The sequence below is a fragment of the Cervus elaphus genome, chromosome 32 (genome assembly GCF_910594005.1).
Source record: "Cervus elaphus chromosome 32, mCerEla1.1, whole genome shotgun sequence".
NCBI classification, from domain to species: domain Eukaryota; kingdom Metazoa; phylum Chordata; class Mammalia; order Artiodactyla; family Cervidae; genus Cervus; species Cervus elaphus.
The window spans coordinates 33,972,464-34,116,642 of NC_057846.1; the positions used below are offsets into that span (position 1 = coordinate 33,972,464).

At 40.2% G+C, this 144,179-nt stretch overlaps 3 protein-coding genes across 5 annotated transcripts; 1 reads left to right on the plus strand and 2 right to left on the minus strand.

The window, feature by feature from the left end:
- Positions 1 to 1,282: 1,282 nt before the first annotated feature.
- Positions 1,283 to 81,888, minus strand: GTF2E2 (general transcription factor IIE subunit 2). Its single transcript, XM_043893567.1, has 8 exons — positions 81,559 to 81,888; positions 76,929 to 77,092; positions 57,204 to 57,295; positions 30,311 to 30,418; positions 28,583 to 28,765; positions 23,953 to 24,046; positions 3,009 to 3,124; positions 1,283 to 1,794 (listed from the first exon to the last, which is right to left on the minus strand). Exons 2-8 carry the CDS (start codon positions 77,086 to 77,088, stop codon positions 1,678 to 1,680), a joined length of 870 nt encoding a protein of 289 aa, XP_043749502.1. The 5' UTR covers positions 77,089 to 77,092; positions 81,559 to 81,888; the 3' UTR covers positions 1,283 to 1,677.
- SMIM18 (small integral membrane protein 18) lies at positions 59,856 to 66,792 on the plus strand. Of its 3 annotated transcripts, XM_043893569.1 has the most exons (4): positions 59,894 to 59,917; positions 61,762 to 62,010; positions 65,736 to 65,814; positions 66,258 to 66,792. In XM_043893569.1, the coding sequence occupies exon 4, from the start codon at positions 66,292 to 66,294 to the stop codon at positions 66,586 to 66,588; it is 297 nt and encodes a 98-aa protein (XP_043749504.1). In that variant the 5' UTR covers positions 59,894 to 59,917; positions 61,762 to 62,010; positions 65,736 to 65,814; positions 66,258 to 66,291; the 3' UTR covers positions 66,589 to 66,792. The 3 variants fall into 3 exon arrangements, with proteins under 3 accessions (XP_043749503.1, XP_043749504.1, XP_043749505.1); XM_043893568.1 differs by lacking the exon at positions 61,762 to 62,010 and having other exon boundaries at positions 59,856 to 59,917; XM_043893570.1 differs by lacking the exons at positions 59,894 to 59,917; positions 61,762 to 62,010 and adding an exon at positions 60,055 to 60,172.
- Positions 81,889 to 99,466: 17,578 nt separating the features above from the next.
- GSR (glutathione-disulfide reductase) lies at positions 99,467 to 141,678 on the minus strand. The gene is made up of 13 exons (XM_043893429.1): positions 141,296 to 141,678; positions 128,159 to 128,185; positions 125,887 to 125,975; positions 124,288 to 124,357; positions 121,252 to 121,399; positions 117,958 to 118,012; positions 112,204 to 112,303; positions 110,403 to 110,489; positions 108,734 to 108,892; positions 105,883 to 105,994; positions 103,686 to 103,817; positions 102,725 to 102,858; positions 99,467 to 100,418 (listed from the first exon to the last, which is right to left on the minus strand). Exons 1-13 carry the CDS (start codon positions 141,590 to 141,592, stop codon positions 100,269 to 100,271), a joined length of 1,560 nt encoding a protein of 519 aa, XP_043749364.1. The 5' UTR covers positions 141,593 to 141,678; the 3' UTR covers positions 99,467 to 100,268.
- Between the last annotated feature and the right edge of the window lie 2,501 nt (positions 141,679 to 144,179).

A 144,179-nucleotide genomic window follows, 5' to 3' on the forward strand; every position in this document is an offset into this window, starting at 1 on the left:
CTTTCTATTACAACCTTCAAACACAACTGGGTTCCTATCACAATTTGCTGCAAAGACTATCTCCCCCCCCCCCATATCAAAACAGCCAGAAAACAACAAAATGCAAACAGTCCAAAGTCCTCCCCTATCAATAATTACCTTAAACATAAATGGATTAAATTCTCCAATAAAAATACATAGAATTGAATGGATTAAAAAAAAAAAACAAAAAACAAGATCCTGCATGCCACAACTAAGATCCAGTGCAAATAATTAAAAAAAAAAAAAACACGAAAAGATAATCTATGGAATCAAAGAAAATATTTGCAAACCATCTATCTTACAATGATAAGGGGGTCAATATGACCATAATACATAAAGAACTCATACAACTCAGTAGTAGCCAAAAAAAAAAAAAACAAACCCCCAAATAATCCAATTGAAAGACAGGCAAAGGACCCAAACAGACCTGGAGACATTCATCCAAATAAAATACACACGTGACCAACAGGTCCTGAAAAGATGCTCAACATCATTAATCAGTGAGGCGTCTCAGTTTCACATCTTCTCATGATGTATTTTGGGGCTTGGGTATAAGAAACAGGTAAGATGACACTCAAATCAATGAGAAGTAAAGACAAAGGATAAAAATTAAAACAACAAAATGGCTCCCTGTCATGTGTACAAAGTAGTTACTGCTCTGGGTTATCATTATGCCTTTTTTTGAGAACACCAAACCCTATAATCCACTAGCTTCAATATTTGATGTGAGGACCGTATCAACCAACCCAAAGAGCCCCTACAAACCATAAACAAGCAGAGAAGGAAAATGGGTCATTTACAGTAGAATGCTGGAATGATCACAGATGTCCCCAAAAGTCATGACAATTCTTAGGAACCTACATATGTGGTAACAGCTCTCGTGAGCTCAGTCAGTGAGAACCTCGGGGCCAGGCGCCACCAGGGCTGAGACAACGTAACACAGACGTTCAGGCTGGTGGGTAGACTCAGTCCATGCTTGCTGTAAACAGCATGACAACAAGACTTGGGAAATCCAGGAGACTAAACAGTGACTTATCCTTTTAAAAGAAAGCATTAAAAGTCACGCCAAGTGTACCTTTGCTGCTTCACTTGCTAACAAGAGTCACACCTTGGGTTCCACCTGTGAAATCCACACGCTCAGTGACACAGCCCAGACCACAGTCGTCAACAACATTCCAGACCTGCACCTGCAGGACTCAGAGACCGCCTGCAATCGCCAAGGACGGAAAGAAGCCAACTGAAGTCACCGACGTCTTAGAGCTCCTTCTACAATGGTTTTATTATAAATATGATCTTTTGGAATAAACAAATATTGCATTCAAGACTACCAGCAAACTTGTTCTAAAGTAATAAAAGAAGGGAAAATGGAACAGGAGCCACTTAGAAGTAGCGATAAATAGCAAAGATGCCTGCACGCCATGCTGAGCGCCGCTCCCCTGAGAAGTGACAGGAGGGTCACAGGGGACATCACAGTTCTCATTAGCCCATTAGGGAAAACAAGCTTCAAGTTTGGTAATTTGCCCTAGTTCTGTAAACTGAACTGCTCCTCTCCTCGGTCCTAGGTAGGAGAACAGGAAGATGGTCAGTCTGCAGATGCCAGCGTCAACATGGAAGATCTTGACTTTGAAACTCTTTGCTCTCAGACCAAACTGTTTACTACTTGCCAGGAGCAATATCAGAGTAGTCCTTCAGCACCCCGGCCAAGTGCTCATTGTGAGTCTTAAACCGTCGCTTTTTCTGTGAGGCAGGCTTTTTCCTTCTCTGAATTGGGGCCTACAGGAAAAGGTAAAAACAGAAATGACAGCTTCTCAGAGCAGTGATACAGGGAGGATTTACGAAAGATGCAGCAAAGGGATGCAGGGTTTTGTAACCTTTCCTCTGTTCCTCAACCCAACCTCACACACACACACCAATCCACAGCACACCCCCCCAACCACAAACACCAACCAGCGGTTTCCCTTACAGTAAAGTGTATGTACTTCCACCTGGAAAGAATGGGCTGGCGCAACCACTTACCACAACTACGCTGGGCACTAAGTGGGTGAAAAGAGAGGCAGTGTAGCTCTCTTGTTTTTCATCTCTATTATCAGGTTTAAAAAATTTTATCCACCATTAATTACCCGTAAAACAAAAACCTGAAGCAAATACAACAAAGTACAGAGATACAGCAAAATTGGGGAGTGAATGGGCACAGAAAGAGTTGTTAGGTATTATTCTCTTTACTGCATCACATAAATTAAAAAAAAAAAAAATCAACAAACTGAGCAATGATAGGAAACCATGAAGTGCTGCAATCACACTGATTTTTAGATCACTGGCAATAAATTTTCCCCTTAAAGGAGTCCTAAACGTCACCAAATAAAATACACGCACACAAAAGTCACAAAGAAGACAAGCTACAAGGCATGATGGTGGCCAGGGGAAGGAGGGTGTTAGTGAAATATCCCTCATCCTGGCTTTGTCTCTGGACTGCAGAGAGCTGGTTAACTGGTACGAGGCAATTGACAAATCTTCATCCGGCTACAAATCCTTCCAAATGAGCCAGATCTGGGGTTATCACGACAGTAAAATCTGGTTCCTAAAGGATCTGAGCGTCACCAAGGACAACTGAGTGTGATCAGCGCTAAAGCAAAGTCCGGCACCAGCAAGAAGCAGGTTGCGGGATGAAGATCAGGAAGGCCAGGGGGATGGAGCAGGCTCCCGGCAGAAACTGAGAGGATGTCACGGGGATGCCAGAAGTCCACGCAGCTGCAGCAAGAGCAGGCATTGCCAGGACAGGGGCGGGGCAAGCGGAGAAGCACTCGCATTACCCGGGGAGCGGCACCTGAGGGCAGGGAGCATACCAGACACGACCGGAAAGCATCTGACCGAGGTTAGAGGGTGAGGACACGGAGGAACAACTGGAGGGAAGAACCAGCTACCTGCTCTTCCGAGAGCTGCACAGGAAGCAGGGCACAGCACTCCATTCTCTCCTAGAGACTACATACCACTTTCTTTGGTCCGGAGTCCTGCATGGAAGAAATACCCTGTCGCTTCAGATACTCTTCAATTTTCTCCTCGTCCATTGAATCCACGGTGACACTCCTCCACAGTTTCTGAAACTCTGCGCCAACAAGCAGTAGTTACCGTACAATAGATGTTTACAAGCTGCAACATCTTGGTGATCAAAGTCAGGCTTCCATGTTATCTCCTCTGATCTGCATTAGCACATCTGAGATTTCATTATAAAAATGAAGGAAGACAGGAACATTCAGATGCGGGACACTGAGCAGCGGAAGGGCCTGGGAACACGAGCTGCATCCCTAGGCCAGCTCAGCACTGCTCTATTTTTAGAGTCTATAAATGAAGGGCCATGTGACTGAGGCCTCCCCGCTTTCCTGGGAAGAAAGGCAGTTGACACTCTCCTTTTATCCCCAAAATCAGTTCTCTCCACTGAAATAGTTCAAATTCCTGCTCATCTCTCATGAGCCCAGTACATCCCACTTCCTCTCCTACGGAAGAGAAACACACAGGGAGATGAGGAGCCAAAGTTTTATTATATGAGAATGTAACAGTCTATTTGCAAAAGAGCCTTCTGAAATCAAATAAACTGGGAATGGGTGACTACAAGCTCATCAAAGTGAAGGGAGGGAGGTTGAGACAGTAACTCTGCAAAACAGGACAAAGACCTTCCTACACCTTGTTCTCGGAGACCCTTGACCCCTTTGCCACATCACTATTTTTGCAAATAAAAGGGTCACAACTGGGACGTGTCCGGAATGAAACTCATGTGCATCTTAAATTCTGTCCCTAAAGACAGGCCCTTTTCTAAGTGGCACCAGTGGTAAAGACCCTGCCTGCAGATGCAGGAGGAACAGGAAACTCAGGTTCAATCCTTGAGTCGGGAAGATCCCCTGGAGAAGGAAATGACAACCTACTCCAGCACTCCTGTCTAGGAAATCCCATGAACAGAGGAGCTTGGAGGGCTACAGTCCACGGCGTTGCAAAGACTCGGACACGACTGAGCATACACGGAACAAAGACAGACTCAGACAGCCTGCTTTCACTTCATCATTAACTTGCCAACGCACATCATCTACTCTCCAACGCACAAAAAGTTTATGATGGAAAATCAGAAAATGGATGTACTCTGAAGGACAAAAAAAAAAAAAAAAAGGGAAAGTTCCCTGGGTGCCCTGAGGTGAGCGTTCTGCTCAGATCAGGACACACACACACAGACACACCCCATCCCCTCACCCCACCCCCCACAGGATCTGGAGGCCTAACCCAGGCCCGCCAGCACCGCCCCGCCCGTCCCTGTCACTGCAGAGCCCTTAACCTTCAGGAAGACCAAGGCCGCAGTCCATTCACAAGCTGTAAATAAAATCAGCACACAATACCGCTGGACCAGACTGTTCTCTTTCCTGTCTCAATACGAACTACATGAGGCAAACCATGCCCTAATAGCTGGCATGCCAGTCATATTTAAGAAATCTGTATTGAAAAAACTTTGGTTGTTGACAATGACCAAATGCAAAAATGACAGTCTACTACAAAGAATTCAACTTAGGCACAAAGTGTTCTGGGGCTTTTCCTGTTTGTTTTTTTAAATATTTATTTGGTCGCACTAGGTCTTGGCTGTGGCACTCAGAATCTTTAGTTGCAGCATGCACACCCTTAGTTGCGGCCGGTGGGGTCTAGTTCCCTGACCAGGATCGAACCTGGGCCCCCTGCATTAGGAGCGCAGTCTTAGCCACTGGACCACCTGGGAAGTCCCCAGTCTGAGCACAAAGTTATTTCAATACAAAACATTTCTAAGTAAAAATATTCTACATTTCTATAGATACATTAGGGGCTCTTTCTCTTATATGTTCCCTGAACTTCCATCTGCATAGATTCCAGAAACCACTTAACAGGTGGCAATTATTTGTTTGCACGACTTTCTCAGCCTCTTGAAGCTCCTTAGAAGGGGGAATTCTATTTCATAAGTTTTCCGCTATGGTTGGTGCTGAACTTATTTACTAGTACATCCTCAACACTCTGAACACTGAAAGTATGAAATGCTATTGTCTGGGCATCAGAGAGCATCTGTTTTCCTTTTACACTTTTTAAACCTCAGTTGCATCATTAGTATACCCAATTCCAGGACGTGCTTTGACCCCGTTTTTCCTAATGTTAACACTATATAACCTTAACAAAACTATTTAAACTAATACAAGCCTATTAACTGAGCCACAGACCTTATTCTCCCATCACCAGCTTTAGCAGCAACATCCCCATCCTGGCCCAGGATCCCACTGTGTTTAGTTGCTGTCTCCTTGCTCCAGGCTCGAAATACATGCCCAGTCTCTCTGCTCATCTCTCAGGACTGTGACACCTTAGAGAGTTCCGATAGTTATTTTATAAAATGGCCTTCAATGCGGGGTTGTCTGATATTTCCTCATGATTAAACTGAGGTTCTGCCTTCTGGGCAAGAACATCACAGAGATGATACTGTGCCCTTCTCAGGGCCTAATAACCTCAGGGGTCCATGATGTTCACATGTCTTTTTACTGGGGCTATTAGACTGATCACTGGTTAAGGTGGTGTCTATCAGATTTTTCCACCATGAAGCTATTATTTGTCCCTCTGTAGTTAATAAGCATCCCGTGGAGAGATTCACTAAGACTATGCAAATTTACTGCTTCTCTGCATACTTTAGCTAACTAATTTCAGCATCCATCAATGCCTCTTGCCAACTACAATTGTTAATTATGGATTTGCCTAAAGGCACATTATTTTCATCGTTCCTTTCATACATATGGATTAGAATTCCGTTGTAAGGGAGGAGACTATTCTCCATCCAATCTATTCAATTAACTTAGTATGGCTTTTTGGATATTTATTTTACTTCACATCAGTGGATTATAATCCATTACTATCCTGTCCTACTTGAAGCTAAGATTGAAAACCGTGTAACAGAAAGTATGCCAGGAAGGAAAGAAAATAAGCAAATTCTTTAATAAGGTTTTGCTTAAATTCCCAAATAACTCATGCATATTTTGGCTGCACCCAAAGCTTTCTTGTGACATACAAAAGCAGCAGAAAAGAGTATGGAGCCACATGGCCTGCGTGTGGAACCCAGTGACCTCATTTGACTATGTCCTCAGATGGTAAAGAATCTGCCTGCAATGTAGGAGACCTGGGTTCGATCCCTTGGTCAGGAAGATCCCCTGGAGAAGGGAGTGGCAACCCACTCCAGTATTCTTGCTTGGAGATTCCATGAACAGAGGAGCCTGGTGGGCTACAGTTCACGGAGTAGCAAAGAATTAGAGATGACTGTGTGACACACACACACGAGGGAGGTTATTTAACCTCTCTGCCTCAGTTTCCTGATTTGTAAAACTGGGATGATAATATGTATTTCAGAGTTGTGGCAGATAAATGGGTTTATATAAAACACTGAGTTTAATGCCCACAAAGGAAAAAGCACTATGTCTTTCAGTTCCATTATCATCTGACATTGATCATTTATTTCTGAGCGCTAATGCCTTTAAGGAAAGAATGACACGTCTGGGCCCTACCCGTGTTGCTGGGCATGTCAGCTCTTTGTTCCTTTTCATTTCAAAGTTGTATTCCACTGTAAGGATGCACCACACTTGGGAGCGATGAAGGGACAAGTTAAAGGGCATGTGAGTTTCCAGATTTTGGAGGAAATGAATAAAATTAATATGCACATGGATTTTGAGCACACCTGGGTAAAAACTTAAGAGTGGGATGACTGGGTCATGCAATTACACATATCATAATGCAAAATAAAAACAACACTAGACACACATCTCACACTATATGCAATCAATTCAAAATGATAAAAAAAAAATCTAAATGTTAAGAGCTAAAACAGTAACTCTCTGAAGAAAAAAACAGGAGGAGTAAATCTTTGTACTGTTGGATTAGGAAATGGTTTCTGAGACATGACATCAAAAACACAAGCAACAAAAGACAAAATGTATCTCATCAAAATAAAAAACTTTGTACCTCAAAAGATACAAGAAAGTAAAAAGAGGATCCACAGAATGGAAGAAAATATTCACAAAGTATAAATTTTCTAAGAGACTTGTATCCAGAATAAAGAACTCTTTAAAATTCTGTAATTTAAAAAAGTTTAAAATGGACAAAGAACTTAAACATTTTCCAAAAGACAATATACATGTATAACTGAATCACTTCGTTGTACACCTGAAACTAACACTGTAAATAAACTATACTCCAATAAAAAAATTTAAATAAATTTAATAAAAAATAATATATAACTGGCCATAAGCACATGAAAAGATGATCTTTAGAAAAATGCACATCAAAACCACAATAAAATTCCATTTCACTAAATGGTATCTTAAATAGCTAAACTCAGTGTTGGCAAGGATGTGGAAACAGTCCCCTCGTGCACTGCCAGTGGGAATGTAACATGAGGCAGCTACTTTGCAAACAGCATAGCAACTGCTCAGAAAGTCAGCCATCGGAATTACCACACAATCCAGCAATTCCACTCCTGTACTTAAAGGAAAAATTATAGCCACACAAAAACTTGTACATGAATGCTCACAGTAGCATTAATCACAACAGCTAAAAAGCAGAAACATCTCAAATGTCCATCAACTGGTGAACGCATGAATAAAGTGTTATATCCAAATGCAATGTTTTTGTCTTTCAGTGGTTTTTTTTGGTAATGTTCTTTTTAATGTAAGCATTTAATGCTCTATTTCACTTTCAGCACTGCTGCAGCCGCATCCCATGAATTTTGATATGTTGTGCTTTCACTTTCATTTAATCCAACATACTTTTTTTTTTTTTTTTACTTCCCCTGTGATTTCCTCCTTGAACCATGAGTTATTTAAAGTGTTATTTGATTTCCAAATATTTTGGAGAGTTTCCAAATATAGCTGATTTATAGTTTGATTCCATTATGATCCAAGCACATCCTTGGTTTGCTTTCAATTCTTTCAAATTCATTAAGGTTCTAGAATACTGTCTGTCTCGGTGAATACTCCAAGTGCACTGGAAAACATATACAATCTATTGTTGGCTCATCTCATTTTATAATAAATGTCAATTAGGCAACTTGGTTAATAGAGTTAAGACTTTTATATACTTACTAATTTTCCATTTATTTGTTCAACAGCTGAGAGGAGTGCTATGAACTTTAATCTTAATGATGGGTTTATCTATTTCTCCTTTCACTTGTGTCTATTTTTAATTCATGTACTTTAAACATATTTTTATGATTCCACTTTATTTCTATTATTATTTTTTCTTTATTGAGATAAGTGTAATTGACATAATACTGCATTAATTTCAGATATATAACATAATGATTTGATATATATATAGTGAAAAGATTACCACAGTAAGTTAACATAATTTTTATCTTGTGATGAGAACTTTTAAGACCTACTCTCTTAGCTTTCAAATATACAACATGGTATTGTTAACTATAGTTACTTTTTAAAAAATGGTTTTAGTGTTTGTCCTAGGGTTTACAGTACACAACTTGAGTTAACCAGAGCCTGACTTCAATTAAATTGTCCCAGATCACATATGAAGATGTATAATAGCACACCCTTCCTGACTTACGGTGACCATCAAAAACTTCACTTTTACATACACTCCAAACACAAATTTCTCTCTTAATAGTCCTGCTTTATAGTTAGCTATCTTTCAGAGTGATTAAAAAATTTTAATTAGACAAACGTGAATTTTAACACTGATTTTCATTTATTCGAGTCTCAGCACATTCTCCTATACACATCCAAGTTTCTGTCTAGTATCATACCCCTCTGCCCGAGGATTTCTGGTAATGCAAGTCTGATGTCAAGGGATTCGCTCAGTTTCTGTGATACTGAGAGAATATTCCTCTGAGACAGGACTTCGCTTTTTTAAGATTACTTGTGCTGCAGATGGAATTCTGGGTTGAAAACTTTTTCCCCTTTAGCACTTCAAACATGTCACAACACTGCACTTCGGTTTGCATGAGGTCAAATGACAAGTGCGCTCTAATTCTTTTTTCCTTTGTAATGAGCTTTTGCCTCTACTTCAGGCACTTTCTCTTCACTGTCAGTTGTCAGCATTTGGAATATGATATGCCTAGATGTTTTTCTGTCATTTGTCTCTATTAGGGATTATCTTGCCTAGTGTTCTCTGAGCTTCCTGGACTTTTGTTTTGGGGTCTATCTTGAATTTGGGGGGGGGGGGGCTTGTAGTTCAGCTGATTAAGAATCCACCTGCAATGCAGGAGGCTCCGGTACGACTCCTGGGTTGGGAAGATCTGCTCGAGAAGGGATAGGCTACACACGCCAGTATTCTTGGGCTTCCCTGGTGGCTCAGCTGGTAAAGAATCTGCCTGCAGTGCGGGAGACCTGGGTTCAATCCCTGGGTTGGGAAGATCCCCTGGAGAAGGGAACTGGCTACCCCTTCCAGTATTCTGGCATGGAGAAGGCCATGGACTGTATATCCATGGAGCTGCAAAGAGTCAAACATGATTGAGTGAATTTCACTTTCATCTTTAATTTTAGAAAATACTTGGCCATTATTTCTTCTATCCCATTCTCCTATGAGATTTTAATTACACATTCAGACCACTGATGTTATCTCACAGTTAATGGAGACTCTGCTGTATCTCTTCTCATTTGTCTCTGTGCATTTCAGTTTAATTTGTACTGGCCTATCTTGCAGTGTGGGCTCTCCCAGGGGCTCAGTGGTAAAGAATCCGCCTGCAATGCATAAGCTGAAGGAAACATGAGTTCGATCCCTGTGTAGGAAATAGCAACCTTTGAGGAGGAAACAGCAACCCACTCCAGTATTCTTGCCTGGAGGATTCCATGGACAGAGGAGCCTGGTGAGCTCCATGGGGTCACAAAGAGTTGGACACAACTGAACATGCATGCAGCAGCAGCATCTTGCAGGTTACAGATTCTTTCCTTGGTTATGCCAAGGAAATGATGATTGATGAGGTTACAGAGGCATTCTCTGTCTCTGTTACTGTGCTTTCCATTTCTAGAATTTATTTGATTTTCTTATGTGTCTCTCTCTGCTGAAAAAGCCTACCTGATCATGCATGCGGTCTGTTTCATATCAACCAGAGTTATTTTAAATTTCATGTCTGACAGTTCCAATACCCGTGTCCTCAGAATTTGGTTCTATTAACTCTCTTCTCTCAAAAGCACTTTGTTTTTCCTTGCTTCTTTTTATGCCTCATAATTTTTTGATAGCAGAATATCCTCTACAGAACAGCTGAGACTGAGGTTAATAGTTTTGTGCCAGGGTTTGGGCATGCCTTTCCTTCTGCTAGGCCTTCAGCGTGTGGAGGCTGAGGCAGTCTGTGATGAGAACATGAACTTGGTTAGAAATCTATTGCTGCTATGGTTACCCATAATGCACCACAGGCTCCAAATTCCTCCAGTCATACCTACATTCAGGGAGAGGCTGCTCTGCCAGAGGGTTTCTCCTCAGTGTCTGCTCAACCTGCTCTATTAGGTTTCCCCTTAATGCTATAACCCTGGATGGCCTGGCAGCCTCATGCTCTTGCAACTCTCACAGAATTCCACTGCTACCTGTTACCGCGCATCTATCAGCCCGGGGCGGGAGTTCTGACACTCTGATCAAGCCTCAGACAAGCCCTGTGTACCACCGTATTTGAAACGGGGCCTCCTCAGTGTTCCTGCCTTGTCCTCTCTGCCAAGTTCTAGGTCCAGCATATACTCCTGCCTTTCCCCTAGATAGAAGGTTTCTCTTTCTTTTCTTCTCACCAAAGTTTAAGACTTTTGTCTCACAGAAGACAGGGAGGGAGGAGAAGACTTCATGTCTTTTCTGAAGCGTCCACTGTCCCCTTCTCCAGACCTGCCCAGCGGGGCCAGTACCCCCACCCTAGCCTCTGCTTTGAAAGCAATCCAGGGAAGTCTGCGGAGAAGTGCCGTGAGTGGATGTCAACTCCCAAGTGTCTGCAGCCCTAAGGGTTCGATAGTCTCTTGCTAGCCCACACTGAGCCTTTAGCAGTTCATTAAACATTTTAAAACACTTTAAAACTGAATTCTTCTCACCAGTATTCATGTTCTCTGTCCCAAGTGTACAAGTGTTTGTAGCTCATCTTTTCTTGGTGTCTGTCTGTCCTTCAATTTCAGGTTAGGTGGCTGTCCTGCACCTCAGCTCTCTGATGCAGTCAGTCGCTCAGTCGTGTCTGACTCTCTGCAACCCCACTGACTATACAGTCCATGAAATTCTCCAGGCCAGAATACTGGACTGGGTAGCCATTCCCTTCTCCAGGGGAGCTTCCCAGCCCAGGGATCAAACCCAGCTCTCCCGCATCGCAGGCGCATCCTTTACAGCCGAGCCACAAGGGAAGCCCAAGAATACTGGAGTGGGTACAGCCTACCCCTTCTCCAGGGGATCTTCCTGACCCAGGCATCGAACTGGGGTCTCCTGCATTGCAGGCGGATTCTTTACCAACTGAGCTATCACGGAAGTCCCCTGATGGAGTCAAGAAACTATAAATTTGTAGCTGTCTAGGGTTTGTTGTTGTTGCAAGAGTGGGAACAGTGCTTCCTCCACTCTAAGTGAAAGCTGTAAGTCCCAACTATCTACTTTTTAGCCAAACTTGAAAAGCAATGTGACTACCACGACTAGGTCTGATCACAACAGGTATATATGAGAGAAAATAACTTCAAACTTCCACCTCAGCAATAAAGACATATAATTCCAAGAAAACACACAAAATTGTTTTAAAATGTGTATCAAAACTGGGATTTTACATGCCAACTTTACCATAGCTGCTGAAGGAATTATATCACACACACACACACACACACACACACACAAGAACAGTTTTGATATTTTAAACATGACTTGCTAAATTCTAACTATCAACATGTACAAACTGCATTCACTTATTTAGAATAATACATGATATAACTGTGTAACAGCTATACTGTAAACTTCTCTTTGTACAAAAAAAGGAGAAAAAATACATACAATAAAAACACTTTTCACCCAGCGTTAAATTTCATTCAGTTCACTTTTTACCAAGCCTCTGTGTTGCCAGGATTGCAAAATTTCTGTTCCTTGAAGACAAACTACTTTTACTTTGTACCTGACACGTACAGAGCTTACGTACTTCAGGGCACTCACGACACGACAGAGACACAATGACAGCAATGGTCGGGAAAGCCAATCTTGGTTAACGTACCACCGAAAAGAACATACAATGTTATATATACATTTTTCAAAGTACAACAGAACTGAAAGCACATTAAAACAAAGTGTAACTACTTCCTTTTACTACAAGAAACATCACTTGAGCTGTATTCAGAGGAAAATACCTGAATAAAAACCCTTCAATGTCTTTGCTTTAATAAGACATTTCTACTTTAATCCTTGGCTTTCCTTAGCTCAGTGCTATTGCATATTTGAATAATACATCTACTATGTAAATGTATTACAGCTGCATAAATACTTAAAATGAACATGGGAAGGCAGGGCCTAAAATAGAGACAGAATCTCACAGGATTCCAAATTTAATTACTTTTTAATGTATGTAGGGACAGAAAATGCTCAGGTTTTCTGTCATAGGTACAAAAAATAAATAAACTGGTGTAGATTTTATTAAAATCACTGCAAGAAAAGAAAAATTAAAATCAAGATAATCTTTATGTTCTGTGAGGCTGGCAAAGTCAACTAAAAACATCCAGTATTGGTGAAGGTTAAGAAATGGAAACCTCTGCATAAAAACTGGTCCCCCAAAATAGGTTGGGCATTAGGCAGGCTATTGAAATTTTTTCAAGTATGCCTTTTGTCCCATCAACTATATTTTAAGAAAACAAAATAAGATAACTAGGCAAAGTGTACATACAATATATTTATGTACAAGGATTGAGCATTATTTATAAAGCTTATAATAGCATATAGCAAAAAATTAAATTTCTCTCTGTGGAGCATCAGAGAAAGTGTTGTGAAGTATGGTCGTATCTGGAATACCATATAGCTATTAGAAAATGAACTAAGTATCAGCGCCCCAGGGAGAGTGGCTAGCCACTAGAAGGGGTCCTGGATTCTAAGGATAAAGTTGAAATTGCTGAAGCCTCCAGGCAGAAAAGAACAATTTACTGGCAACTGGGAGGAACAACCAGATTGTCATCGGACTTCCTCCAAGGAACACCACCTAACATTACCTCACTGCCACAGATCAGCAACTCCAACTAACTGATAAACTGACTTGATTTTTTTGCTGTCTGTATAGCTCAGATGGTAAAGAATTCGCCTGCAGTGCAGGAGACCTGCTTCAATTCCTGGGTCAGGAAGATCCACTGGAAAAGGGATAGGCTACCCACTCCAGTATTCTTGGACTTCCCTTGTGGCTCAGTTGGTAAAGAATCCGCCTGCAATGCAGAAGACCTGGGCTGGGAAGATCCGCTGGAGAAGGGAAAGGCTACCCACTCCAGTATTCTGACCTGGAGAATTCCATGAACTATATAGTCCATGGAGTCGCAAAGAGTCAGACACGACTGAGCGACTTTCACTCACTTCACTAACCAACTGCCAAGCCACAGATTCACTGAGTTAAGACTAAACCACCAAGTATTTTGGTACTATTTTATATTTTTAATGCTGCTAATAGTAGCCAACCTGATGTTACTATTATTCTATTACTATTATTATGTGCCAGATTCCATTCCAAGCTCTAAGCATTTTTATTTATATTTACTCATTTAAACCTCATAAGGACCGCAGATGAACGGACACCATTATTCCTGTTTTATACTGGACTTGCTGAAAAGATCATTCAAGTTTTTCCATAGCATCTTGCAGAAAACCCAAACGAACTTTTTGGCCAACCCAAAAGATAAGAAATCTCAGACAGAGAGGGGTTAAGCATCTTGTCTACGCTAGTAAGCAGCAGAGCCAAGATTTACACCAACAGATCAACTACTCAGCCCACCTTCTTGACCTCTGCATTCATACTGCCGCTAAATGAGTAAGATTCTGACTTAAGGAAATAAGCACCTCTATGAAACAAAACACATACCAAGGTTCAACTACCCTGGGTTCACTTATCTTTAATTTAATGTTTTAAATTACCACACAACAGACTCGCTCCTCACTTACGCTATAGCTCATTTTTGGACATCTGCTTCTATCACAGAATGAATGAAGGGTGAGTCTTCAGTGCGACTGGAAGGAAAGCTTTTTCACTCAAGATGTCCTCTCTACAGCTAAGTCTGCCACCTAGTGGGCTAAAACAAATAACTCCATCAGCACAATTAAGACAAAACATTCAGAAGAGACAGATGGACAGTGAAAAAGACTGGTGTTAAGATACGCCTCGCTTTTCAATAGATCTTCTCTGGAAACACATAATGTAAGTCAATAACAGAAAACCTCAGTTTTTAAAATTCAGTGATTTAGGCAACACCAACACTTCCAGCTAACGGGCATCTTACCCCTGAAATCCCTGTGGGAGGCTGTGACCCCAGGGTCTCCACAGCACTGTATGAACACCACAGTGACATGCTGTAACATATATGTACCCGTGTTATTCCTCCTCCTGCCTGGGCTCAAGGACAGAAATCTTACTCGCTCTGCTATCTTTGCTATCACTGAATGTGCTGAAGAAGCTTGAAGACAACATATTGCAGCATTTCTGTTTTATAAATGTAAACTATACCTTTAATACAACTCTCAACCTGGGCAATTCCACTCCCCAGGGAATCGCTGGCAATGTCTGGATACATTTTTGGGACTCACACTGGGGGGAAAGTCTGCTACTGGCACCGAGAGCGGCCTGGGATGCTGCTAATCATCCCACAATGCACTTGACAGCCGTGACCCCCAAAAAAGTATCCTGCTCCAAATGGTAACACTGCCAACGCTGAAAAATACTGCTTCCTCCCAACCATCTTTAGTAAAAAGTATACAGATTAATGATAAATATCACTTTACAATAAACTGGTAATACCACTAATAACTAACAAAAGATGATACCACTCTAATGGCACAAAGCAAAGAGGAACTAAAGAGCTTCTAAATGAGGGTGAAAGAGGAGTGTGAACAAGTCAGCTTAGAACTCAATATTAAAAAACTAAGATCATGGCATCCTGATCATGGCACACTTCATGGCAAATAGGAGGGAGAAAGGTGGAAGCAGTGACAGATTTCCTCTTCTTGAGCTCTAAAATCACTGTGGATGGTGACTGCAGTCATGAAATTAGAAGACTGTTGCTTCCTGCCAGCAAAGCTATGACAAACAAAAGCTATGACAGTATGTTAAAAAGCAAAGACATCTCTTTGCCAACAAAGGTCCGCATAGTCAAAGCCTATGGTTTTTCCAGTAGTCATGTACAGAAGTGAGAGCTGAACAGTAAAGAAAGCAGAGCGCTGAAGAACTGATGCTTTCAAACTGTGGTGCTGGAGAAGACTCTTGAGAGTCCCATGGACAGCAAGATCAAACCAGTTCAATCTTAAGGGAAATCATCCTTGAATACTCTTTGGAAGGACTGAGCTGAAGCTCTAATACTTTAGCCACCTGATTCTAACAGCTGACTCAATGGACAAGATCTTGATGCTGGCAAAGACAGAAGGCAGAAGGAGAAGGTGACAGAGGGTGAGATAGTTAGATGGCATCACCGATTCAACAGACATGAACTTGGATAAACTCAGAGACGGTGAGGGACAGGGAAGCCTGGCGTGCTGCAGCCCACGGGATTGCGAAGAGTTGGACACGACTTGGCGACTGAACAACAAAATAATAAACTGAGCTAGAACCCAACTCTGGTTTACGTATATAAAGTATTTCTTACACTGGCTAAGTACACACTTGATTTTCTAGGAACATACAGTGCATAATGTACATGAATATACTATGATTAACCTTTGTATATCACAGAAAAGCTACAATTTGTATGAATGTTTTTTAGAACTTTACCAAGAATTTTTATCACTTCAGGAAAATACCAATTATGAATGGTATTTTCATAAATGAATGAATCACACATTTATTGAATCAAATGAATCATACATTAGTTCACTTGTAGCTATAACATTCAGTGGTTAATTCTACATAATTCTACTTAAAAATGTAAACAAATACTTCATTTATATTCTAGTCCGTATAAAAAACAGTCCACTGAATCTGATTAAATAATTAAAAACCACCAGGTTAACAAAAGAAATCAGTCATTCCCCCAGCGTTTGCTGTTCTCTACCTGAAAGACCTCTCCCCGCACAACTGCACACGTGGGCGCTGTCCTAATACTTCACCGGGCTGGCTCCAGCTCATTCTTCATCTTTTTCTCCCACAGTGGTCTTTCCTGAGCTCTACCCTTCCTATTATTTTACTAACTCAGCACATACCTCATTTAATTCCTTCCTAGCATTTGATACACTCTGCAATCACTTTTTAGTTTGTGTGATATCATCTATTTTCCCCTTCAGAATATAAGCAAGCTCCACGAAGGCTAAAACTATCCTATGTTGTTCACCACTGTACCTCCTACATTAGCAAAATGACCACAGAATGCAATAGGGAATCAGTAAGTATTTGTTGAATAAATGGATTCATGAATAAATGATAACAGACTGTAACAAAACTCTCGTAATATATCAAGTAGAGAGTAAAAAGAGAATGAAGTTGATAAACTGATACCAAGAATAAGCAAACTACTTAAAGATGTAGGGAGAAATACTTTACATATGAATAACCAAAAATAAATTATACAATTTCCAAATCAATAATGGTGGGGATACATCAGATAACAAAAATGGTGAATACAAAATGACACTCACAACTGGTTCAGAAAGTTAAGACTAACTATATGCCATCTACAAAGGAAGTATCTAAAAAGAACACAGGTACAAAGTAAGAGAATAGGCAAAACTATCTCAAAAATTTTTTTAAAAGGCAACAGATTAGACATAACAGGATATAAAGCTAGAGTTCAAGTAAAATAACATTAAATACGACCAAGAGGGATACTGAATAGTAATTATGATACAATCCTTAAACTATGACTGTCAAGAATTTTTATAAACTGAAAATTGCAGGAAACCATATAAAGCAGTAACTATTGGAAATACTGGCTAAATTAACAAAAAATATAAAAGCAACAGGAAATGTTAACATTTGTTCAGTCATTTCTCATATCAAGATGTCAAAAAATCAGTATGTAAAGGATGATCTGATATTTTCAACAAAACAGCAACAAAAGTAAAACAGATGAACCAACAGTTAAGGGAGAAAGCCCAAACGCCAGAAGCTAGCAATAACAAGGGGAAATAACAGGCAATAAACAATTCCTAAGGCTAAACACTACAAATTATATGGTTTTAAATTTTAGAATTTAAAATTATTGATTTTGAAGAAAAAGACAAATTACCAAAGTTGATTCACAAGATAGAATACTTAAAGAAGGACATAATGAATGTTTAAAAAAGCATGCTAGATACATTCACGGGTGTATGCTTTCAAAAAATCTTTAAGGAATCCAATATTCTCCTAAAGAAAGGTAAAGAGGAAGGGCAGGGAAGGGAGGAAAAACTCTGCTTCCCTTTTCTGAATGCAGCATTATACCCATATCAAACTGTAAGAAAACACGCAAAAGAAAAAAGCAAAAATCCTTAAATACATTAGTAAGAAAAGAACAAAAAAAAAAAGAACAGAACACACAAATACATAAACCAAACAAGAATTACTCTAGGACTAAAAGGATGGTTCAATACTGAGAAATCTAGTAATGTACTTCACCAATGGCAGTAATGATCTTAAAAGATGCAAAAATAATTTACTGTTTATCTTCCTAATAGCTTCCTAAATTATATGTATTTCATTAATATAAAATACATATACATATCACACTGTATAAGGGTTGTAAGAATATTTGCTGCAGCAACATTGTTTGAAAACACATCTATCAATCAGACACATCTATAAAATGAAATACTAAATAGTCACACAGCATCACAGAGAAAATAAACTGGAAAATTTCACAGAACTTATATCCAGAAATATATCTAACAGGCACACAGTATCTGTGGGGGAGAGTGAAAATCCTTATTTTGCCTTTACAGACAAATAATGAGGCGATGGGAAGAGTTTAAGCCAGTAGAGGCCATAAAACACTGCAAATGAAAACAGGTTAACACTAGGGAGCAGAACTCTAGGTAAAAGGTACAAAACAGGAAAAGGCTGAGCAAAGTTAAAACAACAGTATCCAGAGAAAGCACACACAAAGACAGAAAAACCACAATCCAATAGAAGGACTAGGGTGATGGCTACTACTAAAGTCTAAGTGCACTCCCTACAGTTTCTCCAGTGAAATACGATCACGAAACCCTACAGCGTCAGGCTGATTTTTTCTCTTGACATACAGAATTTTATTTAGAAACTGTTTAAAGTAGGAAAAAACCCTGTCAAGAAGGAGCAGGTGGAAAATGGGTTCCCAATAAAATGGAATTCTAGGGCAACAAAAGTCTAAAACGTCACAAAAGAGAAACAGCACCACTGTTATTTGAATAATGGCTAGTTGCTTGCATTTTCTGGCACTGTTAATCACTAAATCTGAATTTTCCTCTGAATTCCACAGACAGCATGCACTACGCAACAATTTCACCATAAAATACCTGCTCGCTACACACGTCATGACAGGCTACCACCAGTAGCAACACAAACACATTCAGGCTTCCCTCAGAACCACTGCCACCTTTCTCCTATCAAACACTGCTGGGCTTGTTAGCTGCTCAGCTGTGTCCCCACCCTTTGCGACCCATGGACTGTAGCCCGCCAGGCTCCTCGGTCCATGGTGATTTTCCAAGCAAGAATACTGGAGTGGGTTGCCATGCCCTCCTCCAGGGAATCTCCCCGACCCAGGGATCGAGCCCAGGTCTTTCTCACATTGCAGATGAATTCTTCACCATCTGAGCCACAAGGGAAGCTCAAGAATACTACAGTGGGTAGCCTTACCCTTCTCCAGTGGATTTTCCTGACCCAGGAATCGAACCAGGGTCTCCTGCAATGCAGGTGGATTCTTTATCAGCTGAGCTACCAGGGAAGCCCCCAAATCAAACACTTGCTTCACTTTAAACATCCAGTTCCAGAACAGATACGCTACACTATGCCGCCATCTAGAGAGCAGAATTAATACTACATGTTCTCTCTGAGAAAGTTCATGTTGTTCAAAGTTGGATATGGTCAAACAGGAGATAGCAAGAGTGAACATGGACATTTTAGGAATCAGTGAACTAAAATGGGCGGGGAGAGGCAGATTTAATTCAGATGACCATTGTATCTACTACTGTGGACAAGAATCCCTTAGAAGGAATGGTGTAGCCCTCAGAGTCAACGAAAGAATCCAAAACGCAGTACTTGGTTGCAATCTCAAAAATGACAGAATGATCTCGGTTTGTTCTGAAGGCAGACCATTCAATATCACAGTAATCCAAGTCTACACCCCAACCACTAATGCCAAAGAAGATGAAGTTGAACGATTCTATAAAGATCTACAAAACCTCCTAGAACTAACAGCAAAACGGATATCCTTTTGATCATATGAGACTGGAATGCAAAAGTAGGAAGTCAAGAGAGTACCTGGAGTAACAGACAAGTTTGTCCTTGGAGTCCAAAATAAAGCAGGGCAAAGGCTGACCGAGCTTTGCCAATAGAATGCATCGGTCATAGAAAACATCCTCTTGCAACAAAACAACAGAGGACTGCTGTGGACATCACCAGATAGTTAGTACTGAATTCAGACCAATTATATATATTCTTTGCAGCTGAAGATGGAGAAGATCTATACAGTCAGCAAAAATAAGAGCTTACTGTGGCTCAAATCACCAGTTCCTTATTGTAAAATTCAAGCCCAAAATGAAGAAAGTAGAGAAAAACATGAGGCCATTCAGGTATGCCCTAAATCAAATTCCTTATGATTATACAGGAGAGGTGTCAAATAGATTCAAGGGACTAGATATGGTAGACATAGTGTCTGAAGAACTATGGAATGGTAGACGGAGTGTCTGAAGAACTACGGACGGAGGTTCGTAATATTGTATAGGAGGTGGTGACCAAATCCATCGAAAACAAAAAAGAAATGCAAGAAGGCAAAGTGGTTGAGGAAGCATTATAAATACCTGAGAAATGGAGAGAAGCAAAAGGCAAAGGAGAAAGGGAAAGATAGACCCAAATGAATGCAGAGTCCCAGAGTAAAACAAGGAGAGACAGGAAAACCTTAAGTGAACAATGCAAAGAAGTAGAGAAAAACAACAGAATGGAAAAGATTAGAGATCTCTTTTAGAAAATTAGAGATACCAAGGCAACATTTCATGCAAAGATGGGTACAATAAAGGACAAAAACGGTACAGACCTAACAGAAGCAGAAGAGATTAAGAAGAGGTGGCAAGAATACACAGAACTGTACAAAAAAGCTCTTAATAACCCAGATAACCACAATTATGTGATCACTCACCTAGAGCCAGACATCCTGCAGTTCAAAGTCAAGTGGGCCTTAGGAAGCATTGCTATGAAAAAGTTACTGAAGGTGATGGAATTCCAGCTGAGCTATTTCAAATCCTAAAAGATGGTGTTGTTAAAGTGCTGCACTCAATATGCCAACAAATTTGGAAAACCCAGAGCAGAGGCCACAAGACTGGGAAAGATAAGTTTTCATTTCAACTCCAAAGAAAAGCAATGCCAAAGAATGCTCAAATTACCGCACAATTGCACTCATTTCACATGCTACCAAGATTATGCTCAGAATCTCTCAAGCCAGGCTTCAGCAATACATGAACCAAGAACATCCAGATGTACAAGCTGGATTTAGAAAAGGCAGAGGAACCAGAGATCAAATTGCCAACATACACTAGATCGTTGAATAAGCAACGGGAGTTTTTAAAAAATCTGCTTCTGCTTCACTGACTATGCCAAAGCCTTTGGCTGCATGGATCACAACAAACTAGAATATTCTTGAAGAGATGTGAATACCACACCATCTTATCTGCCTCCTAAGAAACCTGTATGCAGGACAAGAAGCAACAATTAGAACCGGACATGGAACTGGTTCAAAATTGGGAAATGAGTACATCAAGGCTGTGTACTGTCAGCCTGCTTATTTAACTTATATGCAGAGTACACCATATGAAATGCTGGGCTGGATGACTTACAAGATGGAATCAAGACTGCCAGGAGAAATATCAACAACCTCAGATATGCAGATGATATCACTCCAGTGGCAGAAAGCGAAGAGGAACTAAAGAACCTCTTGATGAAGGTCAAAGACGAGAGTGAAAAAGCTGGCTTAAAATTCAACATTCAAAAAACAAAGATTATGGCATCCGGTCCCATCACTTCATGGCAAACTGATAGGGAAAAAGTGTCAAATTTCATTCTCTTGGGCTCTAGAATCACTGCCAATGGTAACCACAGCCACAAAATTAAAAGACGCTTGCTTATTGGGAAAAAACCTGTGAAAACTCTAGACAGTGTATTAAAAAAACAGAGACATCACTTTGCAGACAAAGGTCCGTATAGTAAAAGCTATGGTTTTTCCAGTTGTCATGTATGGATGTGAGAATTGAACCATGAAGAAAGCTCAGTGCCAAAGAATTGATGCTTTTGAACTGTGGTGTTGGAGAAGACTCTCAAGGGTCCCTTAGATTGCAAGGAGATCCAACCAGTCAATCCTAAAGGAGATCAGTCCTGAATATTCATTGGAAGGACCAATGCTGAAGCTCCAAAACTTTGGCCACCTGATGCAAAGAAACAACTCATTGAAAAAGACCTTGATGCTGGGAGGAAGAGGAGAAGTGGGCAAAAGAGGATGAGATGGTTGAATGGCATCACTGACTCAATGGACATGAGTTTGAGCAAACTAAGGAGGCAGTGAAGGACAGGGAAGCCTGGCGTGCTGCAGTTCATGGGGTTGCAGAGTCGGACACGACACAGTGACTGATGGACAGCAAGTCATTAGGCAATATTTCAAGTTAAAAATAAATAACAGTATAAACATATTATTTAGCAATGCGGGAAAAACCACCAGAAGAATCTAAAGTAAAACCAGTTAAGTTACTTGCCATAAAAGAAAGGCACTGGAACCAGAGAAAGGAAAAGTACATCTGGTTTTTATTGTATCTTTCTTACTATTTGAAAATGTGGTACTAGTGGTAAGTTTAAGACTACGAAAATTCTTTTTCAAATGGATTAATTATGCTTAAGGAATCAGCTGTTTATTTAAACTCAGAAGGACTTAAAAGATCAAGTCCATTTTTATGGTTTTCAATAGGAAGAACTCAATCTGACAATTAACATAACAGCAAAACTCCAAGTAAAAGAGACAGAGGCAAAACAAAAATTGCTCGGCTGACTCTTTCTTAAACGAGCACCTATCACTACAATACACAGGAGGAGTTGACTACTTCCTTGCTTACATACAGGAAGCTTATTCAGAGAAATGGCATTATAGAAGAGCTGTAATACTTTGCAAATTTTCACTTAATTAACAAACATCAATAAGAGAACCAACTGTATACAAGGCACTCTTGATGAGGATTCTCACAAAAATACAACATTCTATTTCCTACAAAAAATCAAAATCAGGGCTTCCCTAGCCCAGGGGTAAAGAATCCGCCTTGCAATGCAAGGGACACCAGTTCAATCTTTAGTCAGGGAAGGAAGATCCCATGTGCCTTGGGACATCTGAGCCCATGTGCCGCGACTACTGGGCCTGCTCTCTGGAATCTGTGAGCTGCAACTACTGAGCCCACGTGCCCTAGGCCTCGTGCTCCACGACAAGAGAAGCCACAGTGGTAAGAAGCCCTCATGTGGCAACTCAGATAGTGGCCCCACTCGCCACAACTGGAAGCCCACGCATAGCAACGAGGATGCAGAACAGTCAAAAATAAATAAGTGTTTTAAAATCATGGTCATCTAAGTAACTTTAGGTTGATGAAATTACAGCACCACAAGACTGAATATCCACAGATAGATAACACATAAAAGAAAAACCTGGGGTTACTGCACAAATTGTAAATCATAATCAAGACAGGGCTCTCCAGAAACAAGATCTGTAAATGCTTTTCTTTTACAAAATTATTCGTTCAATAGAATCTCCTTTATTTGATGTCATAAAAAGAGTCAGTATGATTACCAAACTGAGACAGCAACAGTTTCACTGTTCAGAGTCTATATCTCTACTGCACTCTGAGTCTTTCTATACTGTTAAAATACTTTGCTGGAGTTTGAATTACTTTTGAAATTTTATAATTAAAATGTTCAATTTTTTTTGCCTTTCAATAAAACTTCAAAGTTAATACAAATTTAGAGTAAAAGATATTTGCTTAAATGGGAATATCTACTTGTCTAGAAATTTCTCAAAACTAAATTCTTTAACTTCTATTTTACTTGAAAATATTGATGAAATATTTGAAACTAAAATCCAAAATATAAGTATCATGCATTTAGAAGACGGCATAGAGCTTATTAGCATCCAACTCTACAACTGCCAGAAAGAAAAACATTAATCTCCTTTCTTATCCAACTGGATAATCAAAAACTCATAAGTTATTTAAGAAAACAGTCTCCACAAAAAGTTAGTACTTTTTTCCCCCACCATGGATCAAGCTTTCATACCAAGATATGAAGTAGTATTTGTAAAACAGAAATAAACTCCTGTTTGGTACAGCTGAAGTGTGAGAACAAGAAATTACTAACTGTTATACTATGACTATGAGTACAATTAACCTAAAATCTTTCAAATTACATATTTCAAATTGTATTGCAAGAAATACATTAGACATATAAAGTTGTTAGTTCTAAGAGATGATAATGCTAAAAAAGCAGTATTATACCATTTAAGATATAATTGTATTATAAACAGTATGAATTCCATCATCCTAAATTTGTAACATGTCTGCAAATTAAAGAAAGTAGAAAGGAAGGCTCACCTTCATCCACAGAAAACTGACAGCTCTTATCATTGAAGAAAAGAATTTTCTTCTTATCAGGACGGTTTACAAATAATATCTGGTCCCCTAAAGCCTTAAAGATAAAGAAAAAGTTTTCAGTTAACTCCAAATTACATCACTCAAGATTTTTTTTTAAACAACAGAGGATTTCCAGTTTCTTTAACTCTCTGTATACCATTAGGGTCCACTAGACCAAATTTTAATTCTAAAGTTTCTTTCTTGAGCAGTTCGACTTTTAAGGATTAATGTTTTGAAACTTTTAGAGATCCTTCACAGTACAAAAACAAGAAAAACTGTTTTAAATATTAGAACAAAATTCAATCTATGTGACGATTACAACTTGGTCTAGTGAACTCATTAATCTGTGGGGAAAAAACCATGGATCTCAATGTTCTTGCTTGTCCTTGAAATATTTTGTTACTTACTCATCATTATCCATAAATTATTTCCAGTCATGCTTTGAAAAGCTAGAACAGTAAGATAATGGGAGAATGATTAAATCATATAAACTGTGACTATGAGATAAATAGCCATCCTTCAGTTTTCTTGCTGCACTGCCCAAAATACTGCATCAGCTTTACAGAAAAAAATAAAGGACTTGAGTAGTTTTTGTTGTCTTTTAACTTTGACTGAACACAACTGACAATCAAATTTTTCACTCACTACTCTAGCAAGGACAAGAAAATTGACATATTTCATTATTATTAATTAATGAGAATAAGAATGCAAAAAGTCTGATAATACTCTGGACTATGATGATGATGGTAAAATTCATCACAGAAATAAAGTCTCAAACTCTGAGCCTTTAGATGACATCACAGATGAATAATCTCAACCTCAGGCATCAACAAGGGCTTCCCTGGTGGCGCTGACAGTAAAGAACCTGCCTGCAATGTGAGAGACCCAGGTCTGATCCCCGGGCCTGATCCCCGGGTCTGATCCCTAGGTCAGGAAGATCCCTTGGGTCTGATCCCTGGGTCAGGAAGATTCCCTGGGTCTGATCCCCGGGTCAGGAAGATCCCCTGGAGAAGGGAATGGCTACCCACTCCAGTATTCTTGCCTGGAGAATTCCATGGACAGAGGAGCCTGGCGGGCTACAGTCCATGGGGTTGCAAAGAGTCAGACATGACTGAGCGCATAACACTTCAGGCATCAACGTGTGAACCACACACTTAACAGATATGTAAAGAACATTTCATCCAAAGGCAACAGAAAGAATCTATACTATTCTCAAGTGCCCACGTGACATTCTCCAGAATAGTTAATATGATAAGGCACAAAACAAGCCTTAACAAATCACATCAAGCACCTTTTCTGACCACAATGGTATATAAAACTAAAACTCAATTACAAGAAGAAAGCTGGAGGATTCACAAATAACAACAGAATAAGTCTACTACATATGAACAAGTTCTGTTCTGAGAGCACATTCCTAAGTCCAATTTGTTAAGTCCAACAAAGCTAGCTAGCCTAGATACCCAACTAACACAACAGGTTATACAATATTGTACTGTAATAGATTTATAATACCTTTCATACAAATAATACATAGAAAACAAAACACAAAACATTTTTAACCTTACAGTACAGTTTCATGAAAAGTACAGTAGTAGCATACAAAAGCTGGCATGCCAGGGCTGGCATCAAGTCAACAGGCAAGAAGAGCTACTGGCTGGAGGAGGGAGAGGAGGTAGGAGATAGCAGAGCTGAAGGATCGTCAGCAACAGGAGATGGAGGAAAAGCTACAATTTCACCCGTGTCTTATGTGATTGAACATAGAAACACACATTTGCCTTTTTGAAAGTTTACTACTTGAAAGTTGGTATGTAGGGGACTTACTGTATGCTGCTAATTGCTGGGTCAAAGAAGAAATTTTTAAAACACCTTGAAAAAATGAAAATGGAAATACAATGTGCCAAAACTTATGAGAGGTTAAAAAAATAGCAATTCTAAGAGGAAATTCAGTTATAAATGCCTACATTAAAAAGCCAGAAAAATCTAAAAAAAACCTAAACTTACACCTCAAGAAACTAGAAAAAGAACAAATGAAGCCCAAAGTGAGTAGAAGGGAGAAACTAACAAAGATTAGAGTGGAAATAAATTTGAGAGACTAAAAAAGACAATGGAAAAGATTAATGAAACTATAAGCTGATTCCTTGAAAAAATAAACAAAACTGACAAAACTTTAGCTTAACTAACCAAGAAAAAAAAGCAAGAAGACTCAAATATATTAAATCAGATATGAGATTCATGTTGACATATGGCAGAAACCATCACAATATTGTAAAGTAATTATTCTCCAATTAAAAATAGATTTTTTAAAATTGGAAATGAAATAGGTGTCACAACTAATATTACAGAATAGAAAAAATCATAAGAGACTAGTATGATACATATGCCAAAATTGGAAAACCTAGAGGAAATGAATAAATTTCTACAAACGTATAAACTATCAAGACTGAACCATAAAGAAATAGGAATTCTGAACAGATCAATAATTAATAGAATAAGTAATCAAAAATCTCCCATCAAAAGTCCAGAACAATTGCACTAGTGAATTCTACCAAACATTTAAAGAAGAGTATCAATCCTTCTCAAACTCTCCCCAAAACCTGAAGCGATGCATCAAATTCATTCTGTGAGGCCAGCACTACCCTGATACCAAAATGAGACAAATATGCAACAAGAAAAGAAAACTGCAGGCCAACATCCCTGATGAACACAGATGCAAAAATCAACAAATACTAACACACCAGATTCAACAATACATTAGCATAATCACACACCACAATCAAGTGGATTTACTCCAGGTATTCAAGGATGGCTCAGTATCTGCAAACCAATCATGATACAGCACATTAACAAAATGAAAGATTAAAGTCGCGTGCTCATCTCAGTAGATGTAGAAAAAGCATTTGGCAAAATTCAAAATACACTGACCATAATGCTCCACAAGATGGATGCCAAGGTGACATATCTCAACATAATGAAGGCCATATATGACAAGCCCACAGTTTACATCAAAATCAACAGTTTAAAGCTGAAAGCACTGCCTCTGAATCAGGAGCCAGACAAGGATACCTACTCTTGCCACTTTTATTCAGAGTACTGTGAAGTCCTAACCAGAGCAGTCAGACAAGGAAAAGAAATAAAAGGCATACAAATTGGAAAGAAGTAAAATATCACTTTTTACAGACTATATTTTATACACCTCCCTAAAGACTTCACCAAAAAGCTAGAATAATGAAATCAGTAAAGCTGCACAATACAAAACCAATATACAAAAAATTTGAGTTTCTATAAATTAACAACTATCAGAAAGAAATTAACAATCCCACTTACAACTACATCAAAAAGAATAAGGTACTTAGAAATAAATTTCACCAAGATGAATAATCTCTACACTGAAAATAATAAGACAATGATGAAAGAAACTGAAGAAGACTCAAAAAATGGAGATATTCTGTGCTCATGAATTGGAAGAGCTAATACTGGTAAAATATCTATTACCACCCAAAGGAATATAAAGAGTCAATGCAGTCCTTTTCAAAATTTCAGTGGGATTTTTCACAGAACTAGAACAGTGCTAAAATTTATTTGGAATCACAAAAGATCCTATCCAAGCCAAAGCAATCTTGAGAAAGAACAACAAATCTGGAGGCATCACACTCCCAATATCACAAAGGAAAATTACTGACACAGTATGGCACTGACATAAAAAGAAACATGCAGATCAATGGGACAGAACAGAGAATCCAGAAATAAACCTGTGCCTCTCTGGTGAATTAGTTCGTGACAAAAGCGCTAAGACAATACAACAAGGAAAGGACAGTCTCTTCAATAAATGGTTCTGTGAAAACGGGACAGCCACATTCAAAAGAGAGAAATTGGACCACTATTTTATACCATAAGCAAAAATTATCTTAAAATGGATTAAAGACCTGAATCTAAGACTTGAAACCATAAGAATCATGGAAGAAAACACAGGCAGTAAGCTCTGTGACATTCATTTTGGCAGTTTTTCAGATTCAACATTAAAAGCAAAGGCAACAAAAGCAAAAATAAACAACTGAGACATCACACTCAAAAGTTTCTGCACAGCAAAAGAAACATCAACAAAATGAAAAGGCAACCTAATCAATGGGAGAAAATATTTGCAGAAAATACATCTGATAAGGTGTTAATACCCAAAATACATAAACTCATGGAACTCAACAGCAAAAAGAAAAAAAAAAAAATACCCACTCAATTAAAAAATGGGCAGAGGATTTGAACAGACATTTTTCCAAACAAGACACACAGGTGGTCAAGAGGTACATGCAAAAGATGCTTAACATTACTAATCATCAGAAAAAGAAAAACACTTATGCCATTGAGGAAATCTTTCCAGACACATTTTGAAGAAACAATTATACACAACAACACAAGAAAGATGTCAAAGCTACACAAAAATGACTATGCCCTATTCTGTTCTGTAGCACAAAACACAAATTTCAAATCTTCAACTGATGGAGAAGATTTTAAAATAACATTTTTTAAATCTTGATTTTTTTAAAGCCAAAAGACATTATCAAGTTATATTAAGGTATAGAAACAAAAGAGAGGTTACCTTGACAGCTTTCTGGGAATTGGGCAGTCCTTCCTCGATGTCTTCTAAAAGAATTCCTCCTAAGCCGCGCTGGTCATGTTGATCTAAGAGCCTAAGTAGAGCCTTCTTATCTTTCAAGTTGTACTTGGGCTTAAAGGCATACTTCCCATCTATTACTTCAATTTTGGGATTATTGACTAGTGCCTGTAACAGTGACACAATTCCAATATATTAACAAAAGGAAATATCATATATACATTATTTAATTCTACTAATATTAAAAAAACAATACCTAATACAGAGGCAAATTAAATATCTTGTGGATATCAACAGATCGAAAAAACAGGCTATCAACAGGATACAAAACAACATGCAGAGATCAGCTTGGTGCTCACTTTTTATTTAAAAAAAAAAAAGAACTTTATTATTTACATAGAATCTCTGGATAAGAAAGAAACCAATTTATTAGAACTGCTTTGAAGAAAATGTACCCATATTCTTTCAGAAGACAAAAGAGGTGAGAATAAAAAACACACCTATTAACATCAATAGCCACTGCCTACCCACCCTCAAAGTATCACATATCGGGATTATAATGTCAGAAACACTCCCCTGGGATGAACATATCAAAAATCAGCCTGCCCACATGGTATCAGAGGGCACCAGCAGCTGTGGAAGGACTTGAAGAGGACCAGAGTGGTACAGATACAAAATTACCTATAAGTCAGTTGAGACTGAAACTGAGAAGGAATACAGAAATTTCTGAATATAATTATGTCCCCAGTCAGTCCTGTTGTATTGCTAATACCAGAAGGAAAGCTCTTCAAGAAAGAGCAACCATTTTATTTTCTTCTACAGCTGCCAGCCGGACCGTGAAAGGATAAAAAAACAGAAAGAAGAAATGAGGACAGAACAGTAATTAAAATAACCTTTACCTAACGTCAGTAGTCCATGAAATTTCAAAACTAGGAAAAGCATCAAAAATGTGGATCACCACCATTTGTATATCACTAACATAATGAGCTACAATGATACTGCCTAACTAGTTCATTTTACATTATGAAAATCAAGACTATCTTGCTTGGTAAAATAAACTGAATTCTATTTTAGGAACTTTACATTTCACCTTTAAAAATCAGCACTGGTCTTAGAAAGTTGCTTTACTGAATTGTCATTCCATACTTAGCCAGAAAAGAGACAAATATCTCAATTTTTATTTTAAAGTGCTACTCATTTCCAAATTAACACAGCCACTGACTGTTTTGAGATCCGTTTTCTTCCAGTGCTGTGTGTATATACACAAACTATTCGTGGTTATTTTTCCAAGTGACTTGCCAGAGGCAGGAGCATCACTGTCAACTCGAAATAGCAGCAGCAGTACAACAAATACGTTTCTTAACAAAGCATCTCGCTTTCCCTGTGCTACTTCATGTTTTAAATGTCCCAAAACAGAAACAATACAATCTGCCAACACATACATTACAAATTTAGCAATTCAAAATAAGCATCAATTATTCTGTAAAAACTTAAAAATTAGTAGTGACTGACTTCTTTACAACTTTAATGCTACTGTCTCTGACATTTTAAAATAGATACACAGAATATATGAAAACAAATCAATCCCAAAATGTGTATGTTAAAAAAAAAACCCTATACCAATTCTTTTAAGAAAAAACTTATCAGATTTCAGTATATGAAAACCCTACTTACAGTAAAAAATTTTTTACAATAATTTAAGACTATTCTTACCTCACTCATTAGCCATTGCTTCTGCTTGAGTCCAATATCTAAATGTTGCGTTTCATCCAAAATTTCTTCTAAAGTAAGGGGATGTGTATCTCCTCGCTGATGCCGTGTCTATTGAAGAAAGAAATTGCTATTTGAAGACAATTCTAAAATGCTAGATGCATTAAATAATAGGGTAAATGAATCTTTTCAGGAATGTAGAATGTAGACTGGTACAGTTATACTGATGAAGAGAATGGACTATAAAATCAAAACTGAGTTCAAACTTGAATCTACACAAAATCAAACAAAATGAGAAAAAATATTTACAATTCTTATCACAAAAAGTTAATCTTCCTAATACTTCAACAGTTCCAAAAAGCTAACAAGAAAAGGACCCAAAAATAGGAACATACAAGTCACAAAAAAAGAAATGCTAATGACCATCAACGGAGGAAAAGATACTCAACTTCCACTAAGATACTGCTCATCTATTACTCTGGCAAAAATCCTTATTTGACAAGTCAATTGGTAAGGCTATAAGGAAACACCCTCTAACACACCACTGGTAAACAGTGCAAATTGATACGATTCCTTGGAAGGGAATTTGGCAACAGAAATGCACTTAAACCCTTGATCCAGCAAATCCACTTCGGAGCATTTACCCTAGAAGAACTACAACATAGAAAAGCAACAAGGTTACCTGCAGCATCCTTTATAAAAGGAAAATATTAGAAACAACTCAAGTGGCCATCAATTGACCTGAGTTTGAGCAAACCTCAAGAGATAGTGAAGGAGAGGGAAGCCTGGCGTGCTGCACTCCATGGGGTCGCAAAGAGTTGGACATGACTGAGTGACTGAACAACAAGGGCCCATCAAAAGAGGACTGATTCAATTACAGCATATGGATGCTACTATACAGATGTTAAAAAGAGAAAATGCAGATGTTCGCAATGTAATTTGCAAACATGTCCAATACGAACTATTATGAAAAATGTGTTGATACCAAATACTGGTGAGGATGTGGAGGAACAGGACTCTCATTCTTTGCTGATGGAAATGGAGATGGTATGTGCAGAGTACATCATGAACTGTATAAAGAAGCTCTTAATGACACAGAAAACCACAATGGTGTGGTCACTTACCTAGAGCCAGACATCCTGGAATGCGAAGTCAAGTGGGCCTTAGGAAGTATTTCGACAAAGCTAGTGGAGGTGATGGAATTTCAGCTGAGCTATTTCAAATCCTAAAAGATGATGCTATGAAAGCGCCACACTCAATATGCCAGCAATATGCTGAGTTTGGAAAACTCAGCAGTGGCCACAGGAGTGGAAAAGGTCAGTTTTCATTCTAATCCCAAAGAATGGCAATGCCAAAGAATGCTCAAACTACAGCACAATTGTGCTCATTTCACATGCTAGCAAGGTAATGCTCAAAATCTTTCATGCTAGGCTTCAACAGTACATGTACCAAGAACTCCCGGATGTACAAGCTGGATTTAGAAAACACAGAGAAGCCAGAGATCAAACTGCCAGCATCTGCTGGATTACAGAAAAAGCAAGGGAATTCCAAAAAACATCTGCTTCATCAACTACGCTAAAGCCTTTGACTGTGTGAATCACAACAAACTGTGGAAATTTCTGAGAGAGATAGGAATACCAGACCACCTTACCTGAGAAATCTGTAGGTAGGTCACGAAGCAACAGTCAGAACTGGATATGGGACAACAAACTGGCTCAAAATTGGGAAAGTAGGACTTCCGGTTCAAGATGGCACAGCAGAAGGACGTGCGCTCCTCTGCTGCGAGAACACCAAAATCAAAACTAGCTGTTGAACAGCCATCAACAGGATTCTGGAAACTACTGAAGAAAGATACCCCATGTCCAAAGACAAAGAAGCCACAGTGAGACGGCAGGAGGGGCACAATCAGGATAAAGTCAAATCCCACACCCACCAGGTGGGTGACCCACAAACTGGAGAACAATAATAGAAAAGCAGTTCTCCCACTGTTGTGAAGGTCTGAAACTCCACGTCAAGATTCCCAGCCTGGGGACTCGATAGAGCAACTGGGAATCCCCAGGGAATCTGACCTTCAAAGTCAGCAGGATTTGATTCTAAGACTTCCACAAGACTAGGGGAAACAAGAGACTCCAGCCTTGAAGGACACAAACAAAACTTTGCACACACCAAGACTCAGAGGAAAGGAACAGTGACTCCACAAGAAACTGAACCAAACCCACCTGCTAATGTCAGAGAGCCTCCTGTGGAGGCCTGAGTCAGCGGCTCACCACAGGGACAGGGGAACGGGCAGCAGCTGTCTGGGAAGGTCCCCTTTGGTGTACACTCTCTTGGAGGTCGCCCTTAACTGGACCATAGAGCTCACAGACCCCGGGCTGGGTCGCCTCAGGCCAAACAACTACTAGGGAGGGAGCACAACCCTACCCATCAGCAGATAATTGGAGTCAAGTTTTACTCAGCACTGCAGATGGGGACTGCAGCCATGAAATAAAAAGACACTTCTTTGAAGAAAAGTTATGACCAACTTAGCATATTAAAAAGCAGAGACATTACTTTGCCAACAAAGGTCCATCTAGTCAAGGCTATGGTTTTTCCAGTAGTCATGTATGGATGTGAGAGTTGGACTATAAAGAAAGCTGAGCACCGAAGAATTGATGCTTTTGAACTGTGGTGTTGGAGAAGACTCTTGAGAGCCCCCTGGACTGCAAGGAGATCAAACCAGTCAATCCTGAAGGAAATCAGTCCTGAATATTCATTAGAAGGACTGATGCTGAAGCTGAAATTCCAATACTTTGGCCACCTGATGCAAAGAGCTGACTCACTGGGAAAGACCCTGATGCTGGGAAAGATTGAAGGCGGGAGGAGAAGGGGATGACAGAGGATGAGATGTTTGGATGGCATCACCAACTCGATGGGCAAGAGTTTGAGGAGGATCTGGGAGTTGGTGATGGACAGGGAGGCCTGGCATGCTGCAGTCCATGGGGTCGCAAAGAGTCGGACACAACTGAGTGACTGAACTGACTGACTGACTTTAGTCAGCAAGGCCCTGCCCACAACAGCAAGACCCATTTTTTCCCCACCACCAGTCCCTCCCATCAGGAAGCTTACACAAGCCTCTTAGCCTCCTTCATCAGAGGCCAGACAAAAGAAGCAAGTAGAACCACAATCCCACTGCAAGTAAAACAAAACCACATTACAGAAAGTTAACCATCATGAAAAAGCAAAGGTAACTCCTAGATGAAGGGACAAGAAAAAAATCCAGAAAAACTACTAAATGAAGCTTAGATAGGCAATCTTCCAGAAAAAGAATTCAGAATAATCATAGTGAAGATGATTCAGGATCTCTGAAAAAGAATGGAGGCAAAGATTGAGAAGAAGGAAGAAACGTTTACCAAAGACCTGCAAGAACTAAAGAACAAACAGAGGTGAATAATACACTAGACAGAATCCATAGCAGAACAACTGAGGCAGAAGCATGGATAAATGACCTGGAGGACAGAATGGTGGAAATCACTGCCACAGAATATAGAAAAAAAGAATGAAAAGAAATGAAGACAGCCTAAGACACCTTTGGGACAACATTAAACAAACGAACATTCACATTATAGGGTTCCCAGCAGGAGAAGAGAGACAGAAAGGACCTGAGAAAATATATGAAGAAATAATAGCTGAAAACTTCCCTAACATGGGAAAGGAAATAATCAACAAGTCCAGGAAGCACAGAGAGTCGCAGGAAGAATAAACTCAAGGAGGAGCACACAGAGACACATAATGATCAAGCTGACAAAAATTAAAGATAGAGATAAAATATTAAAAGCAACAAGGAAAAAACGACAAATAGCATACAAGGGAACTCCCATCATGCTATCTATCAGCTGATTTCTCAACAGAATCTCTACAAGTCAGAAGGGAATGGCAAGATATATTTGAAGTGATGAAAGGAAAGAACCTATAACCAAGAATACTCTACCCAGCAAGGCTCTCTTTCAGATTTGATGGAGAAATCAAAAGCTTTTCAGACAAGCAAAAGTTAAGAGAATTCAGCACCACCAAACCAGCTTTACAACAAATGCTAAAAGGACTTCTCTAGACAGAAAACAAGAGAAGGAGAAATTTTACATAAAGAAAATAAACCCCAAACAGTTAAGAAAATGGTAATCGGATCATACATATCAATAATTATTTTAAATGTAAATGGATTAAATGCACCAACCAAAAGACACAGACCGGCTGAGCAGATGAAAACACGTGCATGTATGTACTTCCACTTACCACATTACTCTGCTTGATCCCCTGAACTGTATGTAATTATTTCATATTGTTAGGTTAATCATGTTCCCAGTATAGCTTGCAATTGTAATTATCTTTTTGTCTGGCTATTGATTTTCTGAAACAATACAAATGCCCAGGGATTGCTTTTTTTTTGCCAGAACTCCAGATATGTTTCTAAGGAGCAGCCATGTTGAAAAACAATTGAACTATATGAGGATCTTTTACTTTTATCTAGGTTGTTTCACTTTTTCTATCACATATTCAGTGTTCACATTTAATTTAGTTTATGTTTTCCAATTTCTTCATCACTTTTTTTTCTTTTGATGTTCTTTATCAGGCACAGTAGAAAAGCTTTTGCATACATATATATACATAATATGTATAATACATGTATTTAGAAAACTTATGAATTTTTGCCTAACTAAAAAATTTATGACATTTTGATTCCACGTGCTTGACTTAATATAAATAGAAAGCTCAATTTCTAATTGAAAAAAAAAATAGATATGCAACAAAGGTTTTTACTGTGTAACACAGGGAACTATAGTCAATATCTTGTAATAATTTATAATGGAAGATAATTTCAAAAATAACATGTGTATAGCTGAATCACACACACAAAAGAATTCTACTTTCTGAAATTTAGTGATGTTTATCTTTTTGCCAGTTTTTCTAAAATGCCCTATGGAGACCTAATAAAAATGTATGACATTCAAAATTTTAAATATATTTGTGTAGGATAGATTAATATAAATTAATATCTATTGTATTTAAATCATTAATGCCATCATTCAAGATGCTCCTATTCTTATTTTTTATGCACTTGATAAAATACTCTCAGAGAAATGTTAATGTCTCATGACAATTACATATTTTTTATTTTCCCTTACATTTCATCTGATTTTTGCTTTATGTATCTATTCTTTGTTGTTAAGGTGTCTAATGGTGTAAGATGTCTATATTCTTTGTAGTTTTATCATTAAAAATATTCCTCTTTGTTTCATTTAAAATAAATTTTTTAAAAATTGGGAAAGGTGTATGTCAAGGCTGTATATTGTCACCCTGTTTATTTAACTTATATGCAGAGTACATCATGGGAAATGCCAGGCTGGATGAAGCACAAGCTGGAATCAAGACTGCCAGGAGAAATATCAATAACCTCAGATATGCAGATGATACCACACTAAAGGCAGAAAGTGAAGAGGAATTAAAGAGCTTCTTGATGAAGGTGAAAAAGGAGAGTGAAAAGGCTAGCTTAAAACTCAACATTGAAAAAAATAGAGTCATGGCATCTGGTCCCACCACTTTGTGGCAAATAGGTGAGGAAAAAGTGGAAATAGTGACAGACTTCATTTCTTGGGTTCCAAAATCACTGTGGACAGTGACTGCAGCCATGAAATTAAAAGACACTTGCTCCTTGGAAGAAAAGCTATGACAAACCTAGACAGTACATTAAAAAGCAGAGACATCACTTTGCCCACAAAGGTGCATAGAGTCAAAGCTACGGCTTTTCCAGTAGTCATGTACAGATATGAAAGACTATAAAGAAGGCTGAGTGTTCAAGAATTGATGCTTTCAAACTGTGGTGCTGGAGAAGACTCGAGAGTCCCTTGGACAGCAAGGAGATCAAATCAATCAATCCTAAAGTAAGCCAACCCTGAATACTCACTGGAAAGACTGATGCTGAAGCTCCAATACGTTGGCCACCTGATGCAAACAGCCAACTCACTGGAAGAGACTCCGATACTGGGAAAGATTGAGGGTAAGAGATGGGGGCGATAAGAGGATGAGATGGTTGGATGGCATCACTGACTCAATGGACATGAGTTCGAGCAAACTCAGGGAGATAGTGAAGGACAGGGAAGCCTGACGTGGTGCAGTTCATGGGGTCACAAAGAGTCAGACACGACTTAGTGACTGAAAAACAACATATTAATTATATGGCATTCTGAAAAAGCTAAACTATGGAGACCATAAACAATTTAGTTGCTGGTAAGGGTTCTCTGGTGGCTCAAATCTTAAAGAATCTGTCGGCATATGCAGGAGACCCAGGTTCAATCCCTGGGTCAGAAAGATCCCCTGGAGAAGGGAATGGCAACCCACTCCAGTATTCTTCCCTGGAGAATTCCATGGATAGAGGATCGTGGCGAGCTACAGTCGATGGGATAGCAAAGAGGTGACATGACTGAACGACTAACAGTTTCACTTCCAGGGTGAAGAGGAACAGAGACATAAACAGGCGAAGGATAAGAGGATTTTTAGGGCACTGAAACTATGCTGCACGATACTGTAGGTGATGGATACATTCACTGTACATTTGTCAAAACCTACAATCCGTGTAACGCCAAGAGTGAATCCTAAAGTAAACTATAAACTTCAGGTGATAACAATGTGTAGGTTCAAAGATTGTACCAAATGTACCACTATTGTGCAAGATACCCATAGTGTTGGATGTTGGGGGGGTGGGAGAGGACACACACACACACATATACTTTCTGTCCAGTTACGTTGTAAACCTAAAAAAGTAAAATCAGGTTAAAAACTTTTACTTACATACATACACAAACACACACAGAATGGTATGTTATTTAGTAACAGAAGGGAATCCTGCCATTTGCAACAACATGGGTTGGACCTTGAGGGCATTATGCTAAGGGAATTAAGTCACACAGAGAAAGACAAATACTATATGATATCACTTATATATGAAATCAGATAAACTTACAGAGAACAAATTAGTGGTTGCCAGAGGTGGCATGGGGGATAAGAGGGGATAAGAGGAAAGCAAAATGGGTGAAGGTGGTCAAAAGGTACAAACTTCCAGACAAGTAAGTCGCAAGGACATAATGTACAACACAGTAACTACAGTTAACTATACTTTACTGCATAATATATACATATATCAGGTCATTACGTTGTATACCTAAAACTAACACAATACAAAGTATATTTCAATTTTAAAAAATTAAAATGTTTTAAAAAAGCTTATGTTAAAAAACACATAGTATGAAATCTTTTATATAGGAAGGGAGAAAAACAAAAATACATATTCCTACTTTGTTTCCACATAAAGAACCACGAAAAAGTGACAAAAAAGCAATAAATGAGACTACCTATAGGAAGTAAGGCAGGAGAGAAAATAAGTAGAATTAGAGCCAAGAACAAGACTTCTTCATTTATACCTTCTCATATTGTTTTTCACATTCAGCGACATATTACTTACTCTAAACAACAACAAAAAAAGAGTTAAAAAGAAATATTCCAGGCCTAAGCTTCATAACTGTTGGGCACGTTTTTGAGCCTCTCTGGGCTTCAGTCGGGCCACTATAGAACCAGAACAAAAATATTTCAAAGGTATGTTTAGAAAGCATATAAAGATACAAAGCCTGCAACTCCCCTGGTGGCCCAGTGGGTGAGACTCTGCTTACAATGCAAGAGGCACCACACGAGCTCAATCCCTCGCCAGGAAACCAAGACACCACATGCTGCAGAGCGCGGCCAGAGACAAAAGTACCTGAAGCTGGACACATACCATGGAGAGCCATCTACTGAGCACTTGCTGTTAATTCATTCTCTTACTTGGTAACTCCCATATGCCAGAAGTACTGCAGTGAGACACAATGAAATGCGAAGCACTTCTGCCTTTCAAGAGCTCCCAAAACAGGGTCAGAGCTAGACGTACATACATGAAAGTTAGGTATATAATTAGCTGCCCAAACAACAGGGACACTCGGAGGAAATGAAAGAAAAGCTGAATGGGGACAAACCTCTGAACGGTGACTAGAGAAACAGGAAGGAGCAGCTGTGGTACAAGCGCACATCATCCAGCGCTACGAGGGCCGACCCACCTGAAAGCTTTATTAAACTGTCTAATTTAAAACTTCCCCTTAAAAATGATGTTTTACTAATACTGAATGTGAACTGACACCACAAGACTCCCCTGGCTTCATGTCAGATGACCCACATTTCAGATGGTGACGTGTGTGGAGGAATCCTGAGAAAAGAGTGGGAATCCCACGTGACAAGGGGGTTGACCGACACGACCTCACTCATTCACTCTTAGCCTTCTGCAGCACACTACAGTTTATCTGCTGTAAGATTCCAGCACTGTGGTGAATTTTTTTTTTTTAGGACCTTTAAAATAGACTGTACAATGATTTTATTAACCTGTTAGTCATAACCTATTTAATCCACTTAAAACTGAGTCACAAATTTGTTTTACAAAAAGGCAAGTGTTTCAAATTTGTTAGCTATTTCTAAGATTACAGAGGTTATTCATAGTTTGCTAACAATTCCTTCAAAGTAAAACTAGCATTTTAACAAAGTGTGAAAGTAACAAAGCAACTATTTTGGAAAGCAACTTATGAACAAAGAGCACTTTGAAAAAGAACCTTTAAGAAATATTTCCATCACTTTGTGACTTCAGAGTTTAAAATTTTTAGGAATAAAAACTCACACCTGCCTATTTTCAAAATTTTAGAAATTTTTTATTTTTAATCTTTATTTTTAAAAACGCTTCCAAACAAAACCCTTCAGTGAGTTTCAAATCAATACATCAAAAATATAAAAAATTATAAATCCTTCTGACATATTTGCATGAATTGAATGACATAAGCAAAGATGGAAATGTACTAACTAAATTGCCTAATGAGTTGACAAGAATATTTAAAAAAAACTACAAAAATTTTTGTAATGTAATACTGTGACTGTGTCACTAGAGAATCCCCTCCCCCAAATACTGCATCCTCTCCCCCAGGGATATCCATGTCCAAACCCCTGCAACCTGAAGTGTTACCATATATGGCAAAAGGGCCTTCACTGATGTGACTAAAGATCTTGAGATAGATTACTGTGGCTTACTCCATGGGCAGTGATCGCAAGTGTCCTGGGGAAAGTCACAGTGAATGTGAACAGTAGCAGATGTGACAACGGAAATAAGAGGCTGGAGAGATGGAAGGAAGGGGCCAAGTGTCAGGAAACACAGCTGGTTTCCAGAAGCTGAAAAAGGAAAGAGAACAGAAGGTCCCCTCAGAGTATCCAGAGCAACCACCCTGGCTACAGCCCAGTGAGACTGACTTTGGACTTCGGACCTACATAACTGGAAGATAACGAATTTTGTGTTATTTTAAGCCACCAAGTTGGTGGTAATTCGTTAGAGCAGCAATAAGAAACCAAGGTAAATATTTTCCTCCCTGCAGATCTAAAAATCTCTGTATTTATAGCTATGAAAGCAAATTAAAACCCAGGATTCAAATACACTAAACTTGTGTCTTAATTTTTAAGACACAAGTCACTTTACAGAAAAAGCTAAATGAAGATTTTCAGACATGATGAATGACATATTGCTTTCACTGAGCAAAAGAGCTATTAAGAAAACATTTAATCTCGACTTTAAAAAAAATTCCTAATTCTGTGCAAGTTTAAAACATACACACACTTCATCTGTGCAGTAGTACATTAGCACTTATAAAAAGAGTAGGCCAGAAAAAATTTAATTTTGGGGTGACTAATCAAAAACAGGTGGAGACTGGGACTTCCCTGGTGGTCCATTGGTTAAAATCTGCCTGCCAATACAGGGGACACAGGTTCGATCCCTGGTCAGGGAACTAAGACCCCACACACTGTAGAATAACTAGGCCCGTGTGCCGCAACTACTGAGCCCATGCGCCTACAGTCTGTTCTCTGCAACAAGAAAAGTCACCTCAACAAGAAACGCTCGCACCTCAGCTAGAGAGTAGCCCCCACTCATTGCAACTACAGGAAGTCCATGCACAGCAATGAAGACCCAGCAGAGCCATAAATAAATAAAACAGGTGGAGATCAGTGCTGCACTTTGCACTAGTACTTTGCTTACTTTGGATATATGTAATATATTTGTACATATTTTGGATATATGGACCTGGAAAAGCCTAGCCTAAAGGAGAAAGAATAAGGGAGTTTAGGGTAATTTTACTTGTCTAAGGACAGCCAAATCAAGTCCTTCAAAGTAATTATTCCATATTCTTCATTGCCACTAAATAATCAAATTTCATATATTTTCCTTAATTTTCTTCACATTAAAAACTTCTCCCCCACTATAATAATTTGTAAAATTATCAAAAAGCTAAGTTAAACTGGAAACAGAAGCAAGTAAGAATGAAGACAGTTCAAGAAAAAAATTGAGAAAGCACTAGCCATGTCTGTTATTACTCGTTTTAATATTTAAAATAAGTGGGACTTTTAAAATTAGAAAAGTACAAAGATGGAATACTCAGTATACGAAAGCCTAACCATTTTCAAACTATATAAACAGAGAAGCCAAAAAACACAGCTATCAAACTGTCAAGGGAAAAGATATAAGAAAATATGAGTGACCAGCAAAGAAAAAAAAGAACAAGAGATATAAACCTGAGAAACTTAAAATTACTTTTATTTCTTGCTCTTAGATCAAGAACTAAGAAAAATGGGGGAGCACCTAGAGAGAATACTCAATACTATAAAGCTAAAGACTCCAGTTTCCAGTGAAGAGTATTACACATCTTTGTTCAATTTCTTCCTGGTTATTAGATGATTTTTGGTGTACTGCACTTTGAAATTTTACTGTCTAATTTCCTTGTTATTTTGTAGAGACTGATTTTAGCAATACTGACTCTGTATGTAGCAACCCTATTAAACATACTGAATTCCAACAGTGGGCAAATTGTCTTGGCTTTTCTACTTACTTAATCACGTCCACAGTTTTACTTCTTCCTTTACAACTGTTAAATTTGTCATTTCTTTTTTCTTGCTTTATTGCACTGGGTAGGACTTCCAGCATAGTATAGAAGTGATAAGTAAGTATCTTTTTATGACTTCTGAGGAAAAGCACTATTTCACCATAAGCATGGAGGTTTTCATAGACACGCTCCCTTTACTGGGTTTCTCCACTATTGTTCCACAGAAATCTAGGGATCATTAGGATGTTACTAGGTGTACCATAAGAAATTATGATTTAAAAAATGATTTACAGGAGCAAAAAAGCAGCTCTGCTCATATAACAGGAAATTTGGGACAAATTCTAAAACAAGGAATCTTCCATACTGGGACTCAACTGCCCCCTTCTGATCTGCTGTTGTAAATGTTGCAAAACATGACCATGTAGTAATAAAAGTAAAATTCTGTGAGTTGTTCATATTTTTTGAGACATTTTTTGCAAAGTTCGTATTACTTGTTGTTTTATCCTTTATTAGCGACTGTTTTATAAACATGTCCAATAGTTCGCTGTGATGATTTCTGTGATGATTTCAACACAAGAGAAGACTCTACACATGGACATCACCAGGTAGTCAACACCAAAATCAGACTGATAATATTTGTTGCAGCCAAAAATGGAGCAGCTCTATACAGGCAGCAAAAACAAGACCGGGAGCTGACTGTGGTTTAGATCATGAACTCTTTATTGCCAAATTCAGACTTAAATTGAAGAAAGTAGGGAAAAATCCCTAGACCATTCAGGTATGACCTAAATCAAATCCCTTATGACTATACAGTGGAAGTGAGAGATAGATTTAAGGGACCAGATCTGATAGACAGAGTGCCTGATGAACTATGGACGAAGGTTCATGACATTGCACAGGAAACAGGGATCAAGACCATCCCCATGGAAAAGAAATGCAAAAATGCAAAATGGCTGTCTGAGGAGGCCTTACAAATAGCTGTGAAAAGAAGAGAAGCGAAAAGCAAAGGAGAAAAGGAAAGATATACCCATTGGAATGCAGAGTTCCAAAGAATAGCAAGGAGAGATAAGAAAGCCTTCCTCAATGATCAATGCAAAGAAATAGAGGAAAACAACAGAATGGGAAAGACTAGAGATCTCTTCAAGAAAATTAGAGATACCAAGGGAACACTTCATGTAAAGATGGGTTCGATAAAGGACAGAAATGGTATGGACCTAACAGAAGCAGAAGATACTAAGAAGAGGTGGCAAGAATACATAGAAGAACTGTACAAAAAAAGATCTTCAGGACCCAGATAATCACGATGGTGTGATTACTCACCTAGAGCCAGACATCCTGGAATGTGAAGTCAAGTGGGCCTTAGAAAGCATCACTATGAACAAAGCTAGGGGAGGTGATGAAATTCCAGTTGAGCTATTTCAAATCCTGAAAGATGATGCTGTGAAAGTGCTGCACTCAATATGCCAGCAAATTTGGAAAACTCAGCAGTGGCCACAGGACTGGAAAAGGTCAGTTTTCATTCCAATCCCGAAGAAAGGCAATGCCAAAGAATGCTCAAACTACCACACAATTGCACTCATCTCACATGCTAGTAAAGTAATGCTCAAAATTCTCCAAGCCAGGCTTCAGCAATATGTGAACCGTGAACTTCCAGATGTACAAGCTGGTTTTAGAAAAGGCAGAGCTCCAAAGAAGACATACAGATGGCTAACAAACACATGAAAAGATGCTCAACATCACTCATTATCAGAGAAATGCAAATCAAAACATCAATGAGGTATCATTACACGCCAGTCAGAATGGCTGCTATCCAAAAGTCCACAAGCAATAAATGCTGGAGAGGGTGTGGAGAAAAGGGAACCCTCTAACACTGTTGGTGGGAATGCAAACTAGTACAGCTACTATGGAGAACAGTGTGGAGATTCCTTAAAAAACTGGATATAGAACTGCCATATGACCCAGCAATCCCACTCCTGGGCAAACACACTGAGGAAACCAGATCTAAAAGAGACATGTGCACCCCAATGTTCATCGCAGCACTGTTTATAATAGCCAGGACATGGAAGCAACCTAGATGCCCATCAGCAGACGAATGGATAAGAAAGCTGTGGTACATATACACAATGGAATATTACTCAGCCATTAAAAAGAATGCATTTGACTCAGTTATAATGAGATGGATAAAACTGGAGCCCATTATACAGAGTGAAGTAAGCCAGAAAGATAAACACCAATACAGTATACTAACGCACACATATGGAATTTAGAAAGATGGTAATGATAACCCTATATGCAAGACAGAAAAAGAGACACAGATGTATAGAACAGACTTTTGGATTCTGTGGGAAAAGGCGAGGGTGGGATGATCTGAGAGAACAGCATCGAAACTTGTATATTATCAAGTGTGAAACAGATCGCCAGTCCAGGTTGGATGCATGAGACTAGTGCTCAGGGCTGGTGCACTGGGATGACCCAGAGGGATGGGATGGGGAGGGAGGTGGGAGAGGGGTTCAGGATGGGGAACACATGTAAATCCATGGCTGATTCATGGCAATGTATGGCAAAAATCACTACAATATTGTAAAATAATTAGCCTTCAACAAATAAAAATAATTGGGGGGGGGGGGGGGAAGAAAAGGCAGAGGAACCAGAGATCAAATTGCCAACATCTGCTGGATCATCGAAAAAGCAAGAGAGTTCCAGAAAAACATCTATTTCTGCTTTATTGACTATGCCAAAGCCTTTGACTGTGTGGATCATGATAAACTGTGGAAAATTCTTAAAAGAGATGGGAATACCAGACCATCTGACCTGTCTCTTGAGAAACCTGTATGCAGGTCAGGAAACAACAGTTAGAACTGGACATGGAACAACAGACTGGTTCCAAATAGGAAAAGGAGTACATCAAGGCTGTATATTGTCACCCTGCTTGTTTAACTTACATGCAGAGTACATCATGAGAAACGCTGGGCTGGAAGAAGCACAAGCTGGAATCAAGATTGCAGGGAGAAATATCAATAACCTCAGATATGCAGATGACACTACCCTAATGGCAGAAAGTGAAGAGGAACTAAAAAGCCTCTTAATGAAAGTGAAGGAGGACAGTGAAAAAGTTGGCTTAAAGCTCAACATTCAGAAAACTAAGATCATGGCATCCGGTCCCATCACTTCATGGCAAATAGATGGGGAGACAGTGGAAACAGTGTCAGACTTTATTTTTTTGGGCTCTAAAATCACTGCAGATGGTGACTGCAGCCATGAAATTAAAAGATGCTTACTCCTTGGAAGGAAAGTTATGACCAACCTAGATAGCATATTTAAAAGCAGAGACATTACTTTGCCAACAAAGGTCCGTCTAGTCAAGGCTATGATTTTTCCGGTGGACATGTATGGATGTGAGAGTTCAACGGTGAAGAAAGCTAAGTGCCGAAGAATTAATGCTTCCGAACTGTGGTGTTAGAGAAGACTCTTGAGAGTCCCTTGGACTGCAAGAAGATCCAACTAGTCCATCGTAAAGGAGATCAGTCCTGGGTGTTCATTGGAAGGACTGATGTTGTAGCTGAAACCCCAATACTTTGTCCACCTCATGCGAAGAGCTGACTCACTGGAAAAGACCCTAATGCTGGGAAGGATTGGGGGCAGGAGGAGAAGAGGACGACAGAGGATGAGATGGCTGGATGGCATCACCGACTCGATGGACATGGGTTTGAGTGGACTCCGGGAGTTGGTGAAGGACAAGGAGACCTGGCGTGCTGCGATTCATGGGTTCACAAAAAGTCGGACACGACTGAGCGGCTGAACTGAACTGAAGATTTCTGAAGGTGAGCTCCGTGATAGAAGAAGATTCAAGCCTAAGCCCATGAACAATCCTTATCAGGTTGTTGTTGTTCTTTAGTCACTCCGTCATGTTGACCCTTTGCGACCCCATGGACTGTAGCCCACCAGGCAGGCTTCTCTGTCCATGGGATTTCCCAGGTAAGAATACTGGAGTGGGTTGCCATTTCCTTCTCCAGGGGCTCTTCCCAACCCAGGGATTGCACCTGTGTCTTCTGCATTGGCAGATGGATTCTATGCTACTGTGCTACCGGGGAGGCCCCTCTAATCATTAGGTTGGTGGAACTATAATCTTCTAAGCCATCTCACTGCACCAGTGCAACAAGAGATACCAAAAGAGCCTACCATTACAATGAGAGTTAGTAATCAATGCATTTTACCAAAGCCTGATAATCCACAGGGTCCTATTCCATTATTCACCACCATGGCAAACAACTTATAACGGTTCAAGCATTCACCACCATGGCAAACAACTTATAACGGTTCAAGCAAAACTGAAAATACACTTAAGTAGAAATAACAGGCACTGGAAAAGTCAAGGTACTTACCGTTTTAAATAGCTGTTGGAAATCTCAAACCAGAGTAAAAGTTTCGTTTAAAAAAGTTACATTCAGTGAAAAGGCTCAGGAAGCAAGTTATAGTAAAACTTATTACTCAGAAAAGGGGGGTTGGGGGATATCCCACTGCTAGCAGGAACCCTAACACCATCACATCAAAGGACAGCGAGTAAAATGCTCATTATGAGAAACTGAAAAGTATCAAACAGTTTAAGTCAACGAACGGATGACGTATCACATGATGCTGATGAGGCATATTTAACAAACTGAGAAACAACAGCTTGTCTATCTAGGCTGACAAACCAACAGATTTCACCAATAAATGTCATGCAGTAACATCTGTCAAGTTTTTAAATGATGGTGAATTTCAAGAAAAACTCTGCTACTGCAAAGAACCATGAGGAAGCAAAGAGAAGGACATTTAAGGTGGTGTCTTTATATTTGGAAACAAAGGTCTGTCTTGGAGGAACCGTGCTGGTATTCTTATTGATGTGTCCGATCAATGGCTGGCTCAGTACAAGGTTTTACCTCTCGTTTAAAACACACACACACACACACACACACACATAGATATATAAATAATGATGTTACCACAACACACTGATTTCTTCAGAGAGGTACCAGTATCAGAAACCTTTGGAAATGAAAAATGTCTTAAATAATGGTACAAAAATGGTCTGCTTTACACAAAGACCAGTACACTTGGGCACAGAAATCTCCTGCTGCATACAGAAATCCAGTGGCTTAGCAGATTTCTCTCAAAGAACATTTAAGCTGACAGGTGAGTTACAGAGGTGCTTTCAAGAAAATAGGAAACCATACTTCACTGAGTGCTCTGAAGATGAAAAAGGACTGCAGAAACCAGCTTTCTTTGCAGACTTTTTTTTTTTTTAATTATATGAACCAGATGAACAAGTTTCTGCAAGGCTTTAGAAAAAAATGTTCTGACTTAGTGACTTCTGATTTTCAAAAGAAAACAGAATCTTTGGAAAAATCATGTAGCAAAAGGAAATCCTGCTATTTGGGTTTGAGAGCGAGGAAGGATGTCAGTAAGTCTCAAGCATTACTGAAATGTAGATGTAGAAGGACGACATGACAAAAATCAAACAATATTTTCCCTCCTTTTCAATGAAAAAGTATGCCTGGCTGAAGGACTCTTTCTTTCTCTGGCTCATCTGCTCATCTGTGAACAAGTAAACTGCCTACCTGAGTAAGGTTAAAAAAAAAAAAATTAAAGGAGCTTCCCTGGTGGCTCAGCGGATTGGATCCCTGACATGAGGAGATCCCACATGCTGAGGAGCAGCTAAGCCCGTGTGCCCCACCTACTGAAGCCCTCGAATCCGAGAACCCACACTCCACGAGAGAATCACAGCCGCGAGAAGCCTGTACATCACCACTAGAGAGCAGCCCCCCTCGCCGCAACTAGAGAAAAGCCCATGCAGCAACGAAGATCCAGCACAGCCAAAAACAAACTAATTTTTAAAAATTAAAGAAAAAACTGAAGTTTACCTATACTACCGACTTGCATTAGAGTTGATATCCTTTCTGGAGAGGCGGAACCTCACACACATAAAAAGAGTAGGCTAATAAACAGGGCAAAATATATACAAAGAAAATCGTTTTCTCTACTTAAATGAACAATTATTATTGGCTATGACAGTCACAACTTACAGATTAAGTAATGTACATGAGCTGTAGGTATAACAATTTTTTAAAATAAGAGATCCCTGAGACCTACAACTTATTTCAAGGCTTCCTTCAGAGTAACAAGACTGTTGCTGCTGCTGCTAAGTCACTTCAGTCGTGTCCAACTCTGTGCGACCCCATAGCCGGCAGCCTATGAGTTTGAGCAAACTTTGGGAGATAGTGAAGGACAAGGAAGCCTGGCGTGCTGCAGTCCTTGGGGTCTCCAAGAGTCAGACATGACTCAGCAACTGAACAAGATTGAGAAAGGCCATTCTATTGTCCTAAGGAACTCTGCTTCTATTACTAACTTGTTACAAGTTTTTATCATAAACGGGTATCAACTTTTATCAGAAGCATTTTCTGTATCTAAAATGATCCTATGATTTTTCTTATTTGTTCTGTTAATATGACTCACACTGCTGCTAAGTCACGTCAGTCGTGTCCGAGTCTGTGCGACCCCACAGACGGCAGCCCACCAGGCTCCTCTGTCCCTGGATTCTCCAGGCAAGAACACTGGAATGGGTTGCCACTTCTTTCTCCAGTGCATGACAGTGAAAAGTGAAAGTGAAGTTGCTCAGCCCGTGTCTGACTCTTCGCGACTCCGTGGACTGTAGCCTACCAGGCTTCTCCGTCCATGGGATTGACTAGGCAAGAGTGCTGGAGTGGGGTGCCATTGCCTTCTCTGGACTCACACTGATTGATTTTCAAATAGTAAAAACTCTAACATTCTTAAACTCTACTTCATCATGACATATTATACTTCTTAGATATGAGTGGATTTGGTTTGTTCCTACCTTTTTAAGGATTTTTACACCTGTATTTATGAGAGATACTGGTCTATAATTTAAATTCACTTAAAACTATAAATAAATCCAGGTTCGTGACCCAACCCTGCTGTCAACCAAAGATGTGCCTATGAGTCAAGTCATTTAATTTCTCTGAACTTCAGAGTTTTGAAATTCAAATATGATTGTCTGAATTAATTCAGACAGAAGCTAGCCCAGTGGTTCTCAACCGTCAGTGTGAATCGGAATCACCTGAAGGGCTTGTGAAAACCAGACTGCTGAGCTGTACCCCCAGAGTTTCAGATCAGTAGACCCAGGAAAGGGCCCAAGAATATGCACTTCTTACAAGTCCCCTGGAGATGCTGATGCCACTGGTTGGAGAAGGACACTTTGAGAACCACTGAGCGAGGCTAAACCACACTAATGTTTTCAACATGATGTTTTACATAACTGAGGTACAACCACCTAAAGGGGATCAAGAGAAAAATCATTCGATCAAAAACAAAGTACACCATTAACTTGCCATCTGAGAATTAGAACAGTGTCTCATATGGAGCTAATGGTGTCCACTGAACCTTCTCCATACAATTTCTACTTAATTCTCATTAAGCAATTAAAGAGAGCTCTTCCATCAGTGAATGAGTAAACCATGAGGAGCATTTTGTTTTGCCTTTTTTGTTTTCTAAGTTCCTGGCTTTATCAGCTCTTCAGAGTCGAAAACTTTTCAAGAAAGAGTTTACAGATCATCTTTCACGCGTACTCTTTCCCTTTCAAAATAGAGCCACCCTCTTTTTACTAAAAAAAAAAAAAAAACAAAAGTTATAACTCTCACCTCCACCCAGAATTTATAATGCATTGCCTGAAGGCATATTAAAACTCCAGAGACTCAAAAAAAAAAAAAAAAAAATGCTGTTTGGGTGAAGCCTTCATAAATGATAACTGAAGTATCATAAACTATCCACTATAGACAGGGTTTCTTCCCATACTAAATATTTTTCTGAGAGTTAAAAATAGGACCCTTGCTAGGACATTCTAAATTCTGAATTCTGATGAATTACAGTTTGTGGGCAATTGAGAGCCAAACCTTTCAATAACTCTGTCTCTTCCATCTCCACACACCCCACGTTCATGCCATACTGTCCAACAACACACTGCTTTTAGGGGAGAATCTCCAAGGAAAGGAACCATTGACAAGAAACCTCTAATGATAAAAGTAAACTTTTTTCAAGTATTTTCAGATAAGTAATCTCTTCAGTAATTCTCAAAATGCATTCCTTGAACATTTATTAGCTTGAAAGAAAAGCACATTTAAAGAACTGAAGAAAAATCAGTAAAGGAGGTTGATTCTTTTCAATGTAACAAATATTTCCTGGGACTACCAAAATGTTCAAATTATGCTACATAAAATGCACAGACAAAAACCACATATGAACTGTTTTAGATTGAGTGTGCATTATTCAAGATGGTAGTTAAAACCTACTCAATCAAATCATACCATAAAATGTTTATTCTAATTAGTCAATTCTCATTACATCTTTTAAATAATACTTCTACCTCCTATTGAAAAAAATAAGTCATAGCTAGCTATAAAACCAATTCGTTTTTAGCAAAAGTATCCTTCTCCTTCTTTATTAATCACCCCAAACTAAAATTTATAGTTATTTCTGAACCATTCCATTTATTTATAACTAAAGGCTGAATACTAGAGATTAAAAGATACACACACATTTAGAAAAGGAGTAACACGATTTAACACACCCTTGCTTCATAAATATTTGATTATTTCATTTTTAACAATGCAATGTAACATGATGGCAAACCACATATTTATTTTTTCAATTATTATAACAATGAACAAATTCATTCTTTTTATGCATGTAATTTTAAACTCAACTACCTTAGTAGTATGTTAGTATGCATTCCATACTATATTTCTCAGTGATTATTACTTAAAATATTAACCTGTTTATTCAAACTTAATAGTGAAAGATCATAAGATTACTAGACCTTAGAAGATGGCGCTCATCTTCTCCTGCGAGACCACAATTTCAACTAGCTCCTGCACAATCTTCAAGAGGAGAATGTTGGAACCCACCAAAAAAAGATACACTATGTCCAAGGGCAAAGAAGAAGCCACAGCAAGATGACAGGAGGGACACAGTCACGTTTAAAATCAAATACCTCATACCCGCCAGAGATGCTTGGAGGTCACAAATAAAACCTTGTCCGCACCAGAACCAGGGAAAGCAGCAGTGACGCCGACAAGAGACTGAGCCAGACCTGCCTGTGAGTATTTCAGAGTGCCTGCGGAGGCATGGGTCAGCAGTGGCCTGCCGTGGGGACAGGGGCTCTGACAGCAGCAGTCCTGGGAGGCGTGACTTGTAGCTAAGTCCTCTTGGACGACGTCACCATTAGCCCCTATAAATATAGACCCGCCAGGATGGCGAAACACAAACCGGACAACAATTACACCAAAAAAGTTCTCACACTGTTGCACAAGTTCTAGGTCCCACAACAGACTTCCCAACCTGGGGATCCAACAAAAGGAATGAGAATCCCCAGGGAATCTGACTTTGAAGGTCAGCAGGACTTGATACAGAACTTCCACAGGACTGGGGAAACAGAGACTCTTGGCAGGCACAAACAAAACCGTGTGCTCACCAAGACCCAGGAGAAAGGAGCAGTGACCCCACAAGAGACTGAGCCAGACTTGGCTGTGAGTATCTGGGAGTCTCTGGAGGAGGCATGGGTTGACAGTGGCCTGCCGTGGGGTCAGGGACACTGACTTGCTGGCGTTAAGTCTTTTTGAAAGAGGTCAGAGGTCACCATTACTGCCATTACCCCTACTATAATTAGGCCTCAGGCCAAACTAAAGGGAGGGAACACAGCCCCAGCCATCAGCAGAAAACTGAATTAAAGATATACTGAGCAAGGCCTTGTCCACCAGAGCAAGACCCAGTTATCCCCACAGTCAGGCAGTCCCTTTCATCAGGAGGCTTGCACAAGCCTCTTATCCTCATCCATCAGAGGGTAGACAGAATGAATACCATAATCACAGAAAACTAGCCAAACTGATCACATGGATTACAGCTTTGTGTAACTTAATGAAACTAAGCCATGCTGTGTAGGGCCACCCAAGATGGACAGGTCATGGTGGAGAATTCTGACAAAACATGGTCCACTGGAGAAGGGAATGGCAAATCACTTCAGTATTCTTGCCTTGAACCCCATGAACTGTATGAAAAGGGAAAAAGCTGTGAAACTGAAAGATGAATCCCCCAGGTCAATAGGCGACCAACATGCTACTGGAGAAGAGCAGAGAAATAGCTCCAGAAAGAATGAAGAGGCTGAGCCAAAGCAGAAATGACACACAGTTGTGGATGTGTCTGGTGGTGAAAGTCAACTCTGATACAATAAAGAACAATATTGCATAGGAAACTGGAACGTTAGGTCCATGAATTAAGGTCAATGAATGTTAGGTCCATATCCAAGGTTTGGTTGTGTTCAAATAGGAGACAGCAAGAGTGAACATGGACATTTTAGGAATCAATGAACTAAAATGGATGGGAATGGGCGAACTTAATTTAGATGGCCATTATATCTACTACTTGGGCAAGAATCCCTTAGAAGAAATGGTGTAGCCCTCATAGTCAATGAAGGAGTCTGAAATGCAGTATTTGGATGCAATCTCAAAACCAACAGCATGATCTCGTTTCAAGGCAAACCATTCAATTCCACAGTAATCCAAGTCTATGCCCCAACCACTAATGCCAAAGAAAATGAAGTTGAATGATTCTATGAAGACCTACAAGACCTCTGGAAATAACACCAAAAAAAAGATGTCCTTTGCATCATAGGGAACTGGAAAGCAAAAGTAGGAAGTCAAGAGATACCTGGGTAACAACTAAGTTTGGCCTCAGAGTACAAAATGAAGCAGGGAAAAGACTAACAGAGTTTTGTCAAGAGAACATGTTGGTCAGAGCAAACACCCTTTTGCAAAAACCCAAGAGATGACTCTGCGCATGGACATCACCAAATGGTCAGTACCGAATACTGACTGATTATATTCTTTACAGTAGAAGATGGAGACGCTCTATACAGTCAGCAAAAAGAATACCTGGAGCTGACTGTGGCTCAGATCATCAGCTCCTCATTGCAAAATTCAGGCTCAAATTGAACAAAGTAGGGAAAACCGCTAGCCATTCAGGTAGGTACTAAATCAAATCCCTTATGATTATACAGTGGAAATGACAAATAGATTCAAGGGATTAGATCTGATAGACAGAATACCTGAAGAACTATGGACTGAGGTTTGTGACATTGTACAGGAGGCAGTGATCAAAACCATCCCCAATAAAAAGAAAGGCCAAAAGTCAGGTTGCCTGAGGAGTCCTTACAAATAGCTGAAAAATGAACAGAAGTGAAAGGCAAAGGAGAAAAGGAAAGTTATACCATTTGAATACAGAGTTCCAAAGAAGAGCAAGGAGACAGAAGAAAGCCTTCCTCAGTGATCAATGCTAAGAAATAGAGGAAAACAACAGAATGGGAAAGACTAGAGATCTCTTCAAGAAAATTGGAGAAACCAAGGGAACATTTCACACAAAGACGGGCACAGTAAAGGACAGAAACAGTATGGACCTAACAGAAGCAGAAGATATTAAGATAGTAAGAATACACATAAGAACTATACAAAAAAAAGGTCTTTATGACCCGGATAACCACGAAGGTGTGGTCACTCACCTAGAGCCAGGCATCCTGGAATGTGAAGTCAAGTGGGCCTTAGGAAGCACTACTATGAACAAAGCTAGTGGAGGTGATGAAATTCCAGCTGAGCTATTTCAAATCCTAAAAGATGGTGCTGTTAAACTACTGCACTCAATATGGCAGCAAATTTGGAAAACAGTGGCCACAGAACTGGAAAAAGTCAGTTTTCTTTTCAATTCCAAAAAACAGCAATGCCAAAGAATGTTCAAACTATCACACAATTGTGTTCATTTCACATGCTAGCAAAGAAATGCTCAAAACTCTCCAAGCTAGACTTCAACAGTACGTGAACCAAGAATTTCCAGATATATAAGCTGGACTTAGAAATGGCAGAGGAACCAGAGATCAAACTGCCAGCATCTGCTGGATCATAGAAAAAGCAAGAGTTCCAGAAAAACATCTACTTCTGCTTCATTAACTACGCTAAAGCCTTTGACTGTGTAGATCACAACAAACTGTGGAATATTCTTCAAGAGATGGGAATACCAGACCACCTTACCAGCCTCCTGAGAAATCTGGATGCAGGTAAAGAAACAACAGCTAGAACCGGACATGGAACAACAGACTGGTTCCAAATTGGGAAAGGAGCATGTCAAGGCTGTAGATTGTCACTCTGTTTATTTAACTTATATGCTGTGTACATCATGCAAAATGCTGGGCTGGATGGAGCACAAGCTGGAATCAAGATTGCTGGGAGAAATATCAATAACCTCAGATATGCAGATGACATCACCCTTATGGCAGAAAGTGAAGAGGAACTAAAGGGCCTCTTGATGAAGGTGAAAAAAGATAGTGAAAAACCTGGTTTAAAACTCAACATTCAAAAAACTAAGATCATGGCATCCAGTTCCATCACTTCATGGCAAACAGATGGGGGTAAAAACGGAAACAGTGACAGACTTTATTTTCTTAGGTTTCAAAATCACTGCAGATGGTGACTTGCAGCCATGAAATTAAAAGACGCTTGCTTCTTGGAAACAAGCTATGACAAACCTAGACAATGGATTAAAGGTGCATTTAATTTCATGGCTGTAGTCCTTGTCTGCAGTGATTTGCTGACAAAGGTACACAGTCAAAGCTATGTTTTTTCCAGTAGGCATGTAGAGATATGAGAGTTGGACCATAAAGAAGGCTGAGCACCAAAGAACCAATGCTTTCAAACTGTGGCGCTGGAGAAGACTCTTGAGAATTTCTTGGATGGCAAGATCAAACCAGTCAATTCTAAAGGAAATCAATCCTGAATATTCATTCGAAGGACGGATGCTGAAGCTGAAGCTCCAATACTCTGGCCACCTGATGCAAACAGTCGACTCATTGGAGAGACCCTGATGCTAGGAAAGACTGAAGGCAAGAGGAGAAGGGGATGACAGAGGATGAGATCGTTGGATGGCATCGCTGACTCAGTGGACATGAGTTTGAGCAAACTCCGGGAGATAGTCAAGGACAGGGAAACCTGGCGTGCTACAGCCCATGGGGTCACAAAGTGTTGGGTGACTGAACAAAACAACAACAGTAAAAGATATTTAATGATTAAAAAGTAAGTTTGATATATACTGTTGGCCCAAGAGTAGAAACTAGCTTTATTAACCAAGAAAAAATTTCCATAAATTGAATATGCTAAACCTTCAACATGACAACTTTGGCAAAGATATATTTATAAACATAAAAATATTTCATTAAAAACCGCATTGGCAAAACTGTTGAAACTAGCATTTTTATTTTTCAACTGCTTCTGAACGTATGAGATTAACAAAAGTGCCTGAACGGAGAAGAGGAGGAAACTGATATAATTACTTATTTATTGAGTCTTGATAACACTTTTTTGACTTATGTCGTAGAACTAGACAAATGGTTAAGGACAAGGTAACAAATTCTTTGGCTAATTAGGTGATTCCCATTCTTTTGCATTCAACAAAACTGAAGGAGGACCTAATATTAATAGAACTGTCAACTGAGAAATGTTTGATGATAAGTCATTATGTGATTTTTGGCACACAACTTGTAAGGTTTTCTACCACAAAATTTCTATTAGAATAAACATATTTATTATCAATAAACATATTTATATTTCAGCACTACAGAATCTCAAAATAAGACCAGAAATTGATGTCAAATCCTATTTCATTCTATTAAAAAATATTATCTCCAGATACAAGAACTACTGGAGAAAGACAGCTCCATTTATTTCACTAAAAACTGATTTCTGTTGTATAATTACATACAAAGTGCATTTTAATCAAAATTTTAATGTATTTATGTTATTCCAAGCAACTATGTGTTAAGAATAATTATAACTCAAACCAGAAAATATTTAACTCTTATGGTCATAGGGAAAACATCCCTTACTGCATATACACAGTGCCGTGACAAAGGAGTTTGACTGATGATCAACAGAAGATTCCTGAACACTAAAATATGTAAAACTTGTATAAAATTCGGCAGGAGCAACAGAACTACCATATAAGTTGAAAGGAAAAATAATTAAAATTCCAACCACTGAAGTTTGTTTTTATATTTTTAAAAAATGGCATTTAGATTCCCTAAGATAAATTTAAGAGTGCTGTATTTTATTTAAAATATTAAAATATGCCAGTAATTTCATCCTGTGTCACTATGCATGCTTCTGTTAAAACAGAAATAGACTGCTACATGGGAAACAAACTTGTGGCGGCCGAAGGGGAGCACGGTGGGTGGGGGAGGTGAGCAGGGAGTAGCAAGAGTTGGGGGTCAGCAGATACACACTAGTTAGCGCCCCACCATGGGGGACCCGTCTGAGTTGCTTTGCCACACACCTGAAACTAATGCAAACTGTCAAAGTGGAAAGTTAGTCCGACTCTTTCTTCAGGCAAGAATACTGGAGTGGGTCAATTCATTTAAACAAAAATTCTGCTGAAAAATTATACTTATCAATTTAAATACGTACAAAGGAACACAGTTTTTCAAAACTGTTTCAGGGAACATTTGAGTAAAAATTTTAAGATCGCTGTTCTAGATTAACAAAGCTATAAAATGAAAACTCTTTTAGCAAAGTACCAAAAATATGAGATTTAAATGTCAGTCTCTCTCAAAAGGCTGATAGCCTCAAGGGCATACATTCGTCTGGGTATTCATACTATCCGTGCCATAATTAGCATATAGTATTGTTGTTCGGCTGCAAAGTCATGTCCAACTCTGCAACCTCATGGACTGTAGCACACCAGGCTTCTCTGTCCTCCAGTATCTCCTGGAGTTTGCTCAAATTCATGTTCACAGAGCTGGTAATGCTATCTAACCATCTTATTCTCTGCTGCCCCTAGGAGGATACAGTAGGTTTTAACAATGTACCATGTGACGGAATGGATGGATGGAATGAAAGATGAATGCTTAAATATCAGAGTATATTACTCAATAATGGGAAATTATAGATTTCTACCAAAAATTAAATACAAACCACAGATTTCAGATATAGCCAGACAGATACCAAGTTCTCTTAAATTACAAAAGAAAAGCCTTCACATAAATCTGATTTATATACTAAGGAACAAACAGCTAAAACATGAAATAACAACAAATATATCAGTAGTATTTTCCATGACTTTTTTCAAGAGGTGTAAGTAGTAACTAAACAGAATATGAGTTTGGCAAAGAGGTTAAATCTGAAATCACTTAAACATTTTAGCTAAATGAAATTTCACTTTGATACAGTAAGTTAGGGCTTAGAATCTTTAGTAAAGCCAAAATGTTGTATAATCAAAACTTCAAAATCTACTTCAAAAAATACTAAATCTCCCATCAAACATTAAATTCTAATTCTTCTGAAGTCAAAGCTTTTCTAAGACCCTCTGTAAATCTTGATTTTTCCCCTCCAAGATGTAGAATAGCCACCACCACCATCTCCCTGAACTATGTAGTGTTTTTTACTTCTCACCATCAATGGAAGTAAGATCCTGTAAATCATCCACATTTTTTCATTGCTTTTGCCAACAGGTATTGACTAATTAAGAGATGGCTATCTCTACTGCCTGAGCACAATTTTATTAAGTGAAATGGTGGGCTCATACTGTGTACTTCAACTAACACTCTATACTGTAAATAAAATATACTTAGATGACTCACTGCAAAGCTAACTTGCTATAACATTAAAAGCTTGAAGCATTAAATATTTTTTTAGTTTTACTGAGGTATAACAGGCATACAATAAACCACATATTGAAACATACAATTTAATAAATTTTGACATGTATATACAAATTTACTTCTGAAAATTCCAATCCCCCTCTTCTGCCAAAAACCAAAAGAATTTTTGTTAGTTGAGAAAAATACTTACCTTCATGTAATTCACAATCTTAGCTAGAACACCAAACTTATATCCAGAGCTTCCTGACAGAGCTTTCAAATTAAATGATCCATTGCTATGATCTGAAAATGAAGTTCAAAAAACAATTACAACATTTTCATATTAGATGTGATTATCTACTTTTAAGCAGCTAAGATGATTTTAAATCTGGTAAAATATTTATTGAGTTTTCCTATCTAGAAAATTCCACCCTATGAAATTTTGGTGATAAATTCAAAATCTTTACATGTGTAGTAACTATCTATTTTCTAAGGATGGAAACAAAGTATAAATACTTCAAGAGAATTAAAATATATTTATTTTATAAGCACCTTTAATCTCACTTTCCTTAAGTCTGACTAGATTTCCTCCAAAATTAAAAGGAAGGTTTTTTAAACAAGAGGACAATACAAATCACAACCTGATCCATAGTGCTTTTCTAACAACCTTAAAAACCATGAGAAGTGAGAAGATTACTTGTAAGGGATAAAAAGTTCAATTCATCACCAATTACATCAATTTCTGCTTATCAATGTGAAACAAATAGGTATTGATCAATGGGAATTAATAAAAAGTATGATCCCATAACTATTTTAAAGTCAACTTCAGAGATATATTGGAATAAAAAATGTAAGCAGTACCACTGTATAAACATGAAAACTTTAAAATGACAACAGCATGATACAAGGAGCAATTTACACAGACCACTTGGTTCAGAACATGTACCATTCTGTTGCATATTTACAGGCAGAAATCTGGATGCTACCATTGCATCACAAATGCATTCTACAAGTCATAGGCAGCAAGAGTGAAAAATTCATTGTAAATACTAGGAAGACATTTCAGAAGCACACATTCTATTAGCAAGGAATCAGATCACATGCTATAAAGTTCCCATGTGACTGATCCACAATGGAAGAGGTTAAATAAAAGCGGGGAGAGTCAATTTCTGGCACCAGTTTGGTAATAATAATTTAAACAAAAGAATGCATTAGAATAACCGCAAGCCAAATGGAACAACTGTCAGAGATCCAAAAGAACAGCTTCTAGAAGGCAGCATAATATTCCTTTGAGATTAGTTAGTGAAAAGGCTTTATTGAATATGATTTTTTTAGACTAAAATGAAACCTCATATGCAATTTTCCTTTAAGAATAACTGCTAAAAAAAAAAAAAAGAATAACTGCTACAACTTTAATATAACTTAATTGACACATTAAAGTCTACTTTATGTTTTCTGAAATAACATTAAGAATGCCTTACAGGTGTCCTTCACATTTCAGTTATGATATACTTCCTATGTAGTTCATTTTCCCAAGGTGTTCAGGACACTCATAATAAACAGCAGTAACTAACCTTCACTGAACACTGACTATTGCCAAGTCATGCTAAAATGGTTTTCTCATTTAATCCCTCCCAGAAATCCTATTTAAGAGGTTTTTACTGTCTCATTTTAAACATAAGAAAACAGACTAATAAGTGGCAGACTAAAGATTCCCATCCAGTGGTAAACTGTGATGTGCCTGGTGTAAGAATCACTAGTTAGCATTTAACACGATTATTCCATTTCCAACTGGATATTTTGTCAGAATACAGGAATTCATAAATACATATTTAGTGAATTCTTACTAAAGTGATACATTCATCCTATAATAGTAAATAAACAGCTAACTGGGAAGACTATGAATAGCTAAGGACAACATGCTAAGGATAAACACCATGCAAACGGTCCATCATGAAGCATACACAGTTTTGTTTACCACAAGGTCTCCAGTGTTTAACTCAATGCCAGGAGTAGTAAACAATAAATACTAGTTGACTGAACAAATGAACGTAATAAGATTATTTCCACATACTCCTTTACTAGTCTCAGAAACAAATGTGACTTATTCAAAATTTTAAAAAATAAGTCTGCACAGCAAGCACTAACCCAGCCTGCTGCTGTTCTAATGGCCACTCTCACGATAAAAAGCTGACTGCTATACTTAGACCACAACTCTAATAAACCATAATAGAAACATCATTCTATCTCTAAACATCCAACTGAGGGTTCTTTTGCAATTTAACTTTCACAGACGGTTTTCTTAGTATCGCTGATGTACCTTCCAAAGTTAACCCTCTCCCAACTAGTAGAGATAAAAACCTTTTTTCTTTTCCTTCTCCCTCAGAATTTCATCTAAAGCAAACTACCACATGGAAATAATCCCTTCCAGAGAGTCTGATTTATATAAATGGCAAGTTGAAAGGAGAGAAAAGAGAATATCATTTATGAGATTGCATGCACAACTTGTGGAGGAAACACTACGCTGGAGAACCTGGACTGCTGGTTTCCCAGGTTACTGCCTCTCTGGAGATTAGCTTCTAGCCTGAGCCCTTAAATAACCACTGAAGGATCAGAAATTCTACAGCTAAACACTAAGGAATCATCAATTTGTTACTCACAAATTCCTATGCAGAAATTTAGCTTAAAAACAACAACAAAAAATGAGGCCTAAAGAGGGGGTGACAGCTGAGAACCCAGACAGCTCTATTCAAGTTTATGAATGATTTACTCGGGGTGGCAGGACTTCACGCAAATGCACACGGAGGGAACCGTCAGCTGCCCTGTGGCTCAGCCAATGGAAGCGCAGCTCCATCTCAGCTGGGCACCAGACTGCACTGCAAACAGACGGTACCATCGCTTCAGCTGCAGCCTTTCGGACGGGAGGTAGGTTTCCGCGATCTTTTCATTTAATAATACATGCTCTTATGATACAATAGGAATATTTTACTGTAACACCCAAGCAGAAAGCTTTGTTCCTACTGAAGACCAAAAAACCTCTATTCTTGTCATTGTCTGGCAGGATTTTATTATGAAAATATGAAGACTGCCTTTGCTATTTGACAAGCGCCCTTACCATCTGTGCCTTAATGGAAAATTCATGACATTTTCTATGAACCTGATCTATATCCAGACCTTAAAGTAAGCCATATGCATTTGATATTAAGAGATTACTTGAAATTTCATTTTCACTGAGCTATTTCATTTCAGCAGTTTGGTCTATCTTAACAAAGGATTTTTCTTGAAGAATCTAGACTAAAAGCAAATCCAGGACTAAAGCTTTCTGATTATACATACAAATTTAAAGCATTTATATTAAAGTTTGTTATATTTTAGAAAATATGAGAATATATTCAAAATTGTTTTTATTTGATTTTAAGTGTAGGTGCAGAGAAGGCCAATAATGACACTGTGATTTTTATATAAAAATAAAAAGACCACAAAAGTACCATTACTAGGCTGCATTATACTGAAGCAACGAGATGATTTTCAGAGCCAGAGCTTTAGACTTTCATACATTTTAATTAAAATAATTTCCTACAGTCAAATTTTAAAGCCTATATTACTGTAACATACAAGTCATGCTACTATTAAATAAAAATCTACTTAATGTTTCATTTTTAGATGTCACAGAAATATGTATTTATCACAGTATTTCAATATAATATTAGTTATTCTTAAACTAATCTTCAAAAATAAATACACAGTAAATCTTTTTTGATAAACTACATTTTAAAATGAAAATATGTCCTAAGAAGAATTGGTTAAGGGAGGGAGGAGGGTACCTTTTGAGGTAATAAGATTAGTTTCATAGCTCAGAGCCATCATTCATGTCTACTAAGAATTACTATCAACTTGCTGACCAGATTTCAAATCCTATATGAATCTGAAATATTCAAGCATGAAAATTTAACTATTTAGTAAATGCTAGAGTTCTAAAATATTACCTATATATACTGACCTAAAGATTCAACTTCTGCCCTTTTCCTTGCTGGTAAATCTATTTTAAATTTTAAAGGTTTTTTTTCATAATTTTTGTTCCTTCTATAATAATCAGTGTTCTGTCAGCATGAGGAAAGTATCCCCTACAAAGCCCAAAGGCTGCTGGAAGAAGATTTCTCCATACTCAGTACAATGTGGTTAATTGCTTAGGAAATACTCTTGCTTGCTACCCAAAGTAAGAGAGCTCAAAAACAGTCTCAGATCAAATAAAAATAACTGTCAAACAGAACAGTTAACTCATAACTCAAACTTCAGACAGAAACTCCTACCTCCCAAACTGTCCTAACACTGTAATCAGCCTACATCTTACTGGTCACTGTCTGTAGTCACACAGATGGAGGCTCACTGCTATTTCACCCAGCTAGCTAGATACATGGCCCACCCCAGACAGTTCCAGAGTTGGGTGAGCTATTCTATATGTAAAAGCTATTACGATTAATTGATCATATTTCAAAGAGATATGCTTTTAAAGGCACCAGAAAATTCAACTCAAGGGCTTTTTCCATAAATAGAACAAAAGCATAACTTTATTTCAATCTGGCAATTCAAAGGCTCCAGAACAGTTCCAAGTCCTACACCCGTAAATACTTCACTAGGGCCTTAAAATGGGAGGAAAATTAGGTGAAGGGAATTTATATTTAAAAAAACTAAAAATTATCTATATAATTGTATATGTATGTAGAACAGACCGTTCCCACCTTTGACTGTTTTCTCTCACTTTCTCTAAGGCACGTTTACAGCCTTTGATGCATATAAATTAACATTTTAATTTCAAAAACAGTATCACAATACAAGAAAATCCTATTGGTAAATGACTCTCTACATATCTGCGTGCACGCTAAGTCGCTTCAGTCGTCTCTGACTCCATGCGACCCCATGGACTATAGCCCACCAGGCTCCTCTGTCCATGAGATTTTCCGGGCAAGAATACCGAAGTGGACTGCCATGCCCTCCTCCAGGGGATTTTCCCAACCCAGGTATCAAATCCGCGTCTCTTATGTCTCCTGTATTGGCAGGCAGGTTCTTTACCACTAGCACCACCTGGGAAGCCCCTCTACATACATATCTAATTATGTCTAACTCATCAAAAATCTAGATTTTACCCTAAACACACAAAATTATTAGAGTTCTAGTGTACTATGAAAGAAGAAACCACATGACATGTAAGGTGGAAAATAAATCTATATTACAGGGCTTACTTTTTCCAGGCTATGCCCAGAAGCTAACTAAAGGGTGAATGTTCCGAGCTGCTCATCAGTTAGCACATTCACAAATGGCAAACTGTCATCATTCACAACATAAACCTGCTACATATATACTCTGAAAACTGCTTAGACACCCATGACAAAAAACTTACAAGTTCCCTTGGAGGTGGCATACACGTCTATCCATAGTCAGCATTCCAAGAATAATTATTATAAGCATGTTTGCATGTGGATAAAGTACACAGTCTAGTCAAAGTCACGATGCACTAATTCTGTTTTAGAAGTAATCTAAGCACAATAAACTACTAAAAGCCAAAGGCAAGGAGTACTTTTGGCTTTGAATAACTACATTCAAATGGTTTGAAAACCAAAAGATTATAACAAGGTACACCTTGACAAGTTTCACACACATCCCTATCACCTGACTCTACTCTCCAACCAACCCCACAAGTAATCATTGTTATTAACTTCTGTATATCCCCAAGATTCCTGTGCAGATCCAAGTAACTAAAAATACATATTATTTCCCTTTTTCCTCCACATACTGTCCTGCACTTTGTTCAGTTAACAACATATCCTAAAGATATGTAGTGACTGGGTCACTACAGTCACGCATTCACGCGTAACATTTGATTGTGTGACTATTTGTATTAACGTAACCAGTAAAACAGTTCAACGACAGGTACAAGTTAGCCTCAAATAAGTGAATGTAGTGTGTGTCTCTCTGCCCCCTTCTCTCCTCTCCTTATCTCTCCCATCCCATCTCTTTCCCTCCCTCCCGCTTTTTTTTTTTAAAGGGAGAAGAGGACCCGAAAAGTTTTTAAGCAGTTCACTTGTACCTCAAAAATAAATAGAATACAAAGTTCCTTAAGCCAACTTTCTAATCATTCTAAAATTTCATTTTGAAATAATAACTTAATTATTAAGTCTTTATAATTTCTCCCCGATCTTAAAAAGTCACCACAAATTTAAAAAGACTTACTCATAATAAATTAAAATGCAAAGGAGTAAATTCAGTATAATTTCAACCAGGTATGACTTATACATTTTACACAGCCAATTTCTAGGAGAAAAAAAAAAAAATTAAAAGTTTGATATGTTAGGAGATAAGATTATAAATGATACTTTTTTACTTAAAATTGCTAGAACAATGTTTCTGCAATCAATCATGAAAAACAGAAGTTTAAATTAATTATTAGGATAGGTTAAACCTGAGAGGTAAGATGTGGAAACTGCATCACTCTACTCTCTCCTCCCTCCCCTGCCATTATTCTCCCTGCAGTCAGTTCTAATGTCAGATTTAGAAAAGAAATTTCCAAATTTTAAAAAGGAATCACAACCTGAAAGGCCTTAACACAACCTGAATCACAACCTGAAAGGCCTAAGAAACACTTTTATCTGTGCTAGAGAGGGCTAGGTGGGCCAAGGTAAAATTACTAGATAGGGCTCAAGCAATTCTTCCTCTTTTTACGCATCCACATAAGACACCCTTACCCCGATTTCCCTAAGGCCTTCATCATCTTCCTCTCCCTCTCCTCTATTAGCTCTGTTTTTCAAAAGGAACCTAAAACTCATTCATACTGAAGCAAAAATAACTAACAATCCATGTTACCCCTCCAAGGAATATCTGCATTTCAGCAGTGCTAAAAATTCAAAAGGATTTTTTTTCATTATTCAGGCATTTGTGCACACGCATACCTGACACTACTCTATCAGCAAGTCTGGGTCAAAAGGAGGTAACTTATCTCCCTTTGAGTTAGCTTCTATAGGTTACCTGACTATTTGTGTAAAAGGTGCTAAGATCAGAGGCAGCGACCGTGCAGAGGAGCAAGGGGAGGCTACGAGGACCTTCACACTGCACAACCCCAGCGTACACCGTATTCTATGCGAAAGGCACTTCCCACACACCAGACGTGACTGGTGCTCCTGGAGCTGTGCAACGCAGAAACCCTGTCTTTTACTACGGTGTACTTGGAAAAGAAAAAACCAAAAGATAAAAGAGTAACTCTGAAAGGCTGGGTCTCCTGACATAGCCTGACATCCCACTGGACAGAGGAGCCCAGGCTACAGTCACAAAGAACATGGGTAACAAATCAAAGAGTAGAACACAACTAAGGGACCAAACAACAACCACCACAAAACTCTAAGTTACTCAAATACCTGTGTGCCAGACAATGTGTTTTTGTATCTCCCATAAGCAATTGATTCAATTAATGTCCATTAGTCTCCCGTCTCTCATTTCACGATGAAAGGTCACCAAGCATCATAAAACGGAAGAATTCTTAAATCCAACAAGAAAAAATGAACTTAAACCTTTACTTTTGCCCTCAGATCATCAATTTAACCTTCAAAATACACGAAAGAAGAAAGGAAGGAACCAAGTCCATCCAGAGGTGAAATGACTTGCCAAGCAAATCAAATTTAAAAGAAAAAAAAAAAAAAGCTTAGAAAATATTAGTTTATTACCTGCGAAGTTTTAAAGTTATATTTATAAGGAAAACAGAAATCTAAGGAATTAAACTGTTACATTTGAGGGCGCAAGGGGCTTAAGCTTTAATCTTTTTTGGTGTGAAAATGATACTGCAGTTATATTTAAAAAAAGAGTCCTCACCCCTTAAGATATACATACTGAAATATTCCTAGATAAAGTGACATGATGTCTGGAATCTGCCTCAAAATATTCTATGGGATGGAAGTGGGCAGAGATATAGACTGGCCAAGACTTGAGAAATGAAGCTGTGTTATAAGTATGGGGATATTTACCATACACTTTCACACTGCCTTGAAATTGTCTATAAATGAAACACACTCTCACACACAAGTTATCTCTAGCACTTAGAAAAGTATTTGCTACACAGCAGGTAATCAATAAGCACCTATTTACAAGAATAAAAGTCTACTTACAACTATGTAGCAAAAAAACCCACACTAATTCAATTCTTTCATAAAAGAATAGAAACTGACAACAGTCACTGAATTTAGGAAAGTGGAACTCTGGGGTTTTATTCTCTCATTTCAAAAAGTTTCTTAGTATTTATGTATTTTAGAACTTCTTTCAAGAAACTTAAAAAGATTATTTTTGAAGATTAAGATAATAAAAAGTCATTTTTTATTTTTAATACTATCAAATCTTCAATCCTTACAGTCCCACTTAAGGCCCAACAAGTATCAGGTCAACAAGAGCAAAGCTCAATGCAAGAATAGTGAAACTAACTCCCTGGCTAATTTTGTGAGATGGAATAAAAATTTAATAATACATACCTGTGGAATGCTGAATCTGCCTGTTTTTTCCCTTAACTATTCCTGTCCATAGGCCATTTAGGTATTATGAAACATTTAACATTATCATATGTGTATATATATATAACAAAAAATATAACAAAAAAATCCTAAGATTAAGGTCTCTTCATAGGCAACTTTACTCTAAAATTGTATTATCCTTATTCTGAAAACTGTCATTATTTGGCTTTTCTTTCTCTACTATTTTTTTCACTCAGCCATTATTTCCTGATTCACATCACCTGTCTTGGAAGTTTAAAGGTGTGGAACTAAGGCAGAATACACTGAACCAGGAAGGTGAGAAGGCTCTACAAGGGTATGAGAAAAGCTTTTCTGGGGCCAGTCTTAAGAACACAACTCTAAAATGCTAAGTTTTTGTTTTGTTTTCTTTTTTTTTCTTTCAAATAATAGTTCTATGACCACCGCTTTAGTCAAATTTTAAACCAATTCAGCTGCCTTTTTTCTCCCTCCATTAGCAGTTAACTTCTATATATGAATCTTAAAGATAAACACTTGTCTAACAAGTGATATATATAAAAACAAAATGGTATGGTTTATAGAATTTTATACTCTATAAACATAGAAATATAGAAAAAAATTCAAGAACACTAGGCATTAATTCTGACAGAAAATAAGGAAGATTCATGCAGTCTATATAAACTAACAAATCTTAGAAGTGAGATTTTAATTGACAAATTTGTTGAGTTTGGTTACATATATTCATTTTCTACCTTCTATAGGTTCAAAGGAGCGATATAAGTACAATCTCTAAGAATGGCCTCACTGAGCTCCAGCCTCTGGAATGAAACCACTACATCTGTTTATCAGTACCTTGGTTTTCAAGTTCAAAAAATTTACCCTTTCCATGATAACTGGAACACTGCCTGCTTTGTCATTTTGCTTTTATTTATATTTACAGTGGTTTCTTTAGTGGTGCTGGCGTTTCTTTATGAAGTGCTTGATTGCTGCTGCTGTGTGAAAAACAAAACTGTAAAAGACTTGAAAAATGAACCAAACCCTATTAGAAGTATGATGGACAACATCAGAAAACGTGAAACTGAAGTGGTCTAGTACTCTACACAGAACGAACAAAAGCTCTGAAAACAGTCTTCAATTACTGAGAGAGAAAAAAGAAAAACTTCTGAGACCAGCTGTTAAAATACTGACTATGAATAATTAAAAGATTTCTACTAGAAGGGAAAAACAAGCTAAATATGCACTTTTTGTGTCTGTATCTATTTCATTAAATATACAATAAAACTTTGACAAATGTGAGTAATTGACCAACTTGTTTAAAATGACACTTCAGGGAATTCTCTGACAGTCCAGGGGTTAGGACTGGACGCTTTCACCGCTGTGAGCCTGGGTTTAATCACTGGCTGGGGAACTAAGAACCCACAACCTGCACAGTGCAGCCAAATGAATAAATTTTTTAGAATAAAGTAAAATGACACTTCAAAAACTGGATTAGATTCTTAGAATTCAATATTAAGCATTAAAAGGTAAACTGAAAAACAAAAGAAAGACTAATGATCCCAAAATGACTTATACCTAAACAAACCATGTGAACTAAAAAACAGTACTGTCATTACTGTGTTTTGGTAATTAAAATGCTACTTAAAATGCTTATAAAAGTCCAAAGAAAAATATTTCCACTTACATGTAAGACCCCACTTATTAAGCAGCAATATTTTCTGGTTAATTACAGACAACTTATATAGTTTTAAAGACTTAAGTTTTAGGTAGAATTAGTGTGAAAGACTCAAAATACTCAGCAAGGTCACAAGGACACTTGCATACACATTTCACAAAACCAACTTACTCTTTAGTAAGAAATTCATGATCTAAGATGAGCTATTTTCAAACTGAAACTCACTAGCACACCTCCTAATTTCACTTCTCAAGTTTGTCCTTTCATTATGCCTCTCATATTCACACTCTCAAGAACTAAGATACCTTATTGCATTAAGAACTAATGCAAAAAGACTGCTAAAAATGTCAAAACATAGGACCACTTAACACTTGTTAATATGGCAGTTTTATTACTTGAAATACCAAAGGCTGTACAGTATTAAATTTTATAACCCTGATACTATTTCACTACAAGCCATGAACAAACCAAAGTATGGTTTTAACCACTAAAACTGCCCTTAAGCCAGAAACATCACCTCTGGAAATTTATTCTGACAAGTTAGTTCAAAAGAAAAAAACTCAAAATACAAGGATGTTTACAACAGCATTATTCAAAATAACAACAACAAAAAAATGGAAGCAACAGCCTGTAACTAAATGTGTCACATCAACTTAATAGATTAAGAAGCTACTGAAAATTATGGCAAAATAGAAAAAATTTGATATGTGAAGTGAAAAATATAATTTTCAATCTAAAGAGCCCTGCATGTCAGTGTGAAATCGCTTATCCAGAGTATTTATATATTTTAAAGTCTTTATTGAATTTGTTACAATGTGTTTCTGTTTAGTTTTGGGACATCAGGCATGTAGATCTTAGCTCCCCAACCAGGGATCGAACCTGTACCCCCTGCATTGGGAGGTGAAGTCTTAACCACCAGGGAAGTACCCAGAGTATTTATTTTCTATATTTTTCTTCTAACATTAGAAACTAACACAAAACACATAATCAACTTTCAAAGGACTTCTGAAATTTAGATATACAAAATATTTTGGTAACCAGGAGCAATTCTGAGCAATTGTTAAAATCACATTTTCATAAATTGAAAAACTTGGGGTCTGTGCCATAGAGAGGAAGCATACAGGTCCTTTAATAACTAGACTTTTTGATCATGAACATTATCTTTTCCCTATCTTACTCTGTAATTTAACTCGTTCAAAAAATATGTATTGCGTGCTTCTATGTGAGAGTGATTAGGTTACAACAGCAAACAGACAGTCATGGCTCAGTGGGTAAAGAATCTGCCTGCAATGCAGGAGACACAGGAGATGCAAGTTCAATCCCTGCGTCAGGAAGAGCCCCTGGAGGAGGGCATGGCAACCCACTCCAGAATTCTGGTCTGGAGAATCTCCCATGGGGAAAATCCCACGGACTGAGGAGTCCGGCAGACTACAGCCCAAAGGATTGCAAAGAATCGGACGTGACTGAGCGGACTGAGCATGCACCATCATGCAATTACGGCAGCACAAGCAGCTTTGTCAGAAACAGGGAGTGCTGTGGGAGTTCAAAGGCTAAACAATGAACACAAACTGGCAAGTGGGAAAGACTTTTAGGCCAAAACCTAAGGAGGAAACAGGAGCTCACCAGAGGAAAGAGGGAGGAGGTAAGAAAGAATGTTCCATGAAGAGGAAATATTATGACCAAAGACCAAGAGGCAAAAGAAAGCCAAGCATATTGGAGGGGCTACAAGCCAGTGACACTAGGACCGAGCATGAGAACAATGAGCTCTCAGATTCATCAGCAGAAAATCACTGACTGTAGTGAACAGAATGGCCAGGAGAGAGGCTACGCCCGGAGACCTGGCAGGCAGCTGACCCGGCAATCCAGTGATAGTGACCAAGCTGGGGCGGTATGGCAGTCTTTGGTGTTCACACCCAGTACTTCCAGCTCCCCTCTCTTTCAGCACGTGGATGCGATGGGGTATATAGCCTATATAGCCCTGTGATGAGGTCCGGCCAATGAACTGTGAGAGGAAGTGATGTGTGTCACCTCCAAGTGCTACTCTCTCAGTCGTGTCCGACTCTTTGCGACCCCACGGACTGCAGCCCGCCAGGCTCCTCTGTCCATGGGATTCTCCAGGCAAGAACACTGGAGTGGTTGCCATTCCATTCTCCAGGGGATTTTCCAGACCCAGGGATCGAACCCAGGTATCCTGCATTGCAGGCGGATTTTTTATCATCTGAGCCATCAGGGAAGTCCAAACCAGAGCATTTAAGTGCCAGGCAAGATTTTCCAGAGTTCTCTTTCCCTCTGTCATTGAAACCAACATTTGAATTATCACCTACTATGTCAGTTTGGGTCCTTGAGTGACTATAATGAGTTAAGACACCTGTGAACACATGACAAACATGTGATATGAAACAGAAACAAACCTTCACTGTTTTAAGCCACTGGGATTTTTGGAGCAAAGATATTCTTACTCAGACGCTCACTCGTGTCCAACTCTGCAACCCCACAGACTGTAGCCCGCCAGGCTCCTCCGTCCACGAGATCCTCCAGGCAGGAATACTGGAGTGGGTTGTCATTTCCTTCGCCAAAAGATATTCTTAAGTAGATAAAAGAGACTACTTCTAAGAGTACATTCCTGCTAATGCTTAAAACAGTTTCTAAAATTTTGTTTGTGCGTGTGTGTTCAGTCATTCATTCATGTCCAATTCTTTGTGATCCCATGGACTGTAGCCTGCCAAGCTCCTCTGTCCATGGAATTTTCCAGTCAAGAATACTGGAGTAGGTTGCCATTTCCTTTTCCAAGAAATCTTCCCAACTCAGGGATCAAACTCAAATCTACGTCTCCTGCATTGCAGGCTGATTCTTTACCACTGAGCCCCTTTCAGGAAGCCCAAAATGTTCTTTACTATGAATGAACGCAGTCTGAATTTCATTAGGGACTTCTGACAGTCCAGCGGTTAACACTTCCTGCTCCCTATGCAGGGGCCACAGGTGGGATCCCTGGGGAGCACAAGACGGCCAAAAAATTAAACTTAAGAACAAAAAGGAATTTTGATTTAAATTTAACTAAAAGGAGAGATAATCAAACCTAATGTATGTGCTAGTAAGAATGATAAACCGGCTTTGATAGAAAGATTGGCTCTGCTTTAACATCAGTTGGTAAAACAGTCTGAAAACCACATAACAAGATGACATCAGTAAAGATTACTACTGCTACACTTTGAAGTAGATAAATAATTTCTGTTGTGAACTAAGTTACACTGATCTAGTTCTCTAAAAAATAAAATACTAAGAGTAAACTAAACCCAAATAAGCAGAAGGGAAGAAATTATGAAGTAGAAATAAATAAAATTTTTAAAAACCAGAAAAACAGAGAAAAAGCAATGAAACCGAGAGTTAGTTTTTTATTTAAAAAAGATCAACAAAATTGACAAACCTTTAAGTGAGACTAACCAAAACAAATAAACAACAACAAAATTCCTAAAATCAGAGACTAAAGTGGGGAGGGATAGCACTACTGATCATACAGAAATCAAACGGTTCCAAGGGAATAGTCTGAAAAGCTTTGGGCAATGTAGATGATGAAATGGACAAACTCCTAAGAAAGACACAGAGTACCAAAATTTACTCAAGAAAAAGAAAATCTGAACCAATCTATAGGAAGAAATTTCTATGAAGAACATCCCACAAAGCAAAGTTCAGGCCCAAAAGGCTTTCCATGTGAATTTTATCCAATATTTAAGAAGAAATTTTTATCAAACCGTTCCAGAGAACAGAGGAAAAGAGAATACCTCACAAATCATTTTATGGCCAGAAATACCCCAACAGGCACAAAAAAACTACAGACCATATCATATCCCTCACTAATAGAGATACAGAAATCCTGTATAAAACATCAATAAAGTGAATCCTACAACAAATAAAAAGGATTATACACCACAACCAAGCAGAATTTATTCCAAGAATATAAAGTTGGTTTAACATTTAAAAATTGATTAGCATAATATCCACATTAATAAAGAAAGAGAACAAACATGATGTCAATGGATGCCGACAAACATTTAATAGTAGCCACTACACATTTATATTAAAAGTTCTGAGGGAACTCCCTGCAGCTAACAACATATTACAACATGGAAGACTGAATGCTTTCCCCTTAAGATTAGGAACAAGGCAAAGATATTCCCACTTACTACTATCAGTAGCCAATAGTGACAAGAAAAGAAATAAAAGCTGAAGCGAACTTCCTGTTCACAAATGACATGATCTCACATGTGCTTGTGCTCAGTCACTATGCCACACTGACTGTGCAACCCGTGGACGGCAGCCCACCAGGGCCCTCCGTCCATGGGATTCTCCGGGCAAGAGTACTGGAGTGGGTTGCCGTTTCCTTCTGCAGGGGATCTTCCTGACCCAGGGACTGATCCTGGTCCCTGGATTGGCAGGTAGGTTCTCTACTGCTGGACCACCAGGGAAGTCCCAATCTCACATAAACCGTAAAACTTCACACCAAAACACTAGAAATAACGAGTTCAGCAAAGTTGCAGAGTTCAAGATCAATGTACACAAATAGAGTGTATTTCTAATAGCAGCAATTAACAATCAAAATACCTAATTAAGAAAATAATTTCATTCACAATATTAAAAAAAATTTAGAATTTAATAAAGCAAGACTTACATATTAAAAACTACAAAGCATTGCTGAAAGAAATAAGAAACCTAAATAAATGCAAAGACAGCCATATTAACTGGCTGCAAGACTTACTATTGTTAAGGTAGCAATTCTCAATGCAATCTCCATCAAAATCACAGGTGACTCTCACAAATGGAAACAAGCTGATCTTAAAATTTATATGGAAATGCAAAGGATCCAGGAGAAACCAAAACGACCTTGAAAAAGATAACAGGAGTGAAGGACTTATACCTCCCAATTCCAAAATGTTACCAGAATGCTACAGCTATCAAGAGACCGTGTTACTGGCATCAGTTCAGTTCAATCGCTCAATTGTGTCCAATTCTTTGTGACCCCATGGACTGCAGCACGCCAGGCCTCCCTGTCCATCACCAACTCCCAGAGTTTACGCAAACTCATGTCCATTGAGTCAGTGATGCCATCCAATCATCTCATCCTGTTGTCCCCTTCTCCTCCTGCCCTCAGTCTTTCCCAGCATCACAGTCTTTTCCAATGAGTCAGTTCTTTGCATCAAGTGGCCAAAGTATTGGAGTTTCAGCTTCAACATCAGTCCTTCCAATGAATATTCAGGACTGATTTCCTTTAGGATGGACTGGTTGGACCTCCTCACAGTCCAAGGGACTCTCAAGAGTCTTCTTCAACACCACAGTTCAAAAGCATCAATTGTTCAGTGATCAGCCTTCTTCATAGTCCAACTCTCACATCCATACATGACCACTGGAAAAACCATAGCCTTGACTAAACTGACCTTTGTTGGCAAAGTAACGTCTCTGCTTTTTAATATGCTGTCTAGGTTGCTCATAACTTTTCTTCCAAGGAGCAAACGTCTTTTAATTTCATGGCTGCAATCACCATCTGCAGTGATTCTGGAGCCCCAAAAAACTAGTCTGTCAGTTTCCCCTGTTTCCCTTTCTACTTGCCATGAAGTGATGGGACCAGATGCCATGATCTTAGTTTCTGAATGTTGAGTTTTAAGCCAACTTTTTCACTCTCCTTTTTCACTTTCATCAGGAGGCTCTTTAGTTCTTCTTCGCTTTCTGCCATAAGGGTGGTGTCATCTGCATACCTGAGGTTATTGATATTTCTCCTGGCAGTCTTGATTCCAGCTTGTGGTTCATCCAGCCCAGTGTTTCTCATGATGTACTCTGCATATAAGTTAAATAAACAGAGTGACAATATACAGCCTTGACGTACTCCTTTTCCTATTTGGAACCAGTCTGTTGGTCCATGTCCAGTTCTAACTGTTGCTTCTTGACCTGCATACAGGTTTCTCAGGAGGCAGGTAAGGTGGTCTGGTATTCCCATCTCTTCAAGAACTTTCCACAGTTTGTCATGATCCACACAAAGGCTTTGATGTAGGCAATAAAGCAGAAGTAGGTGTTTTTCTGGAACTCTCTTGCTTTTTTGATGATCCAACAGATGTTGACAATTTGACATCTGCTTCCTCTGCCTTTTCTAAAACCAGTCTGAACATCTGGAAGTTCACGGTTCACAGACTGTTGAAGCCTGGCTTGGAGAAATTTGAGCATTACTTTACTTCCGTCTGAGATGATGCAGTAGTTTGAGCATTCTTGGGGATTGCCTTTCTTTGGGGTTGGAATGAAAACTGACCTTTTCCAGTCCTGTGGCCACTGCTGAGTTTTCCAAATTTGCTGGCATATTGAGTGCAGCACTTTCACAGCATCATCTTTTAGGATTCGAAATAGTTCAACTGGAATTCCATCATCTCCACTAGCTTTTGTCGTAGTGATGCTTCCTAAGACCCACTTGACTTTGCATTCCAGGATGTCTGGTTCTAGATGAGTGATCACACCATTGTGATTATCTGGGTCATGAAGATCTTTTTTGCATAATTCTTCTGTGTATTCTTGCCACCTCTTCTTAATATCTTCTGCTTCTGTTACGTCCATACCATTTCTGTCCTTTATTGTGCCCATCTTTGCATGAGGCTAGACATACGAGTCAATGGAAACTAATTGATATTCCAGAAAAAAAAACAACACACATTTGTAGTCAACTGATATTCAACAAGGGGGAGAATGCAAGTCAAAAGTGAAAAGAAAGTGGTTCCCCCCCACTCCTGCAAGAAATTGCACAGGGACAACTGAATAACCACATACAAAAGGATGAATTTAGACTCTTACATTAAAACCACACATTAAGAAATCAACTCAATGGATAACAGGCCTAAATATGAAAGTTAAAACTATAAAACTCTCAGAAGAAAACACAGGAGTGAATATTTTTACGATCTTAGGTTAGGCAAAGATTTCTTAAATATAACACGAGAAACACATGTAAGGGAATTCCACAAGGTGGTCCAGGGGTAGAACTCCACACTTTCATTGCCAAGGCCTGGATTCAATCACTGGTCAGAGAACCAAGATCTCGCAAGCCATACCATGCCCCTCTACCTGCCTCCAGAAAAACAACAACTTTTACAAATCAATAGGAAGACAACTTAATTTTTTCATGTGAGCAAAAAACTATCTGAATACACATTTCATCAATAGCACATGAAATTTTATTCATATTAAAGCCACAATGATATCATTTCACACCCACTAGAAAGGCTATAATCAAAATGGCAAGGATGAGAAAAAAAAGATTCCTCATGCATTGATGGTGAAATGTAATACGGTACAGCCATTCTGATAATTTCTTAAAAAGTTAAACATAAATTTACGACATAACCCAGAAATTCCACTCAGGTCTCTTTCCCAGAGGAAGTAAACACACGCCCACACAAAGACTCGCAGGTGAATGTCCCCAGCAGCACTATTCGTAACAGCCAGAAAGCAGAAATACTCCCAACGGCCATTAACAGGAAAAGGATATGCAAATTATGGCAGATCCATTTAGCGAAATACCCTCAGCAGTAAAAATGCAATGGAATGCAGATATATGGGATGACACGGATGGACACTGAATAAAGAATCAGCAAACTGAATCACACAACAAAGGATTCCACACCATGACCAAGTGGGATTTATTCCAAGAATGCAAGGTTGGTTTAACATCTGAAAATCAATTAATATTAATTAATACCATATTAATTAACTGGAGTAGGTTGCCATTTAATTAAATGGAGTAAGCAATGGCAGACCACTCCAGTGGTCTTGCCTGGAAAATTCCATGAACAGAGGAGCCTGATGGGCTACAGTTCACAGGGTCACAAAGCCTGAGCACAGCGCAGCACACAGCACCGTGTTAACAAAGAACAAGAACAACATCATCATCTCAGTAGATGCCAGGAAAAACAAGCCCCATACTGAAGAACACATTCTGTACAATTTCATTCTGTACAATTTCATTCACATGTAATGTCCAGAAAAGTAGATTATCAGTTATCAGGGACTGAGGTGGGAGCAAGGACTGACTACCAATTGGCACAAGGAATCTTTTGAGGGTGATGGAAATGTTCAAAAATTCAATGCAGGGGTACTCTTTTGCCCCCTTCTGATGCCTATGTCAGAAGCTTTCTCTATCTCCTTTATACTTTAATAAAACTTTATTACACAAAAGCTCTGAGCGATCCAGCCTCGTCTCTGGCCCCGGATTGAATTCATCTCCTCCGGAGGCCAAGAATCCCGCATTTCATCGTTCAGTAACAACCTTTCATCTTGGGGGCTCGTCCAGGATCCTTCAGGACAAGATGGGCCTGATAATCTATGTGAGCCTACTTCTGCTGACTCCAAAAATCCTGAGTCTACCGTTTGATCCTCAAGACAATGCCTTCCTGTCCTGGGCTCACTCCTATGCTGCATTCCACAATCGGTCTAACTGCTGGGTCTGCGGAGCACTCCCCACTTCATCGGTGGAAGGCTTCCCATGGTGGACATCTCCACTTCAAGGAAAGGACTTTCTCCAAGTCTGCAAATACCTTCAACAATCACATGTGATGCCTCTTCTTAAACTGATGACATCTAACAACCTTAAGATGGACTGATGTAACTATGGACACAATGTGACTTTTCATTTTGATTTTAACTTGGTTTAAGGACTATTTTGCCTTACATCTGTAACTGTATAATGGGGTTTTCTAACCGTCTAAAAGCTTTTAATTTACAAATAGTTGTCCGAGCTCCTATGAGTGCCACAGCCTCCTCCAACTATTACTTGGAGCCCCTGGATCAGACATCCTCACTATGAGGATTAGGAGAATATGCTGCCTCACCAATTTAGGGACAACGCCCCTTGTCAGCTCGGAAGCAGTTATGGAATGAGAACGATGCCCTTTTTCCCTAGGCAACATAATTCTCCTAAAAGAAAAGGGGAATGAGAGAGTCATTTCCTAGGCAGGTTGATAAGAAGTCTAGGGGTCCCCAAGGAGAGAGAGGTCTGGGATATTCAAGGAGGAAGAAAGGACAAACTTTTTTACTTTTTTTCCTCTACATTCCTTAGGATTATATAACAATAATGTATCCTGCCTAAGGACAGTCTTTGGATTAAACCCTCTGGCTAATTCTGTTATCTTAAAACATAAATTATGGGAGTTGGTCAGGTCTTTACAAGGATGTATCCTGCCTGAGGACGATCTTTGGATTAAACCTTCTGGCCAACTCTGTTATCTTAAGATGTAAATTATGGGAGTAGGTCTGGTGAGGTCTTTACAACCTCCAGACATTCTTTGGATTCATTGGAGAGTATATAACTCCATTGCTAATACTAGCAAAGGGGGTACTCTTTTGCCCCCTTCTGATGCCTATGTCAGAAGCTTTCTCTATCTCCTTTATACTTTAATAAAACTTTATTACACACACACCAAAAAAAAAAATTCAATGCAGTAACAGCTGCACAACACTGTAAACTTACTAAAAATCTTTGAATTATACACTTAAAATGAGTGAACTATAAGGTACGTAATTTAAACCTCAATGAAGGTTGTTTTTTTTAAAGATAATAACCTAAATTCTAATTACAAAACAACTATTAACATCTTAAGAGCAAAAAAACTCATCATTTTAGCCCTTATACTTAACAAACTAAGAATCAATACGAATGTTGAACTAAAAAATGAATTTACCATGACGAAGTGGTTCCCTGAAAAATAAAAACTAAACAGTCAATTCTACTAACCAGAATTTTGTTTAGAGCCCGATGATCCTCCATGTTCTAGCTTTGCTTTTTTCTTCTTTGATGACGACGCCTCAGAAGACACAGAACGTTTTTCTACTACAGGAGTGGAAAGAGCTCGTTTCTTGAACAGCTCCCGTTCTCTCAAAAGGCTTGGATCCATAATGCTGCAAAGGTAAAAAGTTTTTTTGATACAGATTCAAGTCACTCAAATCTATATGCCAAATCCACAGGTCTCAACAAAAGTTACTTCCCAAACAAAATTGCCCTTTATTACCAATTCTCTAGGACTTGTATTCATTCACTTCCTCATTCACTAAAAAAAAAAAAACCTTTAATTTGTGCCTGTTATGTGCCAAGCACTGCGCTAGGCACTAGTAAAGAAAAACAGGATTATTCTCTAAAGCTCCAGAACTTACGCTTGTCCAAGACGACCGCCACTGGCTGAAGTGCCAATTGGGCACCTCAAATGGGGACAGAGATAAGATGTACTCTAAGTGTAAAATACACACCAGATTTAAAAAGACTCAATACAGGGACTTCCCTGATACCTCAGTGGTTAAGACTGTACTGACAATACAGCAAACACAGGTTCAGTCCCTGGTCAGGGAAGGAAGATCCCTGAATGGCATGAGGTGCAGCCAAAAAACTAAAAAGACTCATTATAGCGAAAAAACGTTTTAAATTGCTGAAATATTTTAAATGGACTATGTGATAACTAGAGGTTAATGTAATAATATTATGGATATACTGGGTTAAGTAAAATATTAATTTGCCCTATTTTTTCTAAATTAAGGCCACTAGAAAATTTTAAATTACACGTGTGGCTGACACTCACAGCTCATACAGTATTCCTACTGGACAATGGTGCTTCAGAAGCACTGGGCAGAAATTAGGAGACAGATTTAGGCTCATTGCAAAAATAGAACCATCAGAATTAGCTGTTAATTAAAAGGTTTATTTTCAAACTGGTGGACTATCATAAACAATGAAGAGGCTGAATTAATATTTGTTAAGAAATATCTACAGAAAACTCCTTATTTGGAGGGAGGTGGGACTAGATAGATTTCTTTGGATTTTTTTCCGTTTTAGAGTTCAACATTCTGAGCAACTTCAGTACAACCAGAGAAACCACAGGTTATTCAACAAGTATTTTATTTTTATTTCTTTTTCCATTTATTTTTATTAGTTGGAGGCTAATTACTTTACAATATTGTAGTGGGTTTTGTCATACATTGACATGAATCAGCCATGGTTTTACATGTATTCCCCATCCCGATCCCCCCTCCCACCTCCCTCTCTACCCGCTCCCTCTGGGTCTTACAAGTATTTTAAAACACTCCTCTCTTGTCTGAACTCTCCCTAGAACCCTACGGAGAGTCTCAGAAGTACACAAGATGACTATGTAAATGATTTCTACGCTATTCAGACTAGTGTTCATAAGTTCATAAGCAAACTCTCAGAGGAAATGTAACGGAGCAGGACCCTATGGTCCTTGCCCCCACCAAGTCCTCTGCCTGCCTTTTCTTTGTGGAAAACTTCAAAGTTTAATCAGAGAAGGGAAGAAACAAAGGAAAACAATCAAAGGAGACTAAATAATAATAATGTAGTCAGTAAGCATAGTCAGGGACCTTCAGTTCCTTCTCAAGTACTATAGATAACATTTTGAGCCATATCCTGTGAGCTTGTCTTACAGATACTGAAACCCAGGTGGGAGAAGTTACTACATGATGACCACACTGTACCCACAACAGAAGCTGCCACAATTCCGAGAACTAGCCTCAAAGAAATGTGAACAAATGGACCCTGGAACTGAAGATTAACTGTACCTATAGCAGCCAAGGTGACGCTGGTCAGACCACTGGTGACCAACGTGAAGATGACTGTCGAGCTGACTGTGCTGTTTCTGCAACAGCCCCCTTCTTTTATCTATAAAAGCTCTCGCCCCACCACCAATGGGGGGAGGGGGAGGTGGCGCAGTGAGTCGGCCTTTGGACAGACATATGCCCTCTCCCGGCCTGCTTTATTTCAAAGCAAACTTTCCTTTCCTCCAACCTGGCCTCTTACTGGCTTTTGAGCGGCAAGTAGCCAGACCCCACACACCCTTCTGTGACGAAAAAGAGACTCTTACACTTTGAAAGCTTTCAGGCAAGTAGTAGCTCAATAAATATTTTGCAAATGACTAACAAACAGAAGAACATCTTTAAATTGCCCTAGCCTCACTGTTAATAGTTTTACAAGCCTTTATTAAATGTCTTCTGTTTGTGGGGCACTGTACTGCACTGCAGCCTTTGGAAAGTTTTGGAAGACAAATCCTTGCCTTCAAGAAGCTTACGTTTGAGAACATGAATGCACTCAGCACCTCGCTTAAAAAGCAATGAATAAATAAAACGTGACTTAGCGTGCTAAAAGTTAAAAACGTAAGCACTGAATATCACTCAGTCATGAAAAAGAATGAAATACCGCTATATGCACAATATGGACCTAGAGATTATTACACTAAGCAAAGTCTGAAAAAGTAAGACAAATAGCATATGATTTCATTACTTGTGGAGTCTAAAAGATGACATAAAGGAACACATCTACAAAACAAAAACAGACTCATAATTGTAGAGAACAAGCTTGTGGTTGTCAAGCAAGATAGGGGAAGAGAGAAGGGAAGGGTTGGGAGTTTCGGATTAGCCGATGCAAACTATTATACAGGATGGATAAACAGGTCCTACTGTACAGTACAGGGAACTATGTCCAATATCCTGTGATAAAACATAATGGAAAAGAATATGACAGAGTGTATGTTTAACTAAGCCACTCTGCTATACAGCAGAAATTAGAAACACTGTAAATTAACTATACTTCAATAAAATTTTATAAAAGCACTGATAAGAAATAAACTTGTCAAACTTCAGGTAAGGAGAGAAGAATCACTGACCCTGGACCTTGAATCTAAGACCTCCCTAAATTCTGACCCCTAACAGTAACATGACCTAGGGAATCCACTGCTGCTGCTGCTGCTGCTAAGTCGCTTCAGTCCTGTCGGACTCTGTGCGACCCCAGATGGCAGCCCACCAGGCTCCCCCATCCCTGGGATTCTCCAGGCAAGAAAACAGGAGTGGGTTGCCATTTCCTTCTCCAGGGAATCCACTAGACCTCTCTAAATCCAATTTCATCATAAGTAAAATGAGGATACTACCAATGCTGTCTACATCTAGCCCAATTCTAAGAATAAAATGAGAAAATGTTTGTGAAAGTGGTTTTGTAAGTAGCAAAGCTAGACCAACATGTTATTTCAGAACTATTATTTTGACTTGGATCTGAAAAGAAATAACCCAGTGATTATACTCAGATGAGAAAGGTAGGAGACAGTCTTGGGGGAGGGAAAGTGTATTAGAACAAGAAAGAATTTCCGAATGATGTGGTGGGGGGAAGAGAGGGGGGAAACAAGCCTAAAACAACAAACACCTGCTGATTTCACCTTGTAAAGACAGATTATTAACCCAGGCTTTTATAACCACGATTTTAACACAGATTTAAATAAAAGTCTTACAGTTTACAAAGACCTGGATGTTTACAGCATTTGATCCTCACAACTCTATGAGATACCAGGTATTTATGTTATTACACCTGAAGAGGCAGAGTTAAGATCACACAGCTGAAAGTACACAGCCTGGACGCCAGGAGACTGATTCCTAAACCGGGTGCTCCTTATTCCAGAACTAAAATGCTGGTAAAAGCCTCCAAAACAAAAGCCTCCAAAACAAAAGTGAGTGGTATGGGTCAAGTTCAACGGTACCTAGAACAGAGAGTTTAATGTCTTCCACCTTTTTCTCAGTAGACTACTCCGCACCTGAAGAGTTTCACGTGTACTGACCTGTGTGGTAACAGGACACATCAACCTCCCCGTTTTACACTGAAACACACATCACTGCCACAACTCAGAGAGTTCACGTGTTCCCCCGCTGAGAAGCCGAAAGTTCAGCGAAAATCCACTTTATCATTTGATTTCTTTCAATCTTTCTACTCTTTTCCTCTCTTGCTTCATTTGCCTGCCTGAGCCTCGCAGGGGCCAATATTGCTTTGAATAGCCGGCAAGCTGAGAATGAGAGACTGCTTACCCCTGAAAAGACAGAAACGTAGAGGTGGAAGGGGAAAAAGTACCGCAGCGACTTGTTTTGGAAAATGTCTTTAGACTTTGCAGAAAACTATTATAACTATTCAAGGTTAGGAATCATTCCAAACTAGGTTTCCAAGAGGCAGCTGAAAAAAAAAAAAAAAAAATCCGTGAAGGAGCACCTAAATCACAGCCTTTACTTGGCTGGGCGCCGCGGTTCCCCAAACTCCACACACCTGGTCCGTGCGGCTACAGCTAATGTTAAGTCTGGGGGCTCAGGAGAGGCACGACCAGCTCTCCAATTCGAATTTCCCCTCTTTCCAACCCAAAACTTTGCTCACTGACCCTCCGGCCTCGGAAACAATGCTCCCGAGCGGCTGTAACCGGGTTAAGCGTTTCGGGCAGGAAACCACAGCCCCGGCTCCCCGGGGGATGGGAGGCCGCGTGACCCCGGGAATGGGAGGAGGCCCCGAAGAACAACAGGCTGGGGCTCCGCGCCCCAAACCCGGCGTCCGCAGCTCCTACCTGAGCCCGGAGGGCCGCCCCACGCGCCCCGCCGCCGCCTCCCAGCGCCTCCGCCTGGACCAGCTGCCCACGCCCGCGTGGCTGCCGCTTCGGGCTCGTTGTCAGCGCCTCCACCTCCCGGCACGCATGCCCAGCGCGGCCCCGCCAGCTCGGGGGTCTCCGCACTGGCGGCGGCGGCGGCTGAGGCGGCGACTCTTCCCCCAGCTCCGCCCGCCACTTCCTGATCGGGCGGCTGGGAGCTCAGTCCCGGTAGGCACCGCGGCGCCTCGGCCGCCGAGAAGGCGCATGCGTCATCCCGTGCTCCGCCCAGGTATCGCGGGAGGGAAATCTACCCACTTGTGCGTCCCGATTTCCATGACAACGGAAGGATGCCTGGGGGAGGGACGTAACTAGGAATTGAGTCACTTCAGTTCAGTCCCTCAGTCGTGTCCGACTTTTCGCGACCCCGTGGACTGCAGCACTCCAGGCCTCCCTGTCCATCACCAACTCCCGGAGTTGAGTAGCCGCAGCTAAAATGGTGCGACTTTACATTAGATGCCATTCACCGTCACCTAAAATTCGGAGAACATTGTTCCAGCTCTCTCTCTACACACCTGAGTGAAACAATAGACCCAGTGAAACTAAATGACTGGTTCGAGACAGCACAGCTAGCAAAGGCAAAGTCTGAAGCAAATTCCGGTTTCTGAACTCCGAACCCCCATCCCTGTAAACACTCACACTCTTAGAAAAGGATTTGGGATTCAGCAGCAGCGTAAAGGGGTAAAAATAAAAATAAAGCGGCTGAAAAGACAACTGCCCTTGTCCACAGCCTGCAGTGTATTGGAGCGTGTCAAATTGTGCTGCTGGCCTTGCCTCACTCCTGCAGCCTGAAGCGACCGCATAGTCAGTGCTCTTCTATTTTATAGCTGTCCTTTACTTAATGCTCGTTACTCCTCAAGTTACTTGTGTTTCGGTTTTCACATCTGGGAAATGGGAATAATAAGTGAACTACCGCAATGGGTTACTTTCATTGGACTGTTGTGAAGGTTGAATGAGATAATAAATAAAATTTTAATCAAAATTTGGAAATAAAGCCAAAAGATTATTGTGTAGGTTTGTTTTTTACATTTTTATTGTATTTATTTGACTGAAGCATCATTGTGATACGCAGGGTCCTGCTCTAGTTGTGGTGCAAGGGCTTAGTTGCCCAGCAGCATGTGGAATCTTAGTTCCCCTACCAGGGATTGAACCCACAGCCCCCTCATTGGAAGGCAACCAGGGAAGTCCCTGTATGGCTTTTTGAAATTTATTTCATTCTATAGGATTTTGTAATAAACACACTTCATATTCATTTGACACCCTCGGGAAACATAACTTCATTTGGATAACAATTTATTAGGACTCAAAGGTTTTATAACCCAGGAAAAAATGATGAGGTGTAATGAGGAGGAGCAGTTATACACTGAAAAAAAAATTCCAAAGCTTAAAATTAGATTGTCCTGAGAAACATGAGCCAGTTTTGTATAAATTTATTTTTATTTCATCCCTCCCCCAGTGATTATGTAAGTCCCAATTTACTCATGGAATCAGTTCTACCATTCTGCTAGCTTCCTTCTTAATGAATGAGAGAATTCCTATAAATGAACAGTGGCTAGACCATATATGCTGATAAAACTCTGGCCCACTTGAGAAACCAAGCCGCAACCTTTGCAGCAATCAGCTCAGAATGGTCAAGATTTACTCAAAGGCTGCCAACTTCCCTATTTCAGACATCCTTCCTCCAAGTTCCCCTTCCAGCATATACTAGAAGCATTCCCCCCCCCCCAACTTTTTTCCCACTATAAAGCTTCCCCTCTCCATGATTGCTTTTGAATCTCTGCCAAATGCAAGAGATGGTGGCTGACTCTCTTGCTTAACATTGTAGCAAGGGATGTGGTCTCTGTTCTCATTTGAGCGGTCTTCATTTTTTAGTGTTTGTCACCCTGCTTATTTAACTTATATGCAGAGTACATCATGAGAAACGCTGGGCTGGAAGAAGCACAGGCTGGAATCAAGATTGCCGGGAGAAAAATCAGTAACCTCAGATATGCAGATGACACCACCCTTATGGCAGAAAGTGAAGAGGAACTAAAAAACCTCTTGATGAAAGTGAAAGAGGAGAGCGAAAAAGTTGGCTTAAAGCTCAACATTCAGAAAACTAAGATCATGGCATCTGGTCCCATCACTTCATGGGAAATAGATGGGGAGACAGTGGAAAGTGTCAGACTTTATTTTTGGGGGCTCCAAAATCACTGCAGATGGTGATTGCAGCCATGAAATTAAAAGATGCTTACTCCATGGAAGGAAAGTTATGACCAACCTAGACAGCATATTAAAAAGCATTACTTTACCAACATTACTTTGCCAACAAAGGTCCGTCTAGTCAAGACTATGGTTTTTCCAGTGGTCATGTATAGATGTGAGAGTTGGACTATGAAGAAAGCTGAGCGCCAAAGAATTAATGCTTCTGAACTGTGGTGTTGGAGAAGACTCTTGACCCTTGGACTGCAAGGAGATCCAACCAGTCCATCCTAAAGGAGATCAAATCTTGGGTGTTCATTGGAAGGACTGGTGCTGAAACTGAAACTCTAATACTTCGGCCATCTCAGGCGAAGAGTTGACTCATTGGAAAAGACCCTGATGCTGGGAGGGATTGGGGGCAGGAGGAGAAGAGGACGACAGAGGATGAGATGGTTGGATGGCATCACAGACTCGATGGACATGAGTTTGAGTAAACTCCGGGAGTTGGTGATGGACAGGGAGGCCTGGCGTGCTCGATTCATGGGGTCGCAAAGAGTTGGACACGACTAAGTGACTGAACTGAACTGAACTGAATAAAACTTGGATACATACATGCTCCTTACTAATCACTTGAGACAGGATTTTAACAATTAGAGAATCATCCTTTGACAGAACTAGATTTGCCAGATGGACAGCATGCAAGGAAGTTAGAAGATAAACTAAGGAACTAAGGTACATTAAAATTCTGAAGAGTTTGAGCAAATGCCAATTCATATTAGTCCCAAACCAAAAATGGTTAGCACTCCACTGACAGAAACAAGGGGAAAGTTTTTTTACAGAGAAGGCAAGGAAGCAAATCAAAGAAAGTATTGATTGGTTACAGCTCTTTTTTTTTTTTTTTTTTTTTTTTTTTTTGGTTACAGCTCTTAAGTGGCTGCCTTATTGGAAAATCCTAGTTGGCTGTTGGTGATTAGTTCTTAAGTTTCATTTTTTTGGATTCCAGTGACTCTGCCTTAGGTTATCATTTCACATGTAGACTTACCAAGGCTTTGAAGCCACCCAAGTCTATGGCCTCCTTGTTTAAGTAATTGGACAAAATGCTCACAAGCATTCCTTTATTTCAACATTCTGTCTCATTTCAGGCAGTTGGAACACCTATGTGGTGGTGGTGGTGATGGTCTAGTTGCTAAGTCGTGTACAACTCTTGTGACCCCGTGGACTGTAGCCCACCAGGCTCTTCTGTCCGTGGGATTTCCCAGGCAAGAATACTGGAATGTATTGCCATTTCCTTCTCCATGAGATCTTGCTGACCCAGGGATTGAACCCAGGTCTCCTGCATTGAAAGCAGTCTCCTGCATTGCAGGTGGATTCTTTACCAACTGAGTCAGCCCAGAAGCCCTGGAACACCTATAGGACATGTTAACCCTTCTAATGCCAATATTAGAATATGTTGCTTATAATACAAACCCTCAAATCTCAACTGCCCCCACCTTTACCCCAATATTATAGCTGTTAGTATCATTGTCCAACTAGAACCCTCTCCTAAACACCCCAGCAAACCATTAAAATAAATAAATGATCAACAACATTAACCAGCGGCATCATTCCTCTTTATACTGGCTATTTCCTGTGATGAAGTCACAACACTGAAAGCAATGACCGCATTCATACAAAACACTTTTGGGTTATATCCTGCACTTTGAAGGTGCTCTTCAAGTGATACCAAAGATTAAGTCCCTATATGACCTGTAAATAGGCCATTTTTGTGTCAAACATACTTACACATAAACAACACACTTACCAATGAACTAAAGAAGGATTCTGTTTTTGTCTGCTGGTAATGTTGACTATGTGATGACTGAATGATAACCACGTTTCCAAACATCAGCCCAAATTAGCCTGATTTCAGAGAATTCAAGATGTGAGGTTAAACAAACAGACTTTCATTCTGCCTTCTCATCCTTGTTACACAACATAGATGCCATGCGGATGGCTTCTGAAGCAACCTCTAGCCAGGGCTCAGGGAAGGAATAGGAAAAACATTTCACTCTGAGGTGATGTGAGGGACGGCTATTTGTGTAATATACACCGTCTCCACAACTGATGCTTCAATAGGTTAATTATTATAGCCTCAATATTTCCAGGTCAGAAGGGTGTGGTGAATGTCAAATTATATGAAGAAGGATCCAAGCTACTAATGCAATAGCAATTTATGTCTTATCTCATGAATGCTTAAAATACATTGCATACACTTTGGTAGAAAGTGTGGTGACTTCTACAGGGAAATATACTTTGTATATTAAAAAAAAAAATTCTTCCCTCCTGGCCTATCCAAACCCTCTTACCCCAAGGAACAACTCAATATAACCACATGGTTAATTCCAACATAGTGTTTCAATTATTTTTTACTATTTTATTTAATTGTGATATATATATTATGGTTGTGGTTTAGTTGCTAAATCATGTCCAACTCTTTGTGACCCCATGGACTGTGTAGCCCACCAGGCTCCTCTGCCCATGGGATTTTCTGGGCAAGAATACTGGAGTGGGTTGCCATTTCCTTCTCCTTCGGATCTTCCAGACCAGGGAATCAAACCCGGGTCTCATATATACATATATATAATTTTGACATTTCAACCATTTTAAAACATACAATTTTGTGGTATTAATCACATTCAAAATACTGTGAAAATATCATCATAATTTCTAAAAGTTTTCATCACCTCAGACAGAAACCCTGTACCCATTAAGAGATAACTTATCATTTCCTCTTCTCCTCAGTGCCTGGTCACTTCTAATCTACTTCCTTTTTATAAAATGTATTTTTATTGATTTGGCTGCACTGGGTCTTGGTTGTGGTATGTGGGATCTAGTTTCCTGACCAGGGATCAAACCTGGGCCCCTGCATTGGGAGCACAGAGTGTCAGCCCCTGGACAACCAGGGAAGTCCTCTAAACTGCTCTCTATCTCTATGAATTTACCCTAATTCTAGACACTTTATGTAAGTGGAGCAACGCAGTGTTTGTCTTTTTGTGTCTGGCTTTTCCACTTGATATAATGTTTTCAAGACTCCCCTATATCGTAGCCTGTATCAGAACTTCATTTTTTTCTTTTTATGTAGTGGCTTAATTTTACATTTTGACTTTTCACAGTAAATAATTGCTTGGTAGAGGAAAACTGGGTAAAGCAAAAAAATTTTTACTTCGTTCTATCAAATAATTACTGCCTTTCAACTCTCCTCACCAGTTGATCCATCTCAACTAATTAGATAACTACCTTCTCAAAGTAGCTGACAGAACAAATTAACCAACATAACAAACTAGCCCACATCCACACAAGAGCTAAAGTAAGTAGATTTCTCTAGCACTGACAGTCTCTGCTCACTTGGAGAATTTACCCTGCCTTCTGATGCAGCCTGCCCATTCCTGAAAATATCTTTCTAGGACCCTGCTTCTGTCTCAAGCATTTACCCAGTAAGGGAGGAAAAAAGTCTTTTTACCCCATCGTAAGTTCTCACACTGGGGTCCTGTTATTAGTCTAACAAAAGGCAGATGAACCAGAGAAAAAATAGAAGTTTAGTTTATTAGCATGTGCATCACACACACACACACACACACACACACACACACACACACACACACACACACACACACACACACACACACACACACACACACACACACACACACACACACACACACACACACACACACACACACACACACACGGGAGTTCCAAGAGATGAGTAACCCAAAGACGTGGTTAGAAGTGGAACTTACCTAGCACCTTTTGTTTTTGGCCGCACTGTTCTGCTTTCTGGGCCCTAGTTTCCCCCGCAGGGGTAGAACCCTCACCCTCTGCAGTGAAAGTGCAGAGTCTTCACCACTGGACAACAGGGAAGTCCCTTAGCATCTTAACAAAAGAACAATACATTTTTAGAGAACTGATGAGATTTTTGAGCAAAAAGGATGTTGAATTTCTAGGATGGTAGACTGTGTAAAGGCAAACATTTGGAGAAACTAATGCAAGAGAAGGGCTTGCTAGTAAAGTCTTTCTCCTACCTTCCTTGGCTGCCATCCCTGGGATGAGAAGGGTCCAAAGTTGTCTCCAATGATTAACTTTCAACCTTCCTAGAAGAGAGAGGAGGGGGCAACCTTCACGAATTTATATCCCACTTCTAGGCAAATAGAGGGAGGGCAGATAGTTTTTCTTCTCTTCTCTTTTCCTTTTTTTTTTTTTTTTTTTGTTTGCTTTTGGCCATGCAGTGTGGCATGTAGGATAATAGTCCCCTGACCAGGGATCAAACCTGTACCCCTTGCGTTGGGAGTGTGGAGTCTTACTCACTGGACCACCAGGGACGTCCCCAGAGAGCTTTTCTTTATCTGCTGCCACGGCTGCTGTGTGCGCTCAGTCGTGTCTGACTATGTGACCCCACTGACTGTTGCCCACCAGGCTCCTCTGTCCATGGGACTCTCCAGGCAAGAATACTGGAGTGGGTTGCCATTTCCTCCTCCAGGGGATCTTCCCAAGCCAGGGATCAAACCTTGGTCTCCTGCACTGCCGGCAGATTCTTTACCACGAGCTCCACCTAGGAAGCCTGATCCACCACTTACTAATAGTCAAATGGCCTTGAGTCAATATTTCATCTTTGCAAACCTGTGCTTCCTCACCTGTGATGAAAAGGATTTTCTCAGGCAGCTTGGGCTGCTATAACAAATTACCATAGACTGGGTGGCTTAAACAACAAACATTTATATCTCACGCTTCTGGAGGCCAGAAAACCCAAGATCAAGGTGTCAACAGGACCAGTGTTTGGTGAGAGCCTGCTTCCTGGATTGCAGATGGCTGCCTTCTTGCTGTGTCCTCACGTGGCAGAGAACAGAGTAACTGAAAGAAAGGAACCAAGCTCTCTTCCGTCTCTTCTTATAAGCACCAATCATACCACGAAGGCTCCACCCACCCTGTTACCTCCCAAAGACACTACCCCCTAATACCATCCCACTGAGGGTTTCGATGTATGAATTGAGGGGGGCACAAACATGCAGCCCATAACAAGGATTTAGTTCAGTCAGTTCAGTGGCTCAGTTGTGTCCAACTCTTTGTGACCCCATGGACTGCAGCATGCCAGGCTTCCCTGTCCATCACCAATTCCGGAGTTTGATCAAACTCATGTCCATCGAGTCAGTGGTGCCATCCAACCATCTCATCCTCTGTTGTCCCCTTCTCTTCCTGCCTTCAATCTTTCCCAGCATCAGGGTCTTTTCCAATGAGTCAGTTCTTTGCATCAGGTGGCCAAAGTATTGAAGTTTCAGCTTCAGCATCAGTCCTTCCAATGAATAATCAGGACTGATTTCCTTTAGGATCGACTGGTTTGATCTCCTTGCAGTCCAAGGGACTCTCAAGAGTCTTCTCCAACACCACAGTTCAAAAGCATCAATTCTTCGGCATTCAGCTTAGTTTGTAGTCCAACTCTCACATCCATACATGACTACTGGAAAAACCATAGCTTTTGACTAGATGGACCTTTGTTGGCAAAGTAATGTCGCTACTTTTGAATATGCTGTCTACATTGGTCATAGCTTTTCTTCCAAGGAGGAAGCATGTTTTCATGGCTGCAGTCACCATCTGCAGTGATTTTGGAGCCCCCCAAAATAAAGTCATTATTTCCCCATCTATTTGCCATGAAGTGATGGAACCAGATGCCATGATCTTAGTTTTCTGAATGTTGAGTTTTAAGCCAGCTTTTCACTCTCCTCTTTCACTTTCATCAGGAGGCTCTTTAGTTCTTCTTTGCTTTCTACCATAAGAGTGGTGTCATCTGCGTATCTGAGGTTATTGCTATTCCTACCAGCAATCTTGACTCCAGCTTGTGCTGCATCCAGCCCGGCATTTTGCAGGATGTACTCTGCATATAAGTTAAATAAACAGGGTGACAATATACAGCTTTGACATACTCCTTTCCCTATTTGGAACCAGTCTGTTGTTCTATGTCCAGTTCTAACTGTTGCCTCTTGACCTGCATACAGATTTCTCAGGAGGCAGGTAAAGTGGTCTGATATTCCCATCTCTTTCAGAATTTTCCAGAGTTTGGTGTGATCCACACAGTCAAGGCTTTGGAGTAGTCAATAAAGCAGATGTTTTTCTGGAAATCTCTTGCTTTTTTGATGACCCCATGGATGTTGGCAATTTAATCTCTGGTTCCTCTGCCTTTTCTAAATCCAGCTTGAACATCTGGAAGTTCACGGTTCACATACTGTTGAAGCCTGGCTTGGAGAATTTTTACCATTACTTTGCTAGTGTGTGAGATGAGTGCAATTGGGTGGTAGTTTGAACATTCTTTGGCATTGCCTTTCTTTGGGATTGGAATGAAAACTGACCTTTTCCAGTCCTGTGGCAATTGTTGAGTTTTCCAAATTTGCTGGCATATTGAGTGCAGCACTTTCACAGCATCATCTTTCAGGACTTGAAATAGCTCAGCTGGAATTCCATCACCTCCACTAGCTTTGTTTGTAGTGATGCTTCCTAAGGCCCACTTGGCTCTAGGTGAGTGATCACTTCATCGTGGTTATCAAACAAGGATTAAATGAGACCATAAAGGTAAGGCATTCACCAGAGTATGTGGATTAGAGCAAGCAATCAGCAAATTATAGCTATTATTATTAGAATCCAAGTATCCAGTTAAAGTCTATTCAAAGGTCAACAATGATTTCTCAATTGCCAAATCCAATGGCTTCTATGGTAGGTTGTATAATTGTTCATAATTACTCACCTCTTCTTGAAGGAAGATTATACCGCCCTGTTAAACATAGGAGTGGCATGTGACTTGCTTAGGCTAATGGGATGTGACACATGTAATAATGAAGAAGAAGCTTTAAGAGCTAGTTTGTGATTCACTGTCTTGCTTTTTTTCACCTGCCATATGCCAGGTTGGGGCATTGTGTCTACCGGATCCTGGAGTGAGGATGACATGGAATAGAGCTATCACTTTATGGTTGAAAGCCACTGGGTTCATCCCTAGCTTGCTAGAGGAGTGCGCTGAAACCTTAGCTCTTGCACCCATAGAACTAAGTACCTACCTACTGATGTCCTCAGAGACACTTCCCAAGGGGTCAACTGGTCTCCCCGTACAACAGCTATAATTAATTTCTATACTTTCAACAGTGGCTTCCCTGCTGGCTCAGTTGGTAGAGTCTGCCTGCAATGCGGGAGACCTGGGTTTGATCCCTTGGTCAGGACGATCCCCTGGAGAAGGAAATGGCAACCCACTCTAGTACTCTTGCCTGGAGAAATCCATGGACAGAGGAGCCTGGTGGGCTACAGTCTATGGGGTCACAAAGAGTTGGACACACATGACTGAGTGACTAACTTTCACTACTTTCAACAACATCCTTTTCTCAACTAGGGTCCGTATATGAAAGTCAGCTGTCCCAATAACCCTTTGCCTGGCAGCAACTTCATTGTAAGTCATCAAAAAAAACTTTCACTTGAGACTTCCCTAGCAGGCCAATGGTTAAGATTCCACCCTTCCAAAGAAGGGGGTGTGAGATGGATCCAGCAAGCCGTTCGGCATGATCAAATAAATTAATCAAATTTAAAAACAAAACAACAAAAACACTTTAAAGATTGGGTATAACTTAAGTGCCCCCTACCCCCAGAAGGAAATGGCAGCCTGCCCCGGTATTCTTGCCTGGGAAATCCCATGGACAAAGGAGCCTGGTGGGCTACAGCCCATGGGGTTGCAAAGAGTCAGATACAACTTAGGGACAGATGGCAATAATTTAGGGCTTCTCTGGTGGTTCATCTGACAAAGAATCTGCCTGCATTGTGGAAGACCAGGGTTCAATCCCTGTTTTGGGAAGATCCCCTGCAGAAGGATAATTTAAACTTGTTCTCTTCCCTTTTCCTATCACAGTAGGGCTTCAGCCCCACCTCTGTTGGCATCCTTGGCAGCAAGTGGCCTAAGAGAGCCAGAGACCAAAGGCCAAGGGGCACAGAACCTGCTGGCTTCGAAACACCTTTGTGCCTCCTCCCACCCTTCAACTTTTGGTTTGATTGCAAGCTTTTGGTTTGATTGCAAAGTCTCCTCATCTTTCCTGACCAGAAGCTTCTGTCTTCTCTGGGACTTGGCACAGTGCCCTGCACATAGAAGAAACCCAGCAAATGTTTTAAAACAATGAACCTGAATTATTGCCTTAACTCAGACTTCCCCTTTTATAACCCCACTTGACCTAGGTTTGATCCCTGGGTTGGGCAGATCCCCTGGAGAAAGAAATGACAACCCACTCCAGTATTCTTGCCTGGAAAATTCCATGGACGGAGGAGCCTTGTAGGCTACAGTCCACAGGATCGCAAAGAGTCGGACACGACTGAGCAAGTTCACTCACTCACTCACCCTTCGAAGACATGTTGAAATCAGGCTCCTGTATGAAGCTTTCACTGGCCTGACAAAGAATAGCTATGGGCAACCGAGTTTATTATGCACTAGTTATTATGCTAACTTCTTTACCTGCATCAACCCATTTAATCCTCACAAGAACCCAGTGAAGTAAATACTCTAACTATCCCTATTTTACATGTGAAAAAAGGAAGGCAGCAAGAGATTAAGTAACTTGTCCAAGGTCACCCAGCAAATAAACAGTATTACGCAGGCTCAGAGCCAGGCACCCTGGCTCCAGACCCTATAAACCACCTACAATACAACCTCATGGGGGACCAACCTCAGTCTTCTCCCACTTCCCCAGTCAGTAATTAAGCCTCCAGCATATGCCACAAAGTTGCTCTAGACACTCAGATTCCATTCTGCTCGTCAGGCTTTGCAGCTTTATTTCACTGCAAGTGTTTGACTTGGAGGAGTCTGTCTACCCTCCATCTCCATGTTAAGTATAATTTCTTGAAAGTTCCTTTGTCTAGTGTAGTATTGGCCCAAATTTCTTGTTTCTATATTCACCTTGTTCTTACTTTCCATTCTGATCCTGTTTGACATTTGAAGACCAGGAACCCATTCACAACAAAGACATGAAAATAGACCCACTCTCACAAGGAGTCCTAGTAATGCAAAGCATAACCACCATGAGATGTCACTTTCGTTAGTCAAATTGGATACAAAAACCAACAACATCAATGCTGATGAGTTGGCATCTGAGTTTTCAAAGGAAAGGAAGAAGATATTATTCAGAAAAAAAATAGTATGCCAAGAAAGGGGATAAAGGGTATCCTCAAGAGTTAAGCTTTTGAAAATCAAAGTTCTTTCTGTTCTCTGCTGACATATTCCTCCATGAAGACAATGAGTAAAAAGACAACTCAAACAGGAGGGAAAAAGGGAGGAAATTCTTAAGAGAGGGAAAAAACAAAGAAAGCAGTCTTCAATTTAAGAGATATCTAGGCATAGCAATAATCTTTAAAACAGATTGAGCTTTCAAAGTATTTATGAACTATTACAAATTCTATAACCAGGGTATTGATATTGGGTTCATCTGAATAAAAATTTCAACAGTCTTTTTATGAATTTTATATATTTCATAGATGTTTTATATATAATATAGTTATTTTATTCAATAGTGGTACAATATACTCTAGAGGTTTTATATAAGTAGAATTTTGAGACTTAAATATTTTTAAAACACTAAGGAAAAAGGAACAAACTTTAATTCAGTATTACCTAAATGTCTGATAACTGCTAATACTTTGCATGTGCTATATGAAACTTGCTATAGAAAACAATCCTGCTATTTAGCTTTTTAATGCAATTTTGTAAATGCAGTTTTACACATTAAATTTTTACAAGAAAAAGTTCATTTCTTGCTTATAAGCAAACTCAGAACTATGGAAATGTATTCTATGGTTTAGAATGTTTTGACTGCAAGTAACGAAAGATCTATTCTAAATATAGCTGAAATAATATGTAGTTTCTAATCCCACATAACAAATGCAGAGACAGATATTTTGGGGTCTCATTAATTCAACACTACCACAGTGTCATTATGAACCATCTTCACATCTGCTAACTGTGGCATAACTTTGCCCTCATGGCCACAAGATGGCTGCAGCAGTTCCAGGTATTATTTCCTTCCCTGCATTATTTAAAAAAAAATTTAATGAGGTAAAATATAAAGTTAAATCTACCATTTTAACCCATTTTAGGTCCATAATGCAATGGGATTAAGTACATTCACAATGTTATGAAACCATCACCACTCCCCATTTTCAGAACTTTTTTTCATCATCCCAAGCAGCACCCATTAAATGTTAATTCCCCACACCTTCCTCCTCCCAGGCTGACAATCTCTATTCTACTTTCTGTCTCTATGAATTTGCCTATTCTGGGCACCTTATATAAGTAGACACATACAATATCTGTCCTTTGTCTGGCTTATTTCACTCAGAATAACGTGTTAAAGGCTCATCAACACCAGAGTGTGTCGGAACTTCATTCTTGTTTTTCCAATTCAAGAATAGTTGATGTACAAAATTATATGTTAGAGGTGTACAGTATAGGGATACACAATTTTAAAGGCTATACTCCCTTTATACTTATTCTGAAATGTTGGCTATATTCCCTGGGTTGTACAATGTATCATAGCTTATTTTCCACATAACTGCTTGTATATCTTAATTCCGTACTCCTATATTGCCCCTTTCCCTTCCCTCTCCTCATTCATAACCCTAGTTTCTTCTCTATATCTGTGAGTCTGTTTCTTGTTATATTCACTAGTTTGTCATATTTTTTAGATTCCACATACAAATGGTATCATACAGTATTTATCTTTCTCTGAATTATTTCACTTAGCATAATAACCTCCAAGTCCATCCATGTTGTTGCTATTTCATTCTTCTTTATGGATGGGTAGTATTCCATTATATGTATGTATAAGAGGGAGAAGGGCATGGCAACCTACTGCAGCTTTCTTGCCTGGAGAATCCCATGGACAGAGGAGACTGGCGGGCTACAGTCCATGGGATTGCAAAGAGTCAGACACAACAGAGCGACTAAGCACAGCACAGCACATGTATATATACACACATATATACCAAATCTTCTTTATTCATCCCTTGATGGACGCTTGCTTCCATATATCTTGGAAATTGTAAATAATTTCCAAGTGCTGCGAACACTGGGGTGCATGTATCTTTGAGTTCATGTTTTTGTTCTCTTCAGATATATATCCGGGAGTGGAATTGCTAGATGATATGGTAGTTCTATTTTCAGTTTTTATAGAAGCCTCCATATATTTATTTCCACATTAGGTGTACCAATTTACATTTCCATCAAGAGTATAATAGGATTCCCTTTTCTGCACATCTTCATCAGCATTTGTTATTTGTGTTCTTTTTGACAATACCTATTCTGACAGGTGTGAGGTGATATCTCACTGTGGTTTTTGATTTGCATGTCCCCAATGATGAAAGCATGTCTTATTCACTCTAGTATTTATTCCTCCCCACACTCAAGCATGGGGTTTTCCTGTAAAGAAAAAAGGTAGTAAAGAATCTACCTGCCATGCGGGAGACCTGGGTTCAGTCCCTGGGTCAGGAAGGTCCCCTGAAGGAGGAAATGGCAACCCACTCCAGTATTCTTGCCTGGAAAATCTCAAGGACAGAGGAGCCTGGAGGGCTACACAGTCCATGGTGTCGCAAAGAATAGAACACAACTGAAGCAACTTAGCACGCAGGCAAAACTTGTTCAAAGATGGGGTCCCTGTGCTCCTTGGCTGAAGAACACGGACAATCTGTGAACATTCCTCTGCCTTCAGGTTCAGTGGCCTAAGACTTTTCTCCCTTTTTCCTCGAGTACCTTCCCCCTTGACTTTATTTCTATCCTGTCTTTTTCCTCCAAGATTTTACCCTTTATCCATCCTTTAAATGTGGGCATTATTGATGCTCTGGCCTCTTCTCTCTTCACACTCCCTAAGGGTCATGGATAGACTTGTGGCTTTAAGTATTATCTCCAGGTGTGTAATTCACAAATCTCTCCCAAGACCTGACTTTTCTTCTAAACTCCAGCTTTTTTGTCTCCAGGACCCTACTGGGACCACAAACTCAACATGCCTAAATCTTGAAGCATCTGCTCCCTGTCAACCAGTTCCTCGCCTGTTCTTGGTATTTTATGAATGGTCTTTCTGTGAATGGCATCATCTTTCTCCCAGTCCCTCCTGCTGGAAACATCAGGCCTCGTTTTGACTCTTCCCTTCCCCTCAAGCCCTAAATTCAATCAGCTCACAAATTCTGCAAGTTCATTTTAACACAATTTTTCTTGCTTGTGTTCCTTTCCACTCCCACTGCCACCACCCTAGTCCAGGTCCTTTATGGACTTACACAAAGATAGTGCCAGCCTCATTGCTGATCTCCATCCTACTCTCTACTTTTTCGCTATTTCCACCTTCATCTTCTAACCCCACTTTGGTGACATTTTCTCCTCTGACGATCTTCAATGATTCCTTGTTGCTCATCTTCTCATCCATTTATCAAGGTTCTCTTCAAACAGCACAACCTAATTTTCTACTGTCATCTTCCACTGCTCCCAGTCACTCAACAGTACCGGACACTGCAGTGAACAAGAGGAACACAGAGCACAAAAATGTGTAGGGTGTGCTCCCTGACTTTGAAAGGAGCAAAGCATATGGAAAAATATTTAATGGCAGTGCAGCAAGTGTCCTAATAGACAAGCTTTCTTGAAATTCAAGATGGTTTTAGGAAAATAAGTGTCAGTGTCACTTTTAGATAACCATGGACTAATTTAAGTAAAAGGAATGGTATCCTATGTAGGGTAGCTCACTCACAGAATCTTGGGAGGACTGGTAATTCATATTCAGAAGTTAGGCAGCCAGAGTCACAGTGGCCAAAACCACGACTCTGAAATGGGCCAGTGAGGTCAGCATTAGTGTCTTGGTGTTCTCATCATGATAGCTAGAAATCAACAAGAGGCACTAGGACTGCAGCCAGGCTGCCCCTTGATTTTACTGCCACAACTGCCATCACCCGCAACTAGGATGGATCCTCCTATCCCTGTTTCTTTGCATCACTGGTTTCTTGAATGGTCAGGAACGGGTGCATCTGATTGGCCAAGTCTGTCATGTGCCTCCTCCTTAGCTGCAAGGGAGCCTGGGAAGTCATGCACCTGGCATTTCTAGGTTCTATATGGGGAGAGGCTTTGTCTCCAAGGCTTGTAAGGTTGGGATTCCTTAAACATATGGAGTCTAGAGGTTGAACATGCAAAATGGACAAATGTTTGCTTATACAACTTAAGGGGAATTGTTTGCATAAAATTTTTATGTAAAATCTAGATTTAACGCCAGTGCTACCTACCATCTAGCATTTTTGGAAACTTCTCCTAAGACATTAAATAGCACTTAAAGTACACTATATAAAATCTAGAAATGACTGTATACAATCATTCTTACCTTTAAAATGTTGACTTTGATCTTTATTGATGTTGTATCAATGGCAATGGCAAAAAAAGACGGTATTTCTCAGAGTAGAGCATAATGGAAATCATTTTCTGTATCTACCTTTTTCCCTGGAGGTCAGATTCACACAAAAATTCATGAAAAGGTTGAAGGCTTGAAAATCCTGCCTACCCATTTTTCACAAAAAAGTTGAGGATTAAAATGTTATGGTTAGGGTTACAGGGCTCTTTTTAAATATAGATCTTAGTCTCAAAAATCACACAATCACTTACCTTTGTCCTTGTGCAGCCAAATTTGCTGTATAATATACCAGGAATATTACAAAACTGAAACTGAATACAGAAAATGATTGATACTAAGTAGAAAGTGACCTATACGAGGTGAACACAGAGTGTAGACCGCCTGATGTGACAAGGAATTATGGGAATACATATGCATTAGACTATGAAAGAAAAGTCTTCACAAAGGTGAAGCATTAGTCAAGCATTGTAAAATCAGTAGATTGCCATTAGTGTGTGTGATTACAGATGACCACAAATTTACCACTCTTCCCAATGATGGTTGAAGTCCAACTCACTCCCTCTTAAATCCTCTGTGACTTGCTTAACTGATAAAACATAGCATTAGCGACATTCTAGAACTTCCAAGCTTAGGTCATAGGGCTTACAGTGCCTGTCTGGGAATCCTGGAACAATCTCTGGGAGCCCTGAGCTTCCATCCAAGTCTATCAACTTGGAGACGGCCATGCTAGAGAGGCCACACGTGGGCAGTTTGGTTGACAGCCCCAGCTGAGCCCAGCCTTTCAGTCAGTCATCCCTGTCCAAGTGTCTGACACACGGACGATTGTTTTAGACTCACTAAACCAGCCCATCTGCCATATGAACACCACCAATAGATTTTTATCAATATCAACAGTAGAATCATCCTTGCAAGCTCAGTCCTGCTCCAATTTCTGACCCACAAAATTGTGAAGTATAATAAAATGATTGCTAGGTTAAGCAACTGTTTTCAGGCAGTTTGTTATGTATCAATATATTACCAGATCATCAGGTTTAACAAGTGGGAAAGAACATTCAGCTAAAACATTCAGCTAACACACGCTCTTCAGCTCCAGTCAAGTTGAACTTTATCATTTCCCACATATACATGGTCATCTCTGCCCCACTGTACCTCCCACATCCTTTGACCTCCTCCACAATCCCAAATTCCAAATCCTACACACCTCTTTCTTTGTCTTCCCAGCAAACTGCTGGTTTCTGCTTCCTCTGAACTTGTATCCTTCCACCTCTCCAAAGCCTCACTAGGATGGCACTGTCCCTTTTCCCCACAAGAGTACAAATTTGTGTCTACTGTCCCAATTAATTAGGAGTGCCCCTCCCACTCCCCAAAGTGTCCCATTCTAGTCAATAAATTATACGGTCACTCCATGCTTAACACGCTGCTTTGAATCCCAGTTATTTGTGTAGAATTCTCCCTCTTATGCTAGACTATTTGGTCACTTTAAGAAACCAAGTACTACAGCTTTCCTCCCTACTGAGCACCTACACCACGCCGCCTCGTGTCTCTGAGCCTTCACTGGCAACCTGGGTGATCAGCTTGCAGGCTAGACTGAGCTGAGCACTAACGAGAAAGAAGGCTAACACTTGGAAAAGGTTACTTCCAGGCTGGTTTACTCTGCAACCAGAAAAAAGGCAGTGTAGCGGGCTCCCGAGATAAAAGGAAACCCACCAGGTCAGCAGAGCCCAGGACTGCAGGCCACGACCTTTTGGCTGGTGGAGGAGATAGGCAGTGATTATGTCAGTTCAGGTCCAGGTTTTTAGACCCTGTTTTCTCGACATGACAGATATATAACCTGGTTATTAGTGACAGTTTTCTTTTGTTGAGACTGGACCTACCTAATCTGTCAGTGCAGCGGCAACCTGGCCATGGCTAACCAGAAAGACATTCAGTAAAAGCTTAATGACAGAAGTCAGTAGCACTAAATCACTATGGAAAGCCATGGAAAAATGTAACCAGCTTACCTAACCTAGCTGGTAAAGGCTAATGGAAATAAAATGCTAAAAACTTATGATTTCTCAACCATTATATTCACTAAATGTTTCTATTATGTCTCTGGTCTTATAAAAGCAAAATCTCTTTTCTCCCCCATAAGGCCTTAACCCTACTTAACGTGGCTCACTTTGGCCATCTGACCCTTCAATCTGAAATATTCTTAGAAAATGAACTGTTACCCATTAACTCATAACAAATTTTATAAGAAGAAAAGACTGTGATTTTATTTTCAGATTTTTGGAAATAGTTTTCAAAAAAAATAAAGTGACAAGAACACATACAAAAATTGCAACCATTCATTGAACTATGAGCTCTTAGCAGAGGAAAGGACTTTTGAAGTATTTGAGTCCCTCTCCTTCTGAAAGCCAGGATCACTTCTCAAATGCCCCTCACGCAAGCAGCCTCCTCAAACCTTTCCCAAATTTGATGAACTTCATCTCTTAAAAGTTAACAGGAATCATTTTAAATCATTTAGAACAAAAGGAAGAATAAAATACAGGAGGCATGCCTCTTAAGTTATATGTTTTTAGAGAAAACTCACATCCTTGAAACAGCTTTGCAATATGCAGAGCACAGTACTGGCTTCATAGAAAACGAAATGACTCTGTACTCGCATTCTTTAAACGTGAAGAGCAGCTGTCATCTTCCTCTATAAAAATTAGCAAGCAATATTCATTCAGGTACATTTGTTTAACTGTACTTCATATAGTTTTATACTTGGGATGAAGCTAAAACAAAACACAAAAACCAGCCAGCCCAGAGCTATTAATAAAACAAACAGTAATTACTGAGAGATGTGCCCAAGTGAAAAATCAATCCTGAATACCAAAACAAGTTTCTAATTACATAAATAAGCTGACTGAAAATTTCCACACCTGGAAGATTCTGATTACGATAAAGAAATACGTAAAATGGGAACAGTAAGTAAACGTGATGATTTGGTTCCTTTCTGAAGGTCTACTGGTCCAGCTGCCAGCCATATAAGTCTCTGGGTTCTCAACGAAGTGTGACCAGTTCTTCTGAAGAGGTAGGATGAATAGCAACCGTGTTGTCAAAGTCAGATTTTGTTGCTCCCATTTTCACTGCGACTGCAAAACCCTGCAGCATTTCATCACATCCAATTCCCTGCATGTGGATTCCAACCACCTGCAAAAGAAAAGAAAAAAATTTTGTACCTCCACAATTCCATGAGCCAATTCCTTGTGATAAATCTCCTTCTACGTGCGTGTGCACACGCACACACATATTTGTACACTAATGATTTTTTTTATTAGTCATGAGAGATACCTAGTATTTACAAGCCTCTAAAGAAACTTACATCTCTAATCCTGATATAGCATAAAGCAGCCTACATGGCCCTGCATAATTCTGCCCCAACCTCCCTCCACTGCCCACCTCACTCAGCTCTCCCAAAGGCTCTCCGCTTTCCAGCCTCACCAGCTTTCCTCCCAGCCTGAGTATTCACCACGCTCTCTGCTGATGGAACACAGGCTGTTCCCTCTGTCTGGACACTCTTTCCTCCCCTCTCGAGTGTTGAAGTCCTTTCATTCTTCAGACGGCTACACCTGCCTTTCTGACCAAGTTAAACCATCCATCATGTGAGCACTCAGCCCCAGTATTACTCCATCACGGTTCTATCACAACTGCAAAGTTGTATTACTTGGGGACTGGACAATTACAGTCCGTCTTTCCCTGCAGACACTGATCTCTAGATGGAGGGGACCCTGTCCACTTTTGCTTTCCACTCTATCCATCTGGCCTAGCACAGAGATAGCTCTTAGAGGCACTCAACCCACACGTGCTGGCTGACTGCACAGATGACCATCGAGAGGCATTTGTTTCAAATCACACTTTCCAATGAGGTTTATAAATATATTTAAAAACTAGTTAATATTCATCTAAATATATTTAAAAATTAGTTAATGTTCATCTCCAGCAAATATTTTTAGGGTAAGTAGTTTGCTGAAAGACAAAGTTAGAGAATATAAAGTTTCACCACAAAAATATTGTGCTTCAAAACAAATCAGGAATATACTTAGTATAACTGAACAGTACACTTAAAGATGGTTAAGATGCAAATTTTATGTTACATATACATATTTTTAACAGTTGAGAAAAACTATATCTCAATGTAAGACAAAGAAATCCCAAATCATATACTGTATATATTCAACATGGCTAAATTTTTAGATACTGTGATCTAAACTGAATTCACAAACAGCTTCTGGTGATGGCATGAGTCTTAAGCTATTTCTGTTCATATCCCAGTTCTTAGCCTTTAGCTCACTATCAGGTAATGTTACCAAATGAATGAATGATAAATGGTATAAAGAAATAACGGGTATGAAGAGGTAAGTAAGGACCTCACTGTTTCAATAACTAGACATCTCACGCTACTGAGAACATTCAGGGAAAGAAACAGCAACTTTTATTTTGCTGCCAAACTACTTACTTCTCTTCATACTGATTCTCTGCCTCTGTTAACTGTCAGTGACATTGATTTTTATAAGCCAGGGCCTGTCTTGTGGCTTTCAGTTTAAGGGACACTGATTCAGATACAAACTATGTCCTTTTTAATAAGAAAAGTTGGAAACTACATCTGAATCTTCAGGTATCACTTCTCACAGAGCCATGTTCCCAAGGCATATTGCTAAGTTCTACCTTAATATTTAACTCAATTTATAGAAAAGCCCAATAAGCTGACCTAATATCAAAACAAAACCCATTTTTAAAGTTATTAAAAAAAAAAACAAAACACAAAACACCAAACTGTTCAACTTCAAACCAAAATCACAATGAAATACCACTTCACATCAATTAGGATGGTTACAATTAAAAAAAAAACACAATAACAAGTGTTGGTGAAGGTAAAGAGGACCTGCAACCCTTGTATGTTGCTAAAGGGAACATAATACGGTGCAGTCACTTTGGAAAACAGTTTGGCAGTTCCTCAAAACGTTAAACCATAAAAGATAATTGATTATCTCAGAACATTTTACTAAATAAACTTCTTCCTCACTGATTGGTTACGTTAAATCTAAACTTCTTACATTAAATTCTTGCATTTACCAATACTTCTGAGTTGCCTATCTGTTCTGGCCTATTGGTCAATGACATCCTTTTCCCCTTATGTTTTTCTTTTTTGGGTCAAACCATGTAGCTTGCGGGATCTTAGTTCTGCAACCAGACTCCAACAGTGAAAGAGCCAAGTCTTAACTATTGGACTGCTAGGGAATTCCTCTCCACCTTACATTTTCAAAGCAGTGGAACCTTCTTTCTATGTGAAATATTATGAATAACTCCAATATAGAGAGACAGATAAAAGTGCGACTGTGCTGGCTGAACCAGAAAAAGCTTAATGATTGGGTCTCTTCCCTTCCTACCTGACGAAAACACCCCCCACCCCTGCCAATCTTGAAGACACTCTTTAGCTTACTGGACTTGGCCCATACCTTTTCCTCTTTGTTGGCACAAACCATTTTCATCACACATTTTGTTTTCCTTCTGGTAACTGCATGATACATTGGTGTAAAGGTGGTAGAATAAGTCTTCACATTTTCTTTTCCATATTTATAAATGGCTTCATCTGTAAGGCAGGGGGGAAAAAGCACCTATCAGAAACTGAAACAATTCCACTGAGCAGTCAGAGAGATGGCCAGAAATACATAACCTGAATCAAGTCATGAAGGAAAATTACTCTAAATGACAAGGAAGGACATTCTACAACATAAATGTCAATATCATGAAAGACAAAAGACAGGCTAAGGAATTCTGTCTCTTGACTAAAGGAAACCAAAGAGGTCTGAAAACTAAATATACTGTACTATTCTAGAATAAATCCAAGACTTGGGGGAAAATGATAAATATAAAATTATTTGAGGTAATTGGTGAAATTTGAGTAAGGTCTAAAGTTTAGATAATATTGCATGTATTTAAATATTCTCATTTGAAACTGCTCTGTAAGGCAACGGCCTTGTTCTTAGGAAATAGACACTGAAGTATGTGTGTGCAAACAGCGAGAAAATGATAAAGCAAAAACATGATCGGCAGACAGGAGTCCTCTGGTGTTTCTGCAACTCTTCTTTAAATTTGAAATTAGTTCAAACTAAAAAGCTTTAAAAAGTCAAGACAGATAAAATGGAGTGGGGAAAAGGAATTATACTTTCAAAGTAGTAACAACTGGGGAAGAAACTGGAGATATGATAAGAAGCTAACTACTGTGCTGGCCCAAAAGTTCATTCAGGTGTTTCTGTAACATCTTATGGAAAAATGTGAATGAATTTTTTAACCAACCCAATAAAAAGAAATATAATTTGGGGAGCTGAGATAGATTTAGTCAGCTGATAGACACCTAGCTAAAGTTAGCAGAGGAGGGGAAGAAACCATAAATGACCTTTGTTTTTAGCCACCTACCTTCTGTGAGTCCCACTGTCCCAATAGGGGGGTGGCTGAAGACCACTGTGGGGATATTGTCATAGTCTAATTTGGAATCTTCTTTGCACTCAAAAAGTCTATGGGCAAGTTTTCGGCCAGCAGCAATCGCAACTACAAAGATATTTTAAAATCAGTGTTTAGCTTATTGTTCATTTTAACATAGCAGAATTGTTCTACTAATCATTTATTCATCTGGCTTAACACACAAGTTTAAGTTTTTCATCAACGCTCATTACAATATCCAGTTCAATGTAATAAAGACCTATCGATGCCTAAGTTAACAATCCAAAACAACTTGCTTATACGAATTCTACACATTCCATTACAATCCCCCCACATCCAAGAAACACATTTGCAAGTTCGCAAACATCAGGCAGTTACCTATTTTTTTAATTAAGCTTTTTATGTCATATGGGAATATAGCTTATTAAGGGCTTCCCTGATGGCTCAGATGGTAAAGAATTCACCCGCAATGCAGGAGACCTGAGTTCGATCCCTGGGTTGGAAAGATCCCCTGGAGAAGGGAATGCCTTCAGTATTCTTGCCTGGAGAATTCCATGGCCAGAGGAGTCTGGCAGGGGTTGCAAAGAGTTGGACACGACTGGGCAACTAAGCCCACATGATAGCTGATTATCAATGTTGTGACAGTTTCAGATGGACAGCAAAGGGACTGAGCCACACATATACATATACATGTACCCTATTCTCTTCCAGTGGCAGTTACCTCTTAATGAGGATGTTAGCTTTTTGATACAATATTTACGGAGCAAACCATCTCAAGCATCTATTTCAAGCATCTTCAGTTCTACTTTACAATCAGCTACTTCACAGGAATATCTTAAGTGTCTTTTAAAAATTATTTTTATTTCTTATTAAGTTTTTAAAAAGTTTACCTTCCTTAGCCTGTTTTTATTCCTAACAGTCTTTTAGAACCCATGCCTGAGTTCAATATAAGCACTGGTTTTTAATTTTATTGACTTCAAATTGACAAAAAGTTTTTTTCCAAAGTAAGGCATCAGTAGGATATCGAAGAAATTTTCTTCACTTCGACAAAACATTTGGCTGTTCAATTATGTTATGAAGTCTTTGAAACTTTGCTTGTTTTGCTTTTGTTGAGAGAGCTTCCTAAAGGCGGTGAAAGGCTTTGGGTGTGTGACCAAGAAGTTTCCATTGCGAGTAAGAACTGGGCCATTGTGGAAAGGCTGGTGAGGCCCCAGAGGGGACAGAATGAAGCTGATGCAGGGATGCTGCTAACAGAAGCGGGTAGAGAGCCTGAAGCAACACCAGTTAACTCAGGCAACAGGCTGAAGCGTGGGATTCAGGGGATGGGGATCAATCTTAGTTTTATCAAGACTAAATAGTCAGGGCAGGATATTGGGAGATTGGGATTAACATATACACACCGCTATATATAAAACAGAAGGCAGAAAAGGGGACGACAGAGGATGAGATGGTTGGATGGCATCACCGACTTGATGAACATGAGTTTGAGCAAGCTCTAGGGGTTGGTGATGGACAGGGAAGCCTGGCGTGCTGCAGTTCGTGGGGTTGCAAAGAGTTGGACACGACTGAGCAACTGAACTGAACTGAATATACTGTAAAGCACGGGGAACTGTTCTCAGTACTCTGTAATGACCTATATGGAAAAAGAATCTGAAAAAGAACGTATATATGTATAACTGGTTCACTTTGCTGTATACCTGAAACTAATACAAAACTGTAAATCACTTACACCCCAATAAAAATGTTTTAAAAGACTAAATAGTATGTAAGAAATATATAAGATTAAAATATATATTTTCTTATAAAAATATAAGAAAGCCACTCCAAATCACTACTTCCCAAGGCCACTTCCTTCCACGAACACAACTCAGATTCTAATTTCCAGCACTGTTCAGAGGGTGACTGTATTATCGGTACAAAAGTTTCAGTCTTCGCTAAGCATTTTTAAAATCTTTTAATAAAGAAAATTGAATACTACTAAAAGCATTCTCCAAGTAAAAATGGAACTTATTCAGAAAATGTCAGGTACCCAACCAACATCCATTTCAAAACATTTTTATCATAAAGGCACCCATCTTTTTAACTTTGCTTGAGCTGATTTGACTTTAGAAAGCGCAACAGTTTTCTATAACACACAGAGCCTCCCTTACCCCCCCAAAAGAAGAAACATTACCTGGAGTAAGAAGAGCTTTTCCACACACATCCCCAACTGCATAGACACCTTTTACGGTAGTATTCTGGAATTCATCTACTATGATGTGACCTTTGTCATCAGTTTGAATCCCCTAAAATTGTAAAGGGACGTCAGGTTAAGTATTTGGCCCATCTAAAAAAAAAAACAGCTGACATCTCTGGATCCGCCTCACTCCAGGGACCTCTTCAGCCTGAATCTCTAAGAAACCACAAGACTCAACCACAGGATGAAAAGCATCCTTGCAAGTTGGCAAGTTGGGTATCTTTCATTGGACTTAAAAGGTAAGTATTTTATCCACTTTTGAGGAGTTTTAACAGGATTTGCCTTTGCGTTGTACGATTCAGTGGGCCAGGCAAGCCTGAGAAGGAATCACTCAGCTGTCAGACATGGAAACTGGCATCCCTGTGGAGTCCATCTAAGACAGTGATTTTCAATTTTTCCCTTGGAAGCACTGCTCCTGAAGCATGCTAACTCATACATCAGACGGGCATAGCCTGAAGCAGTAATCAAAAGCAGATTTCGTTGAAGTTTACAGTTTTATCTTTAAAAACCCAAGCAAAATTTGTATTCTACTCTAAAACATATCAATGCTGCCTTTAACCAAATTTTTTTGCCTATACGTCAAGTTGAAATTTTGCTTTTGTATTCTACTCTAAAACATATCAATGCTGCCTTTAACCAAATTTTTTTGCCTATACGTCAAGTTGAATTTTTGCTCCAAAAAGATGTGTGATGCTCATCTTGTAGTTTTGCAGATCCCAGGTGTATATATCCCCAGATGAGAAGTAGAGAGGCAGCAGGCTTAGGGAGAAGGTAGTGTAGTGGTGAAGAGTACAGCCTTTGGAACATGGAGATCTGGGCTGAAGTTCCAGCTCTGCCACTTGACTATTGATAGTTATGAGACCTCCCATTTATCAACAAACACTTGCACTTCTAAATGAGGCATTAATGTAGTCACTGTGGATACAGTGGTAAATAATACAGACATCTCTATTCCCTGCAGAGTTTACAAGCCTGGTGGACAATTTCTTATCTCTGTGCCCCTGGGCTCCTCATCCTTACCCCTAAAACAGTTGTTGGCAAGAATAAAGTAGGTTAGTATAGCACAGAGAACTCTCCTCAATACACTGCAATGACCTATATGAGAAAAGACTCTAACATAAAGAGTGGATATATGTATACGTAAAACTGATTTACTTTTCTGTACAGCAGAAACTAATACAAAATTGTAAATCAACTCTACGCCAATAAAGTTTTTTTTAAAGATCAAAGGAGGCTAGTACCACGTTGCCAAGACTTATGCAAAGTAATCATTCAATTTGCAGTCTAAAAATATATCAACACTGAACTGAGGGAAAATTTTTGCCTCATTTTTTAAAAATTCAGCAAATACAGTTGAAAATTGGACTTGCAATGTTTAGGTCTGAACAATGGCACAACATCTCCTGAAAGGTGAAAAACTGAATGAATAGCTTCATTAATATAAACAGATTACAAATTTTACTAAGTTTCACTGAATAATAAGATTAAAATCAAGTAAAACATGTCCCTGGATATTTTATTCTTTTTAATTATAAAAAATGCCTTTTAGTGAAATGAAAAAGAGATGGAACTTAAAACAGATACTAATATTATAATATAAACCAAACTGTCACACACTACTCAAGAGGCTCCATCAAATACATAGTGAAAGTCACTCAGTCGTGTCTGACTCTTTGCCACCCCATATAAACCTCCACCAAATATATAAAATATTCTATTTTTACTAGAAGAGTATAGCATATCACAACAATTATCATTATCCTCACCATCAGCAGCAGCTGATTAACATTTGTTGAGTTCATATTATAGGCCAGCTTCTAGGCAAGTTACTTTGCATGCACTTCCTCATTTACTTTCTCTCTAACCCAATGTGACAAGTACTATTTTTATTTCCATATTTCTATGAAGCAGTTGAAACTTAAACAGTAGCTAAGAGACTTGCCTAAGGCCAAGAAACTGGTATAAGGTTCAAAATTGGGTCAAACACTGGGACCCACACCCCAGGCTACTGTACCAGACTGTCTTTTAAAACTTAAAAGGACACGTAAGAATGAAGGCACTGGTGGGTCAGCTTCGCAGGCGCACCCATCCCTGGGTGCCACAATGCCCCGGACAAGTCACACACCCATCTATCACGATGAGAGCCGCAGGCGGGAAGGGATAATTATCCGGCTTTAAGGAGACAGGTATCAGAGGACAAAGGAAATCTGTGAGGAGGAGGCTAGTCAGGAAATAGCAAGACAATGACCTGATCTAGAGTGAGGACACTAGAAATGGAAAAAACAAAAAACTTTTTAAAACTTTCAAGGCAGAAGCAATGGGACTTGATGACAAATTAGACACATGAAATGAAAAGAATCGAACAGAACCCACTCAAGTTTTGGGGGGTCTGGGACTGGATTAGGGGAAACCACAGGACTACCAACTGATTCAAGAATGTTTTAGGCAAGAAGGGAGGTCAAAAAGCTCAAACTTCTGGTTACAACGTAAGTATTAGGGATGCAGTGTACGATGACTATAGACAACACTGCTGTGAAGAGTGTATGTAAATTCTGAGTTCTCAACGTACACAGAAAAAATTTTTCCTTTTTTCTTTCCTACTTTCTTTTTATTGTATCTGTATGAGAAGATGGATGTGAGCTGACCCTTCTGTGGTAATCATTTCACAATACACGTAAATCAAATCATCATGCTGTATTCACTAAACTTACACAGGGATATACATCAACTATTTTTCAATAAAACTGGGGTGAGGGGAAGAAGGTCATAGGCAGACTAGGTCACTTACCAGTTTGTTTAAATTCAGGCCCCTGGAGTTTGGGTCCCGCCCAATGGCCCAGAGCAGGCAGTCAACATCTGTAATAGTGGTGAAGGTGGGTTCCCTACCAGGAATCGAAGTAACCATGCAGAGTTCCAGGCCCGAAGAAGTTTTTTTAACTTCCCTGACCTATCGGCAAATACAAGTTATTAACTGGGGGTGTGGGGAATGGGAAGGAAAGCAAATAAACAAGAAACTAGAATTCTTTTTTTTTTTTTTTTTTGAAACTAGAATTCTTAACATTTAAAAACTCTCCACTGAATCCTGCAAATGAGTCAGGATTCAGTGTGTGTGCTCAGTCATGTCTGACTCTTTGAGACCCCAAGGACTGTAGCTTGCCAGGCTCCTCTGTCTGTGGAATTTTCCAGGTAAGAATACTGGAGTGGGTTGCCATTTCCTTCTCTAGGGGATCTTCCTGACCCAGGGATCAAACCCGCATCTTCTGCTTGGCAGGCAGACTCTTTACCACTGAGTCACTTCTACTTCTGCCCAAAGGCCACCCACACTAGAACTCTCTGGAGCCAAGACAGTATCCTCAGTGACCCCAAATCAGACAGCCAGTGGCCAGAAATGTCAACTCATGCCAACACCCTAACACTTCAGCTTAAAAACAAAGTACTTTAAAGTGTACTTCAAAGCTGTGATAGAATTTTAAATCACAAATCTAAGCACAGTGATTTGTAGCTGGAGTTGGGGGAGGAAATGGGCTGTAGCAGCTTCATTAAGAATTTTCTAAACTGCACAATCCTTGCTTCTCCCAGGACACTCTTACCGATTGGGGAGGAGGGTAAGATTAGGTAAGGAGGGTGAAGGACATATAAAGTTTAGTGAGAGTCCGAAGGGGATTCTGATGTTGACTTTCACCACCAGTCCAGACTTCAGCATTTACAAAGCAACTTCAGATTTATTATTTTACTTATGATATGGCCTATGCTGAAAGGACAAAGCTTTGCAGGGGGGGAAATCATTTTTACAAGGCTCATACTCAGGGAAAAAAATATGACAAGTAGGTGATTCCCTGAGAATAAGATATATATATATATACACACACACATATATATATACACAGTCACTTTGTCATTGTTTTCATCTACAAAACTCAATGATATGCTTTCAAAAGAGATTCCATAATAATATTTCCTGAAAAAAAGTATAAACCTGAAAAATAAGGATGTTCAATGAAGACTTTGGTTTTTTAAAAACATTTATTATTTTATCTATCATATATTTATCTAGTTGTTCTGGGTCTTAACTTGCGGCATGCAGGATCTTCGATCTTTATTGCGGCATGTGGGACCTAACTCCCTGACCAGGGATCGAAAGCAGGCCCTCTCTACTGGGAGTGTAGTCTTAGCCACTGGACCATCACGGAGATCCCCAATGATGACTTGGAGCACAAAAATTATAGTTTTAGTTCCAACTAAAGTAAATTCAACTACCAGATTCCTAATCTTTTATACCTTAGACTTCATTAAAACATCGATGTGAAATACAGTTTCTTAGGATAAAGAAAAGACTTGGAAGCACTCTAGAAAGGAATAAACCGACTGGGGTAGATGTAATTTGTGTTGATGAAACTAGTGGGGTGCAGGACAGATAGACGACCAGGGTGGCAAGCTCGCCCAGGGCTCAGCCGTACCTGGGAGTACTTCAGCACCTCAATGCCAGCATTCTCCAGCTCTTCAGTACAGTTGGAACTGATTATCGAATCAAAAGTTCTAAGCACCTGTGTACAGAGGCAGCCGAGGGATGGGTGGCAGGAAAGAATAAAACTTGATTAAGGATAACGCTACAAACCTGGGAGGAAATTTCAGTATCAATCCCCCTCTTTCTTCTTCATTCATGGCCACACTGTTTTTTTTTTTTTTTACTGTGAGTTTTTTTAAACCATTTTTAAAAACTAAAATATAGTTAATTTACAACATTGTACTAGTTTAGGTGTACAGTAGAGTGAGTCAGTTATACGTACACATTCCTCTTAAATATTTATTTGGCTCTTCTGCATCTTTCGTTGTACCAGGTGAAATGAGCTGCAGCATGTGGGATCCAGCCCCCTGACCAGGGATTAAACCCGGGCCCCCGGCACTGGGAGTGCATAGTCTTAGCCCCTGGACCACCAGGGAAGTCCCAGTGGTGAAAAACACATAATGTTAAATTTACCCATTTAACCATTTCTAAGGACACAGTTTGACAGTGTTATGCATATTTGCATTGCTGTGCAACCAGAATCTTCCCCCTTGCAAAACTGAGACTCTGGGGTGGGGGAGGGATGAATTAGTAGGCTGGGATTAACATATGCACACTACTTTATGCAAAACAGATAACCCACAAAGAGTGACTGTATAACACAGGGAACTACATGCAATATTGTGTAATAACCTATAAGGAAAGAAAATTTGAAGAATACATATACGTATGTATAACTGAATCATTGCTGAACACTTGAAACTAACATGATACTGTAAATCAACTATACTTCACTTAAAAAAAACAACTGAGACTCTGTACCCACTAGACAACTCCCCATTTCCTTTCCCCCAGTTCCTGGCAACGCCATTCCATTTTCTGTTTCTCTGAGCATAGGTACTCTAGATACCACATATAAGTGGAATCATATATTTACCTTTTTGTGATTGGCGTGTTTCATTTACCATAATGTCCTCAAGCTTCGTCATGTTGTAGCATGTGTCAGAATGTCCTTCCTTTTACAAGCTGAATAATATTCCATTTTGTGTGGATATACCATACCTTTGTTTATCTATTCATGTGTGATCAGACACTTGGGTTGCTTCTACCTCTTAGCTATCGTGAATAATGCTGTGACGAACATAGGTAAGCAAGTATCTTTGATGTTTCCTTTTAATGCAAAGAATGTACTAAATTTTGACTGAATGTTAATAATCCAATACTATCTGACCACATGAAATTGATTTTCTGAATAAGAAATTAACCTGGCAGTCTGCTCAATTTAACAATATTTATGTTTAAGACTGTATGCCTTATTAGGGCATCAGATACTACCCACTGCTTCATGACAGAAACACCAGCCAGGGTGCCCACTGTTCTCAACTAGCAGCTGGTGGCTGTGAAGAACATTGGTCCTAATCCTGCTTTCTATGCAGCTCCACGAGGAAGAGAATACACACTTTGCACCCTGTATTTACTGACAGCGTAAGAGGAAATGCTCCCTGTATTTTTTATTTTTTTGACTGCGCTGGGTTTCATTGTTGCACATGGGCTTTCTCTAGTTGTGGCGAGCAGGGGCTACTCTCTAGTTGTGAAGCACAGGCTTAGTTGACCCAAGGCATGTGGAATCTTCCCAGACCAGGGATCAAAAAACCCAGCCCCCTGCATTGGCAGGCAAGTTCTTAACCATTGAACTGCCAGGGAAGTCCTCCCTGTAAAATTTTTAAAAGATTAACATCAAGAACAGATTTTACCTTATCATGCCGTATCATTATTGATGTCTTAGAGCCCAGGGCAGACAGGATGCCAGCTATCTCCACAGCGATGTAACCAGCACCAACAATGACACTGCGGCTACAAGAGCAGAGGGTTAAGATCGGTAAATAAGCTCATTTTAGCATGAATGTAGATTTACAGAAAAGCTAAGTATATCCCTGCCCAGGTTTTCCTAACGTTAACATCTTATATTCACAGCAGTACTATTCAGAATAGGCAAGACATGGAAACAAACTAAACGTTCATCGACAGACCAATGGATAAAGAAAACGTGGTACACATATACAATGGAATACTACTCAGCCACAAAAAGAACGAAATGATGCCATTTGTAGCAACATGGATGCAACTAGAGGTTATCATACTAAGTGAAATAAGTCAGAAAGAGAAAAACAAAACCATGTGACATCACTTACATGTGAAATCTAAAATAAGACACAACTAAACTTATCGACAAAGCAGAAATAGACTCACAGAGGACAGCCTTGTGGCTGTGGAGGGGGAGGTTGAAGAAGGAATGGACTGGGAGTTTGGGGTTAGTAAATGTAGAGTGGATGGACACGGTCCTACTATATAGCACATGGAACTATATTCAATGTCCTGGGATAAGTCATAAAGAAAACCAATTCCAAAAACAATGTACATATTGTGTAATGGGTCACTTTGCTGTACAGTGGAAATTAACACAACATTGTAATTCAACTATACTTTAATTAAAAAAAAATAAAGTTAACATCTTATAAACCGTGGTTTCCACAGGACTGGAAAAGGTCACTTTTCATTCCAATCCCAAAGAAGGGCAATGCCAAAGACTGTTCTAACTACTGCATAACTGCACTTATCTCACATGCTTAGCAAGGTAATTCTCAAAATCTTTCAAGCTAGGCTTCAACAGTAGGTGAACTGAGAATTTCCAGTTCTCAGTTGTAAAAGCTGGATTTAGAAAAGGCAGAGGAATCACAGATGAAATTGCCAACATATGCTAGATCACAGAAAAAGCAAGGGAATTCCAGAAAAACATCTACTTCTGCTTCACTGACTACACTAAAGCCTTTAACTGTGTGAATCAACAAACTGTGAAAAATTCTGAAAGAGATGGGAATACCAGACCACCTTTCCTGCCTCTTCAGAAGCCTGTATGCAGGTCAAGAAGCAACAGTTAGAACTGGACATACACCAACAGTCTGGTTCAAAATTAGGAAAGGAGTATGTCAGAGCTGTATATTGTCACCCTGCCTATTTAACATATGCAGAGTACATCATGTAAATACCAGGCTGGATGAAGCACAAGCTGGAATCAAGACTGCTGGGGGAAATATCAATAACCTGATATGCAGATGACACCACCCTTATGGCAGAAAGCAAAGAGGAACTAAAGAGCCTCTTGATGAAGATGAAAGAGGAGAGTGAAAAAGCTGGCTTAAAATTCAACATTGAAAAAAACTAAGATCATGGCATCCGGTCCCATCATGTCATGGCAAATAAATGGGGAAACAATGGAAACAGTGACAGATTTTCTTTTCTTGGGCTCCAAAATCACTGTGGATGGTGACTGCAGCCATGAAATTAAAAGACACTTGCACCTTGAAAGAAAAACTATGACAAACCTAGAGAGCATATTAAAAGTAGAGACATCGCTTCGCTGACAAAGATCCATCTAGTCAAAGCTATGGTTTTTTCCACTAGTCATGTACAGATGTGAAAGTTGGACCTTAAAAGAGTGGTCCAATAAGAATTTATGCTTTTGAACTGTGGTGTTGGAGAAGACTCCTGAGAGTCCCTTGGACTGCAAGGAGATCAAACCAGTCAATCCTAAAGGAAATCAACCCTGAATATTCATTGGAAGGACTGATGCTGAAGCTCCAATACTTTGGCCACCTGATGCAAAGAGCCAACTCAATGGAAGAGACCCAGATGCTGGCAAAGACTGAGAGCAAGAGGAGAAGGGGGCAATAGAGGATGAGATGTTTGACTCAACTGACAGGAGTTTGAGCAAACTTAGGAAGATAGTGAAGGACAGGGAAGCCTGGTGTGCTGCAGTCCATGGGGTTGCAAAGAGTCGGACATGAGTGAGTGAACAACAACAAATGATGGTACAACTGTCAAAACTGACTCTGGTACATTACTGTTGACCACACTCTAGGCTTTATTCAGATTTCATCTGTCTTTCCATTCATCTCCTTTTTCTGTCCAATTCAGGATAGCATAGTCATCTTAAGCAGAAAATATCCTTCTGTAGAAGGAAAATTTATTTTTAGGTGTTTAAAAAATTCCTTAGCTTTGTTTCTTCAGAGAGGAAATAAAAAGCCTCTGAAGCTAGAGATGATTCCTTATGCAATGATCTTCACACCTAAAACTAAAAGTGGCATAGTTCTCACCACTATTATTCCCCTCTAGCTCAGTATTTCTCCTTCATTGCTGTTAAATTCTATCAGTCTTTCCAAGATGATGAAAGGCCAATTTAAGCAAGCCATTTAACCTGTAGGATAGATCTGCAATGAAACTAGATGTCCTGAATAAATTCTGATCTAAGAAAGCAACTTAAACACTAGTTTGGACGAAGGTCTGAGTCCGTAACAGGGAAGCTAACCCCAGCCCCCAGCACTTACTTCCCCACTGCAGCCTACAGAAAAAGGGCCCCCTCGGCCCCTTTTGGGGTTTGAGTTCTCTCAAGCTTCAAACACGGTCGTACTACTAGTACAATGCTTGGCTAAGAAGTAAGCAGTCAGGGGAGAAGAAAGGAAACCTTTCTTTAGTATCTTCTACAGGTAAGGTGGGCTTCCTTTGTAGCTCAGTTGGTAAAGAATCTGCCTACAATGCAGGAGACCTGGGTTCGATCCCTGGGTTGGGAAGATCCTCTGAAGAAGGAAATGGCAACCTACTGCAGTATTCTTGCCTGGAGAATCCCATGGACTGTAGCCTGCCAGGCTCCTCTGTCCATGGGGTCACAAGAGTCAGACAAGAATTAGCAACTAAACCACCACCACCACCACCACAGGGAAGGCATCGTGCTGTGACTCCCAGCCCTTAGAGGGCTTCAGTCTGGAGGGAGGATGTGTCATGAACCTGCACGGCTGGGGGGAGGCTGGAGCACCGGTCCTGTGGAACACTGTGGGGCAGGGAGTTCTCCCTGCAATGGTATGATCAGAGGTGAGAACTCTCTTATACAATTCAGCGTACAAAGAGAGAAATGTCTAATTCAGAAACTAGGAAATAGCTCTTCTTCCCTTTCTAACGTCCCTTTTTCTTTTATATGTTGACTCATTCCTTTGGGTCTTTGCTCCTAATTCCCTCCTTTTTTCTCTCCATCTTCTTTCTTGCCCAAACATTTATTTAAGTCCTAGTTTTGTTAAGCGTTGCACTGGACGCCATGGGTAACAATCCCCACACTTGAGGAATTCTTGAGGGGAAACGTGCCCAGGGGTCCACTAAAGCACAGAGAACAACACTCAGTTCCTGCATGGGAGAGGGCACAGGAAATGCTCCTGAATCAAAGATGCATTCTCAGCAGAAACGATATACGAGAAACAGGTGAGAAATGACTTGGATTCTTCAGAGAGGAGACCAAAAATCTTCAAGGAGCTCAGTGTTCCCCTCTCAGCTCCCACAGGCCCGTCTTGTATACTTCTTACCACTAAAGTAACCACTGGAGACAATCTTTTCATTTGCTTTGGTTTAGAACAAAAAAAGGAATTTATTGATTCATGTAACCAAGAAGTTCTGGCTTCAGGTATGGCTGCATCTAGGTGCTCAGATGCTGCGGTCCCTTAAAGACGCTCAGCTTTGCACTTCATGCTGGCTTCATTCCCAGGCTCCACACTGTCATACAAAGACTGCCAGAGGAATGAAGACACAGTGGCATGGTCTTAACAAGCTGAAGCTCAAGCTGGGGAGTGGACATCCAGGTTTGTGGAGTCTTGAGTTAAAACACCAGTCTTCAGTAGATGAAAAACTCAGTAAGTTAGGTAAAAATTGTGAACCAAGGACCACCTCCACATTCTCCTTACTCTAAACGTCTGCAGGTCTTGGAGAGTCTCCAGGAGAGGAGCAGGGCAGCCACGGCTCACCCTGGGGACACAGACACTTTGGCTGCCACCCATGAGAGGCCTCCACCACGTGGAAACAGTCTTATATTCTGTTGGGTCCCCAGAGCTCTTCTCTTTCCCTCATTACAGCCCTCAGAACTCCCTGCCCCACAGTATCCCACAGGGCCTATGCTCCAGCCTACCCCCAACCATAAGCCCAATGAGGGCAAAGCTGGATCATACAGCCCAGAGCACGTGTTAACCTCACCTACAAAATTTGTTCCTTCTTTGATTATTCACTTACTTCCAACATAACAATGATAAAGGAGTCTTTAAAAAAGACAAAAATCATATACCCATTGTCATTTTCCTGTGTTTCCAGAGTCTTATTTATAACCTGCATATATTCATTTCTGAAACTTGCATTGCTACCTACGCAAGTTTCATAAATGGTTTAAAAATATGTAACGGACAGATATCTAGAATGAAGATTCTCTGAGTCTAGACTGAATTATATCATTTAAACACGATGAGTCATGACCACATTTCTGCATGTATTCTCATGTCTCATATCCTTCATCCCTAAAACTAAACAGATCATGAAGAAAGAAAGGCTGCTCTCTTAACACGCTGCCACATCCCAGCAAACCTAAACAGCCTGCTTGCTCTTCTCAAAGTCAGAAGATGAGCTGGTCTGAATATTGTAATGGGACATTTTCACGGTAGCCAAGAAAATGCCAAGACACCCTTTTGTCCCTGGTGAACAGTCTGTGGCTCCAGGTGAATCAAGGTAAAGGAGCCAGCAGGGATTATGAGTCACCCGCCAGGAAGGCCTTTATGTAAAAGCTCGGGATTAAGACCTCATGGTGGACTGGCAGCGCCCGCCGAGGGAGCATCGGAGTTGAGCAATAACAATGACTCTGGGAGTGAGTGAGTGCTACTCACAGGAGATAAAGGCCAGTCTCTGGGCTAACAGGGCCCCTCCTCCTGTTCCCAGGTGCCCTAACACTTAGCATGAGGGAGGGGAGCACCCCTCTCATCTAGGAAGCCCGCAAGTGGCAGCTTCTTCAATAGGGACTTCCCTGGTGGTCCGGTAGTTGGAATTCTGTCCTTCCACTGCAGGAGGTGTAGGTTCCATCCCTGGTTGGGGAACTAGGATCCCATGTGCTGCATGGTACAGCCAAAAAAAAGAAAGAGAGAGACCATCTTCCTTGTTATCTTTTTTCTCTGTGTGTATCTAAACTGGTGACAGAGATTTACAAAGGTTATTTGGACAAACACATACAAATGACACTTTCAGGAAACCTATTTTTGTGGGACAGACAGAGGCTTCATTTATCCAGAGGCCTCTGCACTAGCCGCTCTGAAAACCTGAATGAGTCACTTTAGACACATTACCAACAGATGCTTTGTCACGCTGGAGAGAGAAGACAGTTTTAGGATTTCAGTGCTTATTCTCAAACCCCGCCCTGCATTTGAGTCTGGTCCTAAACATCTTACCATGGTCTTGGACTGAAAGCATGAAAAGATTTGAGCCGTTTATTGAGGGGCGCTCATGGATAAGAGACCTAAGGTCATAAAAAGAAAAGAGGTGGGAGAAGAGAATCCAGGAAATGTCTACACATAATATCTGGGAAGAGCAAGTAGAAGAAATGTTAGGAGACTGAGGAAGAATGAACATGGAGGTCAGGGAGAAAAGCGGCTTACCGAGGCAACTCTTCCAGCTGAAAAAACCCATCACTGGTTATTCCTAGGCTGGCACCTATGTAGGGAAAGGCAATATAGGTCACACCAACGGAGCTTTCTCTTGTAAAACAATCATATTCTATGCACAAACCAAACACCTTCTCAGTTCATCACTGTTTTGATGAGTTTTATTAGAGTCTCCACTTGGGAAGCTGCCAATCAAATCTTCCCAAAGTCAACATTTTAATTTCCTCTGCCATGATAAATAAATAACTATTACTTTTCTTTGAAGAATTAAGATCTCAGGTCCACCCTCAAATGGTTCACTGTCTTGGTTCTCGTCTCTCTGCCTTTTTTCCTTCTGAGGTTTTAACCAACTCTCCCTTCATTGCAGGGAGACTTCCAAATGCATAGTTTCAGTTTTGACCTTCTCCCCAGGCTCAAGTTCCATATTTCTGACTGTCTGGCTACCAGATTCTACTCTGCTTCAAACTTGCTATCTTCCAAATGGAACCTTAGTTTTATAATATCTCCCAAACTATATCCCTTTCTCATTTACCACTTCAGTTAAAAAGACCACCTTCCATCAATAATTCAAAGTCTTGAGGTTCCCTGGTGGCTCTGTGGTAAAGAGTCTGCCTGCCAGTGCAGGAGACAATGGGTTCAATCCCTGATCTGGGAAGATTCCCGCATGTCCCAGAGCAACTAAGCCCGGGCCCCATGCACCACAACTATTGATTGAGCCTGTGCTCTAGAGCCCAGGAGCCAAAACTACTGAGCTCACGTGCCCTAGAGCCCGTGCCCTGCAACAAGGAAAGCCACCGCAATGAGAAGCCCTTGCACCGCAAGTAGAGAGTTGCCCCCGCTCTCCCCAACTAGAAAAAGGTGCACATAGCAAGGAAGACCACGCACAGACAAAAATAAGTAATTTAAGAAAACAAATAATCCAAAAGTCTGGAGTTCTCAATCTGTGATTCCTTCTTTCAACAACCATCTCATCAGTTACTAAAAATATTGCATTTTGCAAATTTAATGCACAGTGGTTAAGGGCACATCTTGATTTCAGAAGGGTTGAACATTTTCTAAAAATGTGTCTTGGAATCAATGAAATACAGTAGCTGGCTTTTCCTTCTGTGTTTCCTGTCTGCCCTCTTCTCCTAGTTCCTGGCATAGAGCAGTGGCTCAGTAACTGTCTGCAGAGCTGAACTGAGTTCTTCCACCACATTGCAGACACTAACACTAGTTCAGAACCTATTACTACTTCCTGTACATTCTACTGTAACAACTTTCTAGCTGGCCTTCCTCCTCGGTAAGTCATTGTCAGATTAGGTTTCTAAAATTAACACTTAGATCTTGCCACTACCCTAAGCTATTAATAATTGGTTTTCATGAATGACAGAGACACCTTAATTTGACTTTATAAGTCTTCACAATTTGGCCCTAAGCTTCTTCCAGTTTCAGTTCAATGTATTTTGGGGGGCTTTTTTGCTAAACCATGTGGCATGTGGGATCTGAGTTCTCTGACCAGGGATCGAATCCAAGCCCCCTGTCTCGGGAGGGCAGAGTCTTAACCACTGGATCACCAGGGAAGTTCCAGTTCAACGTATTTGCCTCCAGATTTCACTGCTAGAAAACCGGCTGAATTGACTGAATGTCCTTTAAAGACCGATTTATCACCCACTGGTTCTTCTGGCCGTTTTCTTCTTCAGCACATAATACTCCAACCTGTAAGCCCTTCTCCCAGCAAGTTTTTTTGGTCCATGCTAGCTAGCCCATAGTAATCCATCCCACCTTTGGGTAACCCAACACTCACTGTCTGGCAATCACCTTGGAATATTTACATTTCTCTGCATTTATCTTTTTTTTTTCATTTATTACATGTTTTTAATAAATGTATGTTTTAAAAAACTCAAAAAGCACCACAGACCATTGTGTGAAAAGCAGGTTGCCTTCCCACCCAGGGCTCTGGTCCTCTCCCAGTGGTAAGTGGGCACTGCTGTGTGCCCTTCCACAGACCCCAGTGCATCTGCAAAGTCTCCCTGCCTTTTTAAAAAGACAGAGATCGTAGCATACTATACACATTGTTCTGCACATTGCTTTCTTTCTCTAAACAATCCATTTTGAAAGCTGTTCCCTATCAGGATGTTTATATCCCATCTCACCGACTAAATTTTAAGTTATTTGACAACAGTATCTTCAACTTTTTTTTTAACACTAGTTGTTCTTTAGCTTTTGAGCCATAAATCCCTTTTAAGAAAGCTCATGAAATTTTACGGATTCCCTCTCCAGAGAGAAAGAAATACCTACATGCATAGAAACTCAAAATTTTCCTTATCAGTTCAGGTTGGTCGTGGGTCTTTAGAAGCCAATCCATGGAGAGACTTCCCTGGTGGTCCAGTGGTTAAGACTGTGTACCCAATGCAGGGGATTTGAGTTCAATCCCCAGTCAGGGAACTAAGATCCCATGTGCTACATGGCATGGCCAAAAAAAAAAAAAAGCCAATCCATAGAGAATACAAAAGTTGTATAAACCACGATCATCATCTATTAAATACAAAGAGCTTATAACTAGTTGGGGAAAAAGACACAGACAGCATTTCCTATGACAGAACAAGGCAGTACCTTATGATTCATCTCTGTGTATACAAAGTAAAGGCAGATGACTATCAGAGATTCCTTATTGCTTTAATTTCTAAATCTTTACACGAGAGAAAAATACATATATAAGAAGGCTTAATTAGCTGATAAAGTTACATCTGCACAAGATTTCTCTCCTTTAAACAAAACAGTAAATATCTCACAACAAACTGAGGCTGGAAACAGCCTCCACTGTGCCGAGAGGGGGAGGATGGGGCACTTGCTGATTCTTCCTCCTGTGTTACCTGTAGCCTGGAGCTGGATGAAATAGATCTTTCTTTGCCCTGTCACTGAAAAGTCGAAGTGTTAGTCGCTCAGTCACGTCCAACTCTCTGCGACCCCTTGGACTGAGCCTCTGTCCACAGAACTCTCCAGGCAAGAAAACTGGAGTGGGCAAGCCATCCCCTTCTCCAGTGGATCTTCCCAACACAGGGATCGAACCCAAGTCTCCCTTATTGCAGGTAGATTCTTTACCGTCTGAGCCACCAGGGAAGCCCTGCCCTGTCACTTAGGCACCACTTAAGCCAGTTACCATCAGGTTCTGCAGAGACCTCCTCTCGTGTGTCCAAAACAAAGAACTGGAAAAGGGCAGATGCCCTGGTGTGGCGGGTGTGGTGGGAAACAACGGTAAGTGCTGTCTGACTGTTATTTGTTAGCAGATGCCTTTGGAAGACTCACCGGGGATCTGGCTCTCCTGAGGAACCGAGGGCACGCCGCCTGTGGCGATCAGGATGTGAGGAGCGGTGTATTTTTTCCCGTTGACCTCCACTGTGGGCTGGGGATCGCATGTGAATGCTGCATGGCCGTGGATGATGTCTATGTGGGACTGGAGAAGGAAGCACGGAAACGTTAGCCTGTCTGTAAGACTGAACAACAAGGGAATGGGGAGGGAAGTATTGGGAGTTTGGGGTTAGCAGATGCGAACTATTATATTTTGGATGGATAAACAACAAGGTCCTACTGTATAGCACAGGGAGCTATATTCAATATCCTGTGATAAACTGCAATGGAAAACAATATAAAAAAATTTACGTACAACTGAGTCACTCTGTATTATAGCAGAAATTAACAGAACACTGTAAATCAACTATACTTAAATACATTTTTTTTTAAAAAGAGAGAGAGATTAAATAAAGATTTAAAAAATAAAACAAGGGAATTCCCCAGTGATTTATTGGTAAGGACTCGGTGTTTTCACAGCCAGAGCCAGGTTTTGATCCCTGGTCGGGGAACTGAGATTCCCCAAGCTGCACGGCGCAGCCAAAAAAGAAAGAAACCCTTCCCAAAAAAAGCAAAACAAAACTTGCAGCAACTTCAGATTTTTTCCAGTCTCTACTGAGGATTTTGATTTATGGTTTGCTGACGCCAAGGCAACTCTCTGACGTCCGAGTTTCTGCAAAACTTCTAACTGTTGATTGCTAGTTAGGTTGGGGGTTGCCATTGATGCTGAAGTATACAGTAAGAAGAAATAAAGATGGAATCTTGGGTGAAAACCCAGAAACTAAAAAAATATATATGCAAGTCATCCCATGAGGAAGACAATTACATGTTTGTTCCCAAGAGGTAAAGGAGAAAGCCTTCCTCACTTGGAATGAAAACACTGAAGAATGATGTGTCTGGAGGAAAGAAGCCTGAGAAAAATAAAAAGAATAAAGGTGCAGGGAGCTGAGGCAAAAGGAAACACTCTGGCCAAGTGGGGGGAAATGCCATCCTTCTCTTTTCTCAAATGAAAAGGCGAAGAACATCACAATTACATGACTGAAGTTTTACACAGAAGGTGTTGAGACCTCAGATTTGGTTTGCTCTCACTGGCAGCCTCCACGCCCGGGACTGAGTCTGAACTGCCAGCAAGTTTCTGCCAGTCGTGATACATGCACGGGCAAAAAGTGTGGGCAACCCACAGGGACAATGGAATCCTATAAGCACGATCACAGAACAGGACGTTTTAAGTTTGGAGCACACCTGGTTCTAAATTGAGCTATTTCCTCCTTTCTAGTCAGCCCTCCAGGCCTGTTCTGCAGATGCCCTGCTTAGTCGAGGTGAAACAAGATTGATGCCAAAAGCCACGAGGCTCCCAAAACACCTTCCTTCATGAGGTAATGATTTCCTATGCAGTGTTAGACAAAAAAGTGAGTGAGTAGAGTGGCAATAAATATAGGTAATCATTTAGGAGAGAAACTGATGAAATTTTAATTTCCATTTCCTAGGATATTTAACAGAAAGTTTCCTTTTCTGAATTTCTGGATGACCCATGGTCCCTTTCCCATATGAGGTCATGGAAATTCTGCTACACACCAAGATTTGTGAGTATTAAAAAATGTTACTTCCTGAGTAATTTTCCATTCTCTTTTGCAAAAGTATTTTAAACACGTTCCATTAAAAAAAATTTTTTTTTTTAACTTGGGTTTCTTAGTATAGCAAATGGCATCTCACATTCATGTCTAGCAGCCTTAAAATGCCGTGAACTCAGTGCACAGGGATCTGCCCAAATATGTTCCCTTTGAACTGGGCTTAAGGTCAGAAAATATCACCTTCTCAAAAATAAACCTAATGAATGATAAGAATTAATATAAATATATATGAGGTTTAGCCATCTGGAGACGTAACTCACCCTAAAATGTGGTTTCTAAACATGCTGCTAAGGAGATTACAGTGGCCCAAATATAACCCCAAGTATCCTGATCTAACATAACCTAAGCGATGCTGATGTCTCAGAAGCTGCAGAGTGAGACCACGAAGACCAGCGAAGGATGGTGAGAGTCATGCTGTCAAGAGAGTTGGGAATTCCCTGGTGGTTCAGTGGTTAGGACTCAGAGCTTTCACTGCCCGAGGGTGTGGGTTCAATCCCTCGTCGGGGAACTAGGATCCCGCAGGTCGTGTGGCCCAAAATAAATTAACTTAGAATAAACAAACAAAAAAGGAGGAGGAGAGCTGGATGGCTCATGGTGCACAGTTCGTCGATGTCTCCGGCACAGTGCAGTGGAAGGGGTGTGACATGAAAGCGCAAAGCGGGGGCCTCCCTGGTGGCTCGGGCGGTAAAACTCAGGGTGGGAAAGGCCTCAGGAGAGCAAAGAACAACACAGCGTGCTGAAAGCACACACACCTCTGCCTAATTCTTTCTTCCTTTTCCTTTTAGACTCCTCATAGATACGTTTATTAACAAATACATAGATAAGTTATAAACACCTGTATTTCCTTTCTTCATTGGCCGAGAGGGCCTAAAACCATTAGCACTGTAGTAGCAATGAGCACATCAAGAGCCCAGTTTATGCCTGCCTAATTTTGTTGACCGAACTACGTTCACAAAAACGTCCTTCTGAACCATAGCATGTCCTGAGTAGATCCAGCCACCAAGGATGAGGGTGTTCTGAGCAGGTGAGCAGTGGCAGCGTTCCAGTCCTGAATTTAATCCACAAACTGGCCCACTATTACGTAAATCAGGCTCTTAGGTCCTTGGTTTCTGGAACTGAGAGGAGGGTCAGACAGGCGCAGGCAGGTACTCAGTGAGACCTGGCACACCCCACCATCTCTCCACAGAAATAGAAACAAGACTGATCTACTGAGTCCAACTTATGCTCTGACAGATCAACATCAAAACCATTAACCACAAAGAAAGAAAAGAGATACATGTAAAGGCTGTGTTTCAGTCTGGCCAGATTCAGTTCTCCAGCAGAGAACAGCTCCTTCTCAAAGTTCAAAGCCCGACACACTCACCTTGGTTAGATTATTTTGATAGATGGTGTTGAGGCGGCTCACGTAGGCATCCCGCTTTTCCTTTATAACCCTGCAATGAACTAGAGTCAGTCCTGAGGATCCAGAGTCTCCTCGCTCAGTGGTAACTAGGGCCTCTGACCCCGAACACCCCAGAGCAGAGAATCGGACTATCCATGAGAGCCCTGGGGGTGGGTGTCTCTAAAGGCAGGCGCCCCTTCCCCTGTGTCTGTCTGCTTTCCATATGCATGCAGAGAAACCTTAATCTACTCCAGGGAAAACGTGCAGTTCACACAAACCATTCGTAAATATCTTCCTGCACAAAAAGCAAGGAGCGCTGCTTTGGCACAAAGCCTAGTATGTCATGGCCGCTCATTATTTGCTCAATAAATGAATAAATAAGCTAACTTTTTAAATGTATGGCTTCAGAGACATTTATACAAAGGGATTCCCTGGCAGTCCAGAGGTTAGGACTCCCCATTTCCACTGCAGAGGGCATGCGTCAATCCCTTGGAGAACTAAGATCCTGCATGCTGCAAGACGCAGCCAAAAAGAGATCAAAAAAATGTTTATGGCAATTCCTTTTAAAGTTAAACATAGGAAATTAAGAGGTTCAAATTTTTATGTATAAAATAAGCTACAAAGATATATTGGACAGCACAGGGAATACAGCCAACGATTTATAATAACTACAAATGTAGTATGCCCTTTAAAAGGTGTGAATCACTATGATCTACACCTGAAACTTAAACAATATTGTATGCCAACAATACCTCAATAAAAAATAAAAGGTATAAAAGCTTTCAAAAAAATTTAAAATAGAAACTGCCACAAGACTTGGCAATTCTACTTCTAGGTGTAGACCCAAAAGAATTGAAAACAGGACTTGCAGACCAATGTTCATAACATCATTATTCACAACAGACAAAAGATGGAAAAACCCAGGAGTCCATTGAAGGATGGATAAATACAACATGCTATATAAACATTAGGGACTATCACTCAGCCTTACAAGGAATGAAATTCTGACACATGCCACAGCATGGATGAACTCTAAAAATGTTAGGTTAAGTAAAATAAGCCAGGCATAAAAGGACAGATATTGTGTAAGGTACCTAGAATAGGCAAATTCATAGAGACAGAAGATAAGAGTAGAGATACCAGGGGTTTGTGTGTGGGAGGGAAGACTGTTTAACAGGTACACTGTTTCTGCTTGGGAGGCTGGAAAAGTTCTGGAAATGGATGTTGGTGATGGCTGCGCAACACTATGAACATACCTAATGCCACTGAATCAACAACTTTAAAATAGCTAACATGGACCTTGTATGTTGTGTATGTATTTTAAAACCACTCTATTGAGGTATTATTGAGACACAAAAAGCTGTACGTATTTAATGTATACAACTCGATGAGTTTAGAGACAAGTATGCACCTGTGAAATTATCACTTCAGTCAATGCCATAAACATATCCATCACCTCCAAATGTTTGTTATATACCATTTACCATAATAATAATACGCCCCCAAAAGTTTATGGTTCACTTCATTATGAAAGAAAAAATTTGCACTTATAAACAGAACCATCTCAGTATTTATACTTACCGCCAATTGAATTTACTCTCACAACTTTGAAAACCATAATCAACGTGGTCATGCATGAATTCAGAGTGGACAGCAGTGTTCCACATTACCTATATAAAAAAAAAAAGTGGTGCATGAGTCTTGAGAGAAAAGAGAAATTTTTTCCTATAGAAAGGTAACTATGTAATAATAGATAAAAATACTGATCTTTAAATTACAAATAAAAACATAAGAAAAATAAATAAACAAATAAAACTAGACATTTTTAAAGAGAAGTTCAGAAATATGACCAAATAGATTTTCGAGTGAGGCTTCTGAAATCTTGGGGGAAATTCTTCTGCTCTTGAATTCATACCCTAGTTTACAAGCTCTATAAAAGCAGAATAGTATATGCCTCACAGTTCTATTTATTACTGCTTACATTCATTTTAAGTTTCACATTTCTTTAAGCTTTTGCATCTATAACTTTAAAGTGATTTAGAAAGAAACTGTGAGATAAAACTGAGCACTGGAAACTTTAAAAGAACGGACTCCTATTATGTATTTGGTAACTACAAACATGTCTTTCTAAGGATATATGTAATCAGACACCTGGAACTCACAAGATTTGACTGGGATGTAGCCTATAATCTGCAAAAGCTTTTTATACCAACTTATTGTCATGTAACTGAATTAAAACTGTCATCCAGAAGTCTAGATGGCAAACTGCCATTTTATTGGTCAGACGTGCCTGAGACTCCACTTTTAACAAGCCTTTGATTTCTTCTTTATGCTTTTTTCCCTGTGGCCTCAAAAAGAATAAACTGATGACTCTGCTGGACTCTTTTAACTGAGGTGCAGTTCCATCAACCGCTTACCACCATGGCATCCAAATACTATCCTCAGAAACATCATTCAAGCAACTTGAGAAATGTCAATTTTAGAATGGCCAGGAGATACCCCAAGTCACATGATGCATGGTTTTAACATGGATAATATACAGGGCAATAGATTTCTGCTGAAAAACAAAAACTATCAACATTAAGATAAAACAAAAAAAACAAACAAAAAAACCCCAACAATCTTGACACATCTTTCCAGGAGAAAAACTTCTAGTCTCCCTGGAAAAAAAATCAGAGCTGCACTGGAGCAGGTGAAAGACCAGATGGATTGAAGCAAACACCCCATCCTGTGCTAAGTCACTGAGGGTCCAGGTATTAACTGAAGCCACGTGTGTGAGGCACATCCATCTATGTGCCACCCTCATCTATGAGGTCTTGGTCATTTCAGCACTTGGGCTTAGAGTTGGATATAGAGTTGGATATAATCATCTTTACTTCCTGGCTGGACCTCCCTATTGAGAAAAGTTTATCCTGTGCAGACAGATAATGCTTTTCTTTGACGTCATGACTATAGATACTTCGTTGGCCTTTGTTCCTTCTAGACCATCAGAAGTTGGAGACCAGACACTGTGTTCTATTCCTGGTTATCTCCCCACTGTGTCCCCAAAGGAACTTTGTCCCTATGAGAACTTAACCACAAGGTGAATGGCCAGGATGAATTTCCTGTGTATGTATGATGTAGTTAGTATCCAGGAGCTAATATTTCTGTGGTTATCTCTCCAGCAGCCCCTCCCTCCCTTTTTCCAGGCTGAAAATGCCATTCACTTGCCCTGTCTCCTCTGCAGGGGTAGCCTGCTCTGGACAGGAGAATCTAAAGCCATCTGCGGGGAAAGTGCTGGGTGAGGACATCCCGCCTGGAGCTCCACCAGCCATCCTGTGGCCTTGAGGGGGTGGGGCATGATACTACTGATCATACACCGAGGATACCAGAGCAGAAAGATGGAGAGAAGCCAGGGGTCTTTCAGATATTCTATCCCTAGGCATCTTTTCTCCCCCTCCAGGCTTCTTAATAAGTGTTATTTGTGCATGCTCAGTCACTCAGTTGTGTCCAACTCTTTGCGACCCCCTCGACTGTAGGCCACCAGGCTCCTCTGTACATGTGGATTCTCCAGGCATGAATACTGGAGTGGGTTGCCATGCTCTTCTCCAGGGGATCTTCCTGACCCAAGGATCAAACCCTAATCTCCTTCATTGCAGATGGGTTCTTCACAACCAAGCCACCAGGGAAGCCCAAATGATATTTAAAAACACAAATAAAAACTACCCTGTGGTTTAAGCCACGTTAGTAGGTTTCTCAGCTCTTTTTTTGCAGCAAGGATTTTAACTGGTACATCTGAAAATAACCTTACTCTGATCACGATTCACCAAATATGTCCAAGGGGAATGAAAGGAAGAAGAAATAAAAGTTCTACCTTTTTGGGTACACATCCAACATTCACCTAGAAAAAAAATAAGAGGGACATATTTTAGGAATATTCAATTCAAAACCATCAAAGAAACCTGCAAAAGATGAAACCCAAGCATCCACCCAGGAGGTTTACTCCCTTTTTCTTATTATAGAGTTGAAAAAGATATGAACAATACTTTCCTTGTGTGAGAAGGCAGAGAATTTTACTTATCAGCATTTTCTCAAGAAAAGCAGTGGGTTACAGGGGGTAACAATTCCATTTGTAAGGCAGGGCAGGGGGGAGGAAGGCACTTCAGGGATGATATAGATGGCCAAAGGAGGTGAGACGGCCAAGGTCAGAGCTTGCACAAGCCAAGAGGGACCAAGCAGAAGAGAAAGCGCAGTGCAGTGGTCAGAGGACCCACCAGCTGAATAAAGGCAAGTGAACCATCTGAGCAGCTGTCCTGGAGGATTTCTGAGAAATTTACTGTGGCTTATGCCGGGTAAAACACCCAGAATGTCTCCTCTGAGAAAATATACAGCAGAAAATTACATTTTTTTCAAGATCAAAGTATGATGATGAATCAAGCAGTAAAGTTCATCCATTAACTATTTCTCTCTATGCTTATATACATGGAGATAATACACTATATATATGCTTATATACATGTATATATATAGACCTATATGTCTCTATGTTAGAAACAGACCACAAACTTGACTCGGCCTTCTAGCAGCCAATACAAAGGAGAACACAAATAGCTGTAAGATTTTAGTAAAAACCAGTCAGTTGTTTAAAAGTTTACTATTCATCATAAAAAAATATAATTATTCAAACTCCTTAGAGAGAAATTCCTCCCAACAGTCCTTGTAAATTATGATGTATGTGTTTACACACATTTTTGTGTACATTTGTTTATTTCCTTTTGATCACACCCTAAAATTTATAGCTTGAAAAAAACTGTGGCTAAGAGTAAGACTAATTAGTACTTAGGTGGCAATATTGTACTGTAATTATGTAACATGATAAACATCCCTACATTAGGCAATCATATTACAATTGATAAATACATCACAGTGACAGGCTATACACCTTAAATTTACATGACATTACACATCAATCTTATTCAATTACAAACTTGCTTTTTTTTTAAAAAAAGAGTAAGCCATTAAAACTGCACACACTGTTTGGCACACACCATTGGAGCTTAGCAATGCTGAATTTAGGACTCTATTACACTTAAACGGTCACGTATTATGTTCCAGCATCCAAAGATACATAGAGAAGGACGTGCATTCACTGTCACAGGGGTTAACAGGAAACAGGGTAACTATCCATCAGCAGGGAAGCAATATTAGAGGGAAATCACCGTACATGGAGCCTGTGGAATACTCTGCAGTCCTTTAAAGGCCTTCTATTTACTGTTACAGAAGGATTTCTTAGAATCTTAAGTGACAAAAAGAAAGCTGCAGAACAATTTGTTCTGTATATTCCAATTTACATTGATATATATTTGCAAATGTGCACATCCAATTAAACAGTTTGAGCACATACTCCATGATATTAACAGTAGTCATCTCTGGGGAGGGAGAAAATGTTCATATTTTACTCCATATATTTTCTATAATGTCATTCCTTACTTGTGTAATTTAGACAAAGAAATAAACCAAAATGACTTTATCTGGGTAGTGGAATTTAGATGGTTGACTCTTGGATCGCTCTTACCTGTTTTCAGTGTTTTCTGCTACACAATTATTTTTCTTTTACAGGAAACATTTGTTAGGTTGGAATAATTTATATCAGGTGCTCATAAGCTCTGCTGTCACGACCATAGAGAACTAGGCGGGCTCTCTGGATGCCTAAACAACACAGGCCTGGGGCCAAGTGTATGACTTTCGAGTAGTTCCTTTTTTTAGAAGTTTAACCATTCATAAGGACTGATTAAGGGCTCACTCACTAATGCCAGATATGATGCAAAACAGAACACTAAATGGACACAGACTCTGCTCTCATGGAGCCATGGTCCTGACCAGAAGGAGGTACTTCGACTGTCCAAGAAGCCAACTCCAGAGGCAGCAGCAGAATCACCCACATTCCCTAAAATCGCACACTCTTGGGCCCGAAGTCAGAGGAGGAAGCTGGTAGAAAATTACGAGCTTTAGGAGGCAGAGAATCTGTCTAGCACACTTTGGGACCTGGGGCTAGGGCTGAATGGAAACCTATGACCTTGAAGTACTCCTCCTCCTATTTTGGCAGCTCCTAGTGACAGGCCTCCAGGGGTTTCCACTGGTTTCCGAAACCTCAAACACTTCAGTGCAACACAACTATCAGATGCCTCTTTGACGTGGAAGAAGAGAAAACGATTCATTACCTACAAAGCTGAGGAAGCCGGGGTGGAGAGCTCTATGTAGCCCTGGTCAGCCCTCCTTCCCACTCTGTAGCTGAGGTTGAGCACAGACGTAGAGTCAGACAGACAGGAGCCTGAATCCTCTACTTGCTGGCTGTTGGCGGGGTAAGTTTCTAAACCCTTCTGAGCTGTTTCCTATTCCACAGAACAGGACTGATAATACTTACATTGTAGAGGTTTTGAGATGATCAGAGATGATGTATGTAAAGCACCTATTTTCTAATTCATGATAGTTCTGATGATGCCACTGACCTCTCTGAATTATTTCTGCAGTCTGCCGGCTCTTCTGGTGTAGAAAAGCCACATGGAAAAGTGTGTGTCTTAGTCGCTCAGTTGTGCCCGACTCTGCGACCCCACAGACTACAGCCTACCAGGCTCCTCTGCCCATGGGATTCTCCAGGCAAGAATACTGGAGTGGGTTGCCATTTCCTCCTCCAGGGGATCATCCCAACCCAGGGATCGAACCCGTGTCTCTTGCATTGGCCGGCAGATTCCTTACCACTGAGCCACCTGGGAAGCCTGAGAGTCCGATGATACCTGTGGCAAAATTCACAAGCGTCACCATTTAACCAAGGTCTGGCCTTCTAACCTACAATTCTGCCAAGACAAGTAAAAACATCACATTAACTTGGCTAATTTGCAATCTCATGGGTCTAGAATGTCACCGGTGCTTAAGTAACAGTAAGCTTCCTTCCTCTGGTTTCTCCCTTTCTGTTCCTCATCACGAGTTGCCTATGGTGTCTTCCATCCATTTTCCTTCTTCTCAGCCTAAAACCTAATTCAGGACTGAGGCAGGAGCACTTAGCAAATGGCAAATTGTCATTGACTAAGCAAAACACTGTCAGTTTATCAACACCTTCTTTCAGCACAATCTTTCAGTCATATTGTACAAGACACTGTTCTAGGGGCTCAGTGTTGATGACCAGAAGAGATACAGATCTCTGTCTTTGGCGACTGTCACCATTTTAACACCCATTGCTAATAAGCCCCTGGACGCCACTTACCCACATCTCTTCACAATTCTGACCACTCCTGATGTGTGTTTTATTTCTCCACAGTTTAGCTTCATTCTGACAGCATCCATCAGAAACAGGATCAGATCTCAGAGGTGAAGGGCTCAGTCCTACAAGACTGTCCTAACCCCCATGTCAGTCACCCAACACAAGTCCAGATTGTCAGCTGTGCTTCTGACGGACCTGCTATAGATCCAAGATTCCAATGACCCCACCTTCCACCGTCCTTTCTTGGGTTTGATTAATTTGCTAGAGTGGCTCACAGGACCTAGAGAAATGTGTGATGAAACATTTTACTCAAGAGATTACCAGTTTACTATAAAAAGCTATAACATAACTCAGGAGCAGACCAATGGAAGAGATGCGCAGGGTAAGCTATGTAGGAAGGGGTGTCGACCCCTCATGCCCTCTCTGGGCACACACGCCACTCTCCTCGATTCTCCAAGTGTTCACCAACCCAGAAGCTCTCTGAACCCTGGCCTTTTGGGTTTCTCTGAAGGCTTCCGTTACACAGTCAGGGTTGACTAAATCATTGGCCACTGGTGTTATCCGACCTCCAAACCCTTGTCCTTGCCTTCCCAAGGTCAGGGAGTTAGGCTGGTTCCTTTGCCAACCAGCACCTATGCTTATATTCTTTCCATCAGACACCTCATTAACATAAACCCAGGTGAGGCTGAATGTCAAGGCACCTTTATCACTCATCCTATAATAAATTCCAAAGGTTTTAGGAGCTCTGTGCCAGAAATGGGAACAAAGATCAAATACGTATTTCTTATTATAAATCCAATTATCACACCCTGGCACATATTAAACATTCAATATCCATGTCTTTTACCTTCAAATTTCAGATGAAAGTTAGTCTGGGAAGGCACCTAGCTTGAAAGAAGAGTGAAAGTATTCTATGTAAAACAGAATCTAAAGCAAGAAAATGAACTTATGTAAGAGGTATTCAAATGTTAAAACTAAAATTGCGCTCAATTCTTATTTTAGCAGAACCTTAGATTAACGTGCAATTTCCCAGTCCCAGGGATCAAACATAAATGAACTGCTACTCTGGGGCAATCAGGGGAAACCAGATTCAGCTATGTGAGACAAGCTCCTCTAGGGTGTCACGTTCCTCTACCACCTGACACCCACTGAGTGACATCTGGCCCCACATCTCTTGCTCACCCCCAAAAGAGAAAGGATCTAGGATCCCATAACCTATTTAATATATCATGTTGCAACACTCAGTGAATAAATGGTTATTAACTGTGACTGTGTGAAATCTGCTTAGAAATGCGGAAGGTCACTCATATTTCCACAAAATTCTTTAATTCCACTCGGCCAGAAAAATTCTCTGTTGCTACTTGTGCAAGATACCTTTTACAAGCAAGAAGGAACTCTGAAGGATTAAGAGGCAGCCTTTCTTTTACTGGCCCTGCAAATTTAGTGGGTTCTGAGGTGGATGGCAAAGCAACATTACTAAGACTGTTGCAAAAGATTAAACAATCAACAAGGTAAATCAAAAGACTTCAATAATAGGATTTACCTGCTTCAACGAACCCCACCCTTTCTGATCACTCCTTTCTTTGGCACTTATGAACATAGGTGTGCCTCATTTTATGAAATACTCAACTCATGAAACAATCAGGATTATTTTCTGGTTTTGAGGGATCTTTGTCAATACTGAAGGAACTAATGGCAAGGTTCCCTAAGCTGAGCTCTCCTCTTAGTAAATGTTCATTTAAAAATGCATGTTCAACCTTGGGAAAGTGTCAGTTGCTCAGTCGTGTCTGACTCTTTGCAACCCTGTGGACTATATAGCCTGGCAGGCTCCTCTGTCCACGGGATTCTCCAGGCATGAATACTGGAGTGGGTTGCCATTTCCGTCTCTAGGGGCTCTTCCTGACCCAGGGATCAAACCTGGGTCTCCTACATTGCAGGCAGGTTCTTTACAATCTGAGCCACCAGGGAAGCCAACCTTGGAACATCGTAGTGAAATAAGACAGTCACAGAAAGATAGCTACTGCATGATTCCACTTACACGAGGGATCTAAGACACTCAAATTCATAGAATCAAACAGTGGAACGGTGGCTGCCAGGGCTGAGGGTGGGAGAGGGCAATGTGGATTTACCAATTAACGGGCTCCAAATCTCGATAAGCAGGAAGTTTTAAAGACCTGTCGTACAACACTGTACCTACAGTCAGCAATACTGTTCAGCCGCTCAGTTGTGTCTGACTCTTTGCAACGCCATGGACTGCAGCACGCCAGGCCTCCTCCCTGTCCATCACCAACTCCCGGAGCTTGCTGAAACTCATGTCCATCGAGTCGGTGATGCAGTACTGTACACTTAAAATTTTTTAAGAGGGTAGATTTCATGTTAAGTATTCTTACCATTAAAAAGTATGCATGTTGAGCCTACTGGGGCTATAGATACTATAATGTCAAAGTACACGCTACTACCTCCAACTTAGTGTATGATTTACCTGTTATACTACGTAACTGTTTGCAGCCTGAAGGGAAGAAGTGTTAGTTGCTTAGTCATGTCCGACTCTCTGAGACCTCATGAACTGCAGACCACCAGGCTCCTCTGTCCATGGGATTCTCCAGGCAAGAATACTGGAGTGGGTTGCCATTTCCTTCTCCAGGGGGTCTTCCCGACCACACGCAGATTCTTCACCATCTGAGCCACCAGGGAAGCCCTGTATACAGCCTAGACGAATACAGACAACAATTCACCAGATGGCTGTTTCTCAGGCCTCTTTTAAAGCCTCCACTCCTCCTGCTGGCCTCTCCAACTGGTGTGTACAGCACAGCTCACTGTGACATTAATGATCAAGAAGACTTTTGCTAGGTACAAATTTTCCATTATAAAATAAGTAAGTCACGGGGATGCAACTACATACAGCATGGTGACTACAGTTAATAACACTATTTGAAAGCTGCTAAGAGGGCAGATCTTAAAAGTTTACAAGAGGGGACTTCCCTGGCAGTCCAGTGGCTAAGGATCCACACTCCCAATGCAAGGGGCCCAGGTTCTATCCCTGGTTGGGAAACTAAGATCCCACAAGCCACAACTAAAAGTTTGCATACCACAACTAGGACCTAGCTCAGTCAAATAAATTAATTAAAATAAATTTTAAACACTGAGAAAAAAAAAGTTCACAGGAAAAACTTGTAACTATGTATTGTGACAGATGTTAACTACATTTATGGTGGTGATCATTTCACAATATATACAAATATCAAATTATCTGAAAGTAATATATATATTAAAAAAAAAGACTTTTTGTCCAGGGATCAACACTTACCCCCTAACTCTCACTGGTTAAGAACCCCACGCTGATACACAAAAACTGGGTTAGTCTTTATCATTGCATCAGTATATACAGCAAGAACACTGGAATACATGCTCCTGCAGGCCCTGGGGCAAGGGAATAGTAAGTCAGAAAGAACTTTCCCCTCAAGCTTACTCTTCCCACATCTGCGTGGGCAGAGAACAGAGAAGGGCCCTGAACCACAGCGACCAAGCTCCCAGAAGGCTCTAGTTCACCTTGGCTTTGGGCAATCTCTGCATTTTCCCTTGGTCTGCACTTGATCATGAGACAAGCATGATACAGGCAGCCCTCGGAGATATTTTGGGTTTGGCTCCAGACCACCGAAATAAAGTGAGTTACCCCAAGAGTCACATGAATTTTTTTCGTTTCCTAGTTCTTACAACAGTTATGTTTACACTACACTGTAGTCAATTAAGTGTGTAACAGCACTGAGAAAAAAGGCACAAAACTAAGAAACACTTTATTGCCAAAAAATGCTAACCGTCATCTGAGTCTTCACCAAGTCGTGTAGTTAAAATCAAAGATCACTGATGGCAGACCACCATAACAGATACAATAATGAAGAAAAAGTTTGAAATACCACGGGAGTTAAAATGACACAGAGACATGAAGTGAGCAAATGCTGCTGCAAAAATGAGATGTGGGCAACACAGGGCAGGCCCAAGCCTGCAGTTTGTAAAAAGGAAAGACAAACACAGAATCTGCAAAGTGCTACAAAATGAGTTACATCTCTATTTACCTTATTGCAGACTCCACAAAAATGAACTCAAAAATTATCTCATGTATTCTCCAGCCCTCAGAAATGAATGACTTGCAGTAGGTAATACAAGATTATTTACTTCGAATTGAATCCTAGGGAAAAACAGATGATTTCTTTCAGCTTCCCATTTTTAATGTCTAACCTGATCCAGAAAAATAAAGACTAATTTAAGAGTGGAATCATGTTATTAGAGCTACACAAGCCTTTTTACCTAGTTCGTCCACTAGACGTTTAGTAGCAGTACTGGCCTTCACTGCTTATTTCCACATTGACCTTGAGGGCAACAGAACGTGCCACCCCAAAATAGTGGGCCACCCCATTGCCCATGCCACTCCTCTGGCATTATTTTGAAGTGAAGACAATTTAGAAACAGCACACACAGGAGGAACTCTGATCTCCCCACCTTTCTGCTGAAAAGCAAAGCTAACATTTCAGCTTTCTGCTGAAAAGCACAGCTAACATTAGTGAAGGTGTTTCCCACCCTATCCTATACTAGCAGGAGAAAAACCCTTATCACAGGAGATGGAACGGCAGCAATGAGAAGAATCTGCACACGCACACACACACACACACACACACACAAAACCTTATTAAAGTAATCCTTATCTTCTATTAGTTTCCCCTCACATATTTACCTTCCCACAATTTATTGCCTCCAGATGTCCAAATCCCCTTATCCTTGGTTACTTTTCCACAATTTGTCACCCTCTGTTAATCTGTATTAAGCTTCCAGGTCTACGAGTTCCTTCTTGCCCAATTCTTTTCTGTGACACTCATGTGTGCATGTGAAATAAACCTTTTCTCCCATTAATCTGCCCATTGTCAAGTTTAATTTGCAGGCCCCAGCTACTGAACATAAAAGGGAGAAGGAAACGTTTTTCCTTCCCTACAGAACACAGTATGGGACACAGTCATCGCAAACCTCAGCTTCTTTACAGCTGTAAGTGATAAACTCTCAGTATACCAACACAGGTCACTCATCCTGAAAATGCCTTCTCCTTGGAAGGGGCCGACCCCATTGTATCACAGAAGGAACAAAAAGCATCCAGGAAAAGGAAAACTGTATATATGGCAAGCAGTCACACTACATATACACCCATGGAAGGCATTTACTCCGGAAGCATGAAATTATGAAAGCAGGAAATGACTCGTGGACCAAACTCATTATCATCTGACCCCGACAACTGTGCAGGGTTCACCAGATTCATTCTCTCGCTTCCACGGAGTTGAAGTCTTTGCACAAAGACTTCCTACGAAGCCTGCAGCACTGTGTCTGGCTCAAGTACACCAGAATCAGAATCAGGCTCTTCATAAAAATATACCTGCTGGAGCTTCACTCCAGACCTGCTAAATCAGAAGCTCTGAAGTGGACACCCACCTGCTAGATTCCAAAACAAACTTTTGTTTTGTTTTGTTTTGTTTTGAATTTGGCTGCACCAGTTCTTAGTTGCAGGATCTTCGTTGTGGCATGCAGGCTCTTTAGTTTTGGAATGTGGGATCTAGTTCCCTGACCTGGGATCGAACCCAGGATCCCCACATTGGGAGAGTGGAGTTTTAGCCACAAAATGATGACTGGTTCCTAAGAGGCAGAAGAAGGTTCCTTCTGTGTAGCTGAGAAAAATGATTAAAAATGTTCATCAAGTCATAAATTACTCCACACAATGACACCAAAGCCACGGCTTCTGATGGCTAGGCTGCTAATTCCATAGATTATTTTATGCTTGGTTTGTTTTCAACCACATTTCAGCTGACACTCAATTTGTTCCTTGGTAAAAATGAGGGTCCTAGGCTAGAACAATGCTTCTAAATTCCTGTAAGGTTCTATGTGAGTCTGATCTTTAATGAAATGAAAGCAATAAGGCCCATGCCCCATTTTCATAACGCTAAAAGTATTTAATTTAAAGGACTGTCAAGGGCTTCCCTGGCAGTCTAATGGTTACGGCTCCATATTTCCACTGCAGGGGGCATGAGATTCATCCCTGGGAGGGAAACTAAGATCTCATAAGCCGCAGAGCATGGCCAAATAAATAAAGAACTGTCCTTTACTTGAAATTATAAGCTTCCTACTTTTAATAAAAAAACATTCCTGATAAAAATGATAGTAATACAATTTTTTCAAATGGTCATTAAAAAAAATTAAGTCAGCAAGCTTATGTTAGTGCTTCCTACTTAAAAAAAAAACTATAGTAAGACTGAATTAGTAGAGCTCCAAAATCATTTCCAACTCCATCAATCCTTGAGTCTAAGCTTTCACGAAGGAAGGCTAAAAACAAAAATGTGTATTTTTTTGTTAAAATCCGCATGGAAAATTTAGAAATTACACATAATGATCACAATGTAAGCTCCATGAGATGGGGATTTTTATCCACTTTGTTGCTAGGACCACAGCATCTAAAAATGTACCTATAAACCTGGTATACTAATAAATAAGCAAATAATAATGAAACAATTAAAACTTCTGTGTGAATTCATCCACAGCAAAAAATTTAAAAATCCATCAAGCTTGAGATCTGTGTATTTTTTAAAGTTTATGCTCTTAAGAATTATTTACTTATTTATTAAAAAAAAAAAAAAAAAAAGAATTATTTACTTATTTATTACTTTTGGCTGTTCTGGGTCTTTGTTGCTGCCCATGCAGACTTCTCACTGTAGCGGCTTCTCTTGTTACAGAGCACAGGCTCTAGGCGCCAGGGCTTCAGTACTTGCAGCACGTGGCTCAGAAGCTTTGGTGCACAGGCTAAGTTGCTTGCTCCACGGCATGTGGGATTCCTGGACCAGGAATCGAACCATGTCCCCTGCATTGGCAGAAGGCTTCTCATCCACTGTGCCACCGGGGAAGTCCCTAGATTTATATATTTAAGAAAAATACTGGTTGGAGAGTCAAAAGTAAAGAAACCTCTATGTCAATTTCCCAAGGGACATCTCTCAACAGTATAAACACCTCGACCATAAAACCACTTTTACAGTGTCCTTTTCCTGCTCAAAATCCTTCCATAGTTCACTGGGCTTCCAGAAACTCTATATTTTTACTACCATCTGCCCCTCAGCTTCTCTCTCTCATTGGAGACACCTCTGCTCCAATCAAATTTGATTACACAACACACCCTGCCTCTGTGCCTCTGTCCCTGACCTACCCTATCAAAAAATGATATACATCCAGTTCAAGTTCACAAAGATATTATTATCTCTATCCCCAAACTATTCAATGTGCCCAAGCAGAAGTGATCAGTTCTCAACTACCCTAAGGGAACCTTACTCTGGTGCCACCATACTCTGGGGTTGACTCTCTACAATAGATTTTGCTCCCCTATTGTATTGTAAACTTCTAGAGGGAAGATACCTTTGTCTACAAATCTTGATATCTACCCTTTTCTCTCAACCATCTCGAGTCCAAATACTTCACACTTAAGTGAAGTGGAAGACAGGAACAAATGAAATGTGCTTCAATTTTCCCTACACCTGTTTGGAAAGCACTGCACATAAGGGGTTTGCTATGGCACCTGCAGATAACCCAGATAAGGAGAATCCTGGGACAAATCTAAACTCATGTTTTATCAATTAGTTATTATCTTCTCTGATAGTCAAGGCATACTACACCCTTCCTGGCATTTCAAAACCAAATCCAGTTTGATACAAGCCCAAATGGCACATCATAAAAATATGAAATAGGGGATTTTCCCCAAGAGATCAGTGTTTATTGAAAACTAAGTTGTGGTAGCAGAATGAGATAAGTAAAGTGAAAGTGAAGTCACTCAGTTGTGTCTTGACTCTTTGTGACCCCATGTACTATATAGCTTACCAAGTTCCTCCTTCCATGGGATTTTCCAGGAAAGAATACTGGAGGGAGTTGCCATTTTTTTGTCCAGATCTTCCCAATCCAGAAATTGAACCCGGGTCTCCCGCATTGCAGGCAGACGCTTTACCGTCTGAGACACCGGGCAAGTCCCAAATAAGTAAGGCCAGGTTCTTTATAAGGAAGCTAACTCCCAAGCTGTCCTTTGCTAGCTCTCCGAAGTAGTTGATGTTTTTTTTTTTTTTTTAAACTGGAAGTAGCTGATCTCTTAATTCATCTGTTTACATTTCTAACAGGAATCTAAAAATGGTGGCATCCCCTTCTTGATTAATACCAATTAATCAAGGCAATGATAAAGGATGCCACAGGCTAATTAGGACATTCACGAGGAAGAAGGAAAACAGAAAAGCAGAGAGGGACTAAGATGGGCAGCTATCAAGTGATGTCACAAGCTGTCCGGGGGGCCTCTTACGGCACCCCTCCATCTGTTTTCTGCAGTCAGACTTCTCCGAGGCTCTGTCTGGACTAAGTTGTCAAGGTGCAAGTTGATAATTAAATCGGGATTTTTCCTTTCGTCGTTCTCACTTCGGTTTTGAACCTCAAAAATGAGCACTGAACACTGGAGACAGTATCCTGTCTCCTTTAACCTTTCACAGCTGTTAACTGAGTTTCATTCACATACGGTTACTGAGCAGGGGCTTTGTTAAAGTGATAAGAGGCTGAAAACACACAAACCCGTTTCTGCCTTTAAGGAGTTCCCAGTGTAGTGTCATTTAAGCATCTCTCTCCAAAGGAACTTCAAGAAACCATTCCCAAGCCAAGGGACTCTTAGATACAACTTTTTTTTTTTTTTTTTTTTGGCCGCATGCGGGGCACGCGAGATCTTAATTTCACGACCCACGGATCTAGTTCATGACGCCTGCAACGGAATCGCGGAGTGTTACCACTGGACCTCCAGTAAAGTCCCTCGGTTACAATATTTTAATACCAACAGCAAGTAAGTACCTTACCCAAGTCCTGCGATAGAAAAGCCCTCCTCAATAACTTGGAAACTAAACTTGTTTTTTAAATGAATAGTTTCTGAATCACTGGATTTACAACCCTCTTTGGCGAAGAGGTAGTTTTAAAATCCCGCCCGCCCCCCCCCCCTCCCCGCAACGAAAGATCTGTAAAATCATTTAATAGTAAATCCTACATTCCACATAAACTGCAGTCGGTGATTCTCAACCTTGGCTGCAATTCAGAATCACCAAAGCCGAGGTTGCCCCCAGGTTAAGCAGAATTTTTTTCAACTCCTCAGGTGACTTGAATGTGCAGCCAAGAGAGAGAACAGCTGCTGTAAATCATTCTACCCTTGAAACTGAACGGAGAGCCCCAGGATCCCCAGTGAACTACACACGCTCCATCTTTCCTCCCCCCTCCCCAGAGAGACGCGGGCGAGCTGCAATTATTCTCCACGCAGTTTTATGTTTCAAGAGTCTGGTGTCGAGCTCCAGCATGGAATACAACAATACCCCTCCACTCAGAGGAGTGAGGATGTAGGAAAGTTAATCACCTCGGGCCACCGTTAGGATGACACCTGCGCCAGAAAGGTTGCAGGCTTAGCTTTGGGGGTTGCGGATAAGTCCTTTCGTACTTCCTTCCTCTACACCCGCTGGGATCCTGACTCCGACCCGCGCGGCGAAGCGGAAAGCGCTGCGCCGTAGGGGGCGGGGGGTCCATCCTGGGGCCGGGGTGGAGGTGGATCGCACTAGGGAAGAACGAGGCTGTTCCTGCAGGGAGCGGCGGACACAAAGTTGGGCTTCGGGACGCTGCGCGGCAGGGACCCAGGCACGAGGAGAAGCGCCAGGAACCAAGAATACTCACGCATGTGCCGCCCAGCTTGTGTCTCTCCACCACGGCCGCCCGGGCGCCCAGCTCGGCCGCCCGGCGCGCGCTGGCTAGCCCGCCCGAGCCGCCGCCGATCACCAAGTAGTCGTACGAGATCTCGGCGCCGGCGATGGGCGGCGGGCACGGCGGCTGCGGCTCCTGCTTGCACGCCATGGCGCGGGAGAAGGCGCGGGCTGGCCCGGCCGGAGGTGGCGCGGAGCTAGGGAAGGCGCGCGCCGCCCGCAGCCAGCCGTGTCCCGCGCTAGCGATTAGAGTCCGGGCCAGCAGGGCCATGCGCGCGGAAGTGCGCGCCTTGGGGGTGCGGCCGGGGGCGGGCCCGGGGAAGGACGGGGGCGTGCGGGCCCCGGGGCAGGCGCAGCCTCACGGTGACTAAGCACTCAGCCGCAGCGCGGTGCTCCGCAGGGAGCGGGGCGGGGTGGGGGTGGAGCCCTCGGGCTCGGCTGCACTGGGGCTGACCGGAGCCGAGGGGCGGTGTCGACCCCTCTACGTCCCCTCGTGCCCGCTAGCCAGCTCGCCGTGCTCCATAGGGGGATGTCTTTCCAGATCTCGCCGCCTACGTGTTCTCCCCAGAACCTGGGTCCCCGCATCCGAGTGGCATCAGCTAGATGTAGGTTTCTGAAGTCGGATGGGTGGAGGAAGGATGAATGCCCCTTTTTGTTCCCCCAGCCTTTTCTGAGCGAGCCCCTTCGGAGTTGCCAGTGGCGCCGGACTTCTCCAGGAAAGGAGACTTGCCCACAATCATTTTGAGAGTGATGTTTCTCAAGGTTTAATCCGCAGACCACCTGATCCCTGGATCCTAACCCAGATCTACTAAATCGGAAGCTTTGGGGCAGGACCCAAGCAATCTACATTTTAAACCCTCCACCCAGCCCCCATCACCACCACCAGATGATACGTTAAGCATGGTTTGGGAGGCTTTGGAACAAATGTTTTTGTGTTCAGAAGTTGCAGCATAAAGATAGCGTAGAGTTGGACACACAAAAGCATTTCCTCCCAGGCTGTAGAGACTGAGGTGTCAATTTAGAGTATCTGGAGGCTCTCAACTCCACACCACTTTGTGTGGCCAGCGCCCGTCACTCACGAGGCCCAGAGCGTTGTAGGCAGAGGACTAAAGTTACGGTCTCAGAGAAGCTTAGGCCCCGCATGTGCAAGGAGAAGGAGAATCAACCGCACTCTAGTTAGACTAGTATCCAATTCTTTAAGTTTTTGTTTGGATCATTTTTGTTTTCTTTTCCTGATTAAAAAGGAATAGAGGAAAAAATGGGAAAGTTCCTCCTTTCACTAGACTGCCATGTAGTAAATGTAGATGAAACTGTTGAGTTTTTACAACTATCATAGTGATTGCTGTGTCATTAAACATTAAACCACTGGGTGAAAGTTTGAGGAGGAAAAAGTTATTTACACAGTCAGAATATGTCCCCAAAGATTGCTTACTGATCACACAGGGGAAACTGGTGGCTTTACAGTAGTTCACACACCACCTTATTCCAGTGGTCAAAAGCAAATATAGTGGGACAGCTCTCATTGTGTGCCTGGCGATGCAATGCAGTAAGAAGAATAAACTTCACTTATGTAGTATTACTGCTAAAAATCCATAACCTGAATCTATTCATGAAAGCCACCTGAATCTATTCAGAAAAAAGCCACAGGGTGGGAAATTGTACAAGTAACTGGCCTGTACTCTTTAAAAGCTATCAGTGTCTTAAAAACAAAGCAGGCTAAGGAACTAGTCCAGGTTAAAGACTGAAGAACTAAGAGAATGAAAGAACTAAGAGAATGAAGGGCAAAGTTTGATCCTAGATGGGATTCTGGACAGGGAAATTTTCCTATAAAGGATGATTGGTGAAATTTGAATATGGCCTGTATAATATACAATAATACTACATCGATGTTAAGTTTCCTGAGTTTGAGAATTGTACTGTGGCTAAATAAGAGAATAGCTTTGTTCTTAGGAAATGTGCGCAAGTACTTGGGAGTAAAGAGTCTGAGTCAGAGAAACTTGGTTCATATCTGCCTTAACCCCACCCCCACCCCCCACCAGAGGCGCTATCATAGTCACTTAATCCCTCTAAGAGTCATTTTCTTCATGTGTGAAGTAGGAAGGCTGACAGAAAGAAGACAGGCATGTCAAACAAAGAAAATAACTTAAGAGTGGAGGAAGTGAGCTAGCAGTAAGAGGAAGTAGTAAGCAGAGCAGTGCTGGTTGGGGCAGTTCACATAGGCAGCTTGAAGGGGACGATGGGAGATGGGTAGAGGAGTCCTGGAAAGGCTTGCTAGTAACCAGGCTAAGGTGTTTAGACATTATTTCACAGGCAGTAGACTCTGGAGATTTCTCAGAGGTGTTTTTCCCTGGAAATAGATGAAATGGATTGGAAATGGTGAAACTGGCAGTTTAGGAGGCAAAGCTAATATGTGTTAGTATAAGAACAGACAGGAAGGAACAGATTGGACAAACTAAGAAAGTGAAATTGACAGGTTGGGGAGAGGGCACAAGATTCAAAGATGAACCAGGAAATATGGGAGGACAATGATGCTATAAAGCAAATATAAAAAGATGATGAAAGGAGGTCAAGGTCTACATCTCTGCTGGTTTTAATGGAGAAAACTTTCCATCCCCTAAGTACATAATTCTATGCAATATGTTGAACAAAGATTCATAATGTATTATTTGAACCTAAAATATTTTATGTTCAGGACTTCCCTGGTGGTCCAATGGCTGACACTCCATACTCTCAATTCAGGGGACCTGGGTTCGATCCCTAGTTCAGGAACTAGATCCCACATGCTGCAACTAAGATTGAAGATACTACACGAAGCTAATGACCCAGTGCAGGCAAATAGATAAATAAATAAAAATATT

Bases quoted from the DNA above. Each gene is read 5' to 3' on its own strand.
- SMIM18 (XM_043893568.1), top strand. From the start codon at position 66,292: ATGGCCTCACTGAGCTCCAGCCTCTGGAATGAAACCACTACATCTGTT.
- GTF2E2 (XM_043893567.1), bottom strand. From the start codon at position 77,088: ATGGATCCAAGCCTTTTGAGAGAACGGGAGCTGTTCAAGAAACGAGCT. The intron at 3,125-23,952 runs GTGAGCCTTCCT...TTGTTGGCGCAG, and splicing joins TCAGTTTTCTGTGGATGAAG to AGTTTCAGAAACTGTGGAGG. The intron at 1,795-3,008 runs GTATGTAGTCTC...CTTTTCCTGTAG, and splicing joins ACTCCGGACCAAAGAAAGTG to GCCCCAATTCAGAGAAGGAA.
- GSR (XM_043893429.1), bottom strand. From the start codon at position 141,592: ATGGCCCTGCTGGCCCGGACTCTAATCGCTAGCGCGGGACACGGCTGG. The intron at 125,976-128,158 runs GTAGAACTTTTA...TTTTTTATATAG, and splicing joins TTGGATGTGTACCCAAAAAG to GTAATGTGGAACACTGCTGT. The intron at 108,893-110,402 runs GTACGGCTGAGC...ATTTGCCGATAG, and splicing joins AGGTGCTGAAGTACTCCCAG to GTCAGGGAAGTTAAAAAAAC.